The sequence below is a fragment of the Cololabis saira genome, chromosome 20 (assembly GCF_033807715.1).
Source record: "Cololabis saira isolate AMF1-May2022 chromosome 20, fColSai1.1, whole genome shotgun sequence".
Lineage (NCBI taxonomy): Eukaryota > Metazoa > Chordata > Actinopteri > Beloniformes > Belonidae > Cololabis > Cololabis saira.
In genome coordinates this window covers 35,485,690-35,625,212 of record NC_084606.1, presented here as the reverse complement: position 1 = coordinate 35,625,212, position 139,523 = coordinate 35,485,690, and the positions used below count along the sequence as shown (strand labels likewise).

At 41.7% G+C, this 139,523-nt stretch overlaps 2 protein-coding genes and 1 long non-coding RNA gene across 6 annotated transcripts; 1 reads left to right on the top strand and 2 right to left on the bottom strand.

The window, feature by feature from the left end:
• Positions 1-37,829: 37,829 nt before the first annotated feature.
• Positions 37,830-38,317, bottom strand: LOC133420846 (uncharacterized). The gene is made up of 3 exons (XR_009770642.1): positions 38,192-38,317; positions 37,941-38,066; positions 37,830-37,852 (listed from the first exon to the last, which is right to left on the bottom strand). It is a non-coding gene; the product is annotated as an uncharacterized LOC133420846 (long non-coding RNA).
• Positions 38,318-43,096: 4,779 nt separating this feature from the next.
• On the top strand, positions 43,097-63,105 carry LOC133420592 (alpha-tectorin-like). Its single transcript, XM_061710318.1, has 14 exons — positions 43,097-43,154; positions 44,250-44,313; positions 47,378-47,466; positions 47,688-47,915; positions 48,512-48,583; positions 48,785-48,884; positions 49,087-49,213; positions 55,979-56,181; positions 56,273-56,401; positions 57,813-58,000; positions 58,556-58,707; positions 58,812-59,057; positions 60,630-60,792; positions 62,843-63,105. The coding sequence occupies exons 2-14, from the start codon at positions 44,268-44,270 to the stop codon at positions 62,936-62,938; spliced, it is 1,839 nt and encodes a 612-aa protein (XP_061566302.1). The 5' UTR covers positions 43,097-43,154; positions 44,250-44,267; the 3' UTR covers positions 62,939-63,105.
• Positions 63,106-65,605: 2,500 nt separating this feature from the next.
• LOC133420600 (GRB2-associated-binding protein 1-like) lies at positions 65,606-106,978 on the bottom strand. 4 transcript variants are annotated; one of them, XM_061710324.1, is made up of 13 exons: positions 106,415-106,978; positions 88,683-88,811; positions 88,433-88,598; positions 85,151-85,343; positions 83,358-84,022; positions 80,836-80,918; positions 80,616-80,725; positions 76,458-76,753; positions 75,613-75,684; positions 71,415-71,511; positions 69,231-69,360; positions 68,860-68,994; positions 65,606-66,323 (listed from the first exon to the last, which is right to left on the bottom strand). In XM_061710324.1, the coding sequence occupies exons 1-13, from the start codon at positions 106,487-106,489 to the stop codon at positions 66,135-66,137; spliced, it is 2,340 nt and encodes a 779-aa protein (XP_061566308.1). In that variant the 5' UTR covers positions 106,490-106,978; the 3' UTR covers positions 65,606-66,134. The 4 variants fall into 4 exon arrangements, with proteins under 4 accessions (XP_061566308.1, XP_061566309.1, XP_061566310.1 ...); XM_061710325.1 differs by having other exon boundaries at positions 65,606-66,320; XM_061710326.1 differs by lacking the exon at positions 88,433-88,598.
• Positions 106,979-139,523: the final 32,545 nt, after the last annotated feature.

The following is a 139,523-nucleotide window of genomic DNA, read 5'->3' as shown; positions in this document are numbered from 1 at the left end:
GGATGAGCCTCTCTCTCATCCATCATCCTGGTAGTCTCATCCTGTTGGTGCAGATCCATGTAGCCAATCCTCTTCTAGCTCTGGAACCCTCAACCAATCCTGGTCCAGCACGCACGAGTGCATAAGTAACCTCCACAATTTCTACACACACATTCATCACTAGATGTAACATCACCAAAGACACATTACTGTTACAGTTAAATAAACGTTGGATTGTCACTCTTTAACGTAAACCATGATTATGCTTTAAAATTGTTATGATTCACCGACAAATATCTTCAAAATTTAGTATTAAGTAAGTATGGAAACTTAATTTATCAGAGTGTTTAAAAATAAATTCAAACAACTTAATGTCTTGGTCCACAATGAGGGTCCTGACATGTCATTGTTTTACACTTAACACAACTAATGAATTTCTGCCTTTTATTTTTTCTGATTTATGTTTCAATAGATAGATAGATTTTTTATGATTATGACATACTTGACAGTTTTTACACAATCTGCTCTTCTTTTGGAAGGAACATAAGTTTTGTTGATTTACTAATTAATTTATGTTAATTAATACATGATTTTTCCTTTAGGGACAGGGATTGAATCATTCCTCCAGGTTGGACTCTTGGGAAATCCTACATGTTGATAGCTACGTGTTTGGGTCTGCCTATTATTCTTCTTTTGTACTTATTGTAAATTGTTGTACAAATCTTATACATCGTCAGAAGTATGTGCAAAACCTTACAGTATGGTTGGTGTGATTAGGTACTGTTGTTAGACCCCATCCCGACTCGACTATTCAAACATATTTTTTCTCTTATTGGTACGACAATACTGGACCAAATTAACTTATCCCTAAGTTTAGGATATGTACCACAGGTTTTCAAAGTCGCAGTAATTAAACCTTTACTTAAAAAACCTTCTCTTGACCCAGACACCTTAGCTAATTATAGACCAATTTCCAACCTTCCATTTGTGTCTAAAATTCTGGAAAAGGCAGTTTCAAGCCAGTTATGTGACTATTTGTATAGAAATGATCTGTTTGAAGTCTTTCAGTCAGGGTTCAGAATGCATCATAGCACAGAGACAGCACTTGTTCGAGTCACGAATGACCTCCTTATGGCCTCAGATAAGGGATTAGTGTCCATACTGGTTCTACTGGACCTCAGTGCTGCTTTTGACACTATAGATCATGGCATTTTACTGCACAGGTTAGAGCATGTTGTTGGGATTAAAGGGACAGCTCTATGTTGGTTTAAATCATACCTATCTGACAGGTTCCAGTTTGTTCATGTACATGAGGTTTCTTCAGAACAGTCAAGGGTCTGTTATGGCGTTTCTTGGGGCAAGAAAACGCTGCACAACCAAGAGAGATGATCGCAGCCGTAAGAGAGATGATCGCAGCCGTAACAGCATTGTGAAGAAGAGTCGCGTCCAGAATTTGGGGGAGCTTCAAAGACAGTGGACTGAAGCTGGAGTCCAGGTATCAAAAGCCACTGTTCACAGACGTGTCCGGGAAATGGGCTACAATAGCCGTATTCCCATGGTCAAGCCACTTCTGAACTCAAGACAACGGAAGAAACGTCTGACTTGGGCTATGGAAAAGAAGCACTGGACAGTTGCAGAGTGGTCCAAAGTCCTCTTTTCAGACGAAAGAAAGTTTTGTATTTCATTTGGAAGTCAAGGCGCCAGAGTCTGGAGAAAGGCTGGTGAGGAGCAAGTTGCTTGAAATCCAGTGTGAAGTTCCCACAGTTAGCGATAGTTTGGGGAGCCATGTCAGCTGCTGGTGTTGGTCCACTGTGTTTCATCAAGTCCAGAGTAAATGCAGCTGTGTACCAAGAGATTTTAGAGCACTACATGCTTCCGTCTGCTGAAAAGCTCTATGGAGATGGGATTAAAGGGACAGCTCTATGTTGGTTTAAATCATACCTATCTGACAGGTTCCAGTTTGTTCATGTACATGAGGTTTCTTCAGAACAGTCAAGGGTCTGTTATGGTGTTCCGCAGGGTTCAGTGCTAGGGCCAATCTTGTTCAGTTTATACATGCAGCCGTTGGGAAGTATAATCCAGAATCACGGCATACACTTTCATTGTTATGCTGATGATACGCAGCTCTATTTGTCTATGAAGCCGGATGAAACAGAACCGTTAGTTAAACTTCAGGCATGTCTTAGGGACATCAAGGACTGGATGTCCAGAAATTTCCTGCTTCTAAATTCAGATAAAACAGAGGTTATCATTCTTGGTCCAGAGCATCTTAGGAAGGGATTAGATGGTGTTGCGATGGCTTCCAGTGCAACTGTGAGAAACCTTGGTGTTGTTTTCGATCAGGATTTGTCGTTTAAACCATATGTCAATCAGGTTTGTAAAATAGCCTTTTTCCATCTCCGTAATATTGCAAATATTAGGAAAATCCTCTCGCAGAGTGATGCAGAAAAACTAGTTCATGCGTTTGTATCTTCTAGACTAGATTACTGTAATGTGTTGTTAGCAGGATGTCCAAGTAATTTGCTGAATAGGCTCCAGCTGATCCAAAATGCAGCAGCACGAGTACTGACAGGAATTAGCAGGAGAGACCACGTCTCTCCAGTGTTAGCGTCGCTCCATTGGTTACCCGTAAAATTCAGAATCCAATTTAAAATTTTATTACTTGCGTATAAAGCCCAAAACGGCTTAGCTCCGCATTATTTGCAAGACCTGATAGTGCCTTATGTTCCTGTCAGAGCTCTCCGTTCTCAGAGTGCAGGTTTACTCGTAGTTCCTAGAGTATCTAAATGTAGATTTGGAGGGCGGGCGTTCTGCTATCAGGCACCACTGCTATGGAACCAACTTCCAATCTGGGTTAAGGGGGCTGACACCACCTCCACCTTTAAAACTAAACTTAAAACATTTCTGTTTAGTAAAGCCTATAGTTAGTGTTTAGTAAACCTCTAGCTGGTGTTGGTAAATCTCTAGGTAGTGTAAACTTTAGTGTGTCAGAGTCGCTCCTGTGGTTTCTTGTGCTGGCCCCCCCTTCTCCTCCCTTTTCTCTTTTTTGTCCATGTTGCAGCATCCTTTGCCGGACACCGGAACCTGCAGGTGGTCGTGGGTGGCTTGTAGCTTGCATTACAGAGCACAAGTCTTTCCCCGACCCTGCACCCCAACCTGGGACTTGCTGATTGGGCCGGAGCTTCGGGAGCTGCGTGCTGGCCTGCGGTCCCCACCCCTGGTCATCCTGTTGCTGGCCCCCCCTTCTCCTCCCTTTTCTCTCTTTTGTCCTGCAGGTGGTCGTGGGCGGCTTGTAGCTTGCATTACGGAGCACAAGTCTTTCCCTGACCCTGCACCCCAACCTGGGACTTGCTGATTGGGCCAGAGCTTCGGGAGCTGCGTGCTGGCCTGCGGTCCCCACCCCTGGTCATCCCGTTGCTGCTTCCACCTGCCTGCTGTGCTGTTGCCGTCCCTGACCCACCAGTCTGGCCCTCGGCAGGAGGGTCCCCCCTTATGAGCCTGGTCCTGCTCAAGGTTTCTTCCCTCCTAAAGGGGAGTTTTTCCTTGCCACTGTTTGGCTTAAGGTTTTTCTCCCACTAGGGGAGTTTTTACCTGCCATTGTTTATGTAATAACTGCTCGGGGGTCATGTTCTGGGTATGGGTCTCTGTAAAGCGTCTAGAGACAACTCTGTTGTATTAGACGCTATATAAATAAAATTGAATTGAATTGAATTGATTTCATTTTCCAGCATGATCTGGCACCTGCCCACAGTGCCAAAGCCACCAGTAAATGGTGTACTGACCATGGCATTACTGTCCTCGATTGGCCTGCCAATTCCCCTGACCTGAGCCCCATAGAGTATTTGTGGGATATTGTGAAGAAGAAGCTGAAAGACACCAGACCCAACAATGCAAATGAGCTAAAGGCCGCTATTGAAGCATCCTGCGCATCCATAACACCTCAGTAATGCCACAGGCTGATTGCCTCCATGCCACGCCGAATTGATGCAGATCCGTGCAAAAGGATTCCCAACCAAGTACTGAGTGCATTAATGGACATTTTCAAATGTTTGATTTTGTTTTGCTGTTATAAATCTTTTTTTTTACTTGGTCTGAGGAAATATTCTAATATTTTGAGATAGGATATGTGAGTTTTCTTAAGCTGTAAGCCATAATCAGAAATATTAAAATATTAAATGGCTTGCAATATTATGCCTTTTCTGAGACAGTCCCGTATATCACGACAACGGATCCCAAATGACTTTGCATAGGTACAATATCCGAATTTTAGCACTTAAACATCGTCAAAAACCATTAAAACATCAATAAAACACTGTTAAAACAGAGTTAAAAACATGCTTTTACAAACTGACAGTAACAAACAGTAACTTGCGCATCAAAAACTCATAACTTAGCCACTATAATAAAGAATGATATATAAATAATAATAATGTAATAATCCGTGTATATATCACGACAACGGATCCCAATTGACTTCGCATAGGTACAATATCTGTGGTGCTCACACCACTTTCCGTACTGGTGCCACGGGAAATAGTGGTGAGAGGTCGTGGGCATTTCACGCAAAATGGCTCAACAAGATGGCTCAACAGCGCCCCCTAGAAAACTTTGTGCCTCAAGCCCCACAATACGGTTTGACGTACATGCACGAAAATCGGTACACACCTGTATCATGTCGCAACTTAAAGAAAAGTCTCTTGGCGCCATGGCCGAAACCGAAAAGGAAGTCGGCCATTTTGAATTAATCCTGTAATTTTGGCGCAATTTATGCCATTCCTTTGGCAGTTATTGCGGTCCGAACCGTAACGTGCACCCAGGTGTGTTATACATCAAAATGTGCGTCTCCATCATGCAACGACGCGCATTACTTTTCTCAGTCAAAAGCGTTACCATGGCGACGCTAGACGCCAAAAAGCGTGCCCCCCCTTCATCTGATCGGTCCATACAGAAAAAACTTTGTGCCTCAAGCCCCACAATAGTTTGACGTACATCCACGAAAATCGGTACACACATGTATCATGTTGCAACTTAAAGAAAAGTCTCTTGGCGCCATGGCCAAAACCGAACAGGAAGTCGGCCATTTTGAATTAATCGTGTAATTTTGGCGCAATTTATGCCATTCCTTTGGCAGTTATTGCGGTCCGAACCGTAACGTGCACCCAGGTGTGTTATACATCAAAATGTGCGTATCCATCATGCAACGACGCGCATTACTTTTCTCAGTCAAAAGCGTTACCATGGCGATGCTAGACGCCAAAAAGCGTGCCCCCCCTTCATCTGGATTGGTCCATACAGAAAAAACGTTGTGCCTCAAGCCCCACAATAGTTTGACGTACATCCACGAAAATCGGTACACACATGTATCATGTTGCAACTTAAAGAAAAGTCTCTTGGCGCCATGGCTGAAACCGAACAGGAAGTCGGCCATTTTGAATTAATTGTGTAATTTTGGCGCAGTTTATGCCACTTCTTTGGCCATTAATACGGCCCGAACCATAACGTGCACCCAGGTGTGTTATACATCAAAATGTGCGTGGCAAGATAGCTCAACATTACACAGCATTACTTTTCTCAGTCAAAAGCGTTACCGTGGCGACGCTAGACCCCAAAAAGCGCGCCCCCCCTTCATCTGATTGGTCCATATTTGATAGTTCCCCAAAAGTCACCAAATTTTGCACGCAAGCCAGGCCTGGCAAGAAATGATATATTATATATATTTAATGGTTTGCATTAATGGGCGTGGCCTAACGGCTCAACAGCGCCCCCTAGAAAACTTTGTGCCTCAAGCCCCACAATACGGTTTGACGTACATGCACGAAAATCGGTATACGGGTCAATATCGCTGAAGGGGACCTTTTGGTGTCCTGTACATACATATTTCATTTGCCATGTTAACGTAACATAAAAATAAGCAATAAAGGCTGTGTAATATGGGAATAAGTTTTTACATTCCTAAAAAAGCAGTACTTGGCTCTTTAGATACATTTTCTAGGTTTTCTGCAGGTTTGTATAAGAGGATGCATGCTATTTTGCTATGTCCCAAGCACTGCTCATTCAATTTCAATGTGGGTAAAATATAGTCAAATCATAAAATATTAAAACATTTTTTTCATATTATTATTTTGTTAAATGAAATATTACTCATCTTAAGTGTATTGATCATTTGGTAATAAAAATCATATATATATTTAATAAAAAATAAGAGTTTATGTGCGTCCCTTAAATGATTGTCCACCCTGTCGTATTGGAGGATCCGCCCCCTTCAGAAAAGGTCATCCCCTCTAGTGACATCACAAGAACAGTTTTTTTTTCTCTCTTCAGTGGCGGGAAATTCAAGGCTGGGGTGAGTGAGTAGTTGGCTTTCCTACTGACAAAATTTCTTTGTATAAGTTTGCTTACTTGCACAACCCAAGCTTAGGATGTCAGCCCTGTCAGCATGAAATATGCAGGAAGTGATTAGAATACAGGCTAGCTAGTTAGCTAGTGACAGTTTGTTCTAAGCTTTTATGCTAACTGAAGCTCAAAATGTCCACCCTGTCGTTCTACCAAAATGTCCACCCTGTCGGCCACTCAGATCCGACAGGGTGGACATGCACATGACAGGGTGGACATATAATTCATCTTGTTGATAATCGTGTATAATTTTGTGATAATTAGAAACATCTGCAGTAGAAAATATTTTGTAATTTATAAAAATATATTTGCTTGTTGTCATGAAATCACTGCATTTTTCAGGACATGCCTCTGAGTGCTGCAGAATCTGCACGGCGGTATAGAGAACGCCGGAATGCAAACCCTGAAAAAAGAGAAGCATACCTTCAGAAAGAAAGGGAGAAATGGAAGAAAGATAGAGATACAGGGAAGAAGAAGGGAATTAATGAACTCACTGAGAGAGGAAAGCGAAGTCAAAGGAAGAAATGGAGTGAGGAAAAGAAAGCTTCCAGAGCTAAAGCTAAAGCTAAAGCCCAAACAATGATGGTGTTGCAGACTCCTCCCTCAACTCCAGAAAGTCCCCCACAGCCGGGGGCCTCAAGGTTAGCGTAAATGTAGTATGGAAACATATAAATGAAACATAACTCTTGGCCAAATGATTTATTAATTATAGTCACCTACAGTATTTCATATTATTAGTTATACTTACCTCTGTGTACTTACCTAGTTAGATGCTCAAATCATTCTAGAATGGCAAATTTAAATTTGAATTATTTGATTTACTGTACATACAGTTTATATCTAAGTGCATATCTGAATATGATTTTGTTGTTGTTAGGAGTGAATATATAATATAATTGGTTAGGGATGAAATAGGCCTAATCAACACTGATTACTTTAAAAATCTGACAACAATTTCTATATTCTAGGCAACGCCTTCAGGGAGAAAGGATTCGAGAAAGAAGGAGGAGGGAATTGATGAAAGAATTAGAAAAGTTGAAAGAAAAACTGGCAAAGGAAAAGAAAAAGGCAGAAAAATACAAAAAGAGATACCAGAGGAATAAGAAAGAAGCACTATCAGCGTCTCCTCATTCAAAACTCAGGGAACTGGTAAGAAGCCAAAATGTTAGGTCCCCCATTAAGAGAGTCCTATTATTTCACACCACCCTGATTGAGAACATCCGAAGAAAATACAGAAACGCAAAAACTGAGAGAGAAAGACAACTGATTGCCTGGGTAACTTCTGGAAGTATATTAAAAAAGTACAAACTCCAGAAGTACACACAAACAGCTTTTGGCTACTCAAAAAAAAGAGGTGCAACTTTCAATGTGGATCTTTGCGCAACTGTGAAGAGAAAAGAAAGCTGTGCAGCTATGGAGATCAAGAGGAAAGTGAGGTCCTTTTTTCTCCGTGACGATGTTAGCCGTTGGACACCAGGCTGCAAACAAACAGTCACCCGACAAAAGAAAAAAATGCAAAAAAGATTACTCACAGACACATTGAAAAATCTACACAGAAAATTTTTTTCTGAGCAAAATGCTCAGCTGTCATACAGCACATTTTGCCGGCTCAGGCCATTTTGGGTTGTTACACCCACAGACGCTGACCGCAACACATGTTTGTGCAAAACACACGATAACACGCAACTCCTGGCCAATGCGCTCCACAGTTGTGGTATATTGCCGACCAAAAGCATTGAAGATATGGCCGACTCAATCATGTGTGATCCAAAGGCAAAAGCATGTGCTTACAATGAGTGTAGGGAGTGCATCTTCAATGCAAATGCAACTCTTAAGCAACCTGGGGAAGCAGAGGTTTGTGTGGCACAATGGACCACAGAAAGGATCCATAAAGAAGAAAAATCCTCAATGATTACAGTGAAGAGGGATCTCAGAACAACAGAGTCTGACCTGGTTAGCCAATTTCAAGAAAGGCTCAGCAGATTTAAGCAACATGTCTTCAATATTAGATGGCAATATACAGCCTACAGACAGATCAGAGAGACCCTAAACATTGATGAGTGCATGCTGCACATTGATTTTAGTGAAAATTACTTGTGCAAATACAGCCAAGAAATTCAATCCGTCCACTTTGGAGGATCGCACCAACAGGCAACTCTCCACACAGGGGTACTTTACACTGCTGGTGACCAGTCACCTCTCGCCTTCTGCTCCATTTCTCCAAGTCGGCGGCATGACCCGACAGCTATTTGGACCCACCTTGACCCAGTACTTGAGATGGTAAAGCAAAGGTGTCCTGGAGTAAAAAGACTTCACTTCTTCAGTGATGGGCCAGCCACCCAGTATCGGCAGAAAGGAAACTTCTACCTACTCTCCACAGAGCCATATAAACTAGGCTTTGAAAATGTCAACTGGAATTACTTTGAGGCAGGACATGGCAAGGGGGCACCAGATGGTGTTGGTGGAGCGCTGAAGAGATCAGCAGACAGAGCCGTCAAACATGGAGAGGACATCCCTAATGCACAGATCCTTTATGAAAAACTGAAATGTACCAACACTTCAGTGGAGTTATTCTACATCAGTGAAGATGATGTTGAATCAAAGCCAGAGGTAATAAAATAACAGAAATGTAGCCCTTACTTTTTAAAATTCCCAACCTATATAAATTACCAATACATGTAATTATTTATATCTCTTTTTTCATCACACAACAGATACCTGTCATCACTCCAATAAAAGGAACAATGAGGGTGCATCAAGTGATGAGTGTGTCACCAGGCAAGGTTAAATACCGGGACATCACATGTCTCTGCAAGAGAGAGGCAGGTATGTTGGACTGTCCCTGTTATGAATTAAGGGAAGCAACTCTAAGTGAAGAGGACAACCATGTCCCTGCATCTGACAGCACAACAGACACCAAATGGCGTCCACAATTCATTGAGGAAAAACACATCGGAGAATGGTGTGTGGTCAATTATGATAACGAAGCCTATCCTGGCATTGTCATTGAAGTGGAAGAGCACAACGTAATGGTGAAGTGCATGCACCGGAACGGGATAAACAAATTCTTCTGGCCTAGTCCCAGAGAAGATGTTACCTGGCATGCAGATCAACAGATTCTCTGTCTCATTCCAGAGCCACAAGTCCTCAATAAACGCTCTGTACAGATAGACAAGGCTTCATGGCTGTATGTACAAGAGCAGTTGAGATGAGCCAGAGGGCAGGAATCCATTTGTTGCTCAGCAAGGTTCAAACTTTTCTTTCTTTTTTTTGAACCTACAGCAATTATTCATTGTTCATGAATGCAAGTTTACATTTCTTCTCAGGAGTGTTGTTTCTCTGTTTTTCTCTTGAATTCACATGATCGTTAAATGTTTTTAAGATGTGGTTCCTCAAGAATGTGTTCAAGAATACGTTATGTGAATCATCACATGTTTTAATTACTTCAAATACCTACACATGAAATCAATAAAAAAAATATTTGTTTCAAATAGACTTATGTTTCATTTTCATATTTTGCCATGCTTTGTGTGTTCTGCTTTATGTGTCCACCCTGTCGTGTGCTGGTCCACCCTGTCATCTTGATATTTTTGAATAATAATTCAATTATACTGTTAAATATCTGTTTATATAATCTAGTGTGTTCAATAGCTAAGTGGGGGGCAATAATATGCAAATAAAAAATTGCATCCAAATATCACAGTTTTCTCCAAATTAAATAAAATATATGTGCAAATTGTGTGTGTTTCTTTAAAAATCGATGGTTTGCATAAAATATTGTATTTATTTATAACTTGAAAGCAAACAAATAACCCTGTCTAAGAAAGGGACATCATATGTTCCAGAAAAGGTTATTTTTATATTTAATATTGCAATGAAAACATATTTAACAGTTATGTATATGTCCATGACAGGGTGGACATGTCTTATGGTTTATTCTCCCAATATTGGCCCATAATTATCTGAAAATATGTGTGGGAGCTCCGCTAATATATATTTCTACAACTTGGGTGTCTACTATTCATGATAGGACATAAAGAGAATCAGAAATTAAGACCAAAATTTGTGAGTATTGTGAGGGCTGAAAGGCACTCTACGGTGATATTGACCCATACACGTGTATCATGTCGCAACTTAAAGGAGCATGAGGCAGGGTTGAGGCAGGATTCATGAAAAAAGTTAGTACACGTTTTAAGTTTTCTAGTAATAATGTCAGATGATGCGTTCCAAACCAAAACGAATTAGCCCTCTAGTGTATCTCTCCGTTGCCTTGAACAGGCTGTGTGCTGCAAAATGTGCTGCAATTCGGACTCCGAATTTCCTGCGCTGGGCGGCGGATGTGATGTCACATGACGCTGCATGCACGTTCTCCCCGTTCTCCCGTGCCGGCTTCGCTGATGGCTGCAGTACCCCCGACAGCCGTCGTGGCGAAGGGTGGCGCTAGAGAGTCTCATTTCTTAAAAGGAGCCTCATGCTCCTTTAAAGAAAATTCTCTTACCACCATGGCCGAAACTGAACAGGAAGTCGGCCATTTTGAATTAATCATGTAATTTTGGCACATTTTATGCCATTCCTTCGGCAGTTAATACGGCCAGAACCGCAACGTGCACCCAGGTGTGTTATACATCAAAATGTGCATCTCGATCCTTCGACAATGCGCATTACTTTTCTCAGTCAAAAGCGTTACCGTGGCAACGATAGACGCCAAAAAGTGCGTCCCCCCCTTCATCTGATTGGTCCATATTTGATAGTTCCTACTTTCTGCCATAACTTTTGAATGGTGTGTGTGTGTGTGTGTGTGTGTGTGTGTGTGTGTGTGTGTGTGTGTGTGTGTGTGTGTGTTACAGTGGAGTGGAGGAGCCCACTCTGTACCTCTCTTTGGACCAGATTTGGACCAGATATCCGGGCTGAAAACGGAGTCTGAGGAACCGTCTACAGATGCCAACACCCTCCTCCTTTGATGTCTTGTATTTTTATTTTACCTAATTTAATAAAATCAGAACTTCCTCATTCAGAGTGGCGGGTTGACACACTCGGTAGGAAAGTTCTCGTGGGAACTTTGTCAACTTTTTACCTCTTGACCTCAAAATGCACATACACACAAACACACACATTACAAGTTTCTGTTCAACTGGTTTGAGTCATGTGACACTGAATGGAAATAAAAAAAAATGGAAGTAACTGACTCGAAAGAAAACCAAAAACCTCTAAATCAAATGGGCCAAATAATCACAATCAAAACATTTAAAAATACCTGCTAACAATGTGAATTGTGTCTATTGAATTGTTATTACCACGTGCAAAATAAATGAGACAAAAGTCGACTCCAGGTGGCATTCATTCATGCTCCAAATGCAAATAAAATATTTGTGCAATTAGATAAACACTTCTCACTGTCTGAGATACCAGCGCTGCAATTAAAATGCTTGTGGCTGAAATGAAAAGCGTTGTTCAGGACGGAGGACAACGAAAGGAATAAAGGACGACCAGCAACCAAGAGCTAAAACGAATTACATAAACGCGCCCTTCACACCCCATGGTACTCATTTCTCCCACCCTTCTACCTGAGTTGAACACTACTGTTGTAGATCGTTCCTCGTTATAGTTTCTGTTGATGGAGAAAAAGTCCCCCACCCGAACACTGCAGCTCCTCGTATCCCAACCAGACCAGGGAGCTGGATTTATATTTAGGGCCTGAGCACTTACAGTGTGAAGGCCCTATTGTATGTGTAGGAATTCTTTCTTTCTTCTTTATTTTTCCGTCCAAAGGAGGGCCTTTTTGCCCCCCTAAACGTGCCCCAAAAGTCACCAAATTTCGCACGCAAGCCAGGCCTGGCAAAAATTTTGATATTTCATGGTTTGCATTAAATGGGCGTGGCAAAATGGCTCAACAGCGCCCCCTAGAAAACTTTGTGCGTCAAGCCCCACAATACAGTTTGACGTACATGCCCGTAAATCGGTACCCACCTGTATCATGTTGCAACGAATCTCACACCTCAAACATCCACTGAGCACGCGTTTGTTTCTGGTATTTAGTTTCACTGGTTGTGCAGCTGTTGCTGACACAATTCAGGGATTTCTTGGAGTTTAAATTTAAAACAGTCATCAATATTCCCTGAATATGAATCCCAACTTAACTGCATGTTTCTCTATAATATTTGTGGTTTCCGTGGTCATTTTTTTAGCAACAATTCCAGTGAGATTAAATTTTTGCCTGACGATAATCAGCAGCAAATATCCCGACCTGTCCACCCGCTGTTTCCTCTCCTCTTTGACATCAAGGGTTAGTCTGCTTTCTCTGCTTTCTCTGCTTTCTCTGGTTTCTCTGGACTCATAGTTGACGACCAGGATGTGGTTCCAGCTGACACAGACGAAAGCTTCTCACAGAGGTTGAACTCTTCTTGCTTTACTCAGTTTTAAGAACGTTTCACTGTGAGAATGGACCTCTCATCTCCTTCAAAGTTGCCCTCACACACAACATTCGAAACTCAGTTGACACATTATGTATTTCACACAAAAACGTGTCACTTGCTGTCATCTTTTCAAACATTGTGTGATTTTGCTCCTCCTCCAGATTTGATCTGATCACAAATGAAATCATCTCCGGTCCATGACTCTCCATCATCACCTGCTAAAAAATCCTTTGTACAAAAAAAAGTTTTAAAAGTCAGCTTATGTTGCTAAAACATAATTAATAATATTAGATTACAATAAACAATAACAATTATAACAAAAATGTGGGCAACAGATAACCAATTGTCATAATTGCCACATTAACAGCCACAATGGCTCATCGTTGTTTTCATTACTGATGCCATTCAGAACCGCTCCAAATGATTTTGGCTCCGACTTCCATCTTTGAATAAGATAAAGTAATATATGTAAATGTGTTATAGTCCTTTTAGAGAAAGAGGGATTTAATTGTTATTAGAGGGTTATTATGTACAGCTGTTTAATAGTCTGTTCGTGTGTGTGTGTGTGTGTGTGTGTGTGTGTGTGTGTGTGTGTGTGTGTGTGTGTGTGTGTGTGTGTGTGTGTTACAGTGCGTAATCTTGGCAGGGGCACGAATTCTGCCTCCCAAACAGAACATCTGCAGCGGTTAGATGTAGCTTGTGGTCGACAGACAGTTGACGGGGGCAGTGACGGATCAAGCGCGTTGATGCAAGCAGGCCCGTTTGACTTCTTTTGGACATCTCTGGTTCCGCCCCTTACTTCCCATGAGGTTTCCTCCTGGGCCACCTGAGTGTGGAGAGCACTCATGGTGCACACAAAGAGACACGAAACGTGCTGATGAGGAGATGTGAGCAGACGCAAACCGAAGCCGCAGCTTCCTGATAAAATCAGAACTTCCTCATTCAGAGTGGCGAGTTGACACACTCGGTAGGAAAGTTCTCGTGGGAACTTTGTCAACTTTTTACCTCTTGACCTCAAAATTCACATACACACAAACACACACATTACGTTTCAGTTTCAGTTTCAGTTTCAGTTCAAGTTTCAGTTCAACTGGTTTGAGTCATGTGACACTGAATGGAAATAAAAAAAAATGGAAGAAACTGACTCGAAAGAAAACCAAAAACCTCTAAATCAAATGGGCAAAATAATCACAATCAGAACATTTAAAAATACCTGCTAACAATGTGAATTGTGTCTTGTTCTTATAGCAGATAGTATCTCCAGAGTTTATTGAATTGTTATTACCACGTGCAAAATAAATGAGACAAAAGTCGACTCCATGTGGCATTCATTCATGCTCCAAATGCAAATAAAATATTTGTGCAATTAGATAAACACTTCTCACTGCCTGAGATACCAGCGCTGCCATTAAGATGCTTGTGGCTGAAATGAAAAGCTTTGTTCAGGACGGAGGACAACGAAAGGAATAAGGGACAACGAGCAACCAAGAGCTAAAACGAATGACATAAACACGCCCTTCACACCGCATGGTGCTCATTTCTCCCACCCTTTTACCCCAGTTGAACACTACTGTCCTAGATTGTACCTTGTTATAGTTTCTGTTGATGGAGAAAAAGTCCCCCACCCGAACACTGCAACTCCTCGTATCCCAACCAGATCAGGGAGCTAGATTTATATTTAGGGCCCGAGCACTAGGCCCTATTGTATGTGTAGGAATTATTTCTTTCTTCTTTATTTTTCCGACGAAAGGAGGGCCTTTTTGCCCCCCTAAACGTCACCAAATTTTGCACACAAGCCAGGCCTGGCGAAAATGTGATATTTCATGGTTTGCATTAAATGGGCATGGCAAAATGGCTCAACAGCGCCCCCTAGAAAACTTTGTATGTCAAGCCCCACAATACGGTTTGACATACATGCACGTAAATCGGTACACACCTGTATCATGTTGCAACTTAAAGAAAAGTCTCTTGGCGCCATGGCCGAAACCGAACAGGAAGTCGGCCATTTTGAATTAATCGTGTCATTTTGGCGAAATTTATGCCATTTCTTCAGCCGCTTCAGAGCCCAAACCGTAACTTGCACCCAGGTGTGTTATACATCAAAATGTGCGTCTCCATCCTGCGACAACGCGCATTACTTTTCTCAGTCAAAAGCGTTACCGTGGCGACGCTAGACACCAAAAAGCGCGCCCACCCTTCATCTGATATGTTCAGACAGAAAAAAACTTTGTGCCTCAAGTCCCACAATACGGTTTGACGTACATGCACGAAAATCGGTACACACCTGTATCATGTCGCAACTTAAAGAAAAGTCTCTTGGCGCCATGGCCGAAACCGAACAGGAAGTCGGCCATTTTGAACATTTTGAATTAATCGTCGTCATTTTGGCTAAATTTATGCCATTTCTTCAGCCGCTTCAGAGACCGAACCGTAACGTACACCCAGGTGTGCTATACATCAAAATGTGCGTCTCCATCCTGCAAAGACGCTCATTACTTTTCTCTTTCAAAAGCGTTACCGTGGCGACGCTAGACGCCAAAAAGCGTGCCCCCACTTCATCTGATTGGTCCATATTTGACAGTTCCCCAAAAGTCACCAAATTTTGCACGCAAGCCAGGCCTGGCAATAAATTTGATATTTCATGGTTTGCAATAATGGGTGTGGCAAGATGGCTCTAGAATTTCAGCCTTCTAGCTCAAAGCGTTAGTGAACTGTGCAAAAATAGACACGAAATAGGCTTTACAGGCCCGAAAAGCAACACACGCGGTGACCTTTGACATTTCCGAAGGTCACACAGATCTGAAACTCGGCACAGTGGATGAGATTCACCTCCTGATACAGAGTCTAGAATTTCAGCCTCCTAGCTCAAAGCGTTAGTGAACTGTGCAAAAATAGACACGAAATAGGCCTCATAGGCAAATCTATAACAATACATAACAAACCTCCTCTGCCTACTGAGCATTAATAACATGTCATAATTGAAGGAGAACTAATTAAAACAGATGTCCTTAACATGAACCTATTGTATTATTGAATTATCAAGGACAATTTCGTGTTTTTGTGTTTAGAAATGTTAAAGATATTAAAAGAAAACCATAACACAATGAGGAAAATACTGTGGCGAACAAGTCGTGCCCAGAGCGTGTCTCGAACCACAGTCTCCCAGACCACAGTCAACTGCACTAACCAGTCGGCCAAATGCTGTTGCACAGGCGGGCAAGGCCTTATCTTATCTGTGGTCGTTACACTATGTTCCAAAAAGTATTGTTTTTAATGGACAAGATCCGGCATTTTACGTTGAATTCTATTGTTCAGGTTTTAAAATTCTAGCTAAATACATAAAAAAGGGAGGTGAGGTGTGAGCTTCATAACAAAACTTCTGTGCCTACTGAGCATTACTAACATGGGGTTAGCCATAGATAGGGGCAATAACAGCCTCCTGCACCTACTAGTAGGTAGAGTAGGGCCCTACTTGCCCATATCTATGGGATGATTGTTTTCGTTTTGTCCTTCATTCAATGGTATGACAGCAGTCAAATCGGTTGACGGATCCCATTGACTTCGCATAGTACTTTATCCATGGTGCTCCCATTAAAACCTCAATAAAACACTGCTAAAACAGCTTTAAAAACATGCTTTTACAAACTGACAGTAACAAACAGTACCTTGCGCGACAAAAACTCATAATTCAGCCACTATAACAAAGAATAATATGTAAATAATAATAATGTAATAATCTGTGTATATATCACGACAACGGTATCCATTGATTCGCATTGTACAATATCTGTGGTGCTCCCATTAAAACCTCAATAAAACACTGCTAAAACAGCGTTAAAAACATGCTTTTACAAACTGACAGTAACAAACAGTACCTTGCGCAACAAAAACTCATAATTTAGCCACTATAACAAAGAATAATATATAAATAATAATAATGTCATAATCCGTGTATATATCACGACCACGGATCCCATTGACTTCGCATAGTACTATATCCGTGGTACTCCCATTAAAACCTCAATAAAACACTGCTAAAACAGCATTAAAAGCATGCTTTCACAAACTGACAGTAACAAACAGTACCTTGCACATCAAAAACGTATAACTTAGCCACTATAACAAAGAATAATATATAAATAATAATAATGTTATAATCCGTGTATATATCACGACAATGGATCCCATTGACTTTGCACGGTACAATATCCGTGGTGCTCACACGGAATTATACAATTTTCCGTGCATATACCACGGAAAATAGTGGTGAGAGGTTGTTGGCATTTCACGGATTTTTGTGAGATCAGGTTGTCTTGATCATTTATCAATAAAGCTTTTATTGCATTTCGCACTTGTCCCAGACTACAGAAGTATGCTGAACTCCTCTCTCCCTCTTCTATCCACTTCGCTCTAGATCTAATGTATGCTCCCTTGGCTTCAGAGATGTAAATGTTATCTAATGAGGATTGCAAGAGTAAATGTTTTTGTTGGTCATTCTCACTTAAAGAGGGTTTATCACAAACAAAATGTATTTCTTTGATGATTTCCAGCTCTTTTTTCATTGTATTCCTGTTTAATATTTTACTCTGTGAAACAGAAATCTGGTTTTATACTTCAGATATTCCCATTTCTCTCTATAAGTTTTAATGTCTGAATCTGTATTTATATTATTTATAGTTGTGATAGTTTCTTGACAAAAGGGATCATATTTCAGGAGATTTGAATTCAATTTCCAATAACCTTTTTTAAATATGTGTTTGTGGATATAAAATTAAGTTTCATCATGCAATGATCAGTTAGAGGTGCAGAAATTGTAGCAGCTGACTGTAACCCAGGTCCATTATCTGAGACCAACCAAAAATTAATTCTGGATTTACTTGATTACTTTTAAGGAGACCTATCTAGCCACTCAACATCTAGTCACCCCCCAAAATAAAGTTTTTAGTAGGATATCCTTGGCAAAGATTCCTAATTTTCTCTGTGATTTAAAAAAAAAATATGTTGTTCTGGTTTGGATTATTGTAGGAGAAGATGGAGTTGCAGCACTGATGGAGGACCGTACCATTCTTAATAATGAATAATAATAATACATTTCATTTGTTAGGCGCCTTTCATGGCACTCAAGGTCACCGTACAACAATCCGAATATGGAAACACAATTTAAACAACAGAGAACAGCAGAGTTTGCAGCAGAACATAAAAGACAGACGTTATAATTCACATGCCTGTCTGAACAAGTAGGTCTTGAGATCAGACTTAAAAACAGAAACTTCTTCTCTGCGGGGGCTGCGGGGTCGCCGTGGGGAGAGCGCAGGGGCCGGCGAATATGCGGGGGAAATGTCGCCATCTGCTGGACGAACAGGCGCAACGCAACAACAAACGGAGAGGAGGGGAAACACGTTCCACATGGAAAACCTTCTTATGTGTTCCAGTCATATAATTAACAATCATTTCAAGTGGATAATCAAATTATATATGTATAATTTAACAAGGAATGAGACAAAATGAGGAATGAGACGTAAAACGTTTATGCACTCACAAAAAAGTTTCACGCACTCTCGCAAAACTTATAAGTGAGCGCCTAAAAGTTGTTCTACGTGAGCGCGTTAAAAGAAGTACATGGGAGTTTTGCTGGAACTTGAGACCATCCAGTTGCGCCCTGCTCTGTTTATAAATGGAAATGACATTACAGGATTTAGCTGAGATATATTTTAACCTGGGACTCCATTATAAGGACATTACCACTTTGCTTGCAAGTAAACAACTTTACGTGCTCACTTAAAGGTTGCGCACGCGTGAAACCTTTACGCGCGCACGTACAACTCATTATAAAAAAAAAATCTGTGTCCCTTTAGGGGCTCCGTAGTAGCCCTTTTTTTTTTTTGAAGATTTCATTTCTCTTAGTCTCTGCCTTTCTTTTTGAAATTCCTCACTTTTTTCTTTTTTGAATGTGTCATGCACTTTATTTTTCTTTTTTTCTTTTTTAAACTTTAAACTTACAAACGTAGATATACAAAGAGAATATCCCCCAACCCTCCACCCCCAAGGCTCTTAGACAGGCATAAAATTAATAAACAAACAAAAATAAATAAATAAATACACAGAAACAAAAACAATCCTTCATTGAAAGTGAAAACTTTCCACAAATTCTATAAATGGACTCCAGGCCAAAGTGAAGTTTTTGCGTGCTTTACATATCTTGTATCTCAATTTCTCTAACGGTAAGAAAGATAGTACATCCCTCAGCCACTGTAGGAATGACGGGGCTACCTTTGATTTCCAGTTAAAAAGTATAAGTCTGCGTGCAAGCAGAGAAGCAAATGCTAAGACATTTGCCTGTAATTTTGAGACTTTACAGCCCGGAGGTGGTACACCAAAGATGGCTGTGTGATAGCTAGGTGTTACAGTTTGACCACAAATTTTAGAGAATACACCAAATATCTGTTTCCAATAATCATTAAGAGAAGTACATGACCAGAACATGTGTCCTGTTGTGGCAGGCACATAGCCGCACCTAGGACAACCAGGGTCGGTAGTGGGAAAGAGTTTGGACAATTTATCTCTTGAGTAGTGCAGGCGGTGAAGTACTTTAAATTGAATTAAGTCATGGCATATACACAAGGATGAAGTGTGAATACGTTCTAAACTACTTTGCCACATATCCTCAGAAAGCTCGACCCCCAAATCCCCCTCCCATGCTACTTTAGTCTTATCCCATGACATCGGTTTCAAGCCCCTTATCATGTTGTAAATCACAGAAACTCATTTTCTTCTCATAGGGATCCAGTTCTAAAATAGCATCTAACTGGCTCTTAGGTGGTATAAAAGGGAATGAGGGAAACTTTTCTCTTGGTGAAGCTACGTATCTGGAGAAATCTAAAATAATGCGATCTGGGTATATTATGGTCATTTTCGAGCGTTTCAAACTAAATAAACGTGTTATCTTCGTATAAATCGCAGAAGAATATCAGTCCATTTCTATGCCAATAATGAAATGCATTGTCAAACCCAGATGGAAGAAAGAAATGGTTATTTGCTACTGGGAAGAAGCTGGTATGCTGCTTCAAATGAAAATGTCTCCTAAACTGTGACCATGTCTTGAGTGAGGCTTTAACTACCGGATTTGCAAGCCCTGTATTACAGTCGGATGGTAACGATGACGTGAGTGTTGGTAGAGGGTTGGATAATAATTCCATGTGGACCCAGTCTGGACCTTGCTTATTCTCATATGTGTAAATCCAATGTGTAAATTTAACCATGATAGCTGCCCAATAATACCAGAGAAAATTGGGTAGTCCTAACCCACCAGCATCTTTAGGAACCTCCAGATATATTTTTTTAATTCTAGGATTAGAATTGTTCCATATAAATGAAGAGATAAGTCTGTCTAATTGTTTAAATGTTTTCAGAAAGATAAATATCGGGATCATCTGAAAAACATAAAGAAATCTAGGGAGAACTGTCATTTTAACTATATAGTGAAATCGGTAATATTGACCATTTCGCAAAATCCTGTTTTGTTCAGTCAAGTAATGACTTAAAGTTGTGTTTCTCCAAATTTTCCATCTTGTGGGTAACTGCATTCCTAGATAGGTGAGTACGCTGCATTCTATTTTGAACGGAAATTCAGAATAGTCTGCGTCTGAGTCGTCAATTGGAAAAAGAAGGCTCTTTGAGTAGTTCAATTTATAGCCTGAGAGATGTCTAAAGTTTTCTAGGATCAACAATAACTTTGGTATTGATACTATCGGATTGGATATATATAAGAGCAGGTAATCTGCATATAGTGCCACCTTGTGGATTTTACCACCACGGGAGTTACCAGTGACACCCTCTTCCGCTCTAAGGGCTATAGCAAGGGGCTCGACCGCCAGATCGAACAAATATGGGGAGAGGCCGCAGCCCTTCCTGCAAGATCTGAGATGGGGAAACCGCAAACAGGTACTGCCACTCAACACGGTAAAATGCTTTTTCGGCATCTAAGGAGATCACCACCTTTGCGCTCTCCTCAGATGCCGTATGTGGGGTGTACAGGATGTTGAACAATCTACGCATATTGTAAAATGATTGTCTGCCCGGGATGAAGCCCGTTTGTTCCGGGTCAATGACTGTTGGAATCACACCGTCTATGCTAGTGGCTAGTATTTTTGTGAGAATTTTATAATCGCAGTTCAGAAGGCTTATTGGGCGGTACGAGCTGCATAGTAAAAGGAACTTGTCCTTTTTGAGCAGTATTGAGCTTATGAGCAAATTCTTTGTATATCTCAGTCGGAAACCCATCAGGCCTCCCCGCCTTACCACTCTGCATTGATCTAATTGCCTGCATCACTTCAGCTGCTGTAATTTTCCTATCCATCTGCAAACTGTCCTCTGGGGTGATCGTCGGTATAGTCAGCCCCTCTAAAAATGTAATGATATCAGACGGGTCGTCCGGTGGCTCCGATCTGTAGAGAGTCATATAGAATTTTTAAATTCGTCATTTATTGCATTAGGGTTGGTGGTTTTCTCTCCCAGTTCTGTTCGGATCTCAGGAATCGTGTGTACAGCTGCAGACTGTCTAATTTGGTGCGCTAAAAGTTAACCAGCCTTCTCCCTGTGTTCATAGAATTTTTGTTTTGATTTAAAAAATAGTTGTTCAGTTTGTTGAATGGAAAGGTTGTCGAATTCAGTTTTTAACAATAATTTTTCTCTGGAGAGCTCGGGCGTTGGAGAGTCGGCATATTTACGATCAACCTCTGCTAAACTGCGAGACAAATCACTCAAGCGCTGTTTGCGTTTCTTTCTCTCATAAACTGTGTAGGAGATTATCTGGCCTGTGAGATAGGCCTTAAGGGCCTCCCACACAGTGGTTAGAGGCATATCTGGAGTGAAATTGAATTCCAGAAAACTATCAATTTGTTGGGAAATTAACTCCTTAAAAGAGTCCCTGGATAACAACAGGGGATCAAACCGCCATGTATGGCGTGGTCTGGTACACTCTGGGAAGCATATATCCAGCTGCACTGGGCCATGGTCGGAAATAACGATGCTATTGTACTGGCTATCCTTGATCATAGGGAGAGTTCCACTATCTACAAGGAAAAAGTAAATCCAAGAAAAAGAGTGGTGGACTGGGGAGAAGAAAGAATATTGTCTAGTACTTGGATTGTATCTCCTCCAAGGGTCAAAAAGTATCTATAAATGCCTGGATGACTGCACCCGAGTTTGAAATTTTACTATTAGGCCTGGGATTTGATCTATCAAGTTTCGGGTGCAAAACACAGTTAAAGTCTCCCCCCAGTATCAACTGGTTGCGGCCGGGATCTGGCAATAGTGCGATAAAATTAGTAAAAAAAAGGGGGTCGTGCCAATTGGGTCCATACACATTAGCCAATGTTACCTGGGTACCGTACAGTTTGCCATTTACAAAAATATATCTACCCCTGGGATCACAAACAGTCTGCGATGGGATGAATGGGATGCCCTTTCTGATCAAAATATCTGTACCACGCACTCTATCCTCATTTTTTTAACAGAATAATTGCCCTATCCAAGCTTTCTTTAGTTTTGTACATTCACTAGATCGTAAGTGAGTCTCCTGTAAAAATACGATATCACTTCTTAGTGTTTTTATATGTGCAAACACCCTGCTTCGCTTCACTGGGTTGTGGATTCCCTTTATGTTCCAACTCAAAAAACGAATATGGCCTGACTTAAGTGTATCGGACATTGTATTTCTAGGATAAATAAAAGCAAGAAATGTGACAAAATGCAAAAGAGTCCCTGCCTGACTACAAAACTAAAACTAAAAGTAAAACTAAAACTGAGCCTTGAATCCCTATGCTGATCTACTAAACCCGTCAAGATCGCACTTCCCTCTTCTAGCATTACCCTGCAGATAACCATCTAACCTATCCTCCTAACAGGCCCTAACCAGGGCGAACTATGATATAGATTGGTATTATATTATAAAGTCTATATGATGTATTTCAAACACCAGGCACCAGCATCCCTGAGCTAAAAGATGTCAATATCTCCCGGGAGTCTCGCTGCTGCGGGCATTATGGAATAAGGGGGTGGATGAATAGATGTTGTCAAAGAGCATCAAAAAAGAAGGGTCTGATATTCAAAGCCTCCACAATTTGACTCACCCACTTGTTATTAACATCTAGTCCCCATTGTCCAGTTAGTTAAATCAATTTACACTGTCCTTGGTCTTCAAGTTCTTTTTAATGTATTCCACCGCTGCCGCTGGGTCCTCGAACCGCTTCTCCAGACCAGCTGAGTCGGTGATGCGCAGCACCGCGGGGAACCAGACACCGAACCTGACTTTCTGGCAGCTCCGTAGTAGACGTTTAGCTTCGGCAAATGCCGCTCTCTTCTTGGCCACCGTCATCGTGTAGTCTGGAAAGATACTCACTCTCTTGCCGTGCAGTGTCAGCGGCGTCAAGCGAGCCGCGCCGCGGAGGACCTCCTCCCGTTCCGGTAGGTAATGGAATCTGATCACGATAACTCTGGGAGGGTCCCTGTCGGCAGCGCGTCGGGCGGCGCGGTATGCCGCATCCAGGGTCGGGGTAAAGTTGAGGCCCAATAGTTCTTGCAGTAACTTGGCGACATTCACAGTGGGCCGCCGTCCCTCACACGATTCAACATCTTCTTTCTTCCACTTTCTGGCGGAGTGAGGCGACCTCTGTTTTTAGCATGGCAACCTCGTTCTCAGTGGTAGCCGTTTTATCGGAGTACATATTCAGGCCGGATTCCAACTGGCTCAGGCGGGTGTCCTGCCTCACCACGTCCTCCCGGAGCGCATCTATCTTAGTGTTCAAATCAGCTGCACTTAAGTCTATCCGTGACAGAATCCTATTTTCACTGTTTGCAATGGCAGCCATGACGGCAGACAGATCTGTTGTTTCCTCATCTGAGGATTCCTCATTTGCGGACGTGTTTCCAACCGAGTCCGAGGTTTTAGCAGAGGCCTCCTTCTTGCTGCGTTTTCCTTTAGGCATTTTGCCGTTTAGTCGTATGTTATGAAACAGATAAAGCTGTAAGTACGATGCCTTGGCGTTGTTCAGTTGCCAGAGATGAACTCAGTCCGTCCAAAGTTGTTTTCTAAAAAAATTATTTACAAAAAAGGTTCGTCCCGATCGGGAGCTCTGTACAAACACGACCTCACATATCGCTGCTCGCTAGAGCCTCCCCAGGCTCTGTGCTGATTTAACAAAGAACCATAATTCAGCCTTCAGCCTCTGTTGGACTCCGGTAAGAACGTGGCTACATGCTAAAAGGCTTTTTCTTCTCCTTTCGGCTTTTCCCTTCAGGGGTCGCCAAAGGAAATCAGTTGCCTCCACCACCTGAGCCTGTCTTCTGCATCCTCTTCTCTTACCCCAACTACCTTCATGTCCTCTTTCACTCCATATATAAACCTCCTCTTTGGTCTTCCTCGGGGCCTCCTGCCTGGCAGTACAACACTCAGCATCCTTCTACCAAAGATTAGAAATACAGGTGGTCTTCCTGCCGGACATTTCTGCCTGATGCACCTCCTCCGGTGCCTTTTGGAAATGGACCAACTTCAACGTGGGCTAACTTTGGGTCATCAGCTGGAGACCACTGGTCATTGATGTTTCGCTCCTTTAACCCCAGGACACCGACCAGTGTTGGAGCGATGGCTGGGATTTCTCCCTGCCAACCCCACTGACGCCCTAGGTGTTACTTGGCCCCCAGCTCCTACTCTTCCTCCGTAGCCACAACCAGAAGCTGCCGTTCTCGGCCTCCTCTGCCAGCTCCTTTTGCCGCTCTGCAATGGCCGGCTCCTGTGCACCCAAGGTCTCGCAGCAGACGGGAGGTTGAGGAGCCAATGAACCCCTGCACCCCACCTCTACAAGGCATATCGTGGCTTTCCAGCCAGCCTCCCTGCACTCTGCTGCCAGGTCTGAGTACTTTGCCCTTTTCCTATCATGCGCAGCTTCCAGACCCCCTCCCACGGTACAGTGAGCTCCACCAGGAGGACCGCTTTGCTGGCCACGGACCATAGCACCATGTCTGGCCTTAGAGTTGTATCGACGATCTCTCTGGGGAACTGCAGCTGCCTTCCTAGGTCGACCCTCATGCACCATTCGCTGCCGGACGAGGGGAGCCTTCCTGCGTTTAGTGGGCGTGGGGGGGGGGGGGGGGTCATTTATTGTCTCGCCAGCCCTTGCAAACTGGATGGTGCGTCCCTCTGGGGCCGCTGGCAGGCTGTTTGCCTTTTGTCTGCAAGACTATGCCACCAGCTTCTTCAAGACAACATCGTGCCGCCATCTGTAGCGACCTTGGGACTGAGCCGTCTTGCATCCCGACAAGATGTGCTGGAGGCTCGCATTGACGGTGTCACAGAAGGGGCAGATCTCTTCTGTGCCGAACCACAGGTGGAGGTTTTGGGGACAAGGTAGGGTGTTATACAATGCTCAGATTAGGAAGCTGATCCTGGCTAGGGGGATCTTCCACAGGTCAGGCCATGTCATCCGCCTGGCCATTACGCCTTCCCATGATGACCAATCCCCTTGCCGGCTTTGAGCCACCGCTTTGATTGAATAGCGTTCCTGCTCTGACCTTGCCACCTCTGACACCACCATGGCTTTCCTCTGTTGCTTGGAGGCCTTCGACCAGAAGAGGGGGTCTGACATCGGCCGAGACCTGCTCGCCCCACTTGGACTCTGCTGACCACCTTGCGAATATATTCACTATCTCTCCTCTGGACATGTCCCAACCATCTCAGTCTGGCCTCCCTGACTTTATCTCCAAAGCCTCTAACATGTGCTGTCCCTCTGATGTACTCATTCCTGATCCTATCCAATCTGGTCACTCCCATAGAGAACATCAGCATCTTCACCTCTGCTACCTCCTGCTCTGCCTCCTGTCTTTTCCTCAGTGACACTAACTTATTGTAAAAGTTAATTATTTTATCAGTGTATAACTCCATTGTAGCAACAAAAGAGAAATATCCAAAGATCTGTTAGAAAGGCTGAAATAAGGTTATATAGACATTTCATTAAATAATTAGTAGGTGTGGCCAAACACTTCAATCCAAGTAATGGTTTACGCAGCTTCACGCAGGTTTATGCAGGTGCCTGGTTCCTGCGTCAAACGCTTCACTTTTCCGAAGATAAATGATAAAAGACAATAGTTTTATTTCTTAAATTCTGGTTTTATTGTCACTCATGAACAAAAGCTGGTAGCTAATCATCCATGAACGTGATGGGCGCTGATCCCATTTGGACAATCTGATGATTCTTTACCACCTTGTAAAATTGAATATGACTTGATCGCCTTCCTCGGGCCTGTAACATCCGATACCTGTAGAAAATACCCAAAACAGGCGTTAGATGGAGACTTACAGGACGCCTGCCAGATCATTCAGATTTTTGTAGTGGACTTGCCAACATCGAGTCTCACGGGTGGGGGAAATGGTTTCTTGACCAGCAGCTCCCAGTAGGTGTGGTCTACAGGGTTTCCAGAAACATGGTTCACACTTTCCAGGTATGGGCCCAGGTCAGGATGCTCTGTGTATGTGAACCTGCAAGATCAACCAGAATACCAAAGGACATCAGATACGAACCAAGAATTAGTACAGAACAATACAGAAAGTCTTTCCCTTGACGGGGATGGTGACTGTCACCAGGAAGTCCTCCAACCTGGACTAAGGTTACATACAGTAAGCATGAGTTTAGTTTTCAGGTAAACACTGGGTGGTTTCATGTGTCATGGTTATGGTAATAAAAAGGCCATCGTGACTAAAAGAAACAAAAGAGTCATCTGAACTGAGGAACCATCGACCCTGATGTCTTTGGCCTCCAAACACAAGCAACAGTTGACGTAGTGATCTCACGTAAAGTGTTCGTCGTCCTTCATGAGTCTCCTCAATCCTCCCAGCAGGATTCCTCCAGGAATCACGTGAGTGTTGTAAGTTACCTCATCGTGTTTAATGCTGTTCCTCACCACAAGCTCAAAGTAAACCTCTTGACCATCTGAAGGACAAGAGAAAAATTGTACATTTTACTAAAAAAAAAGTACAAACATTAGCAATCCTAACCAACCTAAAGTTAGAAAAGCTTCCTCAAATTTACAGTCGTATTTTTCTACACTAATTGTAAACTTGTGGTTGCAGCTGTGTACATGAGCGCCCAAAACCCCTAAAAGAATAAACAGCCAAACACCCATCGTACCTCCTCTGAACACGTTCTATTAACGTTAGGTTGGATAAAAATATTCAGACATGACTACACATTCTAGTTTTTCATTCAGCCAAACAAACAACAAAGAGATAAATAAATAAATGAAATGCTGATTTATGATGGAAATGTATTCTTTACCTGTTCCACACTGGGAAGCTGTTATGGAGTAGTTACAGATGGCACATGTGTATAAAAAGAAGAACAAATCCCTAGTCGTAATCATGTTGTCCTCAAGAGTCTGCCTGATGCACGTCAGGAAGGTTAAACAGGCAGAAGGATCATAAACTGTAGAGTTGAACGTAAAAGTGAACACAGTTGTGAGCTGGTCGGAGGTTTATACAGAGAACAGGTCAGACGGAGGAGGAGCAGGAGAGGAGGAGGCAGGTGGACCTGACGAACAGGAAACAGACGCCAAGCAGGAATCTTACCAAAAGCTATCAGGCGTAGGACACTTCCCAGAAGTTATCAGGCTCTGCCTGATGACAGGTGGACATGGATGTATGCATAGTTATGCATAAGAACCAATTAAAAGCCAAAATACCCCCACAGAGAAGGCTGTTTTGTCTTATGTTTTAGGGGAGAGTGGGGTAATTTGTGCCAAGGGGCAAGTTGTGCCAAGGGGCACCCCTGTTAACTAGAAAAGATAACAGGGGTGGAGAGGCATCCATTGCAATCATCCTGCAAAGAAGGGAAGCACATGACTTGAGAGATAAGCACATTTGGGTTCAAAAAACTATTTCATGCCCTCCAAAGTAAAATTTCTATGAACAAGGTTTTTTGATTGCAGTGTTTGAACAATTATAGACAACTTAGAAAACAGTTCACACATGTTTTGGTGCTTTAGTAAGCTACACCATGAATCTATACAGTTAGCATGGTAGTAACTTAAAACAGCTAGGGGATGCATTTTCTTCCAAATGGTGGGGTTTGGGTAATTTGTGCCAAAGGGCGTGGGTTAAGTTGTGCCACTGGCCCTTATGATAATATACTATAGATAGGGCTCTGAAAAGCTTGAAGAAAAGCAAACCCAAAGAGAAACATCTCTCCAGTAGCTCAGAGAGTGACTTTCCGATACCACTGAGCGATGGCCACTGATTATGAGAGCTCAGATGTCCAGAATGATGATGATGATGAGTCTGCTGGTGACTTTGTCATTGTGAAGTTTGCCAGTAAAAAATCTAAATCCTATAACTACATTGGATTGGTGGAGATAGTTTAAGGTGATGACATCAGTGCAAAGTTTCTGAAGCAAAGTCTTAAGAGTTCTGTTGATTGAAAGCCCGTGTTCACATTTAGAGAGAATGATGAGGGGGCTTTCCCTAGAGGTGATGTATTAAGAAAACTACCCCCACCAAAAAAACTTGGTGGTACAGCAAGAAGGGAGCACAAGTGGATATTCCCCTGCAGTATCACCAAGTAGGATGTTCAGTAGGCCAAATCTCTGAAGAGTAGGAGTAGGCTACGTGTTCATATGTTAATAGGCCTTGCAAACTGGCATTTGATGTTGTGAAAATTGTCACGGTTTTGTCAGTTCCTGTTTTATTTTGAAACCCTTTGTGTCTTTGTGTTTCAGTTATTTCTTGACTTCCCTTGTTCCCATCTGCCCTGATCATCCGCACCTGTGTCTCATCAACCCTTCCGTGTATATCTGGTCTTGTCTTTCCCTCCCTGCTGGTCCGTACTGTTTCTACCTCCATGTGTCATGGCATGTTTTGGTTTTTTGGCTTAGGTTTAGGCTCTTCTGTTTTGCATTTCTGCTAAGCAGCGCCTTTCTTTGGTTTGAGTGCAATAAATCACTACTTTTGGAACTCCTGGGCTCCTGCATCTGGGTCCTACTCCAACCGCACCCTGACAAAAATGTTAAATAAACTGTAAATAAGTAATTTCTGTATTGAATTTAATGACATGCTATTAGAAATATATGCAACCTTGAATTACCCTTTTTTTCATGTTTTTATTGCGTCCACTTCCTGTATAGGGATTCATTGATTATTTTGTGTTAAATCTGTGGCTTTGGGTAGCTGTGTGATTAAAAATGGAAGACGTCCTTCATTTAATTCAAAGAATGCGTAGCGCAGCTCAACTTTCTTCCATATGCTGGGCTCAAAGACCCACATAAGTTGCACCTGTTTTGCTAAGTTACCAATATCACTTACCTGCAACGTGAACAGGGAGGACAGGGACTAATTGCAGAGACGAATGCTCCCAACTCCGGGGTTTGCATTTGTTTGGGCCTGGTCCAGGTCCTGCTTATCTCAACCTCTGTTGGCAGTTGTACATGCACCACACATGCTATGCTCTGATTTAACCACATGCAAAAGCCCCTCCAACCCCCACTCTCTTTCATCAAAGATTCATAAAGGCAAAGTTCTCTATGATTTTCTGTCTCTTCCGTCATTCACAGCTTGTTCTCACAATCCCTGTCTCCTGCCAGTCAGAAAGTGGAAGTCAGGCGGAATTAGGACTGAAGTGGTCGCTGGCTCCCTGTGTGAGTGTGTGCCTGTGAACCCAAACCAATGAACCTCAGCCTGCTAGTCTTGCTACTTACCAGGCGTAGCCAGATGAGGGCCACTCAGCCTGGATCTACAGTAATTCCTTCTGCTCTGGCAGCACTTTACTTTACTTTACTTTTCTTTTTGCTTCTCAAGTGTGCATCTGTGACCTTGGGTGACATCAGAGAGGGTTAAACTGTGGACTTGGAGATGCGGCCGCAGTGATTGAGTCATAAGCTAGTTGAATTTCCACATGCCCATCTGTGTTTTATGTGGGACTCAGAAAAGTGTTTTTTCCTTTATTACCACCTACAGCTGACCCAAGATCAACTGTTATTGCAGAGAATGTAGTAAGAAGCATCCTCGTTAGCATAGGTAGGGCTGAAGAGGGGTTATGTTTGTGGAGTTGAAAGAAAAATCACTTGAAGAGGAAACTAATAAAGAATTGATCTCTGTTACAACTTCACCTGTAATCCCTTTGTTTTGATCATGCTGAGCTCTGCTTGTGGCTTTTGTCTTATTGTTTTCTTTGTGCCAAACAAGTTAAGCCTGTATAATCTTTTTTTTTCATCTAAATCAACTGACTAAACAGTAAAACCCCCTTTAAACTTCACTCACATCGGTATCTGTATGACAATGGTCACATGAAGATTTTCTTCACTGAGTCATGTTATTGTCAGCACAGAATTTAATAACAGAAATGTTATTAAATGCCTGTTCAACACAAAAGCTTTGTTTTTAACACCGCTATTGATTTGTCCAGCAGATACTGACCAAATACATTCTGAGGAAACAGGGGTGGCTGTAACTGACTTGCCGTTGTCAGATGAAGGCCTTGTGCTTTGCAGCAGGTGTGATGAAGCTGGGCGCATACTGCAGTATATTACAAGGTTGTGCTTGTGCACGTACACTCAAGTTGAGACGAGTTACAGTCTGTTATTGTACCAACTGTGGTTTGCGCAAGGCATGGAAATTGCCTGTACTGTCAGATTTATGGGCTCCGGTGTGGCATGTGATACCCTTTCCTGCGATCTGCAACAAAGACCAAGACAACTGTGCTCTAATACTTCCACGCTGTAAATCACAACAGTGACAAATGGCTCCCACACAATTTCCCATATTGCTGTGCTTTCAGACACTGCTATTGATTTGTCCAGCAGATAAGACCACAGGTTAGATGCTCTACTAAATACTGCTCTTTTCATTTCCCTCTCCCTGCAAACAAAAACTTGACACTGGTTCAGTTTTATGTCGGGTGACATTTCCTTACCATTACTTTTACTTGAAATCCCGTGCAAACAGTGTATATTTTTCCTCCTTGGAATAAAGGCTGCGTGAGCCATCAGGGGTTGTTGTGTAACACTCACTGTTGCAGTGGCGTCTGTCATTTACAAAGAAAAACGTTTATTCTTGATATTTCTGTACCAGGCCTCCATCAGTTAGACGATTTTGTAGCAACATCCAATCACAAAATATATTTCAAACCAATAATTTTACATGTTTATGACGCGCTTTAAAATATACATTGTATTATGATCGATACTGTGATTTTGTATGTAATTAAAATTGTAAGAATTTCAATTATGTGTGGGAATCATATCTTTATGTGACAGCTGGAGATTATGATGGCTACACCCTTGTTCCTATTTTAGAGGCTTTACTTCATGTAAGTTTAGTACCACAGCAAATATTTGTATCTCTTCCCCAGACTAGACAGTGTTCGGGAGTTTGTTCAGTCACTTCGCATTTGTTTTTCCTTTGAAACTCACTTCTTCCCCATAAATGACCCAGCCCAGACCTGGCATACTTGTCTGTTGTCTTCTCCTGAGGCCCCAGAGGCAGGAAGCCATGAAGACTCTAGAAGCTATTGAAAAATGTGCTTTGGTTGTCAACCAGTTGTCCACTGTCATCTAAGGATCCTAGAACATTAGAATTCTGGTGGTAATTGTAGCCTGAAGTAGATTAGTCCAGACAGTGAATTGAAATTGTGCCTGTACTTGTACAGCAACTTTTAACCAGTTTAATGCAATCAGTTTAATGCAAGTTTATCTTTAATTAAGAAAAGATTTAAATAAATGTCGTAACAGATGCCCCATTGATTTTTCTGCTGTGGCATCAGGTTTAATGTGATTTTTTTCATGAATCTGATGTTTATGTGACATATTATTTTAATAAAATTATATTAAAATTAGTTAATGAAATGATATATCACAGTGTGAGTGTGCATGGTTGTCAGTCTGTATATGTGGCCCTGCGATGGACTGGGGACCCCTGCAATGAGCTGGATGGATGGATGGATGGATGGATGGAATTTTATACAATTGTAATGCTTTACACAACCACAAGAATACAAACAGAAAAAAAACAGCAAATCAACATCAGAAATTCAGATCAATGTATATTAAACCAATTAGTAGAGTAGAGCTAGTAGGACTTGATGTTTCAATCCCTGTGGTTATTCGACACCCTTGATATCAGCGGTAGGAATAGAGTGGTGAGAGGGAGGGCAGGTACTTCATCGGAGTCATCGGGTGGGAACCCTCCTTCCTTGACGTTTCGTTGATATAGGCTCACAACGTCTCCAGAGGGCTCAACGGTGATACCTGGCATCCCAGGTACACCCCCTTAGTTCCACGCCCTCTTACGTTGCTTTCACACCCCAGTTCTTGTCTTTTGTTTTAATCCAAAGCCAATTGCGGCTTTTTTCCGCTGCGTTTGACAAGGACTTGATTGCCTGTTGGAGGGATCGACCCTTCACCCCCATTTTCTTCAGTAGGGCGATCATGGATGTAGCGACGAATCCCCTACACCCCACTTCTACAGGGAAAATCTTGGTCTTCCAGCCGTTCTGAGCAGCTTGGATTGCTAGCTCAGAGTATTTGGTCTTTTTCCTCTGGTAGGCTTCCTCGACACATCTTCCCATGGTACTGTTAATTCCACAACGTATGCCAACTTGGCTGTTGTGGACCACAGGACCATGTCTGGCCGAAGTATTGTAGCCACGATGTCTTGGGGGAAGACAAGCTTTTTGTCCAAGTCCACTTTCATTTTCCAGTCCTGAGCCACTTGCAGGATACTTGTATCCTTTGATGTTATTGGGCACTCTGGAGGTTTACCTGCTGGTAGATATGGTGCGAAGTGGACCGGCCCTATCGATGTTTGTGGGGAAGAATTTGTGATGGTCCGTCTCTGTTCTAAGATGGATGCCAGCTGTCTGAGTACTTGATTATGCCGCCAGGTGTAACGGCCTTGGGAGAGGCTCGTGGCGCATCCTATTAAAATATGACTCAGAGGTGCAGGTGTCTGACAAAGGTGGCAGGCAGGATCTTCTCCATACCACTGTTTAAGGTTCTAGGGTGTGGGTAGGAGGTCGTAAGTGGCTCTGATGGCAAAACTTAGACGAGCTCCCTGCATCTCCCAGATATCGCGCCAGCTGATTTTCCTCTTTTCTAGGGTGTCCCAGTTGGTCCAGCGGCCCTGCTTGGCCAACGAAACAGCCTTGGCGTGTCGTTCTGCTTCCTCTTGTCTTTTCACCTCCTCAACCACAAGCCTTCTTTTCTGCAGTGCTGTTGGCTTGTGCCATTGAGGTGGTTTTTGGATGAGACCAAAACCGGCTCTCCCTTGTTGGACTTGCCCTAGCACATCTCTGAAATAAAGAGCAGACTTGGCACTCTCAACAGCCTCAGATGCGGTCCACTTCCTCCCCATTGCCACACGGGGAGCTGCTGCTTGAATAACAGGATCTTTGGATTCAGTGAGGGTCATGACCAGTCTAGCGTTGGTGCACTTGAATTCTTCCACTAGACCTGAGATCGGTAAATCGAATTTGCCGCTTCCGTACATTCCGGTCGTACTGTACTTAAGCATCTTGGAACTCCAAGCCACTGTTTCACGTGTGTGCTGATGATCCTTTCCAGTTTTTCCACTTTGTTGATGGAGATTTCATACACACATACCACATGAGTCTTGGGAGTATACCAAACTGGAAACACCACAATTTGAGTGTTCCTGGCAGCAAGGTCTTGTTGTGTCATTCAAGGAAATACCATTAAATTTTGCTGAACAATCGAAGACCACTCTCAGTTTGCCTGGCTTCTTTAGATGGAACACCCCGTGTTGGGGAATGTACCAGACAGTTTCGCCGTCAGCAGCAGGAGGGGCAAGCTCAGCATCGCCTTTACTTATTGTTTCTTCCATGAAGAGAGTATACTGCTCATGATATTGTTTATTGGCCGTTAACTTTCTTTTCAGGTGTTGAAGCCGAGCAGTAGCAAGTTTTTTATTGTTCGGCAGTGATGGAGGACTGTTATTTTTAAAGGGGAGGAGCATCTGATAATATCCATCTTCCGTCTGCTTTATATTATCACTCAGTAGCTGTATAAAGCAAAAATCGTCCTGAGACACAAACTTGTCCTCGTAGCTCCTCTCATTAAAGTCTGACTCCAAAACTTTCAAAACACCAGTAACAGCAGACATAGGCAATTCTTTCACAGCAACACGATGCACAAAACTATGGTTGCTCTGCCTGTCCAGATGAGGGTTAGCAGAGCCTATAATACTCTCATCCCAGAGAAGTTTGTTGAGCAAAGGGTTCATTTTCCGTTCTGACAACAACCTATAGGGGGGCTAATGCTGAAGGGCAGTCACAACCAATGAGAAGTCCCACCCCACAATCTTGTAGTGGCGCCATCTTGTTGGCCAGATGGCTTATCAACTGGGATGAAGTTACGTGCATAAACCTGTTGGATTTGTACGTGTGACTCAAACTGAAGACTACGAACTTGAAGACCACTGACTATTTTGCTGGTTATGTTTGTATTAACAGAGGTCGTAGTGCTTAACTTCTGCTGAATTGGACTTACATCCAATTCAGAGGTTAACTTTTCCAGAATGAAGGTGGAGTCACTTTGTGTGTCAAGAAGCGCATAGGTAAGTATTTCTCTGTGGGGCTCGGTTGCTGAGGATACCAAGACAGGAACAATGCTGGATGTAGCAGAGGCATTTTGAGTCAAAGCATGAGACATGGCTATATGAACCTCATTACCGTGATCTTCTGAGGCAGCAGGTGTTGTGTTTTCTTTATACAAGCAGGTGGGATGACGCCAACCACAGGTGTTACAGATGTGTCGCTTTCTACAATCCTTACTGGCGTGGCCTTTCCTTAAGCATCCAAAGCACAGGCGATGTTCAAATACAAAAGGCTCTTTTCTCCTCCATGAGCTTTACTGAAAGGTTGGACATTTATTAACTCCATGCTCTTCATTTTTACAAAATAAACAAGATGGCTTTGGCTTTTCTTGTGTCATAGAGTTGGAATCTTCTAACTGAGTGTGTGTATTCAATGTTTTAGCTCTCTTTGGAAACATATCCTCTGTTTTCATATTAATCAAAAAGGGGGAAATGATGGGATTACACACTATTTTGGCTTCTCTTTGCATGAACTCAGTGAAGCGTAGAAAGCTGGGGTAGTTAACAGATCGATCCAACTCCTCAGCAACAATCCGACTCCATCTACGCACCATCCACTCAGGCAGCTTCTTCAAGAGTTTGTGATTTTCTTCACAGTCATTGAGAATAGACAGGCCTTTGACATGGGGTATAGCTTCTGCACAGCCTTGGAGGAAATCTGCAAACTCTCTCAGCGATTTAGGATCATTAGCTGTAATTTTGGGCCATTTTTTCAATCTTTTTAAAGGCTCTTTGGACAATGAATGGACTGCCATACCTGTCATTCAAAACATCCCAAGTACCCTGACTCACCTCTGAGTTCTGATAGAAAAACCCATCCACTGCCTCATGTGCATCTCCTGCCAGATAACTTTTCAAATAAAACATTTTTTCACTTACTGGAAGAGGCTTCTGGTCAATCAAGGCCTTAAAGGACACCTTCCAGTCGACGAACTTGAAGGGGTCACCTGTGAAAGTAGTTGGTTCTGGAACAGGTAAACAACTTAAGGTAAATGAGCTTGTTATTGCTTGAGCCAAGCTGGCCTGAGAAATGCTGGCTTCTTCCTGGGTTAACCTTTGAGATGCCAAAGGTTGAGGTTGAAAGGGTGTAGCTTGAAGGTTTAGCATAAGTTGATATTCTGTAACAGGGCTTTCAAGAGCAACTTTGTCGGTCTCATTCCAGGCATGTCAAAATTGTTGTATGCTTCGACACGGGCCTTTGCCACCTTCACTTCACTCTCTGCTTGCAGCTGCTTTAACCTTAATTCACCTTCTTCCAGTTTTAATTTCGTTTCAGTCTCAGTCCTTTGTTTGAGCTCTGCAAGCATTTTTGTTTCTTCTAGCTTCCACTTGATCTCCATTTTATCCAATTCTGCTTGTTGATCCTGTAGAATTTGCGTGGCCTTTGCCTGCTCCACCTTTGGTGCCAATTCTGCCTCTGCATCAGCTCGATTGCTAGAGGACCTGGAGAGACTGCTAGAGGACCGGGAGAGACTGCTATCTTGATCATCACATCTGTTGAGCTGTGAAACGACTGTTTCAGTGTTGCTTCTTCCAAAGACAGATCCATATTCCCTTTTGCTCAACTGCATCCTCACTCTTTCCTTTTCAAGACGATCATTAAAGATTTCATCGATGGTCTCCATTCTATTATTTACAATATCAGCAATCTCAGATGACAACACGCTACGTGCATCCATTTTATTTACGACCTCTGGAGAAATCCTAAGGTTCCCCTTCGTCCGTTCATAATGTTGGCACACGTTATCATATTTTTTCTTAATGTTTCTTTGGAACTCTTCAAGGTGTACATAAAGTCTTTAGTTTAGCTCTTATGCCTTTGGCCGTTGATTTCCAAATTTCATAGGCCTTGCCAAATGCCTTTTCCGGAACAGGGATCGTTTCCCCCTAAAGATCGGAACGTTTGGTATATGTGAACACAGCAATCGCGCTCGGAAACGGCACAAAACAAGCGAGCCGAGATCTCCTAGGAGAGGTGGTCTCGGCTTGCTTCCATTCGAGACCTGAAACGGTTAATTTTTTTTATTTGTAGTGAGAACATAACCAACACAGTAACCGACACAACTCCATTCATTGTGTATGTGCGACCGCGTTTCAAGGAGAAGAGTCGGTGCAGCTTCCACCACCTTCTCTCCTATTGGACGTGCTGAGATGTCATCCCAGTGCGGCACGGTGAAATTAAAAAATCTTCAATTCGGGCAGGGTTCGCTCAGCGCAAACCCTGCGGCAGGCGGCCCCTCGTACATAAATGAATGGGTAATGCCTGATTTATGGTTGCGCGTTAAATCGACGCAGAGCCGTACCCTACGCCGTAGGCTCTGCGTTGGTGTAACGCGGAACCATAAATCAGCCTAAAGCCGGCGGCTGCGGTCGCCGCTTTGCACTGTCTCTGTGAAAGGGGCGTGTTGTTTATCCCGGGGTGCGGAAGAGGAAACTCCTTCCGCGTTCATTTGACCAATCAGAGAGCAGCTGGTTTGCGCATGGCATTTGTTAAAAGCTTTGAACCGGTACAGACGTTTGCCTTGTGAACACAAACCCCACGAACGAGAAACAAAACAACTGTATCGATTTAGCCCCTGAATCGGAACAAAACAAACGGGCCACAGGTGTGAAAGCACCCTTAAAGTTCTTTCTCGTGAGCTGGACCTTGTTTGCTGAGCCCCTGGGGTACTCTTTCTTCTTTCTTCAGCAGGTGCAAGCATATTACCTTTATGACTGTTCATTAGCAAAGGTATTTTACAAAACTCAAATTTAAAGGCTATACTTTTCACTTATGTTTAAATGCATTATCCCATAATTTACGTTAGGCATTTACACCTCTTGCACGTTAATAAACAGTCCCACAATAGCCAGAATCAGAAAATCTATCTATAATCTATAAGGCTTTTCCTAGGGTTACTTTGTTAGGCTTAGCTGCAGCCTTATTATTTGTTCAAAACCCCAAGTTCAAGCATTTAACCAGGAGACCATCACACATTCACAAATAACATTTTTATAAATTAATTGGGCCTTGAGCATTTAATCGTGAGCTTCCATTAAATCAATTACTTGCAGAAACAGTTCGGACTGTGAGTGACGTTACCCCTCTTCAACCAGAGTTTCTCACTGTAGCCATAGCACGATGAAGCCGCTGCTTGGTGGTGATGTCTGTTTTGAGATCTCAGTTCAATGTCCGATATCATTTTCTCCAGTGCACGATCAACTTGCGTCGCTTCGATGCAGCGTTGCGGCTCACTGCCTCCATAAGCGCTGAGTTTCACTGTTACGGTCCCTCAGCATTCAAGACAAAGGCTGGAGTTCGACTGGTGCACACTTTTATTTACTCTTGGCACCGTGAAACTTAAAAAACACATGAAAAGATTTAATTAGAAAATTGCCAATAAAAACTGCTGCTGCCATCTTTTTCTCTGGAGGGCCACTGCGTGTGAGGAGAGATGTTGATGAAATGAGTGTGAAATACTGAAAAAGAGTGCTTAATGAACATAGGAGCTAAAACGTCAGCTCACTTTGTCACTCCTCCAAAGCTCCTCTCCACGATGAAAGCGCTGATCTTGTCTTTCATCTCCCCAGTCTTCGGGTCCTTCACAGGTGTCTTTGCAAACACCGTGAAGATCTCAGCCAAACCTCCGTTGCTGACAGATAAACACAAAACCAAAACCATCAAAGCAAAGTTAAAAACACACCTGCAGGCTCCAGCTAAAATTATTCTGAATTGATGTGCTGCCCCCTTGTGGTCAAAGTAGGAAAACCTGACTACCTGATCCAGATCTTGCTTCCATTCATAATGAAGTGTTTCCCGCATGGTGAGAGAACAGCCGTGGTCTTGATGGAAGCGGCATCGGAGCCGCTGGCCGGCTCAGTCAGGCAGAAGGCTGCTATAGTTTCACCTAGGACACACACACATGTATCAAACACACACAACCGAGCAGCTCTGAACCTTAACTCATCCCTGAATCCTATTGTCCTTTTATAGGATTTGCCTTCATCCAACACTATATTATAAGAGGCATGTTTTGCTGTCACAAATTGAACTTCGATGTACATCCTAAAAAGTGCATCCAAATAAAGATCTAGATCTGGGGTCGGCAACCCAAAATGTTTTAGATCCATATTGGACCAAAAACACAAAAAAACAAATATGTCTGGAACCGCAAAAAAATGAAAAGTCTTGTATAAGCCTTAGAATGAAGGCAACACATGCTGCATGTATCTATATTAGTTAGAACTGGGGGAAGATTATTTTTTCATTATGCACTTCGAGAAAAAATTCAAAATGTCGAGAAAAAAGTCAAAATTTTGAGTAAAAAGTCGAAATGTAAAGAATAATGTTGAAGTACAATCTTTAGAAAAAAGTCGAAATGTCGAGAAAAAAGTCAAAATGTTGAGATTAAAAAAGAAAAGGAAAAAATAAAAAAAGAGAAAAAAGCAGAAAAAAAGGGAAAAAAAGAAAAAAAAGCAGAAAAAATTCGAAATGTCGAGAAAAAAGTCAAAATTTTTAGTAAAAAGTCGAAATGTAAAGATTAATGTTGTAGTACAATATTGAGAAAAAAGTCGAAATGTTGAGAAAAAAGTCGAAATGTTGAGAAAAAAGACGAAATGTCGAGAAAAAAGTCAAATTTCGAGAAAAAAGTCAAAATGTCGAGATTAAAAAAGGAAAGGAAAAGGGAAGAAAAAAGGAAAAAAAGCAGGAAAAAAAGGGAAAAAAAGAAAAAAAAGCAGAAAAAAAGAAAAATATAAGAGAAAAAAGAGAAAAAAGGAAAAATAAAGAGAAAATAAGGAAAAAAAAGAAAAAAGTTAAAAAAAAAAAGATGAAAAAAAGGTCAAACTTTTTTTAAAAAGCTCCAGGGAGCCACTAGGGTGGCGCTAAAGAGCCGCATGTGGCTCTAGAGCCGCGGGTTGCTGATCCCTGAGCTAGACAGATATCACAATCTAAGTTACTTTATACAATTAAATGAAACGCTGTTTCCTTGATATGCTTAAGTTGCATACCAATCTTGATCTGTTTCCCAAACCCTGGCGGCTACTCACACCTAACCCCCTGATATCATTTCCGGACCACCAGCGACAGCATAGACCCGATCAGCCTTATAACCCCCCCTGGTGGTCACTTACACCGTCTAAAATAGTCCTTTAATTTTTATTTAATTTGCTAATTATTTTTGTCCGACAAGAAATTTGTAGGTTAATTAATTACATGTTTTGAACAAAAATAATTAGCAAATTAAATGTTAAATCTATGGACAAAATGAACTCTATTAAATCAGTTCTTTAATATTCTTGAAACAAGTATATTTTCTTACCTAGACATTAGTTTTTGCAGTTTAACCTGAGCATCTGTTAGGAGATGGGGGATCACATCGTGATACAAGGAGCTGGGTCACCAACAGAGCTATGTAGACACTGAGGACCAGCTAATGATGGACTGTATGTGATGCAGTTAGGAAAGGAAATGTGTTGTAGTGTTAGTAATTATGTATCTGTGTTCACTCACTACTGAATTATTATCTGTACTTTGGGCGTTATACTGGGTGGAGGAGAGTAAGCCAGAAGGTGTGGTGATTTGCTCAGACTCTGCAGCAGCCCTGAAAGCCATAACAAGTAGTAGTTGTCAGTCTAGACCAGATGTACTAAGCGAAATAGTATTAGTGTTGTTTCGATTTGAGAAACTGCAGTGTATGTGAAATTTATGTGGGTTCCAGGGCACGCCGGAGTTGTAGGGAATGAATTAGCTGATAGGGTGGCAAAAGCACTAAAGCGAGACGTTGTGGATGTTGAGATCCCACTAGGAAAGGCTGAGTATAGGTCTAAAATCAAGGAGGGAATTGGGAGAGAGTGGCAGGAAATTTGGGAGAAGGAGGAAAGAGGGAGGCACTTTTTTAATATTCATCCGAAGGTCAATACTTCATATCATTATTTTGGAAGTCGTGTTGACGTGGTTAAATTAACACGATTGAGGCTGGGGCACTGTGGGCTACATCAGAGCTTATTTGTGGTAGGGAAACATCCAAGTGGGTTGTGTGAGTGCTGGAGGCCGGAAACAGTTCAACATGTTCTGATGGAGTGTAGAAAGTATTCTGCAGAAAGGAGTATTTTATATAGAACCCTGTTAGATCTAGGTATATCTTGTTTTTCTGTTAGAATATTACTCGGCCAACATGGGGACCACAAACTGATAGCAAGGGCAGTTATACATCTTCTGCATGCCACTGGGCTTTACTCAAAAATATAAGTGACCATTGTGAACTAACTCAGCCCCAAACTACCAGAGGAGGGCAGTAATACGCCTGGATGCGTCGAAACTACCGGAAACACAAAAGAAGAAGAAGAAGACCAGCTAATGAGGACCATTCATTAAAATCAAGTGTGTGGAAACAGGGAAACATCTAAAACGTGCACATGTATGGGTGGAGCCTTGATTTATGTCTTTTTGGAAAACATTGTAATAAAACGGAAGCAAAGCAAAGGATGTTTGAGGGATTAAATCTCTCTAAAGCTTCAGTGGGATCAGATCTTATTAATATTTCAAAAATGAAAAGTATATCAATATTTAAAAAAAAACTTTAAGACTTTAAAAGGTTGAGTTTTGGTGTTTAATGAAAAGCAGTTTCCGCATTGTAATCAAGTTGTATAAGAAGTTCACGCCCGAAACTTGGCACGTGGTGAACATTTAAAGCCACAACAGTCGCCCTGAGGCTAAAAGCAGCTGCTGGTGAGATTCCGCTGACAGGACCTGAGCGGCCACATTGTTTGTGCTGCCGGTGTCTCATGACTTTGTCTTTCATGTGTGATGACTCCAGTGTTGTCGTCAAGCCTTTAGCTCAGGGGTGGGGATTCCTGCTCCTCGTGGGCCGATGTCCTGCATGTTTTAGATGTTTCACTGCTCTAACACACCTGATTAGTCATCGTCATCAGCTTGTCAACAAGGTGTGCACAATTCTGTTAATGACACAAACACTTGTATCATGGTGCAATGAAGCAGGGAAACATGTAAAACATGTTATAAGTTAGTTATAAAGTTATAAAACGTTAACACAAAGGTTATAAAATTACACAATCATTACATAATAAAAACTAACTTGCTACTGTAAAATCGAACTTTCTCTTATTTCAGGTATTCATGTCGTTGTTAAATTGAACCGACTTGTCAGGGCTCAGGATTGAAGCGCTGCAGCTGATGACGTCCGCTGTAAAACTTAAGCTCTTACAGAATAAACACAACATAGGTTTTGCTTCGTGGTGTTTGTGTCAGATTCAAAAAGCCTGAGCGCAACACACCAGCACCTACACAGTTCAAAGTGTATTGAAGGAAATAATGAGGGGCTCGCCGGCGGTGGGTTGCCTCCCTCCTACTTCTCCCCTCTGTGGGGTTGCTGGTGGCCTGGGTTCCGGGTTCTTCATTGTCGGCCTCTGGTCTCGCGGGTGGCGGGGTCGCACACACACACACACACACACACACGCATGATCATATACATACACACATACACACACATAGACATACACACTGGCTTGTTCACCTGCATGCTGGCTCTGTAGTTTTTGGGGTTAGGTAGCGGTAGCAGTAGCTTAGCTCAGACTGTGATCAGATCTCAAGATTTGGGTCCATTGCTGTTCGTGTTTTGGTCGGCTCCGTGTTTCGTGTTTTGTTTGTGTTTTTTTTGTTGCAGATTTCCAGTGCTTGACGTGTGTTTCTGTGTGTTCGTGCTTCCTGGATTGGCAGTGGATGTCGTCACGTCAAAATTACACGATTAATTCAAAATGGCCGACTTCCTGTTTGGTTTCGGCCATGGCGTCAAGAGACTTTTCTTTAAGTTGTGACATGATACAGGTGTGTACCGATTTTCGTGCATGTACGTCAAACCGTATTGTGGGGCTTGAGGCACAAAGTTTTCTAGGGGGCGCTGTTGAGCCATTAGACCACGCCCATTAATGCAAACCATTAAATATCAAATTTTTTGCCAGGTCTGGCTTGCGTGCAAAATTTGGTGACTTTTGGGGCACGTTTAGGGGGGAAAAAAGGCCCTTCTTTTGAAGAAAGAAGGAAAAAAAAAAAAAAAAAAAAAAAAACGAGAACAAAAAAATTCCTACAGATACAATATGGCCTTCACACTGTAAGTGCTTGGGCCCTAATAAACAGATACATCAACATATAAAATGATAAATAGATGAGAGGGAAGGGCAGTCCTGCCACCTGACTGGCTTGGCCGCCATAGCGGCGCTGGGCTTGGCACGCTGCTCACCTGATCCAGCTTAACCGCCACGTATGAGATACCTGCCACACAAATGCTGCTGCTCAAGTTTTGTCACCTTGAAACGCATCAGATCTTTTCTCAGGAATTTAATTTGAGCTTCTGAGTGATGCTAAATTTTCCATCAGCAGCTCTAATCAGGCAGTTTGCATCGACTTTTTCAACTTTGACACCGCATGGTTCATGGAATGGCTCGGATCAACTTTAAATGTCAGTTTAAGTAGCTTTAATTTCAGTTACACTTTCATCAATTTCAGTACCTTTTGTAACCGTGGTTACAAAACGTGACAATGACTCAGTGACGGCAGAGGGCGGAGCTCCAGGGTGACCCGGCCTCCATCCGTCCGGTCTCCCAGGTTGCTGTGACAACAGACACACGGCGAGACGGAGATTCATTTCCTACACGTATCTCAACCGGCTGCAACATCAGAGGAAAGCCTTCGTCATCCTCACCCTTCATCCGGACCGCCGAGAGTAAGAAAATAAACATTTTAAGTTTTAGATTTAACTTTGAAATATCAGCTCATGACGCTTTTAACAGGAATAAAGTGTTATTGTTCCTGGATTTAAGAGCAGAAACCCCAACTGCATTGCTCGTGTTACGTCGGCGGGAGGTTTGAATTACAGCAACCAGGCAGGGAACCTGTGGAACAGTTGATGGGTATTTTAAACATTTATAGTAAACCTGCATAATCTGATGTTTGTGCTCTATATTTGAACATTAACTGAGACGAAAGAGGTCGACTAAAGCCTTTTCTAGATACTCTTGGTGACTGTCTCTACCTTAATGAAAACGAGACTGCAGTGGTTGAGTCTTGGTGGTCCTTTCTCTCCAGAGACTCACTGCTGCCAGAAACATGGATGTGATTTATGAGTTGATAAATCCAGCGTTTATGCGTATGGTAGTTAATTTAATAATAAGTTAATCCCGCTGCTGCTTCCACCTGCCTGCTGTGTGCTGCTGACGTCCCTGACTCCCCCAGTCTGGCCTTCGGCAGGAGGGTCCCCCCTTATGAGCCTGGTCCTGCTCAAGGTTTCTTCCCTCTTAAAGGGGAGTTTTTCTTGCCACTGTTTGGCTTAAGGTTTTTCTCCCACTATGGGAGTTTTTACCTGCCATTGTTTATGTAATAATTGCTCGGGGGTTTATGTTTATGTTTATGTTCATGTTCTGGATCTCTGGAAAGCGTCTAGAGACAACATCTGTTGTATTAGACGCTATATAAATAAAATTGAATTGAATTGAATTGAATTTACGTATCCAAAGTTATTTGAAGCAAATTAAGAGGACTACAACATCAGAAATGTGAGACACATCTGCGGTGACTTGTGTTTCATAACCTGCACACTCTCAGCTTCCCTGTCCAGTTAAAAATCTACTTAAGTTTAGTCATGAAGCATTTGCACTTCCCACGTCTGCCAATCAGTTTACACAAGGAAAAAGTCATTAAAACAGGTTCAGAAGTTCAGACGTGCGTGTGGAGCACACCCCACGTCTGAACTTCTGAACTGGAAGTGAAACATTTAAAGCCCTGATCAATGACAAGAATGTTCTTCATTCCTCTTTGACAGGTGTCTTTGACAGGCGACATGCTCCGCCCCCTGTTCCACCTGTGCGCCATCGTCACCCTGACGTGTAAGTCCCACACACACCTGCCTGTCAAAGATCCAAGATTCCATCGCTTTGAGCCGTAAGAGTCATCATATAGTACCTACTCAGCGCGACTCGACTCGTCCACGCCCCAGTTTTGCGCTTCTCCACTAGGGGTCTAACGTGCCGAGTAGATACTTTTTCTGTATCTATTCTGCCGAGGTTCTAAGCGGCTGAGTCGGCTGTATCTGACATCATCACACTACAGGCCACTGATTGGTCGGGGGGTTGGAGTCAGACGTCTGAGTCAGGAGGAGGAAATCAGAGAAAGAGACTCTGACGGATTCTTGTTCATTTTATTCAACCAGCAATGGCAGCAAAAGTCTGTTTCATGATCCAACTCTGAAGTGCAGATGTTCATAAACCTGGTGCTGAGGAGAGAATTAAAATGGGATCTAGATGGGCGATAAGGAACGACCAGATCTACCAAGGAGAAAGAAACGAGGGGCAAGGCGAGTGGAGTCGCGCTGAGTAGGTACTAGTATAAAAGCGCCAATGGATCAAATACCCAAACGAAACCCTCAGGATCATTAAGGGACGAGTGACCAATGTCACTTTCATACGTCGGTGGAGACATTAAATTCACACATGATTGTGTCTGAAAAGGGCTAACGTGATGTGATCTGAAGTATCTTTCAGCAATAGTGCCGTCTCATGGTCACCCGGGGCACGCCGCTGAATGTCACATCCTACGGGAACTTCCATCCATCCATCGCCCGCCGCTTATCCGTTCCCGGGTTGCGGGGGCAGAAGCCTCAGCAGAGATGCCCAGACTTCCCTCACCCCAGACACTTCCTCCAGCTCCCCCGAGGGGAGTCCGAGGCGTTCCCAGTCCAGCCGAGAGACTATGACAACGTTCACACTGCAGGCCTTAATGCTCAATTGCGATTTTTTCCCATATCCGATTTTTTTGTGTTGCTCTTCACATTATCTTTTAAAATGTGTCCTATATCCGACTCGAGTGTGAACGCATCACGGCCCTGAACTGACCCACATGCACAGAGGAATGATAACAAAGACGTCACACGCAGCACGCCGTCATACGGCGGTAAACATGGAGGCGACAGAAGTGAGGGTACATGGTATATTTTGAAGTTGTTGTGTGGTGGAAGCCGACGAAACTGTGAGCAAGTGTTGATGAAGAGGAGAAGGAAAAGAAAGAAAGCCGCATTTTTAATTTTCCAATCGCTTCCGAGGGACTCTCGCCCCCGCCAGCGCAGTATTATGACAACGGTCGCTCTCAAGTGACGTCAAAGTCGCATTAATTCCGACCTGGCTGTTCACACTGAGGTCGCATTGCAAAACATCAGACCTGTATCCGATTTAGAACCACATATGGAAGCGACCTGAATCTGATTTGAAAAGATCAGATTCCATGTGACTTGTGACTGTTCACACTGTCATAAACAAATCAGATCTGAGTCATATATGAGCAAAAAATCGGATTTGGGTCACTTGGGAACTGTAGTGTGAACGTAGTCATAGTCTCTCCAGCGTGTCCTGGGTCTTCCCTGGGGTCTCCTCCTGGAGGGACATGCCTGGAATATCTCCCTAGAGAGGAGGGACATGCCTGGAACACCTCCCTAGGGAGGAGGGACATGCCTGGAACACCTCCCTAGGGAGGTGTTCAGGAGGATCCAATACAGATGCCCAAGCCACCTCAGCCGACTCCTCTCAATGTGAAGGAGCAGCGGCTCAACTCCGAGCTCCTACCGGGTGACAGAACTCCTCACCCTATCTCTAAGGGAGCGTCCAGCCACCCTGCGGAGGAAACTCATCTCTAAGGGAGCGTCCAGCCACCCTGCGGAGGAAACTCATCTCGGCCGCTTGTATCCGCGATCTTGTCCTTTCGGTCACTACCCAAAGTTCGTGACCATAGGTGAGGGTAGGTGCGTAGATTGACCGGTAAATCGAGAGCTTCACCTTTCGACTCAGCTCCCTCTTCACCACGACGGTCCGGTACATCGACCGCATAACTGCGGATGCTTCACCGATCCGTCTGTCAATCTCCCGCTCCATCGTTCCCTCACTCGTGAACAAGACCCCGAGATACTTGAACTCCTCCACCTGAGGCAGGACTTCTCCACCCACCCGGAGAAGGCACGCCACCCTTTCCCGATGGAGAACCATGGCCTCGGTTTTGGAGGTGCTGATTCTCATCCCTGCCGAGTCGCACTCAGCCTCAAACCGCCCCAGCACATGCTGAAGGTCCCGGTCCGATGAAGCAAACAGGACAACATCATCTGCAAAAAGCAAAGACGAAATCCTGTGGTTCCCAAACCGGATCCCCTCTGACCCCTGGCTACACCTAGAGATCCTGTCCATAAAAATTATGAACAGAACCGGTGACAAAGGGCAGCCCTGCCGAAGTCCAGCATGCACCGGGAACAAGTCTGCCTACGGGAACTTGAAGTTGTTTTTTTTTTCCATTTTCAGTAGATACCAGGAGTTTCACGACTGCAGTTTTGAAATAAAAATAATTTGAGGCCTTATGTTGTTACTGCGTATAGGAAGAAATGATCTGTGTGATGTGGATAAGGTCATAGTCATTATCTGCTACTGTTGCTGTTTTTTTTCCCTGGTTGTCGTCCCTGACTCCCCCAGTCTGGCCTTCGGCAGGAGGGTCCCCCCTTATGAGCCTGGTCCTGCTCAAGGTTTCTTCCCTCCTAAAGGGGAGTTTTTCTTGCCACTGTTTGGCTTAAGGTTTTTCTCCCACTAGGGGAGTTTTTACCTGCCATTGTTTATATAATAATTGCTCGGGGGTTTATGTTTATGTTTATGTTTATGTTCATGTTCTGGATATCTGGAAAGCGTCTAGAGACAACATCTGTTGTATTAGACGCTATATAAATAAAATTGAATTGAAAATTGAATTGAAGTTGTTGTTTTTTTCCCCTGAAGTGATTTGTTAAATGCTGAGGTCATCTAAAGCTGTATCTGTAAACATCCTTAGTTACATCCCATCACTGACTTTAAAAAGTGGACGTGTGAACAGTTGGACCTCTTTTCCTCTGACCCAGACCTCCTGAATGTGTCTCCATCTCTGTAGGTGCTGCTCCTGCCCCCTTTTATGCTCATCAGGTCAACATCAGCTCATGTCCCATCACGTTTTATCAGAAAACCTACCAGCAACTCTACGTGAGTAGGATCAACCACGACTATTGACACAATCTTTAAATGCGTCAGTATTAATGTTTAATATATAAATAAACTAAGTTGACTCCTGTATGTTACACAAGCTCATTTTTGGATGAATGACCTCCAATGACCTCCAGTAATCTATTATTACTGCACATCACTGTTATATTATTCCTTTTTTCACTTTTATTTGATTCTTGTGCTCGTGTGATTTTTAACAGCTGAACGAGAGTGAGTCATTGTTGACGATCTGTTTCAATGACTTTTACGACCCTGAATCCCACCACGAGTGTATCATCATTCCTGCAGCTGACAATTACACACAAATTGGTTTTGAGATAAAATCATCTAATTCAAGCTATGCATCACTGATCAAAGACAACGTGAAGACCATCACAAAAGAGCTTGACTGCTATGTGCATCTTTCAATGATGCACAATTCAAAACCGGTGAGTATTGTTCAGTTTCTCACAAATTAAATATCATAATTTTAGTGCCCACTGTATTAGATCATATAAACTCATGAAAAATACACACACTTCTGTACAAACATGAACACACTGCAAAAACTCAAAATCTTACCAGGAATATTTGTCTTATTTCTAGTTAAAATGTCTAATTTTTAGTCAAAAAATCTCATTACACTTAAAACAAGAGTCATCACCAGAAAAATAACTTGTCTTTTGACAATTTTCGCCTTTTTCAAGTAAATTTTCACTTGAAATAAGTAGAAAAATCTGCCAGTGGGACAAGATTTATCTTCTCATTACAAGCAAAAAAATCTTCTTCCACTGGCAGATTTTTCTACTTATTTTAAGTGAATATCTACTTGAAACAGGTGAAAATTGTCCAGGGATGAGTCTTGTTTTAAGTGTAATGAGATTTTCTGACTAAAAATAAGACATTTTAACTAGAAATAAGACAAATATTCTGGTTAAGATGTTGAGTTTTTGCAGTGCAACAGACAAAACAAGACGTTTATCAGTTTTCAGAACATTTTGAGATACAATCTAATGGTAATGTCTCTTCCTCTGTGATGGTATAGTACAATGTGAGACTCGTTAACTTCGGGACACAAGCAGCTCTGCATCTTGACTTACACGTTAAGACTACTAAGGTAAATATGTTTGATGTGAGGACAAAGTCAATAACATGTGGACATTAAGGTCTAATTGATGTTCTTCAAAAGGATTGGTTCATCTGTCATCTGCAGTTTTCAGAATAACAAAGGGAATGTTTTTGTCTCAGTTCATCCTAATAAGTCCTACAATGAGTTGCAATGTGGACATTATAGATGAACTGTTTTGTTTTTCCTCAGTTTGCGCTTGTTGTAGTCAGCCGTCTCCATGTCAGCAATGTGACAATCCAGCCGCCTCATTCCAGCGCTTTCCTTGACATCAGTGGATGCAGATTCATAGGTTTGTTATTCTTATCATAAGTGTGCATGTGGAAGGACACACGCAGAAAGAAAGTGCAAAATTCCAAGTCTATGTCATAGATGAAGGTTTGACCAAATCACGGTACTATTAATATTTAAGCAGATAGCTGTAAAAAAGAAAAAACAAGAAAATATATGAGTTGTTTTACTTAACATATGCAAATCTTCCCTTATTTCTAAAGGTGCTTTTTTGGAAAGAAATGCTTCAATGGATCTAAGCGACATCTGCAAAACAGCCAGTTGTGGTGTTGAAGGAAACGTAACACTTACACAAGGCTGTGATGAAAGACAAAGCTGTACTTTAGACCAGTAAGTATGTTCACCCTGCATTGAAAAACATTGAGAATAACCACAGAGAGTGCAACATATCTCTTTGTATGTAGTGAAGATTTACAAAATGTCATGTCTCAGCAGCAGAATGACCTGTTGGATTCTCATAAGGACTAATCTAACGAAGCTAAATGAGGAACCTGAGACAATAGAAGCTCATCACTGCATGTTAAATGTTTCTCTGCTTTATCACACCTGATTCTAATTTACAGTCGTCACCGGCATGTCATCAAGGTCTGCACCAATCTGATAATGACGCGGTCATTTGTATCACGATGTGTTGAAGCAGGGTAGCATCCAAAACCTGCACCACACCGGCCCGCGACGACCGGAATTCAAGACCCCTGCTGTAAACCAGCGGTTCTCAATTTCGGCCCTCAGGACCCCAGTCCTGCAAGTCTTAGATTAGCCGCAGTCCTGCATGTTTTAGATGTTGCCTTGCATTATCACACCTGATTCAAATGAATGCTCATTATCAGCTTGTCATCAAGGTCTGCATAACTCTGGTAATGACAAAGCTATGTCTGTCAGGCTGTGTTAAAGCATGGAAACATTTTAAACCTGCAGGACATCGGCCTGATCTACCCATTTCCTATACCTGTTTAATCCTGTGCAGGGTCACATGAGTCTGCTGCAGCCTGTCCCAGGTCATTACAGGCCTGACGCAGGGGTTCGTTTGTTCGTTCGTTCGAACATGTATAAAAAACAAGAAAAAAGATAAGAAAAAAAATACAGGTGGGCATTCCACCACATAAAGAAAAAAACCAACATCAAAACACATATTTCAGTTACATGTTCGAAAAGGAGTGGGGGGAAGTATAAACTTATTTAATCCCACCCCCTTTCCACAACTAAACATACATTATATGTCTGTATTTATTTTTTATACTATACACTAATTTGTATAAATATATATAATTTTTTACAAAAATAACCTGTTTGATGTAAGATGTAAGCTCTATCAAAAATATAATATAACTATGATATAAATAATATATAACTATGATATAAATATAATACGTATATCTAAGTATATAAACATACAAAGACAACATGATAAAATAGCAGAACTCACACAGCTGGTGATCTTTAAACACAGTCTTCACTTTTGTACCTCAAATAAACTATTTCTTTATATTTCTTCTTAAATTGTTTTATGTTTGTACTAGGGATGCCCCGATACCGATGCTGGTATCGGTATCGGGGCTGATACTGCTCTCATATACTCGTACTCATACTCACAAAAATTCTCCGATACCATGCACCGATACCACTTCATTGTTGTTGTAGTTACTGGTTAGTGACTCTAGGGTGAGATGTTCCCCGGGTGAGTGTGCAGCCTGGGGGCGGAGCAGCCGCCAAGCCGCCGCTGCTCAGCCAGCTGTTCCGGTTAGCCGCTAGTCGGCTAAGCTTAGCGTGGTGATGAGAAGAGAGTGATACCCATGAATGAGACTGGCAGCGCCGTTTCAGGCAAGATAGCAACAATTAATGTGCAGTCAATTACATGTCCCAGGTACTCAACAGATGGTCTGAAGAACTCACACTTGTCTTTCCGGACTTTCAAACTGTACTCCTCCAGCCGTTGTAATGTTGCATCCAGATTCCTTAAGTGCGACTTCTCATCCGGTCCTGTGATGAGCAGGTCATCCAGGTAGCACTGAACCCCTGAAAGACCACTGAGGATCTGGTCCATTGCTCTCTGGAACAGTGCTGGAGCAGAGGTGATCCCGAAAGGGAGCCTCTGGTACCTGTACAGTCCTTTATGTCCCAATAGTCAGCAGCTCCTGTGACTCACGTTCCACATGCATCTGAAGATATGATTGAGATAAATATAGCTTACTAAACTTCTGTCCTCCAGCCAAACATGAGAAAAGGTCATCGATGAGGGGTAATGGATACTTTTCTGTTGTCATCACCGGATTTACAGTTACTTTAAAATCACCGCAGATTCTTGGCGCTCTGTCCTTTTTCATGACGGGAACGATGGGTGTAGCCCATTCACTTGTGCTTACAGGTTCCAGAACCCCACTCTTCACTAACCTGTCTAGTTCTGCCACAAGTTTTGGTTTGATGGCATACAGTACCGGTCTAGCTTTTAGGCACTTTGGTGTGCTGCCGAGTTTAATTTGTCAGTTTAACCATGAAGTCTTTCATGCTGCCAAGTTCTCCATCAAACACCTTCGGATGCTTCTTTAAGATCTCCTGTAGGGGGCTTGTTTCACCATCCGAAACCATGAACACCCCTTGCCAGTTCAGCTTGATCTTTTGTAGCCATCGGCGACCTAGCAGAGCTGGACGGTTTCCTGAGATGATGTACAGTGGAAGAGTCGCTCTCTGCTTGTTGTGGTCCACTGTCACATTCACAACTCCCAACACTGGAACAGACTCACCAGTGTATGTCCTTAACTTCAGCTTTGTCTCTCGAAGAGCAAGGTGTTGCAGTTTCTCTTTGTACACAACTTCAGATACCATGGATACGCGTGTACCAGTGTCCACTTGCATCCGCACTGGTTTATTCTCCAGAAGTGGTGTGACCCAGTATCCATCATCATCATTGTCCATAACAGATAAAATATGTACAGTATCTTCATCGGACTCACAATCACTCTGTTCATCCCGTTCATGTTCCATCTTGTTCACACGTTTATTTTTGTTTCTGTGGAAGCCACCTCTCCTTTTGTCATTGAACTGTTTGTGTGTCTACGCCTTTTTATTTCTACAGGCACGTTCGATGTGGCCTTTCTTACCACAGTTCCTACAGTCCAAGTCCTTACACCAACACTCTGGTGCCTGGTGCCCTGCTTTTCCACAACGGTAGCATAGCTGACCAGGTGCTGCTTTCTTGGTGGATTCAGCGGACATCTTATGCACTTGGGTTGATGCACTTACAGTAGCTGTTGTGCTTCTTTGGCAGCCATCTCCATTGATGTGCTGATCTCAATAGCTTTATCCAGTCTCAGATTAGCTTCAGTCAGTAGCCGTTTCTGGCTAGCCTCACTGCGTCAACCACACACCAGCTGATCTCGTATGGTATCATTGAGTGAATGTCCAAATTCACAATATTCAGATAACCGTTTCAGTACAGCTACAAATTGTGAAACAGATTCACCCTCTTCCTGGTTCCTTTTATGGAATCTGAATCTCTCTGCAATGACCAGTGGCTTCGGGGAATAGTGTTTCTTTAATATTGTCACTATTTCCTCATAGGACATCTCTCCTGGTTTGGCAGGTTGCACTAGACTGCGCAGTAGGTTGAATGTTTTTGCTCCCATAACACTTAAAAACGTTGGTACAATAACATCACTTTTGATGTTGTTGGCAAGGGCAAAGTATTCAAACCTTTCCGTGTATGAACTCCATTGTTCTGTATTTTCTTCAAATGGTCCAATATTCCTGACCAGTGCAGCCATTTCTGAATGTTCCTCCAGCAATTAGTCTTGTCCTTCTGCCAACTTTTTTTTTTTCCGTCAGCTCTTATTGTCGTTTTTTCATTTTACTCACTGCTTTTATTGTCTTTCAGTTGTGTCACACAGTCCTTCCTTTTTTTTTCGTTTACTCCGGTCTCTTTTCCACCTCGGAGATTTCTCCTCCCCCGCAGCAGCGCTGTCCTCCGGCAGGTCACGGTCCGTCCAAACAAACAGTTAGCTTAGCACTGCAGGTAGCCACAGCGTTGCGTCATACGCGCGCTAATTAAACTCATTAAATTCGGACTTTCTGCCGAAAAAAACAACGTGAGGCCGTACCTCGTCGCCAGTTTTGTTATATACTTTGTCGTCTAGTAATATAACAATTTATTAATGAGGAAACGAAGACCAGGAATCTTTGCACGTCTGCATGTATTCACTTCAACTCAGGACACAGGGGAAACATGACGTCACTTCACAACACATGCCACAGGGGGGTGCAACCGGATCCCTGTAGGGACAAACTCAGGGGCATCCCTAGTTTGTAAATTCTTTTACCTCCAAATTCAAACCATTCCACAGTTCCACAGTTTAATTCCACAAACTGATATACAAAAACTTCTTTTTGTTATGCCTTTTGTTTGGTATGCCTGGAGTGCTCACCAGCCTACCACAGGGCCCCATTTATAGACAAACAACCATGCATGTTCACACCTACGGGCAATTTAAAATGATCAATTGACCTAGCACAAATGTTTTTGGACTGCCGGAGGAAGCCTGAGTACAGAGAGAAAACTCACGCTAGCACGGGAAAACATGCAAACTCCACAAGGAAAGTGGAACCAGGAACCTCGTCTCTGTGAAGAAACAGTGCTGACAACTAAGTCACAGTGCTGCCATATCTGCCATGTGTGAGACTGAAGTTAACAGGAATGAGCCGGGGGCTGAAACGCTCATAGAGCTGAATGATCTGTCATCGTCATTCCGGTAACTTTTAATCTGAGTTTACCCAGAATTAATAATTCAATTCAAATCAGTTCACTTGTTTCTACCTCATGCACAAGAAAGAAATCAAAGTATACAAATGGTTTTTCCCTACTTTTCTTTGACACCAGTAGACATGTGTCTCACCCCACACACTATTATTGTTTATATTTGCCCTCATTGAAGCTTTGAACAGGATTCCGGCTCTAAATTAGACCAACAAAGAAAGGGCATTATCAGCAGGATTATTACACAGTGTGGAAACTTGCATGTCTGTGCACGTCTGTGCACAAACAATAATCGCTGTTAATTCTAATACCTGACTGGATGCCAGAAGCATTTCCAGATTTACTGCTTCTACTGTTTGTACACTTGATCATAAAGCAGTTGTTTCCATGAAGCCTTTAAATTCTTAACACTGCTTGGTCTGTGCTCTGGAAACCTGCTGTTGAACTGGTCCATCACGATGCAATATCCCATCATACACTGGGGCAAACAAGCTGACATGAGCCTGCAGACTGTGTCACATACATTTAAAAATGTGTTTTGAAAGTACTTTGCCATTGTTGCTCCAGTCTTTTCTTTTGCATTTCAGGTCCATCGTGATACATTTAGGACGTGATCAGGTCATCCCGATCCGGCCACAAACCCTTTAATGTTAACCACCAACTTCATAATACAAAAGAATAATCTTAATCCTGAAAACTGTTTGTATCCTTCTGCTATGGCCTGGTGACCTGTCCAGGGTCCTGCCTTTTCCCTGCAAGGAGCTGAGATTAGGCTCCAGCAGACCCCGATGTTCCTACATGCCATTCAGTGGGTGAAGAAAATGGATGGATTGGTCTCTTTATATTGTTTTGAACTTGTTTGAATCCATTAAGAACTCATAGAAGTATCATGGGTGGAGAAGTCCTGCCTCAGGTGGAGGAGTTCAAGTATCTCGGGATCTTGTTCACGAGTGAGGGAACGATGGAGCGGGAGATTGACAGACGGATCGGTGCAGCGTCCGCAGTTATGCGGTCGTGTACCGGACCGTCGTGGTGAAGAAGGAGCTGAGTCGAAATGCGAAGCTCTCGATTTACCGGTCAATCTACGCACCTACCCTCACCTATGGTCATGAACTTTGGGTAGTGACTGAAAGGACAAGATCGGGGATACAAGCGGCCGAGATGAGTTTCCTCCGCAGGGTGGCTGGACGCTCCCTTAGAGATAGGGTGAGGAGTTCGGTCACCCGGGAGGAGCTCGGAGTCGAGCCGCTGCTCCTTCACATTGAGAGGAGTCAGCTGAGGTGGCTTGGACATCTGTACCGGATCCTCCTGGACACCTCCCTAGGGAGGTGTTCCAGGCATGTCCCTTCTCCCTAGGGAGGTATTCCAGGCATGTCCCTCTTCCCTAGGGAGGTGTTCCAGACATGTCCCTCCTCCCTATAGAGGTGTTCCAGGCATGTCCCTCCTCCCTAGGGAGGTGTTCCAGGCATGTCCCTCCGAGAGGAGACCCCGGGGAAGACCCAGGACACGCTGGAGAGACTATGTCTCTGGGCTGGCCTGGGAACGCCTCAGACTCCCCTGGAAGAGCTGGAGGAAGAGCTGGAGGAAGTGTCTGGGGTAAAGGAAGTTTGTGCATCTCTGCTGAGACTGCTGCCCCTGTGACCCGGTAACGGATAAGTGGCGGACAATGGATCTATGGATGAATGGATAGAAGTACCATGTGTGTTGTATAAACAATCCAGAGTAGGGTAACAGTCCTGACTTTGGTTTCTGTGTCACCCCTCCAGCTGTGAGACTCAGTCCACAAACAGCACTATCAATTGCACCATGATGAGTGAACGGTGCGTAGATTCATGCAGACAGAAGGAAAACGTAGGGGTGCTATACTTCGATCTAAAGCAGTGGTCTTCAACCCTAGTCCTACGGTCCCCCTGTCCTGCATGTTTTATATGTTTCCCTACAAATGACTGTGTCAGTAACAGACTTGTGCAGACATTGATGACAAGCTGATGATGACCATTAATTAGAATCAGATATATTGATGCAAGGCAACATCTACATTTTAACATGCAGGACAGGGGGGCCTGAGGACCAGGGCTGCCCGTCCCTGATCTAAAACATGCAGGACAGGGGGCCTGAGGACCAGGGTTGCCCACCCTGGATCTAAAACATGCAGGACAGGGGGTCCTGAGGACCAGGGCTGCCCACCCCTCATCTAAAACATGCAGGACAGGGGGTCCTGAGGACCAGGGCTGTACACCATTGATCTAAGTTTGTGCTACATTGCAAAATCATATCATGTGACATCAGCACGGGTGGAAAATGAACACAAATGACCTCTGCTAACGTTTTCTCTTGTGTGGAAACAGGTGTAGCATCTTGAAGGAGGCACCTTTCTCCTCCTGCAACTCTAGTGTCGATCCAGAGCTCTACATAAGCGTATGCAAGGAAACTGTGTGCAATCATCCCGACGTGGATGGCCTCAGGTGTCGGTTCTTGGAGGCCTACGCCAGAGCATGCAGCGGGATGGGAAAACACCTCCCGGACAGCTGGAAGACAGAAGCTCAGTGCTGTAAGAAATGCCAACTTCACCAGAATTCATCTCTGTATTTTTCTTTTCTTCATTCATTTCACGGGTAATACACCTGTGTGTTTCTCTGCAGCCCCATCGGAGACTGGTTGCCAGGACAGGACCTGCAGTGATCACGAGTTTTGTGGTGTGGTCGGCGGTGCTTCTGTCTGCCTCTGTAAAGAAGGTTTTGCCTCCAGATATAACGAGTCAGGCGCCCTGGGTAAGACGGCTTTTACAACTTCATAAAAGTAGCTGGGAGGGAATTGGTTGGAAGTTTTTGATATTTGGCATGGTGTTAGGTATGGACATAAGGTTTTCAAAAACCACTGCAAACATATTGGAATGGCTTCCTAGTGGCCAGTTTGCTGAAAATTCAAAAAGTGTGTTATTTTAATAAAATCCTATTCTTTCACTGTGACTTAAGGCTGAATTATGGTTCTGCGTTAAACCTACGGCGTAGGGTACGCGGCTACGCGGGAGTCTCTCCGTAGCCTACGCCGTAGCCTACGCCGTAGCCTACGCCGTAGCCTATGCCGTAGCCTACGCCGTAGCCTACGCCGTAGCCTACGCCGTAGCCTACGCCGTAGCCTACGCCGTAGCCTGACTTGCAATTCCCAAAAAATGTAACTACGCGTCGAGGCGACGCAGACCCAACGCAGACCGGGAGGGCTGTGATTGGTTCGCTTGGTAGCAACGCATTTCCGGTTCCGGCTCGTGAAGCAGTCGTGAACTTTCAGCGCTCTTTTCTTCGTGTGTGTGATTTTTTTATTTTTTTGGGGGTTGTTTTGTTTTTTTGCACAATAGTTGTCCTTATCTCTTTGATTCACTGTGACCGGAAAAAACGGAAGCTAAACAAAAGTATGAACTAGCGCTCTGGGGGGGTATTGCACCGCGGCGAAATGGAGTGACAGAGAAGTCCGAAGGGTTCACTTCGGCTCCACGGCAACGGCATCATGGCAGCAGCGTCACGGCAACGGCGTCACGGCAACAGCGTCACGGCAACGGCGTCATGGCAACGGCATAGGCTCTGCGTTAGTTTAACGCGGAACCATAATTCAGGCTTTAGTTCTGAGGTTCTGTTCATCTTAAACGTGAATGAAGGCCACTGTTCTCACCCAATGAGATTATTGACACTACAGTGATAGATACCTGTCCAATAAACAGAAAATTGCATTCCTTGGTGGTGAAAATAGGGGTCTAGAGCCCTATATAATCTTTATATGTGACTTAATTCTAAAGATATGGAGTTTTTTGTGGAAAAAATGACCTTGAAAATTAAATTTAACCTTCAACATGACCTTGAAATATGAAATTTATCTCAGAATTGAATTCGTAGCACCAAAAAAGTACAGAAAGTGACAATGTACAACAATCTAGGACTAAGATAAGCTGAGATATGACCTTTGGTCTTTTCGGCGGGAACCATTTGAATTTTCTGCAAACCGGCCACTACATTTGTTTGCAGTGGTTTTTGAAAACCTTATGTCCATAACTAACACCATGCCAAATATCAAAAACTTGTCACCAAGTGCACAATCTTTATGATTTTTGACATATTCCCTCCAGAAGGAGGTGAAGGAAAAAAAGGAAAGGAAATATATAACCTGCATATTTTTTAAAAACGTCCTCAGGAAACCCGATGGTCTGCTCAGAGAACTCTGCTTCGGTCAGTCTGGCGGGATGTCTCCTTGAAGGACAAGGCATCAACTCCTCCCACTTACACCTCAACGACCCATCCTGCAAGGGTGAGATGGATGAGGAGACCCACATGTTGACCTTCAGCTTCAACCGCAGCAACATCTGTGGGGCGATGATCACGGTGGGTTCTGTCTTCCACTTCTTTACTCTCTACAGCAGAGAGCTGAAGGAATTTTAGTTGGAATCTGCACTGCAAAAACTCAAAATCTTACCAGGAATATTTGTCTTATATCTAGTAAAAATGTCTCATTTTTAGTCAAAAAATCTCATTACACTTAAAACAAGAGTCATTACCAGAAAAATAACTTGTTATTTGACAATTTTCACCTGTTTCAAGTACATTTTCACTTGAAATAAGTAGAAGCATCTGCCAGTAGGACAAGATTTATCTTCTCATTACAAGCTAAAAAATCTTGTTCCACTGGCAGATTTTTCTACTTATTTTAAGTGAAAATCTACTTGAAACAGGTGAAAATTGTTGTTTTTTCCAGTGATGAGTTTTGTTTTAAGTGGAATGAGATTTTTTTTTTACTAAAAATGAGACATTTTAACTAGAAATAAGACAAATATTCTTGTTAAGATTTTGAGTTTTTGCAGTGTGTTGAGCTTCTCATAATTTGGTCGTCTTTTAAGTTTATTAAAGCCACCAAACACTTGTGACCGTGTGATCCTGCAGACTAACGGCAGTCACATCACATACAAAGCCACCATTAAAAGCGAAAACCGGTCCTCTGATGTCATCACTCGCCAGAACGAGGTGGAGATAGACTTCACCTGCGTCTATACCAAACCAGAAACCAAGACTGTGGTCTTCAGAATCAAAGACAGGTGCGTTCTAGGTGGTCGTTTTGGTTCTGATTATGATGTGAAACCAGTTTTCAGCTGGTTTGCCAGGTGATGGGTTACAGTTTCTTTGCGTATGTCCACCGCAGCTCTGTGGTTCAGTCCATCGCGTCTGGACCCTGGAGCTACACCGTAGCCATGACGGCCTACACGGACGCTGCTCACACACGAGCGGTGGATTCCAGCACTGAAGTGCGGCTGAACCAGAAGATCTGGCTGAAGCTGGAAACTGACGGGCTGGATGCAGACACCATCTCCATGGTGACCGACTCCTGCTGGGCAACCGCAGAGCAATCAGACAACAGCACTCCCAGATACAACCTGATCCAGAATGGGTGAGGCTTAGAAATGATTGATTGATTGATTGATTGATTGATTGATTGATTGATTTATTAGACAATCTTTAAAAAAAAAACATACACGAATAATTCCATCTCCTTCCTTCCTTCCTTCCTTCCTTCCTTCCTTCCTTCCTTCCTTCCTTCCTTCCTTCCTTCCTTCCTTCCTTCCTTCCTTCCTTCCTTCCTTCCTTCCTTCCTTCCTTCCTCCTGCTCTCTGCTTCCTTCTTCCCTTCCTCTTTTCTCCCTTCCATCTTCCTTCCTTCCTTCCTTCCTTCCTTCCTTCCTTCCTTCCTTCCTTCCTTCCTTCCTTCCTTCCTTCCTTCCTTCCTTCCTTCCTTCCTTCCTTCTTTTTTCCCTTCCTTCCTTCCTTCCTTCCTTTCCTTCCTTCCTTCCTTTCTTCCTTCTTTTTTCCCTTCCTTCCTTCCTTCCTTCCTTCCTTCCTTCCTTCCTTCCTTCCTTCCTTCCTTCCTTCCTTCTTTCCTCCTGCTCTCTGCTTCCTTGTTCCCTTCCTCTTTTCTCCCTTCCATCTTCCTTCCTTCCTTCCTTCCTTCCTTCCTTCCTTCCTTCCTTCTTTTTTCCCTTCCTTCCTTCCTTCCTTCCTTTCCTTCCTTCCTTCCTTTCTTCCTTCTTTTTTCCCTTCCTTCCCTCCTTCCTTCCTTCCTTCCTTCCTTCCTTTCCTTCCTTCCTTCCTTCCTTCCTTCCTTCCTTTCTTCCTTCTTTTCCTTCCTTCCTTCCTTCCTTCCTTCCTTCCTTCCTTCTTTTTTCCCTTCCTTCCTTCTTTCCTCCTGCTCTCTCCTTCCTTCTTCCCTTCCTTCTTTCCTTCCTTCCTTCCTTCCTTCCTTCCTTCCTTCCTTCCTTCCTTCCTTCCTTCCTTCCTTCCTTCCTTCCTTTCTCCCTTCCTTCTTTCCTTTTTTTCTCCCTTCCTTCTTTCTGTCCTTCTTTCATCCCTCCCTTCCTTCCTTCCTTCCTTCTTTTTCCCCCCTCCTTCCTTCTTTCCTCCTGCTGTCTCCTTCCTTCTTCCCTTCCTCTTTTCTCCCTTCCTCCCTTCCTTCCTTCCTTCCTTCCTTCCTTCCTTCTTCCCTTCCTCTTTTCTCCCTTCCTCCCTTCCTTCCTTCCTTCCTTCCTTCCTTCCTTCCTTCCTTCCTTCCTTCCTTCCTTCCTTCCTTCCTTCCTTCTTTCCTTGTTTTCTCCCTTCCTTTTGCCTTCCTTCTTTCCGTCCTTCCTTCATGCCTCCCTTCCTTCTTTTTCACCCTTCCTTCCATCCTTCTTTTCTCCCTTCCTTCTTTTCTTCCTTCCTTCTTTCCTCCCTTCTTCCCTTCCTCCTTACTTGACCCGAAGACAGCACAAGGGTTAAAATGACTCTGACTAACTTATTTTGAGCGGTCTGCAACTTGTTTTTAAGACTCTGCGCCGAACTACTGTACCAGAAGGTGGCAGCATAGTCAAAGTGACATAAAACCAATGCTCATAAAGAATGCGACTCCTTGAGACTGTTTCATGAATGAGTTTCCCGGTTGCTGTTGCCATGAGCTGAGAAACGTGTGTTTTTTTCTTCTTTGTGAGCAGCTGCGCAAACTCCGCTGACCGGTCGATACAGGTGGAAGGAAACGGAAGAGGAACCTACAACTACTTCTCCTTCAACATGTTCCAGTTCTCTAGACACCCCGGTGAAATCTTCCTGCACTGCAAACTCAAGCTGTGTGTCAGAAACAACAACAACTGTGTGCCGGTACGCCCTGATGAAAGTTTGATTCAATCTGCACTGCAAAAACTCAAAATCTTACCAGGAATATTTGTCTTATTTCTAGTTACAGGTACAATTAGAGCTGGGGATCGATTCAAATGTCAAGAATCGATTCGATTCCGATTCTTAAGATTCAGAATCGATTATCAAGATTTGATTCGATCCGATTCGATATTGATTTGGGTTAGTGTTGCCTGGATTATATGACTGTAAAATAACTATTGAAATAATAATTCCACAATAATTATTGTGAAATAATTAAGAAATAAATAACTCAAATAGGCATTTCAATATCCATTTAAAGTGCAAAAAAAGAAAGAAATTGCAACAGCTCAAGCAATAAACAAATTATTTTAGCTTGTCTGATTTATTCTGTCACCAGACACAGCTGGCCATGAAGCACCCGGCATTTTTCAGGTATTTCATGACAAACCGTGTCCGATAACAAACAAACCAAACAAGCTATAGTAAATATAGATACTATTAAAGGGATGTGACATGAAAAACACATTTTTCTTGATTTTTTGTGTTTTGTTGGGTGTCTTGACATCAATTACACCCAAAAAACAACGAACTTTTAACATTCAGTGTATTGTGTGCTTTCTGGGATTTTCCGCATAACTGTGCAAAAACGGCGCATGTGGTTTGGTGGCGGGCCGTTACGTAACGGCCCGCTAAATCACCGCCCCCTCCACCCAGCTCCCTGTCTCCTCTCCTCTCCAGCGCACCATAAAGGCTGATTTATGGTTCCGCGTTACACCGACGCAGAGCCTACGGCGTAGGGTTACGCGGCGACGCGCACCGTACGCTGAACCCTACGGCGTAGGCTCTGCGTCGATTTAACGCGGAACCATAAATCAGGCTTAACACGGAGCTGTTTAGTGTTTAGAGCCTCTTCTGTTCTCATCACCGGAGGAAAACTGCTAAGAAGACCCGCGGCCACTGACTGGACTTAAGATAAGGGGACACTGCTGCTTGCATGCCTTTATTTTTATGATTGTTTGCTGTGGTTCGCCGTGCTGCTTTTCCGTGCATGCTTCGCCTGTCGCTCCCGGCTCTCTCCGACGCCGCTGTGAGGGTATGGCTGGAGGAGGAGGAGGTTTGGAGGAGGAGCGGAGCAATGATTGACAGGAAAGGGGGAAAAGGAAGCATTTTTCACGGCGCAAAAAAACACTGTAATAAAAAGCCAGGAATAGAGTACTAGAGTGAATATTTTCTTGTTACACTCTTTTAGACACATTTGAGGGATGTTGGCCAAGACTTTTAATAGTGTTAAAAGCATGTTAAAAATGATGTCACAATACCTTTAACTTCATTGAACTAATATAACAATTAGAAATTTAAGCTGAAATGTCCAGCATTTTCTCTAAAGAAAAGTTCATTTAGTTCAGGAGTTTTCAAAACTACTGGGATTAAAGTTCACCAGGCAAAAATGTAATGATGGGAAAAAAAAAAAAAAAAAATTCGATTTTTAGGAATTAATATGAGAATCGATTTAGAATCAGAAAATCGATTTTTTTTAACACAGGCCTAGCTACAATGTCTCATTTTTAGTCAAAAAATCTCATTACACTTAAAACAAGGGTCATTACCAGAAAAATAACTTGTTATTTGACCATTTTCAGCTGTTTCAAGTAAATTTTCACTTGAAATAAGTAGAAAAATCTGCCAGTGGGACCAGATTTATCTTCTCATTACAAGCAAAAAAAAAATCTTGTTCCACTGGCAGATTGTTCTACTTATTTTAAGTGAAAATCTACTTGAAACAGGTGAAAATTGTTGTTTTTTTTCAGTGATGAGTCTTGTTTTAAGTTTTAAGATTTTTTTTTTTTGACTAAAAAAGAGACATTTTAACTAGAAATAAGACAAATATTCTTGTTAAGATTTGTAGTTTTTGCAGTGTGGAAGTGTGATTTGGTTTAAATGAAAGACTGAACCAGGCTGTGTTTGCTTTCATTTGAACTTCAGGCTCCAATGAAATAATAGCAAGTGTTCTCTAAAGTGTGGACTTCATGTGTCTGATTGTAACTTCCAGAGTTGTGGTGGTGGATCTGGTCGAAGACGCAGATCTGCTCGTCCCAGTTACGGAGGTGAAGCTGCAACCTTCATCAGCATGGCCCGGGCCACCTAGGTACACCTGCAACATTTATGGATGTTTCCATGTCATTTGTGGTGATATTCAGCGCTCTCAGAACATTTCACAAACTGAAAGAAGTGTTGACGGAGAAACTATTTTAGATCATTTTAATGTGAACTTCATGTTACATAAATGGCGGTGAATGAACTTCTGTGGCTGTATAGTCAGACTTTAGAGCTCCAAAATCCATGGACGAAGAAGGAGAAGTTGGACAGAAGCAAACTGGAGTCTCTGAACATTCTGCAGTGATCTTTTCATTACATGTAACGTGGTGTAGGGAAGAACATTGAATTAATCTGATTTCATCCAAATGTATCTAATCAACTTAATGAAACATTAATGAAATGCAGTATAATCCATGTGTACTGTCTCCTGCCAGCATGGTCTATGAATGTGTTTGCCTTGTAATCTTATTGATATAATTAAATGCAATATCATTTATCTAAGGAATCCAAACTTTGAAATAATACTGTACAAGTGGGACATGATTTTTTCTATCTATTTGTTCTTTTGTGAAGAGTGGCAATAAACCCCTATTACAATTTTTGGGGGAAGTTGAGGCTTAATTGACTTTAACTGAATCATCCCATTATGTTTTTTTCTGTGATTTAGTTTTCAATGTATCTCAAAATAAATAAATAAATAAAAAGATATAATCATGGTGGGGAAAAAGGAATGTGAGTTTGACTGATATGTTTTCTGTGTGATGGGGGTCATCCTTTACCCCCTGTCCTGCATGTTGTAGACCAGGGGTCAGCAACCCAAAATGTTGAAAGAGCCATATTGGACCAAAAACACAAAAAACAAATATGTCTGGAGCCGCAAAAAATGAAAAGTCTTGTATAAACCTTAGAATGAAGGCAAATGGCGAAAGGCAAAATGTTGATAAAAAAGTCGAAATGTTGATAAAAAAGTCGAAATGTGGAGAAAAAAGTCAAAATTTTGAGGAAAAAAAGTCGAAATGTCGAGATTAATGTTGAAGTACAATGTCGAGAAAAAAGTCGAAATGTTGAGAAAAAAGTCGAAATGTCGAAAGAAAAAAGTCAAAATTTTGTGAAGTTGAAATGTTGAAGTACAATGTCGAGAAAAAAATCGAAATGTCGAGATTAAAAAGGAAAGGAAAAAGGAAGGAAAAAAGAAAAAAAAAGAAAAAAGGAGAAATAAAGAGAAAAAAAGATTAAAAAAATTAAGAAAAAAAGAAGAAAAAAAGAGAAAAAAAGGAAAAAAAAGAAAAAAATTGAAAAAAAGAAGAAAAAAAGGAAAAAAAAGGTAAAACATTTTTGAAAAAGCTCCAGGAGCCACTAGGGCGGCGCTAAAGAGCTGCATACCGACCCCTGTAGACATTTCCCTGCTTCAACACACCCTGATACAAATTATTAACAGACTTGTGCAGGCAACGATGACAAGCTGATGACCACCATTAATTATAATCTGGCGTTTTAATCAAGAGAAACATCTAGGAAGTCCAGGAGTCGAAGATCCCTGCTTGTAGACGATCTCAGAGTAAAACGGTATTTTCAATGAATCCTTGGTGGATCTGGTTCCCTGACTAAGTTACAGCAGAAGGTTCCAACCAAGAAAATGTGAGGTGAGAATGAATTACTAAGATAGCAATAATGTCTTGGTTGGATCAACTTTAAACCAAACATTATCATAACATTAAGGGCATGTAACTTTTCATCCAAACATTTCTTATTAGTTCAGCCTAACTGGCAAATAAAATGTTACATTCTATGAAGTAAATGCAGCAGGTCAAGTCAACAACAACACAAAAAAGAAGAAAAGGCGGCTTACGGTGTCGTTTTAGAAGAAACTGAACTTGATCACTTTTATAAAAAAAGAAAACATATCACCCTATCAAACGATCTGATGTATGCAAAACTAAATAAAAAAGAATGCAACAAACTGGAAATTTCATAAACCCAGAGTTTATTCACAACAGAATATAGAAAACAGTCAAGATTAGAAGCATGAATGGATGAATGGATGAATGGATGGATGGAAATGGAGAGTTTTCACAGCTAGAAAGGAAACATCAATACTTTTTCAGACAGCCTTGCATCATTCAGCAGAACAATACTGAACTACCAAATCTATCCACCCACCAAATCTATATAAAGAGAAGGTATGGAGTTTATTTTTTCACATAGAAATTACGGATTTTATTCTATTTAAATTTAATTTTGACCATTCACCAACTGCTCTCAATTCAATTCAGTTCAATTCCCGTCAGTGTCATACCGTATCGGCCCGAATATAAGACAACCCTGATTTTTAAGACAACCCCCTCTTTTTCAAGACTCAAGTTTGAAAAAATACTTTTTTGTGTGCAGACAAGGTTAAAAAAAAAAAAAGATACCTTTTGAACATTAAATTCAATTTTCATACAGAAAATAATTACAGTACATCTGAAACAAATGATTATAACAATATATTCAAGAGAAAAAGCATGTTATTTTGCCTCATTCAAATCATCATCTTGAAGTTTGCATCATAACTTCTCCTCAGCTGCCGGTTTAACCTGCCGATCTTCCACCCACTTTTCTCGTTTCTCCATCTTTTGTTATCTCTTCTCTTATTTTCTTCTCTTTCTTAGCTCTATTTTTAATTTTTCTTCTTCGTGACAGGGGTTGGCTTTGGCCTGGGGAGTTAAATTCAGCATTGGCTTTAAAGATATCTGGCGCCATCTAGCGTTGTGAATGGGTATAACGTCTAGACCCCGAATGTAAGACGACCCCCACTTTTTCAGTCTTATTTCAATGCAAAAAACACCATCTTATATTCGGGCCAATAGTATTAGCCTTTTTTTCTTCACACGGTACATTTCTTCAGTTTAAACATTAAACATGTTTTTATGTTCTATTTTGAATAAAACAAGGGTTTATGAGATAACTAAAGAATTGCAGTCTGTTTTTATTTACATTTTATACAGTCACAGCATCTACGGAGGCAGAAATGTTTCTGCGACACCTTCATAGTTTTCGTGAAAACGTATATACCACCGTTAAGTTGATTTTATTGTAAAGTGACATCAGAAAAAGCTATTAAATCATTTCTGTGTAATAAGCAGACTTTGGTTGACCATTTTAGGACGTGAAGAAATGAGAAGTCTCCTCGCCGTTTTGATTTATTCGTTTTAAATGAGATCAACATATCTGCTGGAGTGGTAGTAAAGATGCTGTGTTGTCGTCTAGCTTTTATCCTTCTCTGTGGACATTCTCCCATCATGCCATGCTTCTCGGGTGTTCTTCAGGGCCTTGGTCTTCTTGGGGTCCACCACCACGTAGTCCACCCGTGTCCGCTGTGCCCGAGCACGCTCCTCGCCTCCGGCGCCCTGCTGGCTGGTGCCGGATCCTGCATCTGCCGTGCAGCGTTTCTGCTGCAGAGAAATGCTCAGTTGAAATGTTTTATAGCTCTATGATTGATGGATTTGATGGATTTGCAGCAGGAACAGGGAAGCAGTATATCATCAAATCAAATGTATTTGTTTAGCGCTTTTCATACAAAATGAAAATTGCAATGCAAAGCGCTTTACATAAAACATAAAACTTAATTAAAGCTGCAAGCAGTGATGAACGGGCCCTCGCACCCTTGTGCACGTTCAGGCTGCAGTGGAAGCTTGTATGACTTGATGTAGATTCTTCAGGCCTGGACATTTAGTGGATGACACCAGCCACTAGGGGTGGTCAAAAATATCGGTATGGCTATATATCCCGATACTTTTCCAGCTGATTCAATATCGATATTCAAAATTTGAATATCGATTTTTTTTTTTTTTTTTTAATATTTTTTATCCCCGATTTTTTCCCATTATATCACCCAGTGCTCCTACCTAAGTGACAGTCCTCGGCATTGCCACTCTCTACCAACCCCGGGAGGGCCCTGCACTGAGCTCAGGTTTTATTTCATGTTTTATTTCATTTTATAATTTATTTTTCATATAACACAATTGCCTGTCCGTAAAAAATTAAAAATAATGGACAGAGGTTTATTTATTAATGGATTTATATCTATACTGACTGATCACTGTGCCTGTCCTTGGTTTTAGATAGGACATTTTATTTACTTTTTGTATGAACAGCGGCAAAGTTGAATAAAATATTTTTAAATATATTTTTAAACTATTTTTCATTGAAGTACCCATCTTTCTTGTGTTTATTATCATTTGCCATATAATTAAAGCAACCTCATACTAAATTTAATATTAATTTCATATGATGTAAATAATATGAAAAACATATACAAATATGTTGTAACTTTAGCTTGTATAGTTATAATAAAACATTGTTTTGACTCAGTTTGTCCCATGAATTGTCACTATAATCTGATGAACGTGCAACTCGGATTTTAAGATCAATAAAGATTTTTACAGTTTTCAGCAAACTTTATATATCACAATATCGCAATATATCGCAAAATTTGGATATCGCAATATCGTATCGTGACTCAGGTATCGTGATGTGCAGGGCCGCTGCAAGGGGTGTGCGAACCGTGCGACCGCACGGGGCCTCGCGCCCCAAGGGGCCGTTTTTTTTTTTTTTTCAAAATTTTTTTTTCGTTTTTTTTTCGTTTTTTCCCTTATAAATATCAACAGTCACGTTCCATTACATACCTAAATGTGTACTAGTCTGTGCATATCAATAAATATATGTGCAATGATGCGCTTGTCTGTTGTTCAATACAACTTATCAGACCAAGCGCAGACACAAGCTGCTCTGATCCAGACGGGGGAGTTGGAACAAACTGTCACACAATGTTGAGAGAACGAGACAGATTCAGGAAATTTCCATCAGGGGATGAAAAAAGAAAAAAACTAAAGAAAATGGAAGAGTTTAAAGCCTCTCTGAAAGGCTCGTTTGATAAATTTGTTACAAAAATCACTGATCCGACCGGGTCTCAAGCAGCCGTGGGGCCCCGCGTCGAGGCAAGCCCAGATGATGATGAGGCAGGGGAAGGTATCCAGTATTTTTCTAATTGGAGAGTTAAAATTGCGTATATAGACACCCGATCCGACCCGAAAAACCCATCCATTTCGCACAGGGCCTCGCAAATCTCCAAGGCAGCTCTGGTGATGTGTATTGTATCATGAGGTCCTTGGCAATACCCACCCCTACCAGCAACGACTCTCCATATCAAACCATTCAAAAGTTATGGCAGAAAGTAGAAACTATCAGATATGGACCAATCAGAAGAAGGGGCGGGACTAATTAATGCCGATGAAGGTCAAGTACTCAAAACCGAGTCCGATGACACCACCCACAACTCTTTATGTCAAACCATTCAAAAGTTATGGCAGAAAATAGGGACTATCAAATATGGACCAATCAGAAGAAGGGGGGCGGGGGGGGGGGGGGGCGCTTTTTCTGCGTCTATCTTCGCCACGGTAACGCTTTTGACTGAGAAAAATAATGTGCCTCGTCGCAGGATCGAGACGCACATTTTGATGTTTAACACACCTGGGTGCACGTTACGGTTCGGGCGAAGAAACGGCCGAAGTAATGGCATAAATTTTGCCAAAATGGCACGATTCATTCAAAATGGTCGACTTCCTGTTCGGTTTCGGCCATGGAGCCAAGAGACTTTTCTTTAAGTTGTGACATGATACAGGTGTGTACCGATTTTTGTGCATGTACGACAAACCGTATTGTGGGGCTTAAGGCACAAAGTTTTCTAGGGGGCGCTGTTGAGCCATTAGGCCACGCCCATTAATGCAAACCATTAAATATCAAATTTTTCACCAGGCCTGACTTGCGTGCAAAATTTGGTGACTTTTGGGGCAAAAAGGCCCTCATTTCCTTGGAAAAATAAAAATACAAACGAGAACGAGAACAATTCCTACAGATACAATAGGGCCTTCGCACTGTAAGTGCTCGGGCCCTAATGATGCCTAGACAGACGGACAGAAAGACAGATACCTGTCGGGTTGCTGTTGATCGTCCAGTGTGGAGGTCCAGGTCCAAATACTCCACCTGTTTTTCACTTTTAGCTCGGTGTAGCAACGGGCTACTGACTCCGCCCTCTGATGCCCGATGCAGCATGAGCCTCAGAGACTGTGAACACACACACACACACACACACACACACACACACACACACACACACACACACACACACACACACACACACACACACACACATAGGGGTGTAGGTTAGGTTCAGTTGAAAGTTAGGAAAGATGGTACAAGGGGAGGAATAAGAGAAATGAGACATACCGAAGGATTACTGCAAGAACAAGAAAAGAAATGGCAAAGTAGGAAAGAAAAAGTTGAAAGGAGGAACGTCCTACCGGCTCCCCAGCACTAAAACTGAGGCTGGACGTTGTCATGGCGACGTAGCTCTCATCCTGGTCATCAGAATCAGAGGAGGGGGAGGAACTCTGAGCAGAGCTCGGCCTGACAGACAGCCGTGTGGATGGACTAAAACACGCAGAAAAGGTTTCATATCAACAATGATTACATTTTTGAGGGTTGTTCATAATTAGGGATTTATTTGCTCCTGTTCTTATTTTCGTAATCAGTTTATAAAAAGAGATCTGTACTTGTAAAACTAGAAAATTAGAATATTGTGATAAAGTCCTTTATTTTCTGTAATGCAAAAATGTCATACATTCTGGATTCATTACAAATCAACTGAAATATTGCAAGCCTTTTATTATTTTAATATTGCTGATCATGGTTTACAGCTTAAGAAAACTAAAATATCCTATCTCAAAATATTTGAATATTCTGGGAATCTTAATCTTAAGATGTAAGCCATAATCAGCAATATTAAAATAATAAAAGTCTTGCAATATTTCAGTTGATTTGTAATGAATCCAGAATGTATGACATTTTAGTTTTTTTTTAAATTGTATTACAGAAAATAAAGGACTTGATCACAATATTCTAATTTTCTGAGACAGTCCTTTACAAATGTTTCATAGAAAAGGGTTCACAGAAAAAAAGTGGCATTACAAATATGCCGTCCCCAAAAAATAATCCATTAGGAATTGTTGTAGTAGTCCAATACGGCCGCTAGGTGGCAACAGAGCACAACCACGCTCGAATGTTCAAACCGCTTCCGTCTCAGATTGTCCTGGAAAGCCACACATGAAGCAAAAAAAGCTGCATGATCTCTGACACACACAGGGTCGGCGCCAGAGCAAATATTCAGAGGGGGCACGAGGCTTATTAGGGCGGGCACAAAATCAGTCGTGTAGGACAGCATTTTAAGGAAAAAAGTGCATTCTCACTGCTTTCCTATTAATAATCTGTCTAAAACAGCCTTTCTCAACCTTTTTTCAGTCACACCTGACACCTGAATAAAAATAATTCAAAACCAAACTGAATATGTAAACTGCATGAGCTGATTAACTAAATGTTTCTGTGTGTGAAACTAATGTGCATTCTTCTGACTTTTCATTGAAAGAACCAGTTTCTGTAACAGGCACGAGATAAGAGAGGCTCCCAGCAATAAACTTTGGGCCGCTCCCCCCTTTCTGTTGAACTGTAATAAAACTTGCTCTGAAACACAGAGCGTCAGATCTAGGCAGGATGGCTGCAGAGCCGGTTCAGCCTGGGTCTCCCTCTGCAGAGGAACCTGTTTAATTATAGCCCAGTCTTGTGTCTTTATTTAACTTTTCCATCTCAATCAACAAACCCGGGGTGATGAGTCCGATCACAACACACCTTTCAAAAGTGAATAAAATCTCACGACACCCCAGAGTAAAATATAATTAAAAACCGCACTGCATCGCTCTGACTGTAAATGCATAAGTCCCGTTTATTTTGTATCAATAACTTGAACACGATAACTGCACCAGAGTAGAAGTCATCGTTCACTGCTGTGCTTGGTTGCCACGCCGATGGACAGAAACTATGGTGATTTTTAAAAGAAAGACTGCCTAAAGAGACTTTTCCAGCCGGCTTCACGCCGGCCGTTCAAAGTGAAGCCTGATTTATGGTTCTGCGTTAAATCGACGCAGAGCCTACGCCGTAACGTACGCGGCGAAGCGCACCGTACGTGCGAGGAAATTGGGACTGGCACAGCTGATTTAGCGGAGCTCTTTAATGCAGAAAGAGAGGATGAGACTTCGATGGGTTTGATTAATGTAAAAACTGAAATAAAGTACAATCAAACAAAGTTTTGCTCCCGCTCTATTTTTAAATACGCACACTTGGGGGCTTATATGTGTGTTCTGCGGCGTGTGTGCGTGTGTGTGTCCGGACCAATGAGCATACATCCCCACATGTGACGCAAATATAACAAAAAAAAATGTTTTTTTTTGTAAATGAATTTTTTAAATGTAATTTACGAAGGATGATTTCACGTTCAATAAGATAAGTAATCAATAAAATACAAAGTTTGGCACAAAGGCTTGGCCTGCTTGTGGGCGAGTGGAGGGGGGCACAATAACTCATTTGGGGGGGCATGGCCCGCGGATGACCCCCCATGACGCCGACCCTGGACACACACATGTTCCCAAACTTACTCCCGTGTGAAGGTTCTGGTGACGGGTGAGCGGACAGGTGGTGCGACTTCCTGCCAGTCCTGTGGGAGGGGGGTGATGTCTAGAGGCGCTGGTTTCACTGACAAACACAAGAGAAACACAAGAGAGGTGATTGTTATGGTTTGATGATTCCTGTTTTAGTTTGAAGCCTGTCGGTGCGTCCGAAATGCCATACTAAACAGTATATACTCAAAAAGTATACTTAAGTTCGGCACACTTTTGAGTAAATATCAGTAGTGTGCATTAATTGGGACGTACTACTCAGAGCCACACGGCACTTCCTGCCGTTGGGAGGGGGAGTTGTTACCATGGTAACAACTCCTGTCCCAGCAGCAGTAGCAGCACCGCTAACTCTCTCCCCTTTATCCTGGCCCAAACAAGATGACATTACAGGACTGTGTCAGAAAATTAGAATATTGTGATAAAGTTCTTTATTTTCTGTAATGCAATTAAAAAAAACAAAAATGTCATACATTCTGGATTCATTACAAATCAACTGAAATATTGCAAGCCTTTAATTATTTTAATATTGCTGATTATGGCTTACAGTTTAAGATTAAGATTCCCAGAATTTTTTGAGATAGGATATTTGAGTTTTCTTAAGCTGTAAGCCATGATCAGCAATATTAAAATAATAAAAGGCTTGCAATATTTCAGTTGATTTGTAATGAATCCAGAATGTATGACATTTTTGCATTACAGAAAATAAAGGACTTTATCACAATATTCTAATTTTCTGAGACAGTCCTGTATATAATATTATTATAAAATGCCGCTGCATTGCATTGTGGGAAGTTTCTGCTTAGCTGGTGTCCATCAATCCACACTAATACATTTCTCCAGAATGAGTAGGGATAGAGCATACTATTGTGTACGTACTAATGTTTCGGACGCACTAAAAAATCTCACGTACTGTTTTTGCTACTCATTAGGGTGGAAGTGTGGGATTTCGGATACAGCTCGTGTCTTTGTGTTTCAGTTCTGGTTTGACTTTCCTGTTCCTCATCAGTCCTGATTGTCTGCTCCTGTGTCTCGTTAACTCTTCTGTATATCTGGTCTTGTCTTTACCTTTCTCCCTGCTGGTCCGTACTGTTTCCTCCCTCCGTGTTATCCAAGTCCGGTTTTTGTAGTTTTTGATTCTTGTTTAAGCTCTGGTTTTGTTTCCTGCTCAGCAGCGTTTTGGTTTTGTTTAAGTTAAATGAATCACATTTTTTGGAACTCCTTTTTTATTTTCCTTAACACATCCTCCACTTGAAACAATGGTAGTTAAATGCAAAGACTCATCAAATCATCCATCCATCCAAACATGAAATTAATACATTTTAAAAACAATTGAATCTAATAGCATGGATGTTGTGTGTTTAATCCCTCACCTGCAGAGTTGACTACCTGTTAATCAGCCAGATATTCTCTGGGAACCAGATTACTGAACATGAACAAATAACCTCTACAAAGAAGACATGTATCTTATATCAGGAAATACTTATAGGTTGCTGTAAAGGCCTCGACCTAATCACTCCTCTCAAATATACCCAAACAGAGATGTCAGGATTGGTGAGCATCCACTATGAATACAGGACTGTCTCAGAAAATTAGAATATTGTGATAAAGTTCTTTATTTTCTGTAATGCAATTATGTCATACATTCGCATTCATTACAAATCAACTGAAATATTGCAAGCCTTTTATTATTTTAATATTGCTGATCATGGTTTACAGCTTAAGAAAACTCAAATATCCTATCTCAAAAAATTTGAATATTCTGGGAATCTTCATCTTAAACTGTAAGCCATAATCAGCAATATTAAAATAATAAAAGGCTTGCAATATTTCAGTTGATTTGTAATAATTCCAGAATGTATGACATTTTTGATTTTTTTAATTGCATTACAGAAAATAAAGAACTTTATCACAATATTCTAATTTTCTGAGACATCACTCCTCCAAACAGTCCCATATCAGCAGCCCGGAAACACGCCCGGTTGGTCCATTTTACCACCTTACATTCTCCTTGTTAATGTTCTTCACTTTTAAATTACGTTAAAGACTGTTTATATTTTTAAAACCAAAAACCATAACCCTTTATTGCTACTAGTAAAACAAGAAGTAAAATCGGTTGTGTTCTGAGTCTCGCTGGAACCACTGACAATCTGAATTTGGATTAATATTTAAATGGGGGCGTCTCAAGGCTGCTGCCTCATAAATGTTATTGTGTGCATGGCGTGTGTGGCTGTCAGAACGCTGTGCTGTTGCCTTGTCAAGCAAAGTGGGAGCAGGTAAATAATTAAATCTAAAAGAGGCAGAAGGGCACAAAATGGCCCAGGGAGGATAGTAGAGAGAGAATAATATGTTTAACAATTTTTTTTTTCTGTGTTTAGAAATAACAGATATACAGCACTGTCTCAGAAAATTAGAATATTGTGATAAAGTTCTTTATTTTCTGTAATGCAATTAAGAAAACAAAAATGTCATACATTCTGGATTCATTACAAATCAACTGAAATATTGCAAGCCTTTTATTATTTAAATATTCCTGATTATGGTTTACAGTTTAAGATTAAGATTCCCAGAATATTCTAATTTTTTGAGATAGGATATTTGAGTTTTCTTAAACTGTAAGCCATGATCAACAATATTAAAAAAATAAGAGTTTTGCAATATTTCAGTTGATTTGTAATGAATCCAGAATGTATGACATTTTTGCATTACAGAAAATAAAGGACTTTATCGCATTATTCTAATTTTCTGAGATAGTCCAGTACATCCCAAAATGAAACCATACATTTGTTGTACAAATTACTAAGAAATTAGACATTTGACAAACTTGAAATGTTGTATTTTCAGCAGAGAGTGAGGGGCTACATTAAAACCTCCAAAGATCCTGATGATTGCACCTCAACATCAGCTGCAGTTTTGGTCAAACTGGAGAACCCAGGATAGACAATGTGCATGAAACTCAACGCTAAAAGTCCACATGCTCAGGATTTCAGCATCCGTTAACAAGACCTTCCTCCACTTCTCTCAGCGCCTCGTCTGCAGTTTCTGTCGACGCGAGCCTTCCGAGTGTTTGAGCTCCAGATATGTTCCTGCAGCCACGTTTCTTTGATTCCCAGCGAGACATCTAAATGTAGACGCACCTCCCTTCTTTAGTCAAGTAAATTAAAAGTGTACTGTATGTTCCTGCTGGGCCTTTATCCAGAGAAACATAACTTCAGTAAATATGAAAAAGCACTTATAGATCTAAGCTTGTTAAATGCCAACAAATGTATTGCACTACTATGGAAAAGAACCCATCAACCAAGTACCAGTCAATGGTTAAAACAAATGTTATCAAGCCTACCGTTGGAAAGAATTACTTATATTCTGAAAGCCAAACAGCATTTGAAGGTACATGGAAGCCCTTTATTGAATATGTCAAGAACTCAGACTTAACAGAAAACCAAACTGATGACTAACTGTGGGTATGGCAATTTCCAAATTATTATTATCCTTATATATATATATATATATATATATATATATATATATATATATATATATATATATATTCTTTTTTTTCTGTTACTTTTAAGTCCGTAGCTTATCATTATCATTACTATTATTTCAAAATCCATTGCATTGTGTTCATAATCTGTGATTGTTTTGTTTTAAGCTGTGTTTTTGCTATATTTGGCAGCTAATCTATAAGAAATGACATACGGCCATGGCTAGGCTATACATGTCATGATTGTTTGTACTGTGATTATTCTTGTGCTGCTATAAAACTCAAATAAAGATATTGTGTGGAAAAAAAAGTGTACAGTGTACACTCGTTATATTAGTGCATGAATCAGCAAAGAAATGTCTTGCTTTTATGGTTTTGTTTTCAGTAAAGGAGGGAAGGATTAAGATGTTACAAAATTCTTCCTCTCATGTTAGCCCACGTGTGGATTACTGAAAGCTGAGGTTTTTGTTTGTTGTTCCTTTGTCAAGAATGAGCTTTGTATTATAGTACTGCTAAATTTTAATGCCTGTTACAAAACATACATTTTTTATGATGAGTGCTTTTTCTTTACATCCCTGATTTTTTCATTATCATTTCATTAAATAATAATGATAAATATAACTTGTATCTGTCTTTTTTTTTCATAAGTAATGACAATCTGTCGGCGGTAATGCTCATTCAAGTTACGGTTTGTACCTTTAATTTTGTGCGGCGTCTCTCCACCAGTCGGGGCATCATTTTTCTCCGCAGTCTGATTGGCAGAAACCCCTGAAGAAAAGTGTAACATCAAAAAGCAGAAAGGTTGGACTTTTACAGGTAAAAATATTTTTTATGTACACTTTATGCCCCGTTTCCACGTAGCAAAAACGGTGGTGTTTTCATGCGTTTTGGCCGTTCGTTTACACGAAAATGAAGCTCAAAGTCACCAAAAACGATCATTTCTGAAAACTCCGGCCAAATTGGAGATTTGCAAAAACTCAGTTTTCACATTTGCTTGTAAACGGAGGAAAACGGAGATTTAGGCTTCAGAACGTCACATTATGCAACAGAAACATCACCAGCGTCAAGTGTGCGACCTGTGTTTACAATTTGTTTGGCCACTGTCAATTTTATATGCTCTTGGTTTAAATCTTCTCACTTTTATATTCTAAAGTCACACTTAGAAGTAACTCCACTTCTCTGTCACTCCAAACGAAAGACTCTAGTTCATCTTGGAAGTAACTGGAAGTTACTCGTGCCATTAGTTGACATTTTTTTCCAGGATTCTGATTGGCTAGCATGACTTTATCTTCTCGTTACACTGCCCCCTGCAGGTTTGGATGCTCATAGCACCTTAACAGCTATTTATGCAGGTTCGTGTAAATGAAGAGGTTTTTCAAAACGTAGAGGGGGAAATATCAGTTTTTGTAAATACCCCGCTATGTGTAAACGTGGCCTGAGAGGATTAAAATCTACGGTGATCCCTCCCTGTGACCTGCCTATGAGGTTTCTAATGTTGCCGTTCAGGCAAATCCCTCGCATCCGCAAAGGGACCCACTAACCTTTCCGTTGTGGTTTCAGGTTGCGGTGGATTGGAGGCGGCATGGCTTCAACCTCACTTCCCATCGTCTTGTTCATGAAGTTCCTCTGGAGAGGTGGAGTCAGGGGTGTAATTGGTGTCATGGGGGCGTTACGAAATCCCATGTGAGCAGGTGGAGGCACTTGTCTCCCCAACAACGCCAGCTCGCTCGTGGCTTGGTTGGGGTGAGTGGGAAGGGAAGGAGCCAGAGGGGTCATGGGAACGTAGTTGCAGTCTTGGACCTGGGTGGATGGGTCGGCTGGAGCACTGGGAGGGACCCTGGGACCGGAGAAGAAGGAACTGCGTATGTAATTCAGGCACATACATTCTTCCTGCAAAAATCATTTTTGTCCATTGTTCCTGTAGTTTCTTGTGCTGGCCCCCTTTTTTCTCTTTTTTTTTCTCTTTTGTGCATGTTTGCAGGCCGGAGCTTCGGGAGCTGCGTGCTTGCCTGCGGTACCGCCCCCCCTCCCCCCCTCCGGTCATCACGCTGCTGCTTCCACCTGCCTGCAGTCCCCCATCCCCCTCTGGTCATCCCGCTGCTGCTTCCACATGCCTGCGTGGATGCCTGCTGTGTTGCTGCTGACGTCCCCGACCCCTCCCCAGTCTGAAACCATCCCAGAGAGAGACCACAGCCCTTTAGTTTGCTAATGTTTTGAAGGTGGAAAAACATGATTTTATCAGTGATTTTATGTGTGTGTTGAATGACAGAAACTTCTCACAGCAGAACAGAGTGAAGATGATTAGGGTCCAAGATACTGCATTATTTTAGAAACCAGGTTTTCAGGAGCTAGGATTAGAACGTCAGTCTTATCAGGATTTAGCTGGAGTAAGTTATCAGCCATCCAGAGCTTTATCGCTGCAAAACAATTTAAAAGTCCAGGAAGATTAGATATCTCAGTTTTCTTAAATGAGAAGAGGAGCTGAATGTCGTCGGCATAGAAGTGATATGTGATATTAAAACTGTTCTAAAAGATGATGAGTCCTAAAGGTAGCATGTACAGAGTAAATAATATCGGCCCCAGCATTGATCCCTGAGGGACACCACAGGTCACGGGTAAGGGATCCAAGAGAAACCCCCCCAAGAGAGACAGCAAAACTCCTGTCCTTAAGGTAAGACTTAAACCATTCTAGGGCTACACTTGATATACTCACATAACCTATTGATCAGGGACTGGAATTTGTCAAATAGCTCAGATGTTTCGAGCTAAGTTGTTGGCAATTGGTTGATTGTCTAAGTAACCAGTCTTACTTAGCTCAATAGAGTCTAGATACAAACAAGTGTGAAAGTTAAAAGCCACATCTACTTGTCGAAACTGAAAACTGTAATTTAGCCTTCTGAGCTAAAAAAAAAAAGGTAATATTGCGCCACATTCAATGAAATTTAGAGAACTATGCCATGGTTTGGGGTTTTCCGTGGGGTTTTAGGTTTCATTTCTTGTGTTTTACTTGGTTCTTTAGTTTTGGTCTTGTATTTGTGACCTGTTTCCTGTTTTGTTTTGAAAATATGTGTCCTTGTGTGTTTATTAGGGCCCGAGCACTTACAGTGCGAAGGCCCTATTGTATCTGTAGGAATTTTCCTTCTTCTTTCTTTCTTTTTCCGACAAAATTAGGGCCTTTTTTCCCCCTAAACGTGCCCCAAATGTCACCAAATTTTGCACGCAAGCCAGGCCTGGCAAAAAATGTTATATTTGATGGTTTACATTAATGGGTGTGGCAAAATGGCTCAACAGCGCCCCCTAGAAAACTTGTGCCTCAAGCCCCACAATACGGTTTGACGTACATGCACGAAAATCGGTACACACCTGTATCATGTCACAACTGAAAGAAAAGTCTCTTGGCACCATGGACGAAACCGAACAGGAAGTCGGATATTTTGAATGAATCGTGTAATTTTGGCACAATTTATGCCATGTCTTCGGCCATTAATGCGGCCCGAACCGTAACGTGCACCCAGGTGTGTTATACATCAATGCGCGTCTCCATCCTGCGATGACGCGCATTACTTTTCTCAGTCAAAAGCGTTACCATGGCGACGATAGACGCCAAAAAGCACGCCCCCCCTTCATCTGATTGGTCCATATTTGATAGTTCCTACTTTCTGCCATAACTTTTGAATGGTTTGATATAGAGAGTCATGAGTGGTGTCATCTGACTCGGTTTTGAGTACTTTACCTTCATTGGCAGGAATTAGCCCCGCCCCTTCTTCTGATTGGTCGATATCTGATAGTTCCTATTTTCTGCCATAACTTTTGAATGGTTTGATATAGAGAGTCGTGGCTGGTGTCATCCACTAAATGTCCAGGCCTGAAGAATCTACATGCAAGTCATAAAAGCTTCCACTGCAGCCTGAACGTGCACAACGGTGCGAGGGCCCGTTCATCATTGCTTGCAGCTTTAATTTCTTCTTGACTTCCTATAATTCTGATTGTTGGCACCTGTGTCTTGTCAGCCCCAAGCGCTAACCGTCTCGATTCTGCAGTTCTTGCAGTTCCTCGACTGACTGATAGAGGCCGGCACCAAAAGCGAGTCTCCACTGACTCCCATCTCTTTAGAGCACAAATGAACATATTTACAGGCTGGTTCAAAAAAAAACATTTTGCCCTATATCATTAAGAACTGCGATCAGGGTGAATATTTTTGCATCATGTTAGGAGAATTTATATCAAGCAATACATTTAGTTCTAACAAGATTGTTGCACAGTTGGCTCAGTCAATGGCGAGCCGTTATCCCTTCTTCATCAGTAATTGTCATGCTCCTGCGCTTAGTGAAGCAACCATTGGCTAAACGGAATGGTCATTTTTGATTTCGCTTTCAAGTCAAAAGCAGCTCTGCAGATATTTTGGGTGGGGTTGGGAGCAATGCTAACTTTGGGGCCTGTTCCGGTCGGCTTGCTGAGCAACATGGCGGCACCCCATATGAAGAAAAACAGGCTTCAAAACGGGTCTTCAGAAACCAACGGGTCACGTGACGGAATGCCGTGTCCATTGTTTTATGTAGTCTAAGGTCAGCCCCTCATCTTGCCTTTCATTCTCCCTGCTGATGAATCTGCTTGTCTGTCTACCCACTTGTTTTTTTGGAGTTTTCTCTATTTTTCTAGTGAAGGCCTTTTTGCATTTTCTTTTGATTCCTTCATGTGCAGCGCTTTATGGGAAATAAAGGCCTTTTTTTGTTTGCACCACAACCTCAAACCCTGTCACATTAACCCTTGTGCTGTCTTCGGGTCAAGGAAGGAGGAAGAGAAGAAGGGAGGGAGGAAGGAAGGAAGGAAGGAAGGAAGGAAGGAAGGAAGGAAGGAAGGAAGGAAGGAAGGAAGGAAGGAAGGAAGGAAGGAAGGAAGGAAGGAAGGAAGGAAGGGAAAAAGGAAGGAAGGAAGGAAGGAAGGAAGGAAGGAAGGAAGGAAGGAAGGAAGGAAGGAAGGAAGGAAGGAAGGAAGGAAGGAAGGAAGGAAGGAAGGAAGGGAAAAAGGAAGGAAGGAAGGAAGGAAGGAAGGAAAGAAGGAATGAAGGGAGAAAAGAGGAAGGGAAGAAGGAAGGAGAGAGCAGGAGGAAGGAAGGTAGGAAGTATGAAAGGAAGGAAGGAAGGAAGGAAGGAAGGAAGGAAGGAAGGAAGGAAGGAAGGAGGAATGAAAAAAGAGGGAAGGAAGGGAGAAAACAAGGAAAGAAGGAAGGAAGGGAGAAAAGAGGAAGGGAAGAAGGAAGGAAAGAGCGGAAGGAAGGAAGGAAGGAAGGAAGGAAGGAAGGAAGGAAGGAAGGAAGGAAGGAAGGAAGGAAGGAAGGAAGGAAGGAAGGAAGGAAGGAAGGAAGGAAGGAAGGAAGGAAGGAAGGAAGGAAGGAAGGAAGGAAGGAAGGAAGGGAGAAAAAAGGAAGGGAAGAAGGAAGGAAGGAAGGAAGGGAGAAAAAAGGAAGGGAAGAAGGAAGGAAGGAAGGAAGGAAGGGAGGAAAGAAGGAAGGAAAGGAAAAAAGAAGGAAGGAAGGAAGGAAGGAGGGGAGAAAAGAGGAAGGGAGAAGGAAGGAGAGAGCAGGAGGAAAGAAGGAACAGGAGAATTAGGTCATTTTGACCCAAAGACAGTACAAGGGTTAACTGTAATCATAAAAAGAGAAACAGCTTTGCAATGGAGAAAAGTATTTTCTGACTCACTTTGATCCGACTGGTGGCTCAGTTGTAGCAGCGCTCATAGGAACGTAGTTTTCCTCAACATCATCATCTTCAGCACAAACACCGCGCAGAGGTACCATGCCTTTATTAAACTTTGAAAGAAGGATAGCAGGAAAAACAAAGAACTCATGTAAGAAAGCCATAGAACAAAAGTTTACAAAGGGGATCATGTACAGGGATGCAGGGATGCCTTTTAACTTACAAAGTAACTGTTGAAGCTGTCACTGAACTCAAACATGCTTGCTCGGTCAGACAGCGATGTAGGGATGAAAATAGACTCACAACCTGAAAGACAGCACAGAGAGAAAACTACATGAAGCTCGGAGCCCTCTTCATACCAAGGCCTAATTTAAGCAAGATTTTTTGACACAATTGTAACAGAGCTTGACCAGATCTGCAAGCTGATGAGCAGACAAGCAGCGTTGAGCAACCACCTCTGCAATGAAACATCAGGTCTGAACATGTAAAGAACAAAGAAAACTCCAACATCCTGTTAACTGTTTACTTTTCTACACATTTACTAAGCATGCCAAAGTAGACTTCCAGCTGAGAAATCGTCTTTGTGCAACTGGGGTAAAGTTCTCCTCTCATTAGTGAGTTTAATGCCCAATAAATTACAGTAGAAACAAGCAGAGGTTTTGTTTCAGCTGAGAAGATTTAAACCAAGAGCATGGCCTCTTTAGCACCGTAAAGCTTCTTAACTGTGATGCTCAGTTCTCCTCTGGAAAAACCAAGATTAAACTCACCAGCATGTTTTCCCCCCTGATGATGCAGCCGCTCTACTATGTATAGTATTACATCATGTTTTATTGAGTAAGTTTAAAATACTGCTGATCACAGCTGGTAGGAAAAGCTATTTTCCATCAGCATCTCTGCCAGTTTGACATTGTTGTGTGACTGGTCAGTTTGAATTTGAGAAGTTAGCATGTGATGCTTGCTGATCAATAATGCAAATATGGGACTTGCTCAGAATTGGAAAGATTCAGATTTATCAGTTGGGTTTTAAAAAGACACTGACAAAAAGACAGATGTTGATCAGGTGAATGACAATGACCAGATGTGGTTTTCAGAGTCGTTTATACAAGATTTATATCCAATAACTGAGTAGTCCAAAGTGGTTGCCGTCCTGCAGGTTGTGCAGCACCAGCGGAAAGCTGTTTTCAGCAATAAAACTTTAATAATGCTGCTGCATGGAATATTTAGAAGCTATTTTCTCTGTCTTGAATCAGTGAAAGGACAAATGCAGCAAAGAGTGCATTCAGCTTAAAATCAACACGTGAACTAAATAACTAAATAAACTGCTGTGCACAGACCCATGTTTTAAGGTTATTGCATGATTTTTCTCACATGCAACAACAAAAAGAACACCTTGATTCTCATTTTCAGACCAGTTTCAAAGAGATGTGATGATCCATGTTGGCCAGTTTTACCAGCTCCGAGTCTAGCTAGATATTAACCAATATTCATGTAATTGTAAAGTTTTGTTACATGCTGTTTCCTAAGTGGAGTGATATTTAATCACAGACTTTATAAAAAGGCAACCTTTAAACCTGTTTTAATTTATGAGGCGATAAGACAAATGCCAACAACAAACACAATCATAAGGGGTTTAATTAAAAGCAAGCAAAGTTGCCCATTAGGGGGACAGTAGGAAAGATTTAAAGAGAGAGTAGAAAGAGTAAATTCAGAACCATTTGGATTTTCCGCCTTCTTGTGTTCATTCAGTCTTAGTTTCATTTGTTTGGCTTAGGCATGAACCCTGTTAGGGTTAGGCACAGTTTTAGAAAGTCTTAGAAAATCTTGTGGTTGGGTTTATAAACATCCCTTCATGTGGTTTATCTGCATCTGACAATGATTCAGGAATACAGTTTAATAGTGAGTTAAAGTTTGACTCTATAGACTCTCTGACACAAACTAAACTAATGGGTGGCTTCGGAGTGCCAATGTTCATTTATCTAAGGGTGCTTTCACACCTGTGGCCCGTTTGTTTTGTTCCGATTCAGGGGCTAAATCGATAGTGGTTTCGTTTTTGTTTGTGGGGTTTGTGTTCACAAGGCAACCGTCTGTAGCGGTTCAAAGCTGATAACAAATGCCATGCGCGAACCAACTGTTCTCTCATTGGTCAGAAATGAGCGCGGAAGGAGTTTCCTCTTCTGCACCCCGGGAAAAACAACAAGCCCCTTTTACAGAGAGGGCGCAAAGCGGCGACCGCCGCCGGCTTTCCCATTCATTTATGTGCTACCGCGGCGCAGAGCGACCTCGGCGAATTGAACATTGATTAATTTCACCGTGCGGCACTGGGACAACATCTCGGCACGTCCAATAGGAGAGAAGGTGGTAGAGGCTGTGCCGACTCTTCTCCTTGCGCCGCGGTCGCACATACACATGAATGGAGTTGTATCGGTTGCTGTGTGGATTATGTTCTCACTACAAATAAAAAAAACAAACCGCTCCAGGTCTGGAATGGAATCGAGCCGAGACCACCTCTCCTAGGAGATCTCGGCTCGTTTGTTTTGTCCCGCATCCGAGAGCGATTGCTGTGTTCACATCAACAACCAACCTTTAGGGGGAAACACTCCCTGTTCTGGAACAACTGCTCAAACGGGACAGGTGTAAAAGCTCCCTTAAAATAGTTTCAATGTCTGACTCTGAACAGGAAAACATACAAGTACATTTTCCACAAAGAGAAAATACGAAAGAAAGGACAAAATGTTGTTGTCTTACTAGTCTGCATGCGTCCGAGGGTAAGGGCAGTGTTGCTCCTTGACGGATACCCCCCTCCATCCAGCAGTGGACCAGAGTTGGTGCGGGGCAGCGTAGCGGGTACCGTGCCCAGGGTAGGGAACTCTCCATGGGCTGCAGTGGCAGGGGGCTTGGGTGGGCGAGGGGGAGGAGGAGCCGGGATAACGGTGTGGAGTTCTGCCTGGGTTAGGGAGTCCACACTCGGCGTAGAGGACCGACGGTACGGGAGCGGTTGCGGGGTGGATGCTGGACGGGGCACCTGGTAACCACTGGTGGTGTAGGACGGCACACCCGGGTGCATGCTCGAGTGTGCGTCATCACTGAGAAGTATGGCCACGGGACGCAGGTGGAAATCTAAAGAGTGCTTCCTGGGATGCGGAGAGGGATGACATCGAGGTCTCCCAGACCTTTTTTGGGAGTCGGGGGTCATGCTTGCGTCCAGGGAATGGCTGAGAGGGCTCGTCATCGCGGTTAATGTCCAATGGGCCGTTTTAAAGCCGGAGGAAGACGCAGAATGGAGGCTGTTGGCGGGGAGGGAAGGGGATGAGGAAGAGGAAGAAGAAGAGGAAGTAGCAGAGGGAAGAGGATACGGGTTGTCATTGTAGTCGGTTTCAAGAGAGGTGGAAGAATCTGAAGGAAGCCTGGAGCTGGAAGGAGAGAGAAAAAAGGAAAACAAGTCATACTTTACAGTGCTACCATGTTCCTTTTAGGATACTTTCTGAACAAGTTCAGCCGGGTTAGTCTTTCTCTAACTTCACCGTTATTAACACTGACATTTACTGTAACATGCTAACTTTGAGTTGTAGATTTGGGGTTTTCCATAGTATCTCTAAGTATTACTTAGCCTGAGAGTTGGTTACACTTGGTTTCATACCAACCTGGGAATTGAAACAGGATGTAACAGGTCATCTACTACAAATCCTACATGAGTCTCTGTGTATTTCAAAGATTTACAGTTTTATTTATTTGACTTTTGTGATTATATTTCAGTTACACTGAAAAAAATTAATTTAAGCGCATGTAAATATAACATATTTAAATCTGTGATATTAACAATTAAAAATGAAGTTTGTTGCTTTACATGAATACATCTAGTTTTGAACTTAAGACATTGTGCATTTTTTCCTTAACAAGCAGTATTTCTGTAATCCCAGGCAATCTTTTCATTTACACACAACAACAAGCAATGATCTTGTTGTATTTCTTTATTTTCCCTTAACAATTTTAATCTATTGGACAGATTGACCAACGTTTAGATGAAACATGCTTTATTTGTTTAAGTAGAACACCACAGTAAAAAATATCGTGATCTACTTGATCTGCCTGATCTACTTTAAAAAAAATGAAAGCGACTTTTTTGCATGAGATTTTTATGTACGGTAGATCAAGAAAGACTAGTCTTTGTATAAACTACTACTCAACTTTATTTTTTAATTTTTTTAAATTTTATTTTCTTTTTTTCCCTTTTTTCTCTCTTTTTCTTTTTTTTCTTTTTAAAGTCAACTTTATTTTGATAAATAAAACAATTAAGTAAACAATTAAGTTGACTGTACTTGCAAAATGTATTATTCACATACATAAAATTAAGTAATTTATACAAATACTAATCTTTCTTGATCTGCATAATAATCTCATGCAAAAAGTTGACTTATTTTTTTTAAGTAGATCAAGCACAATATTTGTAACAGTGTATTGAAATTAACGTGGGATTGGAAACAGATTAAATCTTAACACGGAATTCTCTTAATTTTAAAAGAATTGTCGTTATCGTTTACCTGATGTGACTCTGGCAGTTTGATAACCAAAGGTAATCGTCCTCCGTGCCGTAGTCGTGGCCCAGATGTTGAACGCTCACTGCATCGTACGGGGGTGGGACTGACCCGGTTACCACGGAGACGGAGGAGGTACCACCGGCACTGGTAACAGATGTGATGGAAGCAGATCTGGAATTTGATGGTCTTTCTGGACCTGATAAATAAAAAGGATTCACAAATCAGAGGTCAAATTACTTTTATTTAGAGAGGAAAACATTTACTGAGCAATTAAGAAAAATGTTAACGACTGATTTCAAGCAAAATAAGTATGTCTGGAGTAAATAGTTGGCTGTGATGATTTTGAGTAGTTTCAGTGAAACAGTTTGCTTCCTTTATAAAGTAATTAGCCTCAGCAAAACCTAAACTTATAATTTATAACAACACCTAAACAAAGTATAAATCCTTCTCTGAATGAGGTTAGAGGATTAGAAGTTCTCGTTAGAGCTACTTAACTCACAAATTCAAGGCGCCAGTGTTAAATGCATATTATGTGTTTGAGAACATTTATGTATTTACTTGTTGACTACGTAGAAAACCAGATAATTCCACATATTTTCTTGGCTTTTGTATTTATCAGCAAAAAAGGTCTTGACCTAGTATTGCTCACTTTATTCATTTTCTTCGTACCAGATGAATTTGGGCTTATTCTGAGCTGCTTTTGGCACTTAGTGGTTCATTTACACTGCAAAAACTCAAAATCTTAACAAGAATATTTGTCTTATTTCTAGTTAAAATGTCTCATTTTTAGTTAAAAAAAAAATCCCATTATACTTAAAACAAGACTCATCACTGGAAAAAAACAACAATTTTCACCTGTTTCAAGTAGATTTTCACTTAAAATAAGTAGAAAAATCTGCCAGTGGAACAAGATTTCTTTGCTTGTAATGAGAAGATAAATCTTGTCCCACTGGCCGAATTTTTCTACTGATTTCAAGTGAAAATTTACTTGAAACAGGGGAAAATTGTCAAATAACAAGTTATTTTTCTGGTGCTGACTCTTGTTTTAAGTGTAATGAGATTTTTTGACTAAAATTAGACATTTTAACTAGAAATAAGACAAATATTCCTGGTAAGGTTTTGAGTTTTTGCAGTGTACAGAAGTGACGTGGGCCAGGCGTGTGCTGAAGTTCATGAACTGGCTCTAGCCAAGCTTTTGGGATGTGTTCTATGAGCTAAATGTGAACATTTTATCATAAGCATGTGTTGACACTGGATATGGACGTGGCCCAAAGGCCCAAAGAAAATAAGCCATTGGGTTGTGTCTGATGGATATGTGGCCGAGTTTAGGAACCCGCCCAGATTATGGGCCACTGGGAGGCTGATACAAACTGTACACTGCAGCGTTGTCATGCATGGTGTCACTGACACCATCATTTTTGTCCATCATTTCTTTGCACGCCCTCCTACAATTTTCACACTGACTCAACCACAACCAGAGCGAGTTCCATTTACTCCATTACATTTACTTGAGTAAGTTTTGGGAAATGTTGTACTTTTAGGAGTAGTTTTGAATCACTATACTTTTTACTTTTACTTGAGTAGATTTGTGAAGAAGAAAGTGTTCCTCTTACTCCGCTACATTAGGCTACATTGAGCTCGTTAATTTTCTTTTATCCCTTTTATCCGCGTATGCGTCAATCTCATGACATCACTGAATGATTCTTGGGAAAAATGTTAGTTTTTGCATGTTTTGTCACATTTACACAGACTCAAACACACACACAGTTTCTATGAGTTCATGGGCTTGTTCTAGTTCTGCCTGGTTAAAAAAGAAAGTACAAAGCCTTGAAATTTTGTGCTACTTGTGCGTAATTTATTTTATTTATTGTGTTATTATTTTATTATTTATTAAATACTTGAATTTACTTTAAAGGTATTGTGACATGAAAAACAATTTATTTTTTATTTTTTGTGTTTTGTTGGGTGTCTTGACATCAATTACACCCAAAAAAATCGAACTTTTAACATTCAGTGTATTGTGTGCTTTCTGGGATTTTCCGCATAATTATGCAAAAATGGCGCATCTGGTTTGGTGGCGGGCCGTGACGTCACGCCCCGCTAAATCACCGCCCCCTCCACCCAGCTCCCTGTCTCCTCTCCTCTCCAGCGCACCATAAAGGCTGATTTATGGTTCCGCGTTACACCGACGCAGAGCCTACGGCGTAGGGTTACGCGGCGACGCGCACCGTACGCTGAACCCTACGGCGTAGGCTCTGCGTCGATTTAACGCGGAACCATAAATCAGGCTTAACACGGAGCTGTTTAGAGCCCCCTCTGTTCTCATCACCGGAGGACAACTGCTAAAACGACCCGCGGCCACTGACTGGACTTAAGATAAGGGGACACTGCTGCTTCGCATGCCTTTATTTTTGTGATTGTTTTCGGTGGACTGCTTTGCCGTGCTGCTTTTCCGTGCATGCTTCGCCTGTCGCTCCCGGCTTAACTCTTTGCCGACAGCGCTGTTAGCGTATTGCTTGCGGGGAGCTACGGTGCTGCCTTCCAGTCGAGTCCTCTGGTCACGGACTTCTTCCCCGGGCTGTAGTCGCCCTGTCTGGGCTGTGTGTGTGGGTGTTTGTGGTTCGGTGTGCGCGCGTGTGTGTGGAGACGGCAGAAGTGTGTAGCAGTTGTGTTGGAGGAGGTTGGGAGGAGGAGCGGGGCAATGATTGACAGGAAAGGGGGAAAAGGAAGCGTTTTTCACGTCGCAAAAAACACCGTCATCTCCAAGCCAGGCATGGAGTACTGGAGTGAAGTTTTTCTTGTTACACCCTTTTAGACACATTTGAGGGATATTGGCCAAGACTTTTAATAGTGTTAAAAGCATGTTAAAAATTATGTCACAATACCTTTAAGATTATTTTAATTTAAGCTATTTTTTATTTTTTATTAATTTATTTTATAATTTTATTGATTTAATTTGCCTGAGGATGATTATTTTGTACTTTTGTCTGTTTGAATGGTTGTGTTAAAAAAATAAATCAGACGTTTCTCAACAGTTACTCAGTACTTGAGTAGTTTTTTCACCAAGTACTTTTTTACTTTTACTCAAGTAATTATTTGGATGACTACTTTTACTTCTACTTGAGTCATATTATTCTGAAGTAACAGTACTTTTACTTGAGTACAATTTTTGGCTACTCTACCCACCTCTGGCCACAACACACGCACACACTTTACCATTTCAAATGGAAAGCAAGCCTGATACATGGAGTAGTTTTGACCCGTCTGGACTTGTCTTTGCCCTACCGTCGTCTGTGGGGTTGAAGCCACACAGCAGGCAGATGGACGTCACCCAGCGGTTCATGTCCTCCTCGGACTCTGCCACCAGGTACCAGGTCCTCTCCTCCGTTTTCAGGTCAAAAACAAAGCTGCTCTCCAGCTCCTTCTTAGTGAATGAAAGCCCAGCGTCCACCTGAGAAAGTCAAAGGTCCATCAAGAAGTGTTTGTGTTCTCAGCTGTCGTCCAGGATCCTGTCACGGTTCTTCATTTGTTTTACCTGTTCGCACAGATTCAGGTTGATGGTCCTGATTGGCCGACGGGATTGGGGGTTCTTGTAGTACTCCAGGACATCTGGTTCTCCACTCAGGCGTCCACTTCGCAGCACAAACCAGCGCCGTTTCCATGCCTTGACAAATAGAGAAAGTTATGAAAATGTGCAAAGTGTGTTTACGTGTAATTCCATGTTGATTTTTTCTTTTTATAAAGTATATTTATTGATTTCAAAGGGTCAGACTGTCATGAATTAAATGACATTACAGAAATATGCTCTTTTAAACACCACCCAAAACATGGAACACACTCTCCACACAGACAAATCAAAGTAGAAAAGTAACAAAAAATAAACGTAAATAAAAAAAAAATAAATAAAAAAATGATATATATATATATATATATATATATATATATATATATATATATATATATATATATATATATATATATATATTAAAAAAAAATAAAAAAAAAATAATAATAATGAAATGAAAGGGAGAAAAAAGAGAGAGAGAAAAAAGGGGGGGATAAAACTTAAAGAGCTAAATGGCGAACCTACAAAAAAATAAGTAAATATGAATAAGATAAGTAACAAGTCAATAAATAAGTAATAACCAAGACAGAAGGGGTAATCAATCATGATATCATGGTAACAGCGTGTTACATACATTATCAGAACCTAGAAATGTATCTTTCAATGTCAGGCCTGTTGTCCCTAATATATTCCAGAAAAGGGTCCGAGATGTGAAAAAACATGAATGGTTTGTCCTTGAGCCAGAAGCTAAAAGCTTCTAAAGGGATGAGTTCTATAACACTCCCAATCCATTGTGAAACTGTAGGAACAGAGTCTGAAATCCACTGGAGGAGAACACATCTCCTTGCAAATTCCTGGTTAAATTAACCATCTGCACCTCATTTCAGCTTCCCAAGCCTTCTCAAACTTCTAACTTTACTTCATTGTGAGCTCAGATATCGTTATGTTTTTCATGTCTTTCTCCTCCCAAACAAAAGCGCTTTGGAAACAACTTGTTTCTCTCCCATGTCCGACGTTTTACGCTCCAGCACACGTGAACATTGACTAACATCCAAGACACATTCACTGGATGGTTAAATGTTTGACACCAACTTCCAGTCACAGCCTCTTCCCCCCCGAGTGATCTGCAGGGTAAAACTACTCGTACTTCAAACATGACTAACCGCTCGTGTGTGCATGTGTGCATGTGTGTGTGAGTGAGTAAGTGAGTGTGTCGGTTAGGAATGGGCGATATTTTACCATTCACGATAAACCGTCAAAAAAATTCCCCACGGTAAGAATTTATCATCTCGTGGTAAAAACGATAAATTCCTGTTGATGATGTTTTTGTGTAAAACTGATTTATGGTTCTGTGTTAAATCCACGCACAACGTACGTGAAGGAAGGAAGGAAGGAAGGAAGGAAGGAAGGAAGGAAGGAAGGAAGGAAGGAAGGAAGGAGAGAGCAGGAGGGAAGAAGGAAGGAAGGAAGGAAGGAAGGAAGGAAGGAAGGAAGGAAGGAAGGAAGGAAGGAAGGAAGGAAGGAAGGAAGGAAGGAAGGAAGGAAGGAAGGAAAAAAGATGGAGTTGAATTGGTATTTTTTTATCGTAATTTTTATCGTTATCGGGATAAATGCTAGAAATTATCGTGATACATTTTTTAGTCCATACCGCCCATCCCTAGTGTCGGTACACTGTAAGAAAAGCCCGTAGAAATTACCGTAAAAAACTGTGAAATAGCAACGGTGAAGGACCGTAAATGTTACAGATGAAAATCTTTGTTGACATTGTGTCAGAGTTTGTCTGTCTAACTGGTAATAACTCATTTAATGAAGACTGAATTACTCAAAGAATTCAATGATTTCACAACAAAACACTGCTATTAATACTACAAAATATATATTACACAACACACAATCTTTTAATAAAATAAGCGGAAAAATTCAGTTAAATTACTGTCTTATAATGAGGCTTTTACCGATTAATAATGCCTCTATTTTGATGTTTTCCAGTGAAATCTAATGGGATTAGATGTAAAATAAGCAATGGCTGCACGTAATTCGTACAGGAGAAAATAGCTTTAATGGAGGTATAGTCATGCTAATTTCGCTGAAAATGGATGTTGAATTGACCAGTTTTGTACGTAAATTGTATAATGTTATTTTGTAAAGGATTACAGTTTAAAATTGTAAAATTTACCGTTCGATTTTGCCCAAAAATAAAATCTCGATTTTTTTCTCTCAAAATCCGATTTTCGATTACGATTACGATTATTTTGTGAATTGACAAAAGGCAAAGAAATTATTTCAAATATGCAGTTTTTTTATTGAACATTTGCCCCATTGGGCTTTAAGTGAAAACTTGTCGCAGGTATTGAGAGGTATTTCCATCAATCATTAATATGGTATCAATCATTAATATGTGTGCAGACAAGGTTAAAAAAAAAAAAAAAAAAAAAAAAAAAAAGTGAAAAATCGATTTTACGATTTTCACATTTTAACATCGTTCTAATTACATAATCGCGATTACGATTTAAAATCGATTAATCGAACAGCCCTAATTTACAGGTTGTTCTGTAATGTGTTTTGCAATCTGATGTATCTTTTACAGTATTACAGTAGGCAGGGCGTCGGCTCTCTACAAAATGGCCGACGGTGAGCAGCGTCGGTGTGATGCGGGAGCGTTTGCCCGAATCAAACCTACTATATATCATACCACAGATGGTGATACCATTGTTGAAGATGAGCTTCTAAACTTCTTATTGATTAAATCAAGAACGCTTGACCAAGACAACATCATCAAGCTGGTTAAGACAAGCTTCAGCTCACAGAGAATTGAAGCCTCCAAGGAAGTAATGGCGACGTTGTTCCCTGACTCAAAACGCTGGTCTTCCCACCGAGGAGAGAAAAAAGACGAGCTATACATCAAAATGTGCCTGGCCGTGTTTAAGGAGAAAAGCAGTGAGTCTGGACCACGATTTGTGTCCCACTTCATTGATGAACTTCCACCCATCTCATTCAAACATGTGGATGTGTCTGCCCTACTTGGGAGAATGTTGCAGATTAATGCCGACATTGAACTCCTAAAAAGTTCGCTCACGTCGCAGGCAACAGCTTGTGAGGTGCTGCTGGAGGCCACAGGCTCCATTAACCAGCGACTGGTGGCGGTGGAAAACACAGCTACTGCTGCTGCGGGGGGTGGTGTCAGCTCCTCCGTGGCTGCTAACCCGGCTAATGCTGCTAACCAGGTGGCGCATGCTACTCTTACATCTGAGACTGAAGACGCCACAAACAGCGGGTCGGAACAGAGCCTCAGCTCGGCAACAGCTGGTGTGACGGCGGATGGGCAGCAGGTATTGCTCCACCCTGCCCGAAAAACCCCGAAGGGAGGAAGGATGTGGTCAGCGTTGTCTGACTCTGGACCCCCTGGCGTGTCCCCCGCTCATGGCAGTGAAACGGCCCCAGGCACGACGGAGACCCGCAGCTGGAGCACAGTGGCGAAGCGTGGACTTAAACGAACAGCAGCCCCTGGGAGTTCTGGTCACCGCGCAGCCAAATATACTCGGACGGCAGCCCTAGAGAGCTCAGCTGGGAACCACGCAGCCAAACATCCACGGAAAAAAGCCGGCATCACTGGGACGGCGGTGATTAACAACGACAAACTGTCCACGGTGAATACAAAGGTGGTCAGAGTATTCGCCACGAAATTCACGCTGGATTTAGATGCTGACACACTCCGTGACTTTTTACAAGTTAAGATGAACAGAGAAGTGAAGTGCAGAAAAATCGAAACACCTTACAGCAGGTTCAGCTCGTTCTGTATTACTGCAGAATGGAATGATTGGAAAGATATGTATGACCCCCAGTTCTGGCCTGCTGGATCAGTGGTCAGGCAATATTTCGAGCCTCGACGACCAAGAGGAGCGGCGGTGGTGGAGAGACTACCAGAGAGGATCCCTTCCCGGCGCGGAGGGGAGTCATCGCTCCCAGGAGTAGGAGAGCTGCAAGCCCTGCCGGGGGACAACGTGGCGACCACCAGCCCTGACGGGAATAACACTGGTGCATAATGAAGATTGTATCCTACAACACTCGGGGCCTACGAGTAGGGCAAACTGCAGCCGACAAAGCGAGGCGGCTGGTGGTTGATTCACTGCTTGAAGACTGCGATTTCTTGTGCATTCAAGAGACTTGGCTGGCCAAGCAGGACTTGGATGGCCTGAACACCTTGCATTCAGAATTCCATGGTGCTGGAGAGTCAACCACCGACCTTAGCACGAGAATACTCAGAGGTAGGATTGCTGGGGGGGTCGCCATCCTATGGAATATAAAATATGACTCAATGGTTAAAGTTATACGCTTAAATGTTGACTGGGCAATAGGTCTTGAGTTCAACTGTGATGGAAAGAATTTTATTATTCTCAATATATATACACCATATGAATCTTATGAACATGTTGATGAGTTTGTGAGCAGACTTGCATTTATTGTATCATTTATTGAAGAAAATAACTCCTCATGCATTTATGTTTTGGGAGACTACAATGCTGACTTGACAGACAAAAAATCTCTATTTGCTAATCACATGAGTACTTTTGTTAACGATGCCAACCTAGTAATATCTAGCAAGCAGCTTCTGCCAGACTCGAGCTTTACTTACGTTAGTGAAGCATGGAACACCACCTCTTGGCTAGATCACGTTGTCTCAACTGTGGATGCTCATGCCTCAATTGAATGTATGGAGATCTGTTATGGATTAGCCACATCTGACCACATCCCAATTATTATGGTTTTAAATGTGAACAATGTCCCCACACTTGCTAAGAATAATGAGAACAGAGAGGCAAAAATAAATTGGAGCAAAGTAACTGAAGATGATATCCTCAAATACTCATTCTACTCTAATGAACTATTGTGTAAAGTGAATATGCCTATGAATGCCATATGTTGCACAAATGTAAATTGTGTTGACTCCTCCCATGGTGAAAACTTGTGTGTGTTGTATAATGAAATAGTGCGAGCCCTACAGGACGCTAGCAGGTCTTTATTCACCCGTAATAGGAAGGCCAAGCACACTAGGCCTGGGTGGAATCAATTCGTAGCTGGCCACCATGAAGAAGCCAATAAAGCCCATAAGGCCTGGGTAACAGCAGGGAGGCCCAGACAGGGACCTGCCCTTGAACACAAGAAAAAAACAAATGCTAAGTATAAATATGCAATAAGATATATAAACAAACAAGAGCAGGCACTAAGTGCCCACTCTATGGCTGAAAATCTTCTTAACAATGACAACACTAACTTCTGGAAAGGGGTCAAATCTATTAATAGGGCCCAAGCACCTCTCCCATGCAATGTAGAGGGGGTAACAAATCCTGTAGACATCGCCGACCTCTGGAGGCAGCATTATGCAACACTTTTCAATTGTGTCAAAGGACAGCCTTATGAAGTAGGCATAATTGAAGAAGAAAACAATGTCTTTTTCAACACCCAGGAGGTTTTTAATGCCATAGGGAAACTTGCTGATGGAAAATCCAGTGGCTTGGACACTTTAACAGCAGAGCATTTAAAGCTAGCTGGGCCCAGATATGCAGTACTGCTGTCTATCTGCTTCTCTGGGCTGCTGACTCATGGTACCCTTCCAGACTCCCTGCTGTCTGTTGTGCTGGTCCCGGTAATAAAAGACAAAGCAGGTAAAGTTGGAAGCATTGATAATTACAGACCAATAGCTCTCGCAAGTATATTGTCTAAAGTCTTAGAAAGACTTCTTCTTGACCATTTAAGTGTATATATAACCACTACAGATAATCAGTTTGGCTTTAAGCCTAAACACAGTACCGACCAATGTATCTACGCTCTGAAAGAGGCAGTGGAGACATACAGAAGTCAAGGTTCCAGTATGATTGTGGGTTTCATTGATGCTTCTCGAGCCTTTGATCTCATCCACCATTATAAGCTTTTCAATAAGCTCAAACTTAGGGGTGTACCTAACTGGCTAATTCGCATCCTAGTCTACTGGTATGCAAACCAGCAAATGCAAGTTAGATGGGGGAGCACATTATCCACCCCCTTTCGTGTGGGTAATGGCGTCCGTCAGGGGGGGATTTTAAGCCCCGCCCTCTTTAACTTATATATGGATGGTCTATCCAAGCAGCTGGGAGAATGTAAGACAGGCTGTATGATGGGTGATACTTTAATTAATCACTTCATGTATGCAGATGACCTTAGCATCATTTCCCCCTGTAGCAGTGGATTCCAACAGCTTTTAAATATATGTTCGAACTATGGGTTAGATTTTAACATCAAGTATAATGCTAAGAAGAGCATGGTCTTAATCTGCAGAGCTAAGGAAGATGGGGAGCTCAGATTCCCAAACTTTCGCCTGTCTGGGCAAACAGTATGTGTGGCTAAAAGTACAAAATATCTTGGTCACATCATTACAGATACCCTTGAGGATGATGAAGATATGTTAAGACAGAGGAGAATGCTTTATATACAAGCAAATATGTTGGTTAGAAAATTTCATCATTGTACTACTGAGGTAAAAGTAAACCTGTTTAGAACATACTGCACCCCCCTATATACAGCCCCATTGTGGGTGAACTATAAAAGGGGGAGCCTACAAAAACTACAAGTAGCCTACAACGATTGTCTAAGAATCCTGTTACATAAACCTAGGAGCACCAGAGCTAGTGAGCTCCTCTGCTCCTTGGGTCTCACCACCTTTAAGGCTCTCTTAAGGAACCTGACATATAAGTTCATGTGCCGACTGGACTCGTCATTGAATGGTCTAATTAGGCTGATGACGGACCCCAGCCGTAGCTCTGTCAGGTACACGTCCACCATTAGAGGACGGTGGAATGAGTGTCTCTCTTGAACTGTAAACTGTATTTTATATTTGTCTCTCTATATATGCATTTGTATTTTATTCTTTTATTTTTTTTATTCTCTTATGTGTTGTATTGTTCCTACCATGTGGGCCATGAGCCTGTAATAAAGTCTATATATAAAGTCTATATATTATTCTGGCAACCACAGCTGCCAGTTTTTTTCCGTAAAAACAACGTTTTTTTTCTTACAGTGTAGGGTGCCAAAGACAAATTTTGGTTACTTAAAAGGTGTGAACCAGAGCATGACGGAGGGTTTTCATTTAATAACAGCATCTGCACACTCCGCGCCAACGTGAGCTTTTCAGGAATTAGAGGAACGTCATTTCAGAACCAGCTCGACAGGGAGAGATTAGAAGCGCAGGAAGCCTCGTGCCTCTGGAGGGAATTCAAACACGCTGAATCCTTCTGATCCACAGCTCAAGTGTTTCTCAACCAAAACTAACGGGATTGTACAGGCCCGAGCCTCCGTGGGTGTGCTGGTGTTTGTGCGAGGATGTGATTAAAAGTGTGGAGCAATTAAGCCAACGAGAGCATGCCCACCCCTCCACCCCCCCCTTTTTTTTTTGTTTCTCTCTAAACACAGACAGGAAGAGGAAGTGACTGAACAGGAAACACTGGCAAGAGATGGCAGTAGGAGGGTGTTTACTCTCCGTCCTGGTTCTGTTTGATCAGTTATCTTCAAAATACTGGCGAGTTGAAAGCAACAGGGTGGCTGCAGCATGTAAGAAAATATTATTCTACACCTTCTAAATAAAGAAATCTTTGCACCGGCTACTTGTGACTCCATCACTTTATAAAGTCCCTCCCAGAAACTTATTATATAATTATAGAAAATATTAAAATGGTTGAAGCTAGCCTTATCAGATCGCATCATTGAAGAATAACAACAAAAGTGCACTGCAAAAACTCAAAATCTTAACAAGAATATTTGTCTTATTTCTAGTTAAAATGTAATTTTTAGTCCAAAACAAATCTCATTACACTCAAACACACTTTTTTGAGTGGGCAACAATATGTGGGTCAATAAGACCTCCAGAGCTCATATGGACACACTTTCACACAGGGACATCTTCTTTTCTGTAACAATGGCTGATGCAGTCTCTCCTTTAAATGATGGTCATTAGCTGAATCCACTCCTTGATCAGGGTTTTGGAGGTATGTTTAAACATATCTCCATAATTAAGTGGATATTTGACCTCAATGTTGAATGTTGAATGTTGAAAGCATCTGAGAGAAAGGTACGCCTTGCTCCTCATATAGGTCTATGAACAGATGGTTTTATTGAAATGTGCCAGACCGAGGGGTAAAAACAAATATTAGGATTAAGAAGAAATGTCAACAGATTTTTCGAGGTTCACTTATGGTTGAAGGCCTAGAAAGTATTCAAAAAAACATTAGAGGTGGTGACAGACTCAAATTACTTTGACCTTTTACATTTACCAAATGAAAGCCACTATCTATCCAGGTTTAAATGAAGACATTGATTTCAGTCCTTTTTTGTAACCTTTTTTCATTACAGATAGTGTTCTTTCTTCTCCTATTTCCAGTATTTAATTGTTTAACAATTGGTGGAGCCATTTATTAGTCATTATCTGTTATTTCTCTTGTTTCCATTTGTCCTCCCACCTGCCCAGGTGATTTCAATCATCCCATTTAAGGAGAATCAATAATAATGTGTTAAGTGTTACACCCTGAGGAAGGCTGTGGCCCAAACGCGTGGGCTGTAACCCACTTTTTTAATCTTCTACATGAAATAGCCATTTCAAATAAAGGCTTTTTATATTTGAAGAAGAGTGCCTTGGATTTTTCTCCTTTTTGTGACAGATTTTTCGAGGTCTTGGCAGTCCAGATGGATGTGATCGGTAACAGGTTCAGAGTCCCGGTTCCAATCAGATGCCAGTAAAGTGGAGCTGTGGAACTGCTATGGCCTGCTATTATTAAAGCCAAGCAAGCCCCGCACCTACTACCTGCTTTTAGAAAAACACTTTCTTGCAGCGGTTGTAGGATAAGTCTGCATGATTTTTATGCAGGACACCCTTAAGGATGAAAGAATGATGACATGACCCTCGTCCTCTCCAGACCGAAACCCTATTGACACCAAGTGGGACCTTCTTATAAGGCAGATTTACGGTGTATGACAACAGCAAACCTCTCTGAACAGTATCTGTGGTGGCTGCTAGTGTTGTTTCAGCCTGTTTTAATCTTAGTTTTAGTCTAGTCTTTGGGTCAAGCTATCATTTTAGTTTTTATTAGTTTTAGTCACGTTCATTCTCCTTTTAGTCGGATCAAGTTTTAGTCGAAGTCTGAGCATTTTAGTCTTATTTTAGTCAGAATTGTCCAGGACCATTTTCGTCTAGTTTTAGTCAAAGATTGTATTTAGCCAAACCCATTTAACAATTTTATATTTGTTACCTTATAGACTCAAGAATACATTCATTCCAGATACAGAAGACTCTAATTTGAGTTTACAACGTATTTATTTTTCCGCATTTCTCCCCGTCTTTTTCTTTTCCACGTCTTTGTAGGAAAGTGTATCAAAGATGGATCTTCTTCTTCTCCAGCCCCAGAGCAGATCCCCGCGTTTCTCTATGTAACTTTGTTTTTAAATGATGTGAACCTAGAGCTCTGCGTTAACGGCATCAGCCTCTAACTCTGCAGCTGCATCTTCTGGATCTGATTCCCCGCTGCAGCGACTGGGATTGAGGACTAACGTCACCAGCAGAACTAAACCAGAGGAAACTACTGAAAACATGAACATTAAAGGGGACCTATTATGGCATTTAATGTCTATTTTAAACAGGCCTTGAATGTCTTAAAAACAATCTTTTGGTTGTTTTTTTCTAGATAAATTAGAAATTCAGCCTCTAAACCATGTCTTCATCTTTACCGTTTCTAACCTCATTATCTGTGAGGGATTCTGAGGGGGCGGGGCTATGATAATGAGGCTCTGTGCTGATTGGCTGCCTGAATGACGTGATACACCGCTATGAAAAAATGGCGGAAGCTCCGGCCGGCGGAGTTAAGCCTGAATTACGGTTCTGCGTTAAATCGACGCAGACCCTACGGCGTAGGCTCTGCGTTGGTGTAACGCGGAACCATAAATCAGCCTTTACACCGTGTCATAATTGTATGCGATGCGAGCGAGCGTCAGTGACAAAATCAATTCCATTGCTTTATTTTCTATTGGACTGTTCTAACTGGCCGCAGCGCTGCACAGCTGAACATTTGTCGGACGCCCTGCTTCTATTTTCTTCCTGTCGCTCGCGTTGAAAGCCGGTTGAAAGCGCTGTAGGAAACAGTCATGGATGAGGACGGCTGATCCAGTTAGTTGAAATGAGAAGTTATCTCTATGATTCCTCCTCATTTCACTACAAAAACCTCAATAAAGTGGCAGCTGCTGGAGGGAGATGGACAGAGAGCGTCTGATGTCACGCAGTGCTACGATAGTCGGACGCTCGCATGAATTTACATGGTTTTATAGTTGTGGGCGTGGTTTGCATTTTGGTTACGTAACGACGGGAGCAGAATCTTATTGGCTCGTAGATCCACATCACACTGGACGGCTCATCCGGGCGGCTGTACAGACACTGCAGAATTTGGTTGCTTTCCTCCTTCTCTGAGTTGGCAGGCTGAGGGGAGACCACTTTATATATGTTAAAGAAAGAAAACGTGTTTTTCATAATAGGTCTCCTTTAAGGATCTTTGCTAGAACATTTCGTCTGGTTATGGTCAATGAAAATGAAGAGACATTTTAGCAGTTTTTATTTTGTAATCTACATTTTAGTCAGTTTTTTATTCCTCTACGATAATATATTATATATTTAATTATCGTTATCGTCACATGACCAGCATTTTCGTTGCGTCTCATCTCCTTTTCCTCAGGTGATAAAGGTTCATTGACGACAATATTTAGTCATAATTTTCGTTGACAAAAGCAACTTTCTTGGCTGCTGCACAAAAAGTTGATCGTCAAATGAATAAAACACAAATTTGGGTAAAATGAACCTGGATGGAGCTGAGATGAGATGGGCAAACAGAAACAGTGTTAGACAGTATACACACCCCATAGACAGCGATTGAGCGCCTGGAGTTACAGGTGGTTTTAGAGAAACCAACCGGAAATGTTTCACATTGTGTGCTTAGCTGTTTTTTGTTGTTTGTTTTCTGAGGATAATGTCAGTTTGAGCTGTGAAATGAAAAGCAACAATGATAACCTCTTTTCCTGCCACAGTCTCAGACTCCCCAGGTTTCGCTATGCTTCCTCTATTGATCTTCAACCCCTTGCAGGAAGTGGGCACAATGGGTCTAAAATAACTCTTCCTTCTTCCTGTCTCAAAACCAAAATTAACACCAGACCTGAATAACATAATTCCCACCATTCACTTCTTCGTTTACTACAATTAATCCAAATGTTCTCATCAGAACCGTAGATGTTTGACTTCATGGACATTCACTTTGATGGGGATCCGTGGACACAGTGAACGCTTAAGCCTGATTTAAGGTTCTGCGTTAAACCAACGCAGTGCCTACGCCGTTGCCGTGACGCCGTCGTGAATCCTTCGGACTTTTCCATCACTCTATTTCGCCGCGGTGCAATACCCCCCCAGAGCGCTAGTTGATACTTTGTTTCCGGTTTTTCTGGTCACAGTGAATCAAAGCGATGAGGACAACTATTGTGCAAAAAACCAAAACAACCCCAAAAAAAAATAAAAAATCACACACACACACGAAGAAAAGAGCGCTGAAAGTTCACGACTGCTTCACGAACCAGAACCGGAAATGCGTTGCTTCCAAGTGAACCAATCACAGCCCTCTCGGTCTGCGTTGGGTCTGCGTCGCCTCGACGCGTAGTTACATTTTTTGGGAGGTGCAGGTCAGGCTACGGCGTAGGCTACGGAGAGACTCCTGCGTAGCCGCTAACTTACGGCGTAGGCTCTGCGTTGGTTTAACGCAGAACCATAATTCAGCCTTTACATTGCTGTTTTCTCATGTGTCACTCAGGAGGAACTAAGTCCTGGAAATGGAAAGACAATCTCATCTCAAAACTTGACACATTTATCTACAGTACCATTAGAATATACAGTAATCCAGTCAATCAGCTCTCACAATGAAGACTTCATATGCTTACTTGATGATAAAACACTTGAATTGTGTTGTCTCGGCTCAAACCTAATCAGTTCCTGCTCATAAGACATGTGCACAGACATTTGGGGTAATGGACATCACCTAGCGTCCACAGGATGGGAGCGGACAGGTGGAAGCCAGGGAGGAGGAGGGGTTTTCAGAGCTCCAGGGACCGTGATAAGTACATATTTGTTGCAAGTTGCTTGGCGACCGAAAATAAGTTTTTCCGGTCTGGCGCCGTTTTCCCACTCGTTTGGACGTACAGTAGCTACTGCTCGGTTTGCAAAATGTATCTGTCCCTGCTTCAAGGAAAAGCCCTGGCTTTAGTTCTTCTGAGGAGGAGGATGAGACGAGCAGCAGAAGCAAGGAGGGTCCATGAAATCCTCATGAAGACAGGATTTGGGGGAATACAGGCTCGTTGGAGCTCCAGCTCCATGATGAGCTTCTACTTCAGGCTGAACAGGGAGCAGTTACAGCCTGTTGGGGAGAGTTGGAGCCTCAGCAGGATCAACCAACTTCAGGCTTCATCACTGCAACTGAACGCCTGGCCTCCCTTCCTCTCCGTCATATATCTGTCCCTCAAGTTTTTCCATTTTTTTCTTCAAGTCATCCACTGTAAATAGTTAAAAACATATTTTATAAAAAACCTTTCTGAACTATGTTGTTGTTTTTTATCTCATGTCAGTCATCTAGATTTTTAGATATACTGAGTGTACATGTAGTAAAGTATCTGCTTCAGTTTACAAAAGTATTGACACGTGGTCTTTTCATAACCATATTGTCAGGGTTTGACATTCCCCCCAGTTGGTTTCTGTTTTGCCCCGCCTGTGTCCCATTTTCCCTGATTGTCTGCACCTGTGTCTCGTTATCCCCTGTGTATATCTGGTCTTGTCATTGCCTTGCTCCTTGTGGTTCCTGTGTTTTCCCTCCATGTGTCCTGCCTGTTTTTGCTCCAGTTTTCTGATCCCTGTTTTTGTGTTTTTGATCCTGCTAAGCAGCTCTTTGGTCTTTGGTCCTTGCCTTTTCTTTGGAATAAACCCTTTTTTGTTAAACTCCAGCCTTCGCTCTCCTGCATCTGGGTCCTCACCACACCAGCCTGACACATATATTGATAAATGATTCAACTGATCCTGATATGAGGCGTGGAAATGCTATATTTTATCTTAAACTAACATTTTATTGTTAAAAGAGCAAAAGAATATCACATTTCTACCACTTTTAAACACACCAGGTATGTCCAAATTCTGGGAGATTTCTCTCTACTTTTGTCCCTTTTTATTGAGGTTACGATAGGCTGCAGTCTCATCCCACAGCTCCTCACACAGACTCACAGCCAAGATCATTCTTTCCTCCATGTTGATCGTCTCTGATCTACAACCTGCAAGTTTTTTTTCCACCCTCCACCACCTTCTCTCCTATTGGACAGCACATACACAATGAATAGGAAAGCCGGCGGCGGCCGCCGCTTTGCGCCCTCTATGTGCCCCTATAAGGCAACAGACATCAGACTGCCAATGAAAGACGAATTACTTGTTAAGCAGCCCTACAAACGGCTTCTCTTCACCTATAACTGACTGTCATACTTTGTTTTGGACTGCAGGAATGATTTCATAACTGTCAGAGAAAGCCGCCCTTCTGTTTTCTGTTTTGCTGCCAAGCCAGTGGCAGCCATGTGACTAAAGAAAGGAGGGATGCTTCTTGCAATAGTTATAAGAAGATTTTTGCAGCCCAAAAGCGCCTTTTGTGGATTTTTGCATGAAATTGGTGTGAAGATTTCGGACTAAGAAAGCTGTTTTGGCAGACATGCTATTAAGTTCAAAGCCCCATCAAAGCCCCATCTGATTGGAACAACCTACCCATCAATATAAGAGAACTCAATTCATTACATCTCTTTAAAAACTCACTATTTTCCAATCTCAATAAACCATGTAGTTGCCTCTAGTGGTATTGCCTTCTCATTTGTGTAATTTTTTATTTTTTTTTTTATACATAATGTATCTATTTTTTCATGTATTGTTTAATAATGATGACGACTTTATTTGCTTTATTGTTTTAACCAACTATATTAAGTAGGAGGCCAGAAAAGATCTGGCAAATGACTACACTGCAAAAACTTAAAATCTTACCAGAAATATTTGTCTTATTTCTAGTTAAAATATCTTTTAACACACTACTTTTAATTACACTTAAAACAAGAGTCATTACCAGAAAAATAACTTGTTATTTGACAATTTTCACCTGTTTCAAGTAAATTTTCACTTGAAATAAGTAGAAAAATCTGCCAGTGGAACAAGATTTATCTTCTCATTACAAGCAAAAAAATCCTGTTCCACTGGCAGATTTTTCTACTTATTTCAAGTAAAAATTTACTTGAAACAGGTGAAAATTTTTGTTTTTTCCAGTGATGAGTCTTGTTTTAAGTGTAATGAGATTTTTTTTGACTAAAAATGAGACATTTTAACTAGAAATAAGACAAATATTCTTGTTAAGATTTGGAGTTTTTGCAGTGTAGGATGTATCCAATCCAGACATGTGACACAAACCCTTTGTTTGCTTTGCTTGTTTTAACTGGATTTGACCCTATGGGTGTATCTCACCCATGTGACACATCTGCTTTTGGGCTTAACGTTACCAAATACCTCACGTTGTTTTGTTCCCTCTGTGTGTGTCTGCATGTTGCTAAATCTTCCGGGAGGCCCAGATGAGAGCGATTAGTTTATGACCTCACGGTCTTAGGCAGAGCGAGAAGTGCGTGATGAGGAACGCGCCACGAACTCTATCCCCAAGACTTACCGTGACCTCGTGCAGCCCGTTGCTGCACGTGTTCTTCAGTTCTAACGTGTTGATGATTGAAACACAGCTGGCCAGACGGCGTGCACGTATACACACTGGGCTGTGTATACCATCACACTCAACAGTCTTAACAGAAGGAACCTTCGTCTGAAGCCTCGCTGCTTTCATCTGATAGCAGAGGTGTCAAGTAACCAAGTACAAATACTTTGTTACCTTACTTAAGTAGAAATTGTGGTTATCTATACTTCACTGGACTAATTATTTTTCAGGCGACTTTTTACTTTTACTCCTTACATATTCACGCAATTATCTCATTCTCTTACTGGCTAAATACCACATACATTGTTGTAAGTGGAGAAAAATGGAGCCCTCTTTCCATTTTTTTATAAATGATTTCAAAAGTTTTTTTCTTTCTTTAAAAAACATTAAGTCAAATAACTCTGCAAAAAAATTAGTAATTAGTAATTAGTATATCAAAGTATCTTTTATTTTAAGTCTCTTTCTGAAATGTTGATGCTATTTGCTTCAAAATGCCTTACAGTTACTTTGTATTGACTTTACTTGTCTCTTATTTTTGTTTATATGTCTCTCGTTCATAAAACCTCCTGGATGTTCTTTTTCTTATATTTCCTCTACTAGTAGTTTTGTATAAAGTGTGTTTTTCTTGTTTAAAAAATTCTGTTCAATAAAAAAAAACAAAAAAAACAAAAAAAAAAAAATATTCATGCAATTATCTGTACTTTTTACTCCTTACATTTTAAAAACAGCCTCATTACTCTATTTCATTTTGGCCTTTAATAAAAACTATCCAGTTAAATTGCTCCATCCGGATAGAGTGAATTTGGTTGTGGTTGTTTCAGATGTTCTTGTCCAGTTTTGTTCTTACATCCGTTCCCTCAGATTCCTGCAACTAAACTTGGATGTACATTCCAATAAAGGTTAGGATAAATGATAACATGCCTCTGAAGTTTGACTTTTTGCACCATTACAATACTTATAGGCAACTAGTCATCATATCTGCTGCTCTCTGAAACACATGTTAATGCTCAATAGTACACATATATGCTTCTTTAATATATTTGCATTATACTAAGATGCATTCATTTACAATGGCTTTTTCCCCCTTACATTACTTTTACTTTTATACTTTACGTAGTTTTGAAACCAGTACTTTTATACTTTTACTTGAGTAAAAAACTTGAGTTGATACTTCAACTTCTACAGGAGTATTTTTAAACTCTAGTATCTATACTTCTACCTGAGTAATGAATGTGAATACTGAAGACACCTCTGCCTGATAGTGAGACAGTCTGCCCCCAAAACTGGATTTAATTCACTATTGTCTGCAAAGAAGAATCATGGGAACCGCATTAAACTTTTGCCTTTTACTCTATTCTTCCCCGGACTTTCCATTATGCTTTGTTTATTTCCTTTTGTCAGACTTTGCTCACTTTCCCATCATAAAACGTTTCGTTTCCAGATGTGAAAACTTCTCCAAAAAGAGTTCCTCTGTCCCATTTACTCCTCTTTCACTTTCCTAACACACACACACACACACACACACACACACACACACACACACACACACTGGGGAAGGAAGACATATGACAATAGAAGAGGAAGAGAAAGCGCCATGAATGAAAGAAAAACGGAGGAATAAACTACAGGCAGAGCAAAGATTCCTCTGCAAATGGGAAGATTGAGATAAAATATGGGGAGGAGGGATGAGATTAGCTCAACTCACTGGCAAGGCATGCCAGAAATGTGGGGTGTGTGTGTGTGCGTGCTGTTATACTGGAAAGTGAGCTGAGCTGCAGGCGGACAAACGGCCTGCTGCATATTTGTAACGTAGGTTTGTTGCTTTTATTAAACCCTCGGCCCTTCTGAGTTGGGAACTCTTTGCACACACAATATAAAAGGTCAATTTCTTTCACATTGTTGTGACTTTAACAGTTGCTTTCTCGGCAAGACTCTATTTGAACGGATGAAAATCTGTGGCTGGAATGCAGGGGGGGGGGTTTACTAAACACAACCAAGTATTCAGTACTTTTAAAAAAGGTCAGCAACTTTCAGTCCTCAGCTCCGCTGAAATACCGAAGTGTAACTTTCCGTAATAATTTCACTGATTAAGGAGAGGAGGATCACTTCTGTATTTGCGTCTGATGTTCTTGACTTTTGCAGATCTAGAAGTATAAGGATCACGTGGTTTATGCTCTAACAGACCAGACGTGGGTGTTCACTATCCAGCAGCTGGCGGCTGCGCTCGTCCGCATGTTTTATTGTTTTCATAATTAGGAAATGACTCCTTGTGTCAATATTGATGACACAGAGAGATAAACTGCAAACTGAGTTGGTAAATGACTCCCAAGGGCTTCTGTGAACAGAACGGTCGGTATTCCTGCTGGAGTTTCTTTGACAAGTCAGAGTACACAGTGAAAAGCACAGTGATCATATCTGACTGTCCTTATTTTGTTTTTAAGATAAGTACCGTATTTTCTGGACTATAAGCTGCACCTGCATATAAGCTGCATCCGCTCTATTTAAAAAAAAATAATAACCATTTTGAACTGTAAATGATGTACCTGTTTGTACCTAAATAGATCTTTCCTAACTGTGTCTTTTAACACGGCAGCAACTTTGCTGATTAAAACAGGACAAAACCAAGAGAAAATAACTGGTCTTTATTTCTATTTATCTATCTATTTATCTGTTTGAAATCTGCTTCTACCTACTTCTATCTGCTAAAGAAGAAGTAGCGTATTCTTCTTTGCATTTATTTTGTCTTAGTTTTGATTCTAATTCCGGTTAGAGCGCCCCGAGCGGTGGAAGAAAAATCCACAGAATAGCTGCACCTTTGTATAAGCTGCATGGTTCAAAACCTAGGAAAAAAGTAGCGCCTTATAGTCCAGAAAATACGGTACTCACATAGCGGCGTAGCTTTTTCTCTGGTGGTGATTTCCGCAGCCATCCTTCACAGATCACGTCCCCTGCTCCGCTCATCCTGATCCCACTCAAGAAGATCTCTCCTCAGGGGTCACGCTGTCATTCAGCTGATCAGCTGCAGCTCCAATCAGCTGATCGGCTGATCTCCCAAACACTCAGTTCTGATCCCAGCAGTGGAGTTCAACCAATCCAGAGACAAGTCAGCAAATCAGACCAACCAAAGATGTAAAATCTGTTAGACTTGAATTCTTCTTTTAGGTCAGAGGGATCCGTTACGCTTCCAGTCAAGTCAGTGTGGCCTCTTGGTCATGTTTGAAAGCCTTCAGATCAGTCAGCAGGGCCTCCCGACCTTCGCCGTTACCCAGCCAGCCGGTATTAAAGTCTTCTCAGGCTTTGTTGCTCCTTCAGAGGTGAAATCCTCCTGGAGTCGGTCGGCTCAGCGGAGGAATTTCCATCCTCGCAACTGTCGAAGGCTGAGTGAGCGAGTCACACCTCCTTCAGTGTGAGTTTCTGCTTCCCAGCAGTCACTCCTCCCTCCTCTCTCTGGCCGTGTCCAAACGCAGAGGCTCGTCTCCCCTCGGACATTCCTTCACTCCTCTCCCTCCTCCTCTTCCTCCTCCTCTTCCTCCTCACTCCTCCCATTGTGGCCCCGCTCGGTTAAACAGGAAACTCCCCCTGCAGACCTGCGTGGAGACCAGAGAGAGTTTTCTCAGGCTGATACAGACAAGCTGTTCTTTTGGCGCCTGGTAATTGTTTGAGTAGCTGTGGACCATGGGAGCGCCCAGTACTCCAGTTGTAAAAAAAAATATCAAGGGGGAGGGTGGATTTTATCATATGGGGACAGATCATTTGTGCTGATTACAAATAATATAATATATTACAAATAATAGCAGTGACCAAAACACCTGCAGAAATACTGCAGGAATGACATAGCAGCAGTTAAATGCAGCCTTCTGTAAGCTTTAAATATCCACTGGGCTTACATCAAATACATCAAAACACAACAATAAAAAACACTTTTCTGAACTTATCAATATGACTCTGTCCTTCACAGGATAAGTAACATGGATCACTGCAAAAACTCTAAATCTTAACAAGAATATTTGTCTTATTTCTAGTTAAAATGTCTCATTTTAGTAAAAAAAATTCTCATTACACTTAAAACAAGACTCATCACTGGAAAAAACAACAATTTTCACCTGTTTCAAGTAGATTTTCACTTGAAATAAGTAGAAAAATCTGACAGTGGAATACGGTTTTTTTTGCTTGTTATAAGAAGATAAATCTTGTCCCACTGGCAGATTTTTCTACTTATTTCAAGTGGAAATTTACTTGAAACAGGTGAAAATTGTCAAATAAGTTATTTTTCTGGAGTTATTTTTCTGGTGATGAGTCTAAATGTTGAAATAGCAGTAAAACCACATTCATTGATGAAATGACATAAGGGATGGAAAGGGGGGATGGCAGTTTTACAGGGGGGGGGGGATTTTGACCATTTTTATTTCAGGGGGGGGTGCCATCCCCCCTCATCCCCCTCATCCCCCTCATCCCCCTCATCCCCCCTCAACTCCAGTACTGGGAGCGCCACATAAAAGAAGGATATAAGGAATAAAGATGCAAACAAATGAAGTAACATATGAAAAAAGGTGATTGATAACGACTCAGTTGATTTAAATAATAACGATGAAGGGTACAACCCCAAATGCTAAAAAGATGGCGATGTGAAAAATGCTAATATGAAAAAAAAAAATTCAATTCGTATCTTTAGTTTTACTTTTAATCTTGCAGGCGGTTTGAGCCCAAGATGCTTCACGTTTTGTTTCAACATCCTTCAATCCTTTCAGTTCATCCTTTCAGTTCTATAAATGTTGGGAGGTGGGTCTCGGGGCGTAGCAGGCAGGATACGAGGCGTACAGGGAGGAGGAGGAGGCTGAGGACGCAATACTTCTCCAAAGACTCTCTCCGACTGTGCTCTGAGTTTTATTTTCTTTTATGTTTTATTTTTCAAATGCACTAACCACCATCCATCCCCTGCCAGTTCAACAGAGGATAGCCAGACTGAATATGAACCTGGACGGTTCATCAGATCTGTGACGACCTGTCAGCAGACAGAGCCCTGAGATCACACCAAGAAATGAGGAGTTGACCCTTTTTTCAGATTTCTTTGGGCCAATCCCAATACACTCCCTACTTTCTACCACTACGCCTAAAAAAGAAGCCACAGATTTTAGGGCGCTTGAAATCTTCCCAGGGCCCTGTCCCAATACACCCACTACCCCTACTTTCAGCACCACCCCTAAAATCAGGAAGCTGAGAGCCAAAAGCTGTTTTAATTTCAGCTGTAGCGCTGTTAATATGCCTGCGTTGGTGTAACGCGGATCCATAAATCAGCCTTTATTCTGGCGAGGTTTGAAATAGACTTCGCAACAACGGGCAAACGAGTGATTATGTATATTCTCTGAGTGAATATTATGAAAGTAAAATATATATTTCTCGCTAGAAATGTAATCAAAACGCATTTTTATGCAGAAACTAACTCAAAATATTGATTTTATTCACTAAAAATTAGAAATGTCCGCCATGTTTTTTGTCTGATTCAGTCTGCAAATGATGACGTAAAGCATTCTGGAAACTTTTCCCCAGCCCTCGGGCGGCGAGTCAACATCTGAAATCCCTCGCTCTGAAGGGTAGATTCATACACACTATCCCTCGTTATCCCCACTAGCCCTAGATGAAAAGAGGAATTGGGACACCACTACCCTCACGGGAACGTGCAAAATGTAGGGGTAGGGCTGAAAAGTAGGACTAGGGGGGGATTTGGGACTGGGCCTAAAGCCCGGGATATACTCTACGCACGTAACCTGCGTAGCCTGCGTAGCCTGCTTTGTGTCTGTTCATGCTCCACTGCCCACGTCGCGTACCACCCGAGTAGAGCCTGTCATACCGATGGTGACCGATAGGGGGCAGTAAGCAGAGCAACAGTTGGAAAAGCTACTTATATTAAGTAGCAGAAGTAGTAGCAGCAGCAGCGGTAGCAGATTAGAAAAACGAACACTTTTACAGGACAATATTGGATGATGTAGGAGATTATAACATCGTGTGAATGTGTATGAGTGTGTATGAATGTTTGTGGTGGTCGGAGGGGCCGTTTGGCGCGATATGGCAGCCACGCTCCCGTCAGTCTGTCGGGCAGCTGCGGCTACAGACGGAGCTACCACCGGGGAGAATGTGTGTGAATGAATAATGATCTCTGTAAAGCTCTGGGTGCCTAGAAGGAAGCTAAAGAAAACCATAACATTATTATTATTATTATTACTCTTTTTTTAATGTGTATTACTTATTTATATTACTGTTTTACCCCCTTCCCTGTGTGTGTGTGTGTGTACTTCTGCTACGTGAGTTTCCCCGTTGAGGGAGTAATAAAGGACTTATCTTATTATTATTGCTTATTATCAAAAGTGGATAGTCTTTCCAGACTAATTTATCCAGCATTCTCCTCACCCATCTCAACAAGAATGACGAAACAATAAATCCAGTTAATTTTAGGTTCATATGGAGAAGTAGATGTCAATATAAGAAAGATTAACATGGTAAAAAAAATGTATTGTTCCTAATATGATTCCAAGTCATTCATTTGCAAGTCATTCAATAGTATTTTTATTGAAAAACAGAGTATTTAAAATAAAATAAGTCCCGTCAATTGACTCCCGGCTCCCGGCTCCGCTTCCTCCCGGCTCCGGGAGGCACCGAGGCTCGGCGCGTACCTCCGCCGGGGCTCGGCCGCCGGGGCTCCGCGGCCGGGGCTCGGCCACCGGGGCTCGGCCACCGGGGCTCGGCCACCGGGGCTCGGCCGCCGGGGGTTGTCCGGGGCTCGGCGGCCGGGGCTCGCCATCCGCGGTACTCCCGGGGACTCTAGTCCCGCAGCACCAGTGAGTATTTTGACCGGAGAGATTATAAAATACCGGACTTCGGCATATTTTACCGGACAACGGAAACCCTGGGGGGAAGTTAAATATTGCATAAATATATGCACGGGGACTTTCTCCAGGGGAGAGCAGCATAGTCGTGCCAGCTGGGATCAGACCGGGAACAGCGATACTAGCGGCCAGAGCGAGAACTGCAGGTCGCGTACGCGTTCAGTGTCTTTTTGAGAACGTGCACGTCGACGCGTCAAATGTACGCAGGATACGCAGGATACGCGAGACGTGACGTCACGCGTATCCTGCGTCTCGCGTACGCGTTCTGAACTGCAAGTATAAACGCGGCTTAAGTCTGCATGATTTTTATGCAGGACACCCTTAAGGATGAAAGAATGATGACATGGCCCTCGTCCTCTCCAGACCGAAACCCTATTGACACCAAGTGGGACTCAAAATATAGATTTTATTCACAGAAAAATAAGAAATGTCCACCATGTTTTTTTTTATTCAGTCCGCAAATGACGACGAAAAGCATTCTGGGAAATTTTTCTGGCCCTAGATCAGCTAGGGAACATCTGAAAACCCTCGATCCGTAGGGCCAGATTCATACCCCTCGTTTCCCCCACTCCCCCTAGGTGAAAAGAGGAATTGGGACACCACTACTCTCACGGGAACGCGCAAAATTTAGGGGTAGGGATGAAATGTAGGGGTAGTGGGAGTATTGGGACAGGGCCTTAATCTGCTTATTAAGCTGTTTTTTTATGTTCTGTTTATGTAAATACCTTTTGTGAAGCACTTTGAGTTGCTTTTGTGTATAAAATGTGCTGTACAAATAAACCTCCCATGCCTTGCCTTGACAAAGATTTCCCAGAGTGCTTTGCTGTATCAGCAACTGATGAATGATGGTTCTTGATGCCGCGCCAGCGGAGGAATCAAAGATCACAGGTGTCCAGCTTAGACTTGTGCCCTTGTCCGTTACAAACTAAAACACATCCAGATACTTAGAATTATTCAAAGAGTATAATAAGTAAACTATTTTTCTGCTTGTTATGCCAACTTACTAACTTCTTTTTCAATGACTTCTGGAGTGGGAGGATTGAAAATATCTGTTTCACTGAAACTCTACCTTAGGACAGTGGTTTTCCACTCTAGGCCCTAAAGGCCCTCTTTGCGGCATGTCTTAGACATTGCATCACTTCAACACACTCTGATACAGCTGGCTGAGTCATTGACAGACTTGGACAGATCTTGATGCCATGATGATGAACATTTATTTGTATCAGGTGTGTTGGAGCAGGGAAATCCCCAAAACAGAAAGGGCAGTAGGCCCTGGGGACTGGAATCTGACATAAATGTTTTTAGGATTTGTTATGGTACATGACAGGCCAGTGGGCCCCGAGGACCAGTGTTAAGAGACCCTGCTCTAATATGTACAGATACTGAAGCAAGAGAGCAACAGTAATTCATCTCTGTGATCCTGGTTTGTGAGGTAAAAGAGGTACAAAGTAAAAGAGCTATACTGACACCTGCTGGCTAATGTTAGGAACTACATATTTAGCTCAGCTGACAAGGAGAGCAACACATATCTTAGCTCAGTGGTTCTCAATCCAGAGGGATATTCCAGGAAGCGGGTTTAGTGAAAATCCTGAGTTTGTTAAGCCTGAGATCAGGGAAATCCAGAGTTTTCAGTTCCAGAAAGCGAGTTAACTCAAAATCTGAGTCAGTTACTATGGCAACTGAGCCTCTGAACCTAACCTGCTCTCTAGCAGGTTTACTTCAATAAAGCCTGAGTTTCTCTCTGTCTCCTGCCTCAGTGGCGTCAATTCAGCCGATTGGGGCAAGCAGCAGAGAGCAGAAAAAGCATATCTAACAAACGCAATGTATTTTATTCACTATGTCAGTGCAACAATATCACAGGGACATCCCAGTTTAACTTCAAACAGTTAAAGTCCAAATGCAAAAAGCAAAGGGATGGAGCAGAAGACAGAAAGAGAGGGAGGACACCTGATTCTAATTAAAGGTCCTCATTAGCTTGTCATCAAGGTCTGCACAACTCTGTTGATGACACAGGTACTTTTATCACGGTGTGCTGAAGCAGGGAAACATCTAAAACATGCAGGACTGGGGCCCATGAGGAACAGGATTGAGAAAGCACACTGTCTTATAGTATTACAGATGAAAGCAGTGGTGGAATGGTATTGAATGAAATATTATTGTCATTTAGATCACACACGGCTTCAGGGGAAAATGTTTTTTTTTTTTTATGCATTTATGGAATTAGTCTGTGTCTATTTGTATTGATATATTCTATTACTTAATACATATAAAATAACTACAAATGCATATCAGAAAAACATGATGGATTTCACTAGGTATTATCTTTCCCAACACTCATACCCCCCTCAAACCCCCCTTAAACTCGGATGTCCCAGTGATATTGTTGCACTGACATAGTGAATAAAATACGTTGCGTTTGTTAGATACGCTTTTTCTGCTCTCTCTGCCGCTTGCCCCAATCGGCTGAATTGACGCCACTGAGGCAGGAGACAGAGAGAAACTCAGGCTTTATTGAAGTAAACCTGCTAGAGAGCAGGTTAGGTTCAGAGGCTCAGTTGCCGTAGTAACTGACTCAGAGTTTGAGTTAACTCGCTTTCTGGAACTGAAAACTCTGGATTTCCCTGATCTCAGGCTTAACAAACTCAGGATTTTCACTAAACCCGCTTCCTGGAATATCCCTCTGGTCCTCAGGGCAGTCCTGCATGTTTTATATTCAGCGTTAGTGCATCATTACACTCTTTTTTTTCTTGTTTGAATTTTAAGAATCAACACCATAATTTAAATTGGTGGGACGAAAATAGGCTCCTTGTTCCGCACTCTCAAGTATAACAATGTCAACAACATAAACTTGAAGCATCACAATCTGGGGGGTATTCCAAGAAGGAGGTTTAGTGGCTAAACTGGGTATGTTAACCCAGGGTAAATGGTAAACCTGGGTTTTCCGTTCCAAAATGGTCAGGTTAAGTAAGTCACCACGGTAACATAGGCTCTGAACCTAACCTGGTAGGGGGGAGGTTTTATGCCGGTTTTGTTCAGGTTTTGTTCAGATAACCCAGTTATGTTCGGGTATTTAAGCGCAAGTTCAGGAGGGCTGCTGCATAACTTTTTACACATAGAAGCCCAAATTGTCCGTGCAATTCACCGTGAGAGGGTGATAAGACCACGGTATGACATTTTGGCTTTTCCCGATGATTATTTGCAGAGCTTTTTCAGCAGAATCCCTGATTTATTTGAGTAACCTTCTCCATCCATACACTGTAAACCCTAATAAGTTCACAGAACTCAAAATTGTTTTTGTAACTGATTACCCAAAAATATTTTTTAGTGATGTTTTTTAAATGTTTTAAGTTTATATAAAATAAAAATTACACTTACAGTTGCCTTAAATTATCTTAATATTATCTTTTTTTTTCTAGCTTGTCTGCACACATATAAATGGTTGATACCATGCCGGTAGAAACCTGAGGCGTACATATGTGCATTATTACTATATTTAGTATATATACATATATATATGCATACATATGCATACAGATACATACATATACACATACAAACCCAGTGATTTTTTTGGGGGAGGGGGGGTGACATCCACTGCCAATCCAGGAAGCAGGAACACACGGAGGCACACGTCAAGCACTGGAACTCTGCAACAAAAACCACAAACAAAACACAAAACCGACACAGAGCCGACCAAAACACGAGCATCGATTGACCCAAATCTCGAGATCCAAATACGGTCTGAGCTAAGCTACCGCTAACTAACTTCAAAAACTACAGAGCAAGCGTGCAGGTGAACAACCCAGTTTATATATCTATGTGTGTGTATGCGTGTATGTATATGACTATGTGTGTGTGTGTGTGTGTGTGTGTGTGTGTGTGTGTGTGTGTGTGTGTGTTTATGTATATGTGCGTGTGTATGTACATGTCTGTGTGGCTATTTGTGTGTGTATGTATTTGTGTGTGTGTGTACGTATATGTTTGTGTAGCTGTGTATGTGTGTGTGGCTATGTGTGTGTATGTGTGTGTGTATATGAATATGACTTAAGTGGCTGTATGTGTGCGTGTACACGTGTATATGTATGTGTGGCTAGGTGTGTGTGTGTAGCTATGTGTGCGTATGTGTACATGTATGAATACATACATATATATATATGTGTGCTTGAGAGAATGTGTGTGTATATGTCTATGTGGCTATGTGTATGCATGTGTGTGGGTATGGGAGTGGGAGTGGGAGTGGGTGTGGGTGTGTGTGTGTGTGTGTGTGTGTGTGTGTGTGTGTGTGTGTGTGTGTGTGTGTGTGTGCCCTCCAAGACCAGAGGGGCGCCCCGCCGCGGAGGCAGCGGGGGGGACAGGAGACGGACCCGGAGAGAGGGAACCCCCCAACAGGGCGACACCCGCGCGGGCCCGACAACGGAAGGCCTGCGCAGACCCAGGCAACCCATTCATTCATGCATTCACCTATCCGATATCTATACTAATAATAATATATCCCCGGACCCGGCCCCACCCCCCCCCTGGGGCCACCCCGTTGGACACCCCAAAGAAACCCCCCCCAGGAAAACCGGAGACGACCTAGCCTCAGCCCCCCGTCCCAGCCCCCCCCAGCCGGCAATTCAGCCGAATGTTGTTCAGTGGAGGCAGACATTATCTCACTACTAATATGATCTGATAAAAGATTCCTAAAATGGTTGATAGATAAACTGGATTTTTGTTTCCAATTCACTAGAATGGTTTTCTTTGCGATACATAAGGCGGTGAGAACCAGGTGTAACCAATTAGGTGCCATTTGAATATCTCCCAGGTGACCTAATATACATACCGTGGGGCACCGTTGGATTTTGTAGTTGATCCATGTGGATAAATCCTCACAAATCTCCTTCCAGAACCTCTGTACCGGTGTACAGAACCATAAAGCATGCATATAATTATCAGGGGTGTTCTCTGTGCACTGTGAACAGATATTAGAGGTGACAAAGCCCATCTGGAACATCCTTTGTCCAGTATAATGTATTCTATGAAGAACTTTGTACTGTATAAGTTGTAAATTTGGGTTCTTAGTCATAGTAAAAATATTTAAAATATTTGTGACCAAGAAATCTGGTCGGTGTTAAGAGAGAGATCCGCCTCCCACTTTGAGATCGGGAGAGACACTGAATTATCTAATTTAGACACTAACCTGTAAAGTTTTGATAACAACTTTAAAGTACTTAGGTTCAATAAATCTATTATCCTGGCGGGAAGATGTAAGTCTAATTGGTTAATTTTATACGTATTGTTTATTATGGCCTTAAGTTGTTGGTATTCTAAAAATGTATTATTGCTAATTCCATATTGAACAATAAGTGTATTGAAAGGTACAAACTGTCCTCCTATAATTACATGTTGTAGATACCGTATTCCTTGATCTCTCCATTGAACAAAGTTTACCATCTTTTTATCATTCTGCAGGATGTCTGGGATCTAAAACATGCAGGATAGGGCGGTGTGAGGACAAGGATTGCAAAACACTTATCTAGCAAACTTAAAATATCATAATAAAAAAAACCTATAAAACAAGAAAAACCTGGAGAAAAGCACGGAGCAGCTCATGGTCCAAACCTTGCCACATTACGTGACGGAGGCCGCACTACGGCGTGAGGAAGGGGTTTATTGTGTTCAGCGATCATTTGACTGCTGAAAAAAGTAAAAGCCCTTTTGAATAATCCACAAAATAAGATGTATAATGAAGGAAAATCTAAACCGCATTTCATGCAGTTGAAGGTGGATGCTGCACATGGAATCTTAAACAGGGCTCAACGCTCCACCTTTAGTGTCTGCTCTCATTGCTCAGAACAAACAAAAAGAAATTTACCTACAGAAATGAACCTTGACAGAAGAGTGACAAAGTTTGAATTTGCTTTGCAGCATGCAAAATCCTGTTGCCCTTACTCAAACATAAACATGGATGTTTCACCTTAAAAATGGAACATATGGATCAGATATCATTTACCGTCAGCCTGCGACTCTAACGCAACAGGAGGAAGGTCAGGTAATATCTGCGGACAAGGTGGGTGTCATTCATTATGTTCATTTACAGCTGAAAAGATATAGATACAAAGACAACTGCCTTACTGTTACACGTCTGACAAAGAAAAACAGAAGAAAACATTTGCTTGGAACGTTGGACATTTTTTTAATTTCAGTGAATAAACAGCAAAATTATTATCAATTTTGAGAAAAACTGAAGATTATCGACCAAAAATGATCTGGTTTGTTATATAGATAAATAAAAAAAGCTTATCAGCAAACACTTAAATAAATCATTTTCTCACTATGGTCTGTCCTAAGGGGCCACACTCCTGCATGTTTCCCATGTTTCCCTGCTTCAGCTCACCACGACACAAAAGGCTGTGTCCCTAACAGACTTGTGGAGACCTTGACAACAAGCTGCGACAAGTGTTAACTCGATTAATGACACCTGAAACCTGCAGAGCTGTGGCTCTTTTGGATCAGGGTTGCTGAATTTATGAACTATTTAAGAATTGATAATACATGGTTCTTTTTTATTTATTTTTTTTAGGTAATGAGAGTTACCAGTCTAGTCTAAATCAGGGCTAGGCAACCCTAGTCCTTATGAGCCACTGTCCTGCATGTTTTAAGATAAGAGAGTAAGATAAGATAAGATAGTCCTTTATTGATCCCAAGAGGGGAAATTTGGGTGTTACAGCAGCTTTAAGTCGGACATCATGAACTCAGACTAAATAAACGATAAAGATAAATTATAGGTTTATTTATATTATTATTATACTGTATATAAATATATAATATTTATTTATTAAGTATGACAAATTTTAAATTTAAAAATACAGTAAAAAAGAAAAAATACAGTAAAAAAGAAACTGCACAAGTGTACTGTAAACTGAATAAATGTACTATAAACATAGTAAGTACAGTATAATAGTTAGTGTTATACTAATATAGTATGAAGGAATAGTGTGCAGTTGCAGTCTTATTATAAATACAATCGAGAAAAAAAAGAAAAGAAAAGGTGTATATATATATATATATATATATATATGTATATATATATATATATATATATATATATATATATATATATATATATATTATATGCCTTAGGTTCTTACCAACATGGTATTAACCATTAATATATATGCAGACAAGGAAGGAGAAAAAAATAAATAAATAAATACAATCGAGTCCGAGTCCAGCAGAGACAATGAAAAATGGCGGGGGGGAGTAATGTGGGTGTCAGGGGTGTGAGGGGGACTCTGTTTTAGACCAGGGGGTTGTCCAAAGTCGGTCCTGGAGGGCCGGTGTCCTGCAGGTTTTAGATGTTTCCCTGCTTTAACGCTCCCTGACAGACACGGCTGTGTCATGAGCAGAGTTATACAGATCTAGAAAACAAGCTGATAATGACAATTATAATCAGGTGTGCGGAAACAGGGAAACATCTAAAACAAGACATAAATATCATGTACACATGTTGTCTTCTTTTCCAGAAATGTCGGTGAACATCTCTTCATTCTCCACTGGCTCCCTTCTTCCTCCACACTCGTCCTCAGTCAACTATTCCATCTCTTTATACACATATTGCCTGATTTCCAGGCCGAGCGCCTTCATCTTCATTGCGTTGGACATCACCACGGCCGTGTCCGTCCTCCCTCTCTGCACCTTCATCCTCTACCAGGGACTTGGGCGATGGCAGCAGACGCGCTGCAGCAGCTCAGCAGCAACAGTGAGCCACTCTGACTGCTTCACCTACCACATGGCCGTCATGGAGATGATCGGCGCTCTGGGTTACGTTCTCAACGGCTTTGGTATTTGGACACTTGATTTCAGAATGTTATTTGCAGCCGGCTTTTTTACGTCCCTCACTTGGTACAGCCAGATATTCTTTCACATCTTGACGTGTGTGGAGCGCTACCTGGCCGTCGCTCATCCCATCACCTACCTGAGGCTAAGGAACGAAAGAGGGATCAGAATCAGGAACGTCGGCATCGGCTGCGGTTGGCTGCTCAGCTGCGCAGGGATGCTCGTGATGATGATGACCAACTTTTTCTCCATCATCGATTTCTGCATCTTGATTTTAGCTTTCACGGTCATCTCCTGCTGCAGCCTCTCTGTCCTCTGTGTTTTAATCCGACCGGGTCCAGGGGAGCAGGGTGGGGGCAGGGAGAGGGTTAACCAATCAAAGCAGAGGGCGTTCAACACCATTGGGACCATACTGGGAGTGCTGGTGGTGAGGCTCACCTGGAATGTGGTTTGGGAGGTTCTCTTCATGTCTGGAGGGAAGGATGATTGTGTTCTAATGGCCATTTGTGTCTGGTTTAATCTGCCCAGCAGTCTGGTGTTGCCTCTGCTGTTTCTACACAGAGCAGGAAAACTGCTGCGTTGTGAGAAAATCATTCAATGAGGACATTCAATTCAATTCAATTCAATTCACAGGCCAGAACACAGCTCCCGAGGCTCCGGCCTGCAAGCATGCACAAAAGAGAAAAAAGGGGGGCCGGCACAAGAAACATGGAACGATGGACAAAAACGATAGCAATGAGATATTTATAATAAATAAAAATGGAAATGGAGAAAACAGAAAGGGAAAAGGAGAGGAGAAGAAGGGTGAGAGGCACCGCCCAGCGGATCATGTCGGTGCCCCCCTGCAGCATAAGCCTATAGCAGCATATCTACCGCGAAGCTATATTTGAGACTAACTATTATAGTCTTGTTCTATAGCTGCAACTATGACTACTGACTCTAACACACTAGAGTTTACACTACCTAGAGATTTACCAACACCAGCTAGAGGTTTACTAAACACTAACTATAGACCTTACTAAACAGAAAGGTTTTAAGTTTAGTTTTAAAGGTGGAGGTGGTGTCAGCCTCCTTAACCCAGATTGGAAGTTGGTTCCATAGTAATGGTGCCTGATAGCAGAACGCCCGCCCTCCAAATCTACATTTGGATACTCTACGAACTACGAGTAAACCTGCACTCCGAGAACGGAGAGCTCTGCCAGGAACATAAGGCACTATCAGGTCTTGTAAATACTGCGGAGCTAAGCCGTTTTGGGCTTTATAAACAAGTAATACAATTTTAAATTGGATTCTGAATTTTACAGGTAGCCAATGGAGCGACGCTAACACTGGAGAGACGTGGTCTCTCCTGCTGATTTCTGTCAGTACTCGTGCTGCTGCATTCTGGATCAGCTGGAGCCTATTCAGCAAATTACTTGGACATCCTGCTAATAAAACATTACAGTAATCCAGTCTAGAAGATACAAACGCATGAACTAGTTTTTCTGCATCACTCTGCGAGAGGATTTTCCTAATTTTTGCAAAATTACGGAGATGGAAAAACGCTATTTTACAAACCTGATTAACATATGGTTTAAACGACAAATCCTGATCAGAAACAACACCAAGGTTTCTCACAGTTGCACTGGAAGCTCTACATGTACATCTACATACATCTCAAGTTCTACATGAGTAGAACGAGCCGACATGACAGGAGAAACAGAATGAAAAGAAAAAATGTTGCATAACATAAGTCCGAGAATGCTGCAGTGTTGAATTTCTTTTATAGACAATGATTTTGGTTTTACAGAAACATTCTGACGATCAGCTCTTGGTTTGCAGGTATTTATTCATAACTCAAAGTAACTGACGTATTTTAAAGTTAGTCAAAAGTTCATCATTAAAAACAGCTGAGAATATCTGAACCACATTTTTATATCATTTTTTATATCAATTGATCCAATAGCTGCAGCTCCTCTATAGTCTAGATTTAATTTCTTTACATATGATAACTTATTCATATACCCCTCTCTAAAAAAACTGACTTGTGTATAAGGATGTTGGAAAAGTACTTTTGTTTTGTAACTATTGCTTTTTGCTACTTTCTCTCTGTTGATGCTGCAGTGACATTTATTTTTAATTGATTAAAATAAATATATCATTGTTTTGGTTTTGTATATTGTTACAGACTAATGTCGGTAGTGCTCACACACACATCAGCATATCACTGTCTGTCTTAGTGTGTATTAGAGCAGTGGTCTTCAACCCTGGACGTCAGGACCCCCAGGACCCCCTGGCCTGCAGGTCTTAGATGTTCCCCTTGCATCAACACTCCTGACAAGTCTGTTGCTGAACCAGGGTATCATCTAAAGCCTGAATTAAGGTTCTGCGTTAAAGGGGACCTATTATAAAAAACATTTTTTTTCTTGCTTTAACATATATAAAGTGGTCTCCCCTCCGCCTGCCAACTCAGAGAAGGAGGAAAGCAACCAAATTCTGCAGTGTCTGTACAGCCGCCCGGATGAGCCGTCCAGTGTCATGTGGATCTACAAGCCGTTCAGATTCTGCTCCCGTCGTGACGTCACCGGCTTTCAACGCGAGCAACAGGAAGAAAATAGAAGCATGGCGTCCGACAAATGTTCAGCTCAAAACGGCACGCCACGTTGCTGCGGCCAGTTAGGACAGTCCAAGAAAATAAAGCAATGGAATTGATTTGGTCGCTGACGCTCGCTCGGATCGCATACAATTATGACACGGTGTAAAGACTGATTTATGGTTCCGCGTTACACCAACGCAGAGCCTATGGCGTAGGGTCTGCGTCGATTTAACGCAGAACCATAATTCAAGCATAACTCCGCCGGCCGGAGCTTCCGCCATTTTTTCGTAGCAATGCATCGTGTCGTTCAAGCAGCCAATCAGCACAGTGCCTCATTATCATAGCCTCAGAATACCGCATAGAGAATGAGGTTAGAAACGGTAAAGATAAAGACATGGCCCAAAGGCTGAACTACACATTTAACAATTATATATTTAAAATATATTTACACAAATGTGTATATCATGCCCTTAAACTACTATGTACACTCTTATTTTAGTATTAACAACCTCATTTTCTGTGAAAAAAAATAATATTTGCTAAGAACTACATTTCCCTAGAGTCATGCTATACAGCTTTATGCTAATCAGCGCCATATTTGTAGTCACATTAGTTTGGGTTAAACCTAGAGTAACCCTAACCCTAACATATAAAAACGTTTTAAAAAACATATATCAATTGAATATATCTATTATGTAGTACATCTGAAATAGTAACTACATTTTATATAGATTATGTATGTTAAGGAATTGTAAATATGTTTGTTTATTTAGGATAGTTTATTTAACGTCATGTAACTGACTGGTGTATTCACAGTGATTCAATATAAGTTGTAAATTTACCTGTGTACGGTTTATTTTAATATTTACCGTTCAAAAGCACAATATATTTAACGTTTACTTCCACGTCCATAGCAACAGTAATCAATGACCACACATCCGCGATCCATAAATTGAAATGTTAAATAAAGTTTATGAATAAAAAAAAAAAGAAAAAAACACATCCGCGATCGGGGCCTCGTCACGTGATCAGGAGGATCAGAGGATCAGAGGGTCAAAGATTTACAATTCTCTGCCATTATGTGTAGGTGACTTGTCTCCTCATACATTTAAGGCTGCTCTGAAATCACTTCTCTTGGACACTAAATACTTTCCATCTGGTCTGCTAAATTAACCTGGGTCCATGCAATATTTTCTTTAGTTGTATTCTTAGTGTATTTTTTACCCTAATGTTGTTATATGTAAGTCTCATTGACTACGTTTACATGCAGTCAAAATTCGGATTATTGCTAATATTCCGGTTACTGAAACATTCGGAATATTCTGTTTACATGGTGTATCCAAATTCAAAACAAATGCTGCTTTGCGCAACTTTTCGCTCACCCGCTTGTAAATCTTCTATCCCGGTACTTTCTACCGTCTACAAATGCAGAAATGTTCATATCCTTCATTACATTTATGAAGTGATTAGTCTCCTCCTGGTCTTGTGTTTCTCCGTGTTTATAAGAACTTCCTGGACTCAAAAGACCAGGATTCCTTGTGAACAGAGCATGTGCAGAAAACTAATTCCTGTTCCGTTTGATGGGGATATTCCGTTTGGCGTTTACATGACCGAATATTCGGGTTTTAAAAGGATTAACCTAGCAAATTCGGGTTATTCAAAGTGGTTATTGGTGTTTACATGGCCATGCAAAACCAGGTTATTTTTAATATTCGGGTTTTAAAAGTGTTATTGACTGCATGTAAACGCAGTCAATATCTTTACTATTAATTTTCTTTCTTCTCTTTCACCTGTATGACACTTATTGTTAGGATAATTATTTTTTATCTAAGGAAATGTTATCTTTAAACGTACACATTCCTGGAGAATGCCACTTCGTAAGCCCCTGGAGGGTTTTTAGGCATTCTCCATCACAGTTACTGAATCTATGTAAACGTTTTTAATGTTTTTGTATGTGACAAACAAAAAAACACGCCCTCAACACCCACAGCGAGTTTGGAGCCAGGGCCTTTCCTGTGAGGCGGCTGCACTACCAGCTGTGCCTCCGTGCCCCTGCGGGAATTGTTTACAGCTCCATGTTGTTGTTGAGTGAAAAGGCTTGAATAGAAAATAAACGACACGCCATTGCGTGATCAACGGAGAAATGGTCTCGTGACTTCTGGCACTGCAATTTCTACACTACCTTGCAACGACACACCTGAATCTAACTAATGGTCCCTTATCAGCTTGTCATGAAGGTCTGCACAACTGTGTTGATGACCACGGTGTGCAGAAGGAGGGGAGCATCTAAAAGGCCGGCCAGGGGGGCTCCAAGAATCGACAATTCAGAACCACTGAAGTACAGTAGTGTGTTTTGGAGAATTTGCATTGACACTAACTTCATCATCGCCACCTCCGAAAAACAAAAGTACACCTGTCTCTGCTTAGAAATGGAGAATGAGCAATTTCCCTACAGAAATGAACCATAAAAAAATGAATGACACACAATGATTTAATTTGCAACATGCAAAACCCTCCGAACCTCCTTTGAGTCGTTACACAACTTACACAAGCTCTGAAGTTCTTAAGCTCTATACAGGTGATTATTTTTTAGTGTAAAGCCTGTGATGCAGTTGGAAGAAGACCAGAGAGAAACACTCCTGATGAGGTGGGTTTGCTTTAGATTATTATGACAATTTCTTATGTTTTGGGGCTGGAGATTTAAAAAAGGATCAAATATATATATGGTTTGACAAATCTCATAACTTGTCTTCCACTTTCTTGTTGAACCAAAATGCAAAGATGAATTATTTGCAATGATACATGACTGACAGAAGAGTATTTGTGATCCTAGATGTTTATTAATAATAATTACACCATACACAAAAGTTATCATTTGGTTATCACGAATATAACATGCTAGCTGTTTATTAAGTTACTGATTACAACAAAATAAAAACAAAAACGTAGTTTTATGATTGGTTTTAAATGATGTTCTTTTGTGAAGTCCCTATAACTGTAAAGTTAATTCCTTATCAGGAAGTTTAATTGTTTAATTGTTTAATTAGGATCCCCATTAGCTAAAGCATGACTGCAGCTCTTCTTCCTGGGGTCCGCCAACATTTTAAAATAATTACAGTACTAAACATAACATAATAAAAGCAAACCAAATAAATCTCCATTAAATAAAGAGAATATCAAATTAAAAATACACAGAGACATTCCACAAAATGAAGACAGCAAAAATTAGAACATAACACAAAACAAAACAAAAACACTGCACAGTTAAAAGTTCATCTGAGGTCGTCAAAAAGTCTGAAAAGCAGTCCACAATTTCATTTCATTTGTAGTCTAGGACTTCACAACTGATCTAATACAGACAAAAGAAAGAAAAAAATACATTCAACAACAGTCATAACCAACTACTGTACAGTATGTTTCAATTTCCAGCAGGTCAGACAATCAGTCTCAGCAGCTGCTGGTTTAAGTGATCTCTATTTCAATGTTCTATAATTGTTACTTATCCTGATTCAAAAGATGTTGCTTAACTAATAATTTGAATGTTCTTATGCTGTTTGTTTGTCTGATGTGTTTGGGAAATGAATTCACTCATACATGGCCCTGTACACAACAGTCCTTTTAACAGCATTAGAATTCACATTTGGCAGCAGAATATCCTCCAGTTGCAGTTCTGGTGATATATTTATGATAGTCAGAGCTGTAACATCATCCTGGTATAATACCTGAGGAGTCTTTGTTAAGGACATGTTTCTAATAAATGATAATGAGTAAAGTAATCTGTCACTAACCGATAAACCAACCAAGTAATGTAGGTTTCTACTACCATTTGTACATGTATTTATCTTTTAATTTGTATTTTCAATTAGTACAGAAATCTGTCGTCCATTTTAAACTTTTGTCATTTTACAAATGATGATATCAATTTAATTTAAGTTAAGAGATTAGTATTTGTTGAAATCATACTCCCTTAGTTTATTAATTCATGTAATGTACATTTTCCAGTGAAGAGTTGCACGACTCAGTGAACATTTAAACTCCAAATTGTTCTTGTAGCAAACAGTGTGCTGGGTCGTCAGTTTCTCACTTACAGCTGCTCACAGCTACTCAGACCAATCAGTGCCATGGAGGAACACATTTCACCATACAAAATGATTTAGGCAAGGCAAGGCAAGGCAAGGCAAGGCAAGGCAAGGCAAGGCAAGGCAAGGCAAGGCAAGGCAAGGCAAGGCAAGGCAAGGCAAGGCAAGGCAAGGCAAGGCAAGGCAAGGCAAGTTTCTATGTATAGCACAATTCAACACAAGGTAATTCAAAGCACTTTACATCAACATTAAAAGCGGCAAGACACATTTAAACCTCATAAGGTCAACACCAGCTCAAGGGAACTGTTTTGGATACGTTTACAATGCACCACTTTTGTAGCAGGTAGACATCTATTCTGCTTTCCCACAAAGAAGACCATGTTGACAGCAGACCAGGCAGGGACATGGTGTTGCAAAACAGGACTGGTACTGTAATGGAACGGTCCATAGTATTAATACTGTAATGGGACTGAGGTGTATCACGTGCTGCTTTGCATCCGTTGTTCAGTCTGGCAATGCTAAGAGGGGGAGGAAAGGACAAGTGCACCCTGATGTTTGTTTGCTCGGAGTGAGTAACGCAATGAGAAACACTGTGTTAGGTCTAAAATGGCATTAAATAATTCCGTAACCGAAGAAAAACACGGAGACTGCTGGAACGATCTTTAACGTCAGCTGCAATGAGGACCTACATGACCCTCATTCTGAGTAGTTCTTCTTGGTTATCCAAGCTTTTCATCAGATTTCTTCCTTGATCCTCCACACCGAAAATATCGGCTGACACATGATACTAAGAAGCCCTTAAAGCGGCACTATGTAACTTTTCCACCTTAATATCATATTTCATCATCATCATTGTGATGGTACATCAACTTCCAACAGGTTTAATGAACCTCTGTCATGGTCTGAGGGGTCTGTATCACCTTCACTGGCACTATGTAACTTTGAGGAGCATGGTAGGAACCCTGCCACACTAAAAAACTACAAATTTTTACGGCTTTGACTGCTTTACGGCATACGTCACTTCCCCCTCCTTCCCGATTCGTAGTCGAGACGAAAATGGGCGGGGCTTGGAGCTCAGAGCTCCGCAGAAGCTGGTAACCCGTTGCTGTGTTGTGGCTGCAGCAGCTCCACACAACAGACGTGGGGAAAAGATCCTAATGGTTTAACTTTTCACCGCTTTCCTGCTCGGAGGCAGAACCACGGAGGCCGGCCAATTATCTGAGATAACAGATTAACAAATTAAAAGAGTAAAAGAGTCGTCGGTTGGATCGCGGCTGTAACGAGTCCGACCAAACATAACGTTCCTCAGTAAACAAACTAACACGCACACAGACGGGCGTCGGATCAAAACACGGGTTTATTAAACCACAAACAAACACTCACAGACCGGTCGGATCATTCAAACCGGTTTTATTCCCCACTTTTCCTGCTAAACCGAGTTGTTGGCCAGCTCTCTGCGGTGCGATTAATTTTGTTAAGGAAAAAATATTAACTATTTGATTTGTAGCTGCAGAGGAAAAAAATAATCTCACGAGGAAAAAAAAATATTGCTCACGCCTCGGAGCCTCTTCAAAGCACTCAAAAAAAAAAGAAAAGAAAAGTAAGAGTAATACAAAACATGTACTGTATGTTGTACTATTATACTCATTTATTGAAACACATGGCGAGTCAAACATTTACCAAAGCAGCTGCCAAACACTCCTAAACAAGGTAGCCGGAGACGGTGGTTCTGCAGAACTGCGGCAGTAAATCCTTCTAAAGAGTGGCGCTCCGACGAGGAGCTCCATTCTTTAGGAAGGATTTCATATGGATCCAGATCGTTAATAATCATTATTTTCTCCATATACCGCTGCCTGGCTTCCTTGTTTAAGGTATCCCGGTAAATTCCAGTTCCTCTCGAGCAGTTTAACATCTTTTTTTTTGCGATCCGTCTGTTCACTTGGTGAAACAGAAAAGCGTCCCGTCTTCTCTAAAAAACAAATGCACGCGACGGTACAGGAGTTTTCCGGCAGTACGCGCTGGTGCTCATGGGAAACATAGTGTTCTTTCTGGTAAAGCACTACCGCTTTTGTCCAAAAGATGCAGCCAAACTCAGAAAAGCTGAAAGTTACGTTGTGCTGCTTTAACATGTAAACTAAATAAGAAAACTAAATACAGTGACATTTTCTAACATTAGTATGCATGCCTGTCAGATTTTCAAGGTTGGTGTGGACCAGTGCATTGAGTTTTCAGTGCATGCAATCTTTGTCTAACCATGTCTCTGCTTCTTCCAGACATGTTGCCAAACTCTTCCTCATCTACCAGTGACTCAATTCATCTTAGCATTTCCTCCACCAACTATTCCTTCCCTCTTTTCATGTATTGCTTCATCCTCAGTCCAAGCTCCTACACCTTCACAGCATTCAGCGTCACCTACGTCCTTCTTGTCGTCCCTTTGAACATCGTCATCTTTTACCACGGTCTCCATGAAAGCTGGAGAAAAAGCTCCACATCCTCCCCAGCAAGAATGAGCCACTCCGACTGCTTCACCTACCACCTGGCCACCTTGGATATGATTGGTGTCTTTGGATTCATCCTGAGCCTCTTTGGTATCTACACAGAGGACTTAAACATATTATCATGGGGGCTCCTTCTTGCCTCTTTTATTTTGAATGGAGAAACGTTCTTTCACCTCATGATGTGTGTGGATCGCTATCTGGCTGTCGTTCATCCCATCACCTACCTGAGCCTGAGAACTAAAAGAGCGATGAGACTCAGAAACATCAGCATTGGCTGTGTCTGGCTGCTGTGCTTTGTAGGGATGGGTTTTTTGATGTTTGAAAAGGTTTTCAGTACCCTGGATCTTTTCTTTTTGTTCTTAGCCCTAATTGTTGCCTCCTTCTGCAGCCTTTCCATTCTTTGTGTCCTGATTCGTCCAGGCCCAGGTGAACAGGGCCGGCGCCGAGAGAAAGCGGACCAGTTAAAGTTGAGGGCCTTCTACTCCATCGTGGCCATACTGGGAGTGCTGGTCCTGCGATTTGCTTGCGGTCTCGCCCGGGCCATTTCCTACGTGTCAGATGCAGGTCCTATTTGCACCATAATGACCAGCAGTTTCTTCTTCTATCTGCCCAGCAATCTGGTGACACCTGCGTTGTTTCTACACAGGGCGGGAAGAAAAACAGTGTGTTGCAAATAAAACCTGCAGCGATCAGGACGGCTTGATTTACATATGTAAAATGACCTGAGGGGATGATTACATCATAGACATGTTTTGGTGAAAATTTATGCTAAAGAATATTGAGAGGTTAAACACCAGGGGCCTCATTTATAAAGCTCGCTTGCGCACAAAACAGGGCTTGAAAGATGCGCAAGCCACCTACTACGCAAAGGTTGGGATTTAAAAAGAAAAAACTAACCGAAAAATGTGTGTATCTCTACGCCAACCCTGACCCTCCCGTAGGAAACTTACTTAAGACATGGGGAACTGGCGACGCAGATGGTGAGGTGGTGAAATGAAGCCAGATTCATGTCATACTCTTAATGTCATCACATATCAGACTTATAATATAATAGCGCTGATCCTGTCCCTCTGTGTGTGAAGCTCAGCGTCAGTCAGGACTCTGGTGCTGCTGCTGCTGCAGCCGCGGTGCAGGACACGCCGGGAACCTCCTCACACCCACCGATTCCAACCGTAGAGTGATTGAGGACAGAACAAATGAGTGCCGTGCCACTCCACGGAGCCCCTGAAAGGACTCAGATTTTTTTTTATATATATAATGAGTTTTGCGCGCGCGTAAGCCTAAATTATCGTTCCGCGTTAAAACGACGCCGAGCCTACGCCGTAGTGTACGCGGCGACGCGCACCTACACCGTAGGCTCTGCGTTGGTGTAACGCGGAATCATAAATCAGCCTTAAAGGTTTCACGCGCGCACGTAAAACTCATAATATATATAAAAAAAATCTGTGTCCCTTTAGGGGCTCCATACCACTTGGCCTCCACCTTCAAATCACACCACTTCTTTTTTTTCTGCACCATCTGTCCGTGGCACTCACGGCGTTTAGCGCAGCAACGACGTGCTGCCACTCATTCACTTTATTTTATACTATATATATACATTTTCTACTTTTACTGTCACCACCAAATAATGTCGTTTTCCTGGCCTCCACCTCATCCACAACATCTCCATCTCAGTCTCCGTGAAATTTAGTGGCACCGGCACGGTTGCCCGGCTCGACACGTCTCATTCATCCTGATGCGCAGCAGAAACAGGCTGAAGGAATGCAGCAGGAATGCAGGAATGCAGGCTGCGCATGCTCAGCAGGCTCATTTATATGCAAATACAGTTATGAACTACTTTGCATTGCCCATTTATGGTATGAAGTGGGCGTGTAGAGGGCGGGATATGAGGTGAATTCACCTGTGCAACCTTCCAGCTGGACTGTGATATATAAAGCGAACATTGCGTGCAAGTGTGCGTGCACACAGTTTTATAAATCTGGATATTATTTTGCGCCCCCCATTTTCGGCTTTTGGGCGCACGTGCACTTTTAGTATGAATCCTACACACTCTTTTATAAATGAGGCCCCTGAGCTTTAGTGGTGATATAATGGTCATAAGCCTATATATAAGGAATTTTGGCAAAAAATACGTTTTTGGGTTTGTTTATGTTGCTGATTTTGCATTATTTAATTCTCTGTTTCATTCGTTTTTTTTAAAGAAGGAACTTTTTTTTTTTCTTCAAAAAATGATGACTGGAACATGTGGCCCACAATAATGTCTGAAGTGTGTATTTATATGTGTAAATGTAATGTGTATTTAAACCATAAGTATCCCATTACACTTATAATTGTACATATAAAATACAAAATTAACCACTTGCTTCTGCTATTTTAAAATAATCTATTATGATAGAAATGATAGTCTCAAGATCTGAACTGATCCTGAACTTGTGTCTGCTGTTGTACACTGTTGTCAACATTCTCCTGAATAAAACACTTGAAAACTGGTGTTTTTCTATTCACTAAATAATCACAAATAATAACATAGCAATTGCAGATGTGAAACACTATTAATATTTTCTATTCACATAGAGTTATAGTCTTTAATATGAGATTTTCTTGTTTTCAGCTGCAAGTTGTGCTGAATTAAGTTTGGATCTAAGAAGCTGATGATGAAAAGGAGATTTTTTTTAAATAAGAGTTTCAGGGAAATTTATCTTATAACGACCAGAAAACAGAGTTTGAGATGTGGTTGAGGACATTTTAATGTAATAATAACAAGGGATTGTTGCAACATGAATCCAGTCTATTTGTAAAGATTAACATCACAAACAAGATCTCACCTATTATTGGAAATAATACTAAATATATAAATAAATAATAATTATAATAGTTCCTTGAAGGTGATGGAGCCGGTTTTGTAGACCTGTTTTGGCCTCATTTAAAAGACAAATGACTAATAAGGATTTTTTGGGGTTGTACAATCAAGATCAAGAGTCTTTCAGACAGAAATGTTCACATTTTTGTGCCATCTGCTTTAAATCAAGCAGTTTTTATTTTTGTGAACCATTTTTTTAAACAACTTTGAAAGACCCTGAAAGAGGTTCAGGTGTAACTAACCTTTTTATGTCATTTGAATCAATTTAATGATAAATCATGGCGAGTGGCTCATTAATCCTCCAGCACAAGGCTGTGCTCTCGCTCGTGTCGCTGTGCTAAAAGAGTGAGGAGAAGATTTGCCTTCAGAAATGAACCGTTAAAAAAAGTGAGTCAGTTTTGCAACATGCAAACCAACTCTGCAGCAAGAAATGAGCCGGCTAGCCCACGCTTTGTACTTTAAAGTCATGTGTCCAAACTTGAAACCGTCTCTGTCAACAAGACAGCCCGAGGGAGACCAGGCTTCTTCTGCGCTAGCAAGGTAGGGTCGTTTACAATTTTATATTCAGGTTAGAGGTCAATTGGAATATTAAAAAATAAATTCTTTATCACTCATGCAGCAGTAAAATGGGTCCCTTTGTCATTAAGCTTACTGTAGATTCACAGGTTTGGTTTCAGTTCGTATTCCTTCAGTCAAGAATAGGGCTGATGATGGTGAAGTCGTTTTTTCAGGATGGAGAGACGTAAACTCCTTTTTCAGGTAAAATATGTCGATTCAGTGTCACACATGAGAGAGTCAAGATCTGAATATTTTTTTGTTAAAAATAATTTCAAAGAAGTAAACTTTGTGATTTTCTACCTTTCTTTTCTTTTTCTTCTTTGGTCGGAGATCCTGACCTGTATGAGTCTCATGACTCATTCCCAAATTTATCTTCCACTTGATCTGACTGAAAAAAATAAATTCATGCCTTATGAAGTTCTTTAGGTTTATTTTACAAAGTCAAAATGTAAGATTTTAAATGAAAGGAGAGTTGTATACTTTCTGTGATTTTTTACTTTTTGTCATTGTTCTTGTAAATTTGAAGAAAACTTCTAGGAATTAACAAGATAATTGAGTCTCTGAGTGTAATCTATCTTAGTTTACACGTAGCAAAAACGTTGGTGTTTTCATGCGTTCGTTTACACGAAAACAAAGCTCAAAGTCACCAAAAACAATCATTTCTGAAAACTCCGGCCAAAGTGGAGATTTGCAAAAACTCAGTTTTCACGTTTGCTTGTAAACAGAGGGAAACGGACATTTAGGCTTCAGAACGTCACATAATGCAACAGAAACGTCACCAGCGCCAAGTGTGCGACCTGTGTTTACAATTTGTTTGGCCACAGTCAATAGTTTCTTGTATTTTACTTGTTTTATATTCTAACGTCACAATTAAAAGTAACTCCACTTCTCTGTCACTCCAAACCATGGATGTATTATAGAACTGGATGGGATATCAAAAATGGCCGCCCATTCATTTCAATGCATTTTGCTCAGCGGCGCATGTGCCGAAAAATACTCTGACTTCCGGGTTTACTTCCGCATACACGGGCCCATAGAGCATGCGCAGTTGAGTCACCTCCCATGATGCTCTGGGGCCTCCCATCATGCCCCGGGGCAATGACGCGAATATTAATATAATATGTATTAATATAATATATTAATTAATGTATATTATTACATGTATAGTATTACATATATTATTAATGTATTAATATAATATAATTACATAATATATATTAATATAAACATCCGTGGAATGCACGGACACGGCTGTGATGTCAGCCGTGACGTCACGCCCAGAAAGAGACTTTTCTTTGACCTTTCTGGCCGTTAAAAAACATTTTTGATGGATATAAAGTCCATGACTTAAAAATATAGAATACAAAGATTAGTAATTGCCGGTGATTACAGCTGGAGGTGTCCTGTGAATCTATGGGAAAAAAGCTTTCTGGGCCCCATGGGATTTTTTGTTGCAGTACCGCGGCTGGCCACTGGGAAAAATTGGCGTGCCTTCTGAGAGCGAGACCGGGGGGCTGCTCCAAACGAAAGACTCTCGTTCATCTTGGAAGTAACTGGAAGTTACTTGTGTCATTTGTTGATGTTTTTTTCCAGGATTCTGATTGGCTAGCATGACTTTATCTTCTCATTACACTGCCCCCTGTAGGTTTGGCTGCTCATAGCACCTTAACAGCGTATTTATACGGGTTCCTGTAAATGATGGTATTTTTCAAAACGTAGAGGGGGGACATTTTTTAAATACCCAGCTATGTGTAAACGTGGACTTATTTCTGGAGAAATTCTCCTTAGGAGTAAAACTCCGTAAAAGTTTATTTGGTTTCCAACTGACCAGAAAAAAAGAAAAGAAAGGAAAAAAAAAAAAACATTTTCAGAACATTTAATAGAAAACATATTCATAATTATTTCATGTGAAGTACCTGTGAGAAATTATATTATTAAAACAAATAACCAACATAAAAGAGCTTGTTAAAGAAGGTCGTCTGGTTTATTCCATCTTTATTCCACCAACATGGTGTAAAAAAATTATGTAAAGCGGTTCAAAATACTATTTGGATTTTTAAAAGTAGCTCTATAATCCATTTTATTTTAGAAGTGTTTTTCCAACATATTGAAGCAGTACGACTGCAGCGAGCCATCCCATGATACGTATCTCTGCTGAATGGAGCAGATATCCCTCCTTTGGGACGGCCAAACGTACAGTTGGTGTATTTCATCTAATCCTCTTTACTCTCATATTTCTTTCTCTTCCAGATATGTTGGTGAACTCTTCATTTCTCAATGACTGCTCTCCCCATCCAAACCTCTCCTCAGTCAACCCTGCCCTCCCTTTTCCGTTATGCTGTTACACCACCAGCCCAAGCTCGTTCATCTCCAGCGCAAGCAACATCATCTTCTTCACCACCCTTGCCCCTCTCTGTACCTACATCCTTTGCCATGGTTTCCAGAAATGGTGGAGGGATCGTTCCACCCTTTCAGGAGCAATGCTGAGCCACTCAGACTGTCTCACCTACCACATGGCCGCCATGGCGCTGATTGGTGCCTCTGGGTCTGTCGTCACCGTCTGCGGTATCTACAAAGATCAGCAGGATATGACCCTCTTGGGGCTGTATGTTCATGGATTCTGCTGGTATGGACAGACATGCTTTCATGTTCTGACATGCGTGGAGCCCTACCTGGCTGTTGTCCATCCCGTCACATATATGAGTCTGAGAAGTGAACGAGGGATCCGAATGAGAAACATCAGCATTGGCTGTGTCTGGCTGCTTTGCTTTGTATCGATGAGTTTTGTGATTCAGAACAACTTTACCGTCTTTAATATGTGCCTCCTGGTTGTAGCCCTCACAGTTGTGTCTTTCTGCAGTCTTTCTGTTCTCTGTGTTTTGAGTCGTCCGGGTCCTGGGGAACAAGCCGGGGGTAGGGAGAAGGTTGACCAATCAAAGCACAGGGCTTTCTACACCATTGTGGCCATACTGGGAGCGCTGGTGCTGGGGTTCACTGGGAGTGTTATTTGGGAGGTATTAATTGTCATAAAAGCCAGTGGAGGCTGTGTAATACTAGTGTCTACGTCACTGTTTAGTCTACCCAGCACCCTGGTGATACCTCTGCTGTTTCTTCACAGAGGAGGAAAACTGGTTTGTTGTCAGAATAATGCCTAGTCGTGGTAAGACGATGACTGCGCATTTTCAGAATGGCAATACAAAGCTGCAGAGGTTAATACAAGAAAAAAAGTTACAGACTACAAGACTTTTATAGAGGGAATTACGCATGACGTCACAGATGCAACTTCACAGCGGGTTATGCCCACTGAGTGGCAGAAAGACTGAGTGGCAGAAAGACAGCTAAACTTTCAGTTTGAGCAACTGGAAAACATCTAAAATGGGAAAGAGCTGTTGCGCGATCGACTGTACTCATAGATTTAGCAAGAAATCGGAGTTATCGTTTTACAGACTGACGAAAAATAAGCTTAAGAGAGACAAATGGATCGCTGCAATTTGCAGAAACAACTGGATTCCAGGCACCGAAACGTGGATTTGCGGTTCCCATTTTGTATCAGGTAGTGTTGGATTTTTGGGTAGCTAAACGGCTAAACGTTAAACGGTCAAATCATAAAGTTCGGTGTCCTCATCACTTTAATTTCGCCAACAAATCCTGCCTTGAAGTAGGACCAAGCGTCAAGACTTTTGTATGCCTGTATTTCCCCGGCGTAGAAATTAAGTACATATAAATATCCGGAAACTGGATTTGTGGCCAAATATTAATGTCCATGGACCACTGCTTCTTGGGGGTAACTGTACGGGTCACTGTCAAGTCCAACTGCCTTTGATTTAAGATGATAATCGGCTGTTATCCCGTCTTCTCCACTAGTTGCAGCCATTTTTGCTGATGTTTTGCCACTCAGTGCGAGTAAGGGGGCGTAAGTGGGGAAGTGACGTCAATGCAGACCCTCTACAGATGAAAAACAGTGAACCGTTTTTCCTACTTGGTCTGGAGAACCTTAACAGCAAAGCTGACGGAAACCCAGTTCTGCCCAGTCAGCTTTCAATTTAGTATCCAGTTTCTTTTTGAATGAACAGACCAAAAAATCAATTATAGAACCAACTAACCAATCAAATCAATCAGTTATCCAATCAACTTAACCAACAAATCAACGCTATACAAACACCCGATTGAATTTACTGCTTTTTAATCTACAAGTGATCATATTATCACCTCCCTGCACGTTCTGTGGAAGGCTATTCAACAGGTTTTGAGGATAATGGCTTAAAATGGCATCAGCAGATGTTTTTTTGTTCAGCTTTATCCAACAGCTGAAAGGGCAAAAGCAATTTTCTTTAATGCAACACCATGTAAAAGAATTCAGGTGTGAAAACCCCGACCTGAGCAACGACTGGATAACATGGGTAATGTGATCCTGTTTGGTCTCAACTAGCAGCAGGATTTTTAATAAGCTGTAGACTGACATTGTAGTACGGTGATGCTGTGGCTACAACTAGAAGGGGCCTTATTCTGTGGAGTTACGATTATAGTCGGGTTTATAGTTGGGGTTTTTTTGTTTTACAACCAAGGCATGCATGTCAAGTTGATTATTGACTCTGAAATAAATGTTTGCTCACACTCAATTTAATTGGACATCAAACTGAGACTCTACTTGTCACAGGAGTGGATGCCAAATACCCTTGACCCTAAATAGGATTAATGATGGTGTGGGAAAACAAATGAATGTTTTTTTTAATAAATATGGGTAAACCTGAGAAAAGACTGACCCTCTGGTTTGGTCTAAATCAGGAAAACTAAATTAAATTTAACTAAGGCTCTTAAAGTGCTTGATGCTGAATGTTCTGTACAATGTTTTTTCCAAATTCTTGAACCCTTCAGATAAAGCCTAATATTTTTTTTTTCAGAAATAACCAGAGGTGGAAAAAGTACAAAAATATTGTACTTAAGTAAAAGTACAAATTTTCTGCTTGAGAATTACTTAAGTAAAAGTAAAAAGTACCCATTAAGAACATTACTTAAGTAAAAGTATAAAAGTACCTCAACTTAAATATAATAAAGTACCAAAAGTACATGGTGTAAAATGTACTTAAGTACAAAAGTAAAAAATACAAAGTACAAAGTACAAAATTCAAAGTACAAAATTATTTTCAAAAGGATTGCAAAGAAATGAAGAATCCAAGAATTTGCTTACAACTCTAAATAATGGTGATATTATTCTGACCCCTTTAGCGTTTGTTTCCATTACCCCATTTTAATTTCTCCCTTTGCTCATCACTGCTGTTGTACCCCATTGGCCCCGCTGACAGGTCCACCCCCAGCCTGTAGTATGCAGTGACACAATTAAGCAACCCCAGCTGATAAAGGATGAGACTTTTGAACTTTTAAATGCCAAAACCACCTTAGAAGGGGTAGAATCAAAGAATGGTGCGCATGGACACGCGTCGGCTGCCGCTCAAGGCTGATTTATGGTTCCACGTTACACCAACGCAGGGCCCGTACCCTACGGCGAGGCTCTGCGTCGATTTAACGCAGAACCATAATTCAGGCTTCAGTCCTCCTCGGTACTCGACGCGACGGCGGTTCCTCCGGCCTTCCGGCCCGCCTCTGCGGCGCAACTCTCCCGGGAGCTGCGGCTCCTTCTCGGTATATTCACGCGCCCCCCTTCCTTCCCGTCCGCCTTATGATTCCACGTTAAATCGACGCACAACTTACGCCGTAGGCTACGGTGTAGGGTGCGCGTCGCCGCGTACCTTACGCCGTAGCTCTGCGCCGGTGTAACGCGGAACCATAAATCAGCCCCCGCTGTGCTGTTCTTTAATTTGTAGCGAGTAACGACGTGTCCAATTTTAAATATAGCGGATTAAAAGTAAGATTTTTTCCTTGAAAATGTAACGAAGTAAAAGTAAAAGTACAGAAAAATGAAAGTATCAATAAAAGTACAAATTCTCAAAAATCTTACTTAAGTACAATAACGAAGTACTTGTACTTTGTTACTTTACACCACTGGAAATAACAAACATTCTTTGTATTACTGTTTGACCAGCATATACTATATATTTAATTGACTATATTTGTTGTCTGGTTGGGAATTCAGTTAAATGCTATAACTAAAGTTTAACTATAGTGTTTTCCCTGTTTGTATTACGTTTTTGTTGTTGTTGCTTTTTTTCTGTATGTTTTGAATTTGTTTTAAAATGTTATATGTTTCCCCTTATGTGTTCGAAATAAACAATTCAATCAATCAAAAGATTATGAACTACTTCATTTCAGCTATTTTTTTCTCCAATTCTCTCCAATTATTCCTTCTTGCCAACATTTCTGCTCCAACAAAAAGTATCGGCACTTTCCACTCCATTTGCTCACTGATGTCGTGGCCATCTGTGATATTGAGTGTTCAGGAAATAGTTACAGTTTGAAAGATAAGATAAGGATAAAGTTACATTGACAGAAAAGAAAACCATAAAAAAGACAAAATATAAAAACATTCTTGAATCTGTCAACTTCTCATATATACTGTATATATACCGTATGTGTATATATATATATATATATATATATATATTAGGGCTGTCGATTAATTTTTTTAATTTTAATGTTTTCCATAGTTAACTCGCGACTAATCGCATATTAATCACACATTTATTCACACAATTTTTGCTGTTCTAAATTACCTTTGGGTATTTTTTGACCTGAATGTAACATTCCTTCATAAATACAAACACAATATAGTCCCCAACGTTACACTTGTATAGACTAACTTAAGATTCCTTGTTTTTTTAAGCAGATCAATGTAAAACAATGAACCATATGCATCACAAACATTGTATAAGAAGTGCATTGGTCAGTTCAATTTTCCATGTAATTATGTCTAAGGCTCAAAAAATATCCCCTTCTAAGTGGGATCAAAACGCCTTTTTTGCAAGCTGCTATCCAGCGTTGTCTGATTTTGACAGGGGGGGGGTTGCTATTACTGCACCGTGTGTTTGGCTGCAAGTGGTATTTGAGACTCGACGTACTTTGATGGTAATTCATTTCAAATCGACAGTACATGCAAATAACTTTAGTCTTGTCCAGCGAACCATCTGGCATCTTTTTGAACGTGAACTTTGTGGTGGCAAAAATTGTTGTTCAAAAAGAATGTCAGGATACCTCAGCTGTCTTTCGGAAGTTTAATGAAAAGAGGAACAACATTCAATTGAATGGAGTCACACAGAGCAACCGGTCACATGAACCGTCTGTCCGGAGTGAGCTGAAGAAGATTAGAGACTGGTTATTTTATACTTGGGAGCTGGAAAAGACAAAACATCACCCATCACCCTGGCGACCGTGCCAGGCTCTGTGTCAAAGGAACATGACCTCGGCATAGGAATGAAAACAGGCAACAGACAGTGTTATACCAAAATTTTCCATTACAACTTGCCGTTCAAAAGTCCCTTTTCATTCTCCATCTTTCCTCGCTTTTCAAAAAGTTCACGCAGTAGTCCACCATACTGTAACGTTTCACAGACCAGGCGGAGACAGGCTCTTCTCTTCCCCTAGCCAGTTTATTTATTGCCTTGAAGGTAACGAACAGGTTTACAGCCATAAACAAAGAGCAAGGCAGACTACAACTCTCGCTTCCCGGGCTGATTCCCCAACAACTTGAATAAGAACCCCTGAAGAAAGAACTAGTGGCTCAGCCCCCCCACGCCACCCCCCAGAGTCGCTACAATACTTTTCCTCAAGCTACGGGTGCCGTCGACCGCCAGAAATTATATAATGCACTTTTTTTTTATCCTGCGCGTTAATCGTGCTTTAAAAAAATTGTCGGCGTTAAGAGGACGTTAAGTTAACGTGTTATTAACGCGTTAACTTTGACTGCCCTAATATATATATATATATATATATATATATATATATATATGCTGTCTATTGACAATTAATGGAAAAATGTCACGGTTAATGAGCAAGTAATGATTTGTATTCTTCTGTTTACCTTAAAAATGTCACGATTAGTTAAACTGGCGGACCCAAAAGCAGAACACAACAAAGTCAAAGTCCAAGGGTGTTTATTAAAAAATGCAGGAAAAAAGCAATCCGGAGGGCAGCGGGATTCTAGTGTGCCGATGAGCAGGCTGAGGCTGAGTGGCAGGTAGGCAGGCAGGCAGGCAAGGCAAACGGCTGGCGGAGATTCTCTGAGGATGAGAAGGACAGAAATCAAAAATCACGAGGAGCACAAAATCTGCACTCTCTAACTAAAGTTTCCAAAAATGCAAAACTAGGAAATATACTGGACAGGTAGACTAGAAGCGTTACCACACACTAGGGTTGTGAAACGATCTGGCATCGGCGCCGCAGGATCTCCAAACATTTGTAGACTGGGGATGATTAGCTGACGCCAGGCAGGTGAGGAGACGAGGGAACTGGAACCAGGTGTGCCAAGCTGAGAGCTGGAGCCAAGCCTATACGCCCACAGAACACACACAAACAAATAGACAAGACACAGACACTGACAGACTGTGACAGGGCCCCCCCCTCAAGGGACGCCTCCAGGCGACCCACCAGGCGCGCCCGGGTGACTGCGGTGGAACGCAGAGACGAGGGAAGGGTCCAGGGTGAAGCGCCGAGGCACCCAGCACCGCTCTTCAGGGCCGTACCCCTCCCAGTCCACCAAGTACTGCAAGCCCCTCCCACGACGCCGCACATCCAGCAGCCGCCGGACTGTATAGGCAGGGTGGTCATCAATGACG

Coding starts and splice junctions, on each gene's coding strand:
- LOC133420592 (XM_061710318.1), top strand. CDS start 44,268: ATGCTCCGCCCCCTGTTCCACCTGTGCGCCATCGTCACCCTGACGT. Junction 48,584..48,784: donor TACACGTTAAGACTACTAAG/GTAAATATGTTT, acceptor GTTTTTCCTCAG/TTTGCGCTTGTTGTAGTCAG. Junction 60,793..62,842: donor ACAACAACAACTGTGTGCCG/GTACGCCCTGAT, acceptor TGTAACTTCCAG/AGTTGTGGTGGTGGATCTGG.
- LOC133420600 (XM_061710324.1), bottom strand. CDS start 106,489: ATGAGCGGAGCAGGGGACGTGATCTGTGAAGGATGGCTGCGGAAATCA. Junction 76,754..80,615: donor GAGCCACCAGTCGGATCAAA/GTGAGTCAGAAA, acceptor CTCCGGTCCCAG/GGTCCCTCCCAGTGCTCCAG. Junction 71,512..75,612: donor GACGCCGCACAAAATTAAAG/GTACAAACCGTA, acceptor TGTGTTTGTCAG/TGAAACCAGCGCCTCTAGAC.